General features: G+C 35.2%; 2 protein-coding genes across 2 annotated transcripts; one reads left to right on the forward strand and one right to left on the reverse strand.

Annotated features, from left to right (window-relative positions):
* Positions 1-19,385: 19,385 nt before the first annotated feature.
* On the reverse strand, positions 19,386-30,400 carry RBM11 (RNA binding motif protein 11). The gene is made up of 5 exons (XM_003934318.3): positions 30,215-30,400; positions 26,803-26,965; positions 25,371-25,443; positions 22,695-22,791; positions 19,386-20,447 (listed from the first exon to the last, which is right to left on the reverse strand). The coding sequence occupies exons 1-5, from the start codon at positions 30,308-30,310 to the stop codon at positions 20,163-20,165; spliced, it is 714 nt and encodes a 237-aa protein (XP_003934367.1). The 5' UTR covers positions 30,311-30,400; the 3' UTR covers positions 19,386-20,162.
* On the forward strand, positions 30,251-82,892 carry LIPI (lipase I). The gene is made up of 10 exons (XM_074389488.1): positions 30,251-30,325; positions 40,437-40,822; positions 43,730-43,838; positions 45,966-46,067; positions 52,748-52,837; positions 54,161-54,328; positions 56,073-56,177; positions 64,717-64,828; positions 70,377-70,553; positions 82,304-82,892. The coding sequence occupies exons 2-10, from the start codon at positions 40,526-40,528 to the stop codon at positions 82,389-82,391; spliced, it is 1,248 nt and encodes a 415-aa protein (XP_074245589.1). The 5' UTR covers positions 30,251-30,325; positions 40,437-40,525; the 3' UTR covers positions 82,392-82,892.
* The last annotated feature ends 61,287 nt before the right edge of the window (positions 82,893-144,179 follow it).

Raw genomic sequence — 144,179 nt, forward strand, 5'->3', positions numbered from 1 at the left:
TGTGGAAGACAGTGTGGTGATTCCTCAAGGATCTAGAAATAGAAATGCCATTTGACTCACCAATCCCATTACTAGGTATATACCCAAAGGATTATAAATCATTCTACTATAAAGACATATGCACAGAGATGTTTATTGCAGCACTGTTCACAATAGCAAAGACTTGGAATCAACCCAAATGTCCATCAATAATAGACTGGATAAAGAAAACATACACACCATGAAATACTATGCAGCCATAAAAAGGATGAGTTCATGTCTTTTGCAGGAACACAGACAAATCTGGAAACGATCGTTCTCAGCAAACTGACACAAGAACAGAAAACTAAATACTGCATGTTCTCATTCATAAGTGGGTGTTGAACAATGAGAACACAAGGACACAGGGAGGGGAACATCACACACTGGGGCCTGGTGGGTGGAGGGTTAGGGGGAGATTGGCAGGGGGTGAGGGGATTGAGGAGGGATAGCATTAGGGGAAATACCTAATGTAGATGACAGGGCAATGGATGCTGCAAACCACCACCAAGGCACGTGAATACCTGCACAATCTGCAAATGCACCCCAGAGCCTAAAGTATAAAAATTAAAAAAGAGAGAATATTAAAATGTATAATACAGCATCAGAAAACAAATGATGATGTTTCAGAGAAGAGGCAAACTCCAAAAATATTTACTTAAAGAAACATAGTGATGAGCATGTTTATTATTCTCTTCAGGACACAAGATGCTTCAACATTAATTAAATATGAGAAGGCTACAAGAAAAGAACAAGTTGGTATGAAAGTGAATAAGATGTAATTTAAAAAGAGATAAATGAGATAAAGAGTGTTTTTGTGTATTTCATAAGTAGGGCAAAAAGCCAACTTAGAAAAATGGAATGTATTTCAGTGAGATGAATGTCACATTTTAAATATTTTATAAATGAGATGGCAATCGTATTGATAGAGTTTGGATTTTTGTCCCAGCCTAAATCTCAGGTTGAAGTGTAAACCCCAGTGTTGGAGGTGGAGCCTGGTGGAAGGCAACTGGCTCACAGGGGTGGTTTCTCCTGGATGGTTTAGCACCATCCCCCTTGGTACTCTATAGTGAGTTCTCAGGAGATCTTATTGTTTTAAAGTGTGTAGTACCTCCCCCTTCACTATTTTTTTCTTCTGCTCCCACCATGTAAGGTGTTGGCCCCTGCTTCACCTTCTGCCATGATTGTAAGTTTCCTAAGGCCTCCCCAGAAGCTGACCAGGTGCCAACATCCTGCTTTCTGTACAGCCTTTGAAACCATTAGCCAATTAAACCTCTTTTTTTTTTTTTATAGATTACGCAGTCCCAGCTACTTATTTGTAACAGTGTGAGGAAAAACTAATGCAAGTATTGAGAAAAATTCTAAAATTATGAAGGTAGAATTATTAATTTGATACAAAGAATAAAAGAATATTCATACTGGCAACAGACTTCATCTTTGGGATTTTTTTCCTTGTATATCCATTGATAGTATTTTTTTTTCTTTTGTGAATCACTGGTTAATGTTAGCTGTTATTTTTAAAGCGAAAACACGTGGACACAGGGAGGGGAGCATCACACACTGGGATCTATTGGGGGGGAAAGGGAAGGGACAGTGGGGAGTAGGGAGGATGGGGAGAGACAACAGGGGGAGAAATGCCAGATATAGGTGACGGGGGGATGGAGACAGCAAACCACATTGCCGTGTATGTACCTATGCAACAATCCTGCATGTTTTGCACATCAGAACCTAAAGGGCAATTAAAACAACAACAAAAAATACTAAACTAAAAGCTTTTACTTACATAACTGACTCATACATGCTGCTTCTTATTTAAAAGTGCAAACAATACTGAATTATAGAGAGAAAAAATAAGTGTTTTTATCTCTATAGCACTTATCATAATTATGACTCTTTAGATTAAATTTAATCACTTTCAAATAATATACTAGGAGTACTAAAATGGATCCTCCTGAATCCATTAACTCTTGGAGATATATGTTATTATATAATACATATGCCAATTAAAAATTTGCACAAAGATGTCTAACATAGTACTATCTACAGAGGTGAAAAATATTCAAATTTCTGAAAATAAAGCAAAAAACAATTTTATAAAATGTGGTTTATTTAGGCTGTCTTAGCCTAGGGTTTAAAACATGATCATATGAGCTCTCATAATCTCTATCTTGTTCTTGTCCATATCTGTTAATGGCAAAATAGGAGGTGGTCAGGGAAGAGTGGGATTAATGAAATTTAAATATAGAGAAGTTGCATTTTTTGTTGATTGGGTCAAGTTTTACATACAACGATGAAAGTGAATGTATTAGGTAGGGTAAGACTTAAAATCATTAGAGAAAAGTTTAGGAAGTCAAAGGCCCAGTGATTTGGAAGAATCAACTAGGTCTTATACTTGAAATCACTGAGAATTTTGGCAGGAATGGTGTTGAAAAGACTGACAGTGAGGCAGGAGTTAAGTTCAATACAAGAGAGCACTATGAATGGTGCAATGAGGAGGCATGGCAGGTGTTATTAATATATATTGCAATGTAGGGAAGAAGGAGCATGATCTGGAAGTAGCAATGTTGAGCAATGAGGCAACTATCCCTCCTCCAGGCCGAGTTGTATGAGGGGGATACTAGAGAAAACCAGTACTCAAGAAAGCTACAAAGGAACCAGTGTCTTTAGGAGAGAATCTAGTTTCAGTCTAGGAAGGTAAGAAAGTAAGTTAAGGACATATAGGATTTTATGTTGAATGACTGTGAGTTCTTAAAACACAGCAGAAATGCTCCAGAATGGAAAGGGGTGAGATATGAATCTGAGTTAGGATGTTCACATACCCAGTGATGCCTATGGTCTGAGAGATGAGGGATGACCTATGTTTTTAGTAGTACTTGAGGTAAATAAAGACACACACTATAATAAGATTGGTTTTAATGGTGTTAAGGGAAACAGTGAGGAAGAAGCTTTAAGTACAGGGGTTGGAGCTGGAAAAAGAGAGTGGTGAGTCTGTTACCAGATCACAGAGATAGGGAGCTCTACTTGGCCCCTGCTGAAGAAAGCATGGAGACCAAAGAAAGGGATATATTGTCATTATACACCTGTCCCTTTCGAAGGCACTCTCAAGTAATCTGGTCTACTGAGGGTTTTATAACTGTGATTTTTTAAAAAAGCTCTAGATTCTTGGGACCAACTTGGACTCTTCAGTGATTTTAGAAAATACTGGGGTGCCTAATACAGCTAAATATTTGGAATTAGAAAGCCTGAGAACACCAGGCTGGATCTGTGTGAATCACTGTGAATAAACATGGTGGGTTCAGAATAAAATGTTTTCAGAAGAAACTATTGCATCTCCTTGAATAAAATATATATAAAAAAATGAAAGGTGTTTAGTGAGATAAACAGTTCTTTTGAGGCTGGACATGGCGGCTCATACCTGTAATCCCAGCACTTTGGGAGGCTGAGGCAGATGAATCATTTGATGTCAGGAGTTCAAGACCAGCATGGCCAACATGGTGAAACCCTATCTCTACTAAGAATACAAAAATTGGGTGGGCATGGTGGTGGGCATCTGTAATCCCTGCTACTCAGGAGGTTGAGGCAGGAGAATCACTTGAATCCAGGAGACTGAGGTTGCGATGAGCTGAGATTGCGTTACTGCACCCCAGCCTGGGTGATAGAGTGAGATGTGGCTTGTGGTAGCTGGAGTGTAGGTGTGAGGGAAGAAGTCCAAGAAATAGCTACCCAGATGGCCAACTCTGAGAGAAAACCAAAAACCAACAATAAGCAGAATTTGCAAATTCTTAGAACAGCTTTAATGTAAATTATTTCCTATGAGTTTTTCAGACTAAGTTTTAAACATGTTGATTTACAGATATAGTGTATGATTAAATGGAATTTTGATGCTTATAATTAAATGATTGGTAAATAAATTTACAGAATAAGCATTAAGTTGCTATAATTTTACTCACTCTTTAAATATAAGGAGGGACTGGTATCTATGTAGATATAAACCTCCCAGTTAACAGATACGTATCAGAGAGATGAAAGGCAGATCAATTCACAGAAATAAATTTAAATTTTTTAGGGACCCTATGGGAAAGTTATTAGAGTTGATTAATTAGACATGGAAAATAAATCAGGTCTCTCCTTTCATCTTACTGGTTTTTAAAAGCAAATCAAACCAATCTGATTGCATTAAAATTCTGAATGTTGAGTTGGCAGAAATACTACACATTGATGAAGTTTAGAAGGGGGTGAAGAAAATACTCCTTTCCCTACTCCCATATCTACCTGAGTTCTGAAGTTAAGAGAAATAAAACAAACGAGTAGTAGATGGAGGCCAAAACACAGTTATTACTGATAAAGCTTGGGAGGGGAATGTTTTGGAGTAGGATATCCAAATGACTTCCAATTATTGGATCCCAAAGTTTAAAAAGCTTACTAACCCAGTAAGAATGGTGCTGGTAAGATTTACAGTATGGGGAACAAAGAATACCTACACTTTGAGGCCAACTCACTGCCAGGAAGGCCAAGAAAAGAGGAAATCCTTCTCCTTTGCCAAAATAAAATAAGGATGGCTTTTTTTCCATGTCCCAGCAGCTGAAGCCTGGATGTCTCATGCTGAAATACAATTTCAGTGTAGTAAATTACCCCAAATGTTAGTGGCTAAAAACAACAAAATTTATTGTATTTCATAATTTGTTCCCTGTGATGTTGATGGGGATCATGTGGTAATGTTCAGCTGGTGGGCTGATTTAGAGGTCCAAAATGGGTTCACTCACATGTAGTCTTGGTACTTCTCCACATGGTCCTTCCAGCAAGATAACTGCATTTCCTATGTGAAGCCTGAAGACTACAAAGGCAAGTATTCCAAAACACAAAATAAAAATATTCATCTTTTAAGGCCTGAGCTCAGGGGCTGACATAACATTTTGGCTGAGTTTTATTTGCCAAAGCAGTTGAAGAGCCCATTTGGATTCAAGGCAAAGGCATGTATTCCTCATAACTACATGAGATGAATGTCAAATAATTTATGGTCATTTTTAATGGGCCATTGCCTTCCCTCTGACCATACATAAAATACATTCGGCCCTTCCCATGAACCTTGTGAAGTTCTCTTTGCGTTATAGCACCAGGCTCAGGCCAGGTTTCAAGAGGCCATCATCTAATTCAGGTCCAGGTATGGATGAGGTGTGCTGACTAATTGGCCATGTTTCTTCTGTATCTGATGAGCTGTGAACTAAAAAGACAAGTTTCCCTACTTCCACACAGTGGTGAGATGAAGAAAGGTAAGTGCAGTAGAAACTCCAGTTCAAAAGTTGAGCGGATACAAAGGCATGGCTGTTACTGGTCTTTAGTAATTCTGACATTCATGGTTGGGAACAGGTCTGCTTCCTGGAAATGATTCCCCTTGTTTCTTGCTACTGCCTTCTGTGCTATTGATTCTGACCTCTGGGTCCTTCTGCATGTAGAATGGCCAATTTTTGCAATCAAGTAACTCAATCAATCAGGTGAGCCACATCCCTGTCCCAGGTCCTGTGAGGGGGATCAGGAAACTCTCCCGTTTCATCCTTAAAGTTTTTGAGATCTCAACAGGAATATTTATAGCAGCCACATGCTTGTGATTTTTATCCTGACTTTCACTTAGTGTGCTGTATTTTATATTTGCTGAAACTGTTTCTTTTCTTTTTGAGAATCTTTCGCTTGCAAAAACTGGGGATGAAAAAACATTTTCTTTTCAACCCAGAAATCTCTGGATCCTTTATATTTCTTCTAAATTTCCTAAAATATACATTAAAATGGAACAGTTTCTTTTCTAGCTTCTCTCTGCCCACCAATGTTGTACTTAATTACAGGAAGTTAGAAAAAGCCTGGTGGTATTTTTCTCATTCAGTCCATAAAGCTCTCCAGCTAAATCAAAAAGTTTGCTGGATATCTTATTTACTGTCCATATTACAACAGGGAACTGTGTGGCCAAACTTTCAAGTAACAATATCCTCAACGATTTCAGCATCCTTACTGTCTCTTGAAGCCCCTTCCAGCTTTAATAGTCTTCTCGATTCCCTTTCATCTTCTTCTTGCTATCTTATCCCATAGCCGATGTGTTTCAGGTTTTTATTGTGGTAACACCTTTATTCCAGGCACCCAACTTTATAGGTTACAACCAGGGAAGAAGACTTATCGTGAGTGATAAGGAATCGGGATTTTTTTATAGGGTAGACAAATCAATAGAAGAATGTTACCACTGCATTTGGTGGTCAGACTGAAGTTGCTATAGATCAATAAGGTCAGAAGTGGAAAAAAAAAACCAAACCACAAATGTGAAGTCTGAAAAGTGTAGCACCAGCCTAGCTATATTCACACAGTACAAAATTACTGAAATGTATATGATTTCTTAGAGGAGGGTTAACTCATCCCCAAGTCCAAATTTTTTACTGTTCTTTTAAAAAGCATATATATTTATGGGGTGCAACATGATATTTTGATATATGTATACATCATGGAATGATTAAATCAAGCCATGTAACATATCCATCACATGTACCTATTTTTTTTGTGTGTGATGATAACATTTAAAATAGACTCTGTAAGCAATTTTCAAGTATTCTGTACACACTTATTAACTGTAGTTATTGTGTTGTACAATAGATTTTGAGAATTTATTCCTCTTAACTGAAATTTTCTACAATGTGACCAGTGTTTTTCCATTTCTTCTCTAAACCCCTAACACCTTGACACCTGGTAACCCCCATCCTACTCTTCACTTCTATGAGTTTAACTTTTAGATTCCACACAGAAGTGAGGTCATGCAGTATTTTTCTTTCTGTGCCTGGCATATTTCATTTAGTATAATGTCTTCCAGGTTCATCCATGTTGTTTTAAATGATGTTTCCTTCTATTTTATGGTTGAATAATATTTCAGTGTGTGTCTGTGTGTGTGTGTGTGCGTGTGTGTGTACATGTATACTACATTTTCTTTGTTCACTCATCCATTCACGGACACTTAGGTTGATTCTATATTTTGGCAACCTTTTTTTTTTTAATTCCAAATATTAGGAGCTAATAGGATGCTCATGAATCTTACAGCACTGACCAACCAATTTAGTCAAAAGCCAATTACTAGTTGTGAGGGCTGTTATTACAGAGCCCAGCATTTAGCACTGCCAAGTCTATTGCAAGAAACTTAGTTGGAAATGAATGAAAATAAGTAGATGGAAAGTAACCTGGTTTCAGCTCTGAAAGAATGTTAGGGCTATTTGTTTAATGCCAGGCTATCAGTGCTCATTAGGGCTATTTGTTTAATGCCAGGCTATCAGTGCTCATTATATATATATATATATATAATGTGTGTATATAAATATATACACACATATATATTGCAAATTTAAATATATATATTGCTATATATATATATATATATATATATATATATATAGCAAATTTAAACTCATTTAAGGATGTTTCCTAGTAGAAAAATTATTCTGATGACCATATTTACCATATTTTTTGGGGAAAATTCACCTAAACATATTCTCTTCTTTTTCTGCAAGTGTCATTTGAAACACTGCTACTATCTTACGAAGACTAGACATTTGCAAAAATGTATATCTGTCTTTGTAATCCAGAAAGTGCTCTTAATTTTCATTTTCTGAAATTTCATTGCTGCACTCAAGGAGAGCTTTGTCAAGGAATGTTGCTTCCACAAGTGGAAAAGGATTTTTAGCTTCCTGCTTCTACCCTTTGTTATAGATTTGCTTAGGTCTTATCTTAGTCAGTTCAAGCTGCTATAACAAATATATGATAGTCTGGATGGCTTAAACAGTAAGCATTTACTTCTTACAGTTCTGAAGGCTGAGAAGTCCAAGATCAGGGTGCTGATAGATATCTATGAGGGCCTATTGCCTGGTTTGCAGATCACAGCCTTATATTTTCACATGGTGAAGATCAGAGAGAGAGAGGAAACAAGCTCTCTTATGTTTCTTCTCATGAGGACAGTCATCTCATTCATGGAAGCCCCATCCTCATGACCTAATTATTTTCCAAAGGTCTCACCTCCAAATACCATCGCAGAGTATTAGGCTTCAACATATGAACTTTGTGGTGACCCAAACATTCAGTCTATAGTAGACCTACAAAATTTTCCTGGCTTCATGTTTGTTTCAGCTGGAAAAAATTTTCTCAGCAGATTTCCCAGTTGAAGCCAGATTGATGCTTCTGGTATTCATAAATCCAGCAGCCTGGAGAGAACAAATCACTCTGCCATGTGCTACAGTTCGTCCTTAATTTTCAAATAACTTTGAAGTACATGTTCACTTAAGACACAATGGCTATATACATGTCAACTTGTAATAATTATACTGCCTTGACTCTCTCCAATAAAACTTGGCATTTCCACTCTAGCCAGAGGTCACATTACATGAAATCCAGAGCAGGTTCTTCCTGGTTTCTAGATGCCACAGAGCCACACGTTAGAGCTCTCTACATCATAAAACATTTTTTTAACATAAAGATGTTCAAAGACTATGGGATATTTAGTCTTTTTTTTTTTTAGTATTATGTATCAATATCACTGGAAATAGGATTGGCTCATTTTTATAATTGGCAAATAATATGCATAATAAAAATAAATTTTCATGTTACAAGAGCTATCAGTTGAATAAAGATGAGAGAGAAGGAAAGAGAGAGAAAAAAAGGAAGAGTGATTTAGATTGTTCAGTTTCCCTTATTTTTTTTTCTTTTTCTTTTTTTTTTTAGACAGAGTCTCACTCTGTCACCAGGTGCCAGGCTGGAGTGCAGTGGCGTGACCTCAGCTCACTGCAACCTCCACCTCCTGGGTTCAGGCAATTCTCCTGCCTCAGCCTCCCGAGTAGCTGGGACTAGAGGCGCGTGCCACCATGCTCAGCTAATTTTTTTTGTATTTTTAGTAGAGACGGGGTTTCACCATGTTGGCCAGGATGGTCTCGATCTCTTGACCTCGTGATTCACCCGCCTCGGCCTCCCGAAGTGCTGGGATTATAGGCGTGAGCCACTGTGCCCAGCCCTTGTTATTTATTTCTAATGATATATTTACATAAATGTTCGAAAGTATTGTTGCTGTTTTATCCTCTTCACCCTGAAGTCTACTGAAAACTAGCAAAATTGGTAAAAGTGTAAATTATATTGTCACAAGAGTGCAATCTTTTCACATATATATTTAAAATAAGTTGCCAGTACTGTAGATCTTTCACCTTACATTGGAAAAGAGGGGACGGGAATTGAAAGCAAAGTTAACTCTTCAAAGTCATTATTTTTTCAGGTTCTTTAAAAAATCATTGGTAAGAAGTTATTGATTTTAAAATATTTTACATCAATAAAGCAAGCAGAAAAACACATTTTAATTGCAACAACATTTTATTAGCTTAAATGTTTAATGGAAATTTTAAAAAACTATGGAAATAGTACATTTAGAAGCTAGAGTGATTAAAACAACGCAGTATTGTTGTAAAGCCAGATAGTTGAATGAATTAGAATAAAAAGTACAGAAACACAAATAAGTATGGATTTATTATACAATTGAAGAGTCACTTTAACCTATTGGAGAATAAATGAGGGTAGGCCCTTAACTTGTAACACAGAATAACATTAATTATTAGTAGATTAAACATATAAATGTGGAAGATGAAATAACATGCCAGAGGAAAAGCTAGAAATATTCACATAATTTAATAACAAAAAAGCCTTCCTGAGAAAATCACATAAGGAATGCCCCGAAGTAGAGAAAGTAGACTTAGGCTTGAGTACACACTGTGGATTCTCCAGCCCAATGATATTTGAGCAAAATAGAAAGCAAGTGGCAAACAGGGAAACTCTATTTGCAAAAATTACAGATGCCAGTAATTGTTACTCCTTCTATATAAGGGCCTCTTAAAAAAAATTAAGAAATGGGTGCAGTGGCTCAGGCCTGTAATCCCAGAACATTGGGAGGCCAAGGCAGGCAGATCACCAGAGGTCAGGAGTTCGAAACAAGCCTGACCAACATGGAGAAACCCCATCTCTACTAAAAATACAAAAATGAACCGGGTGTGATGGTGCATGCCTGTAGTCCCACCTACTCAGGAGGCTGAGGCAGGAGAATCGCTTAAACCAGGGAGGCGGAGGTTGTGGTGAGCCAAGATCGCACCATTGCACTCCAAACTAGGCAACAAGAGTGAAACTATCTCAAAAAATCATAATAGTAATAATAATTAAGAAAAACATGGGCCCCCAATAGGAAGAATGGACCAAGAACTTAATTCACATAAATCAGGAATTGACTAATAAACAAGAAAAAAAATCAACCTTCTTTTTCTCATGTGTTATTTTATAATAAAGCATATGAAAATGCAAATATCAACAAGGTAGCACACTTGGATTATTAGATTGGTGATTAGCAAATATTAAAGATATTAAATATCTAGTGAGTGTAAAATTATTGGAAAATGTCTCATATACAGCTGGTAGAAATGTAAATTACCAGAATCATTCTGAAGAGAAAACCCAGACAAGAACTATTAAGCAACTTCCTCTAATTAAAAGATTAGAAGTGACAGAATTCAGATTTTAACAGAGAGATCTCTAGGAGCTGGATCTATGACTTTTACTTTAAAAAAAAAAAAAAAAAAAAAAAATTCGTATTAAAGAGTGTATTACTTAGAATCCAAAGCAAATACCTAACCAAAAAGAGGGAATGCATTGCAAAATTACTAATCTTAGGAAATCTCAGATGTCTTTATAATTTTCTTTTTTTTCTGCGTTCTCTGCATATCACTGTTAATCTATTTTGTAAAGGATTTCATGTTTCGCTTATCCACAAGATGAAAACATGGCTACAGACAGCTCTTGGATTTACATTTTCTGAATGTAGCCACTCATTCTCCTTCTCCTTTGTATTTTCCAGCAGAATCAACCAGGATTGGCCCACTTTGGATGGAGCAGCAATACTGACTTGGCCAGAAGAGGAAGATTGCAAGGAAGACTAGCTTGACGCGGGTCACACAAGCTTAGCTACTTCAGACATATGTGACCTAAAGAAATTGTATCCTTTAATCAAATGGTTGTTGCAATGTCATGGTAAGAGAGGTGTTGGTTTGTAAATGAGATTATTTAATGTGAAGCAATCCATAATAGGTGTCCGAATATTTCTGAACTTCAAAATGAAAGACTAGACACTGAACCATGTTGAATTCAACAATTCCACCTTGTTGGGTGTCTTGTCAGGCAGCTGCTATGTTCTCTGTGCAACGATCCTGCCTTATATTGTAGCTTTCTTTCAAATGTCAGTATCAGGCGTCCCCAAACGTTTTACACAGGGGGCCAGTTCACTGTCCCTCAGACCATTGGAGGACCGCCACATACTGTGATCCTCTCACTGACCACCAATGAAAGAGATGCCCCTTCCTGAAGTGCGGCAGGGGGCCGGATAAACGGCCTCAGGGGGCCGCATGCGGCCCGCTGCCCGTAGTTTGGGGACACCTGGTCAATACACCTGGTCAAATTTCAGATTTCTTCAAGCAAGTTTACTTAAAGTTTGCTTCAATGAAAACTGAATCAAGCAAAAACAAAAAAGTGAAGTATTCAAAAATAGTTGAGAAGGTGACATTTCATTTTCATTCATCTTCGCAAAAGGTAGGATATTTTTGCATTCAAAATTTATTTACATTGTTTTGATTTTTTATGATACCTCTTTTCTTAAACACAGACTCACTTCATTAATTTTTTAAAAAATTTGTTTCTATATTTTCTAAATAGTGCATATTATATCAACAAAACATTTTTCCAAATAATGCATATCCTATTTAAACTTGGAGAAATAAAGAACTAAAATACGATGATTTGGGTGGTCAACGAATATAAAAGCAGTATCATAAAATGGTTCTCTTGCACGGAATATCACAGGAAAGCCTCCATTTCATTTACCTGAAGTAAGTTTAATAGACCTGAAATTTACACTAAGCTATGGCATAATATTTACAGGGAGCCTCATCCTCAATCTAGTAGGTCCAAGATTATATCTAAGAGACTAGTGACAATGGAAACAGTTCTAGCAAAGGCTAATCATTTCTGTTAAGCAAATTTTCATTCAGAATCACTTTCCAGTTATTGTAGATCCTGCAGGTAAATCTTTATTGCCACCAGTGTGGTAATAAATATTAAGGTCACTGGAACAAGTCCCACAAGATTTGTATTCTATTTTTTCTTTGTAACTTCCTCATGTCTATGGTGTTATTCTCAAGGCTAATGCTTGGAATATAATAGTTTAAATAAATAGTTGCTATTGTGATTATTAACCTCTTACAGTTTAGTCCCTTATTCATTCATTCATTCACTTTCCTACTCCCAAAACTGAGTAATGAACATTACTCAATTACTCAAGAGTAAACAAAGAAAGCTCACTTAATGTTATATTCATATTATTGCCTGAAAATTTAGTTCTTTGATACAGTTCAGTGAACTTATCTTTAATGTTCTTCAGAGAAGTACATTATGGTATCCTGCACAAATTTTTTCATGTGGTTCTCAATTACTCCTGGACTACAGTGGATCAGAATGACTGGCTAAGTTCTACTTGGATGGACTTGGTTGAGGGGGAAGAAGCTGGTGGCCGGATGTTCTGTGGGTAGAAGGTGGAAGTAGATCCAGTTTGTTAGAAAGACAGGTCTGGAATTTTCATTGAAGTAATGGCCTGTAACTTCCTCTCTTCCATTTTAATGTAAAATTCACAAGCTGATCTTTTGGAGCTTCTTATATTGTTATTTTCTGAATATAATATTTATTTTAATTTCACTTTACTTGTATGCATATATTTGAAAAGTGGAAATTGCAGCAAATGGCTGTTCTGATTTGCACCTTTATAAAGAAAAACAAATTATACTTCCATAGATCCATAGTTTGAAAAAGAGATCCATTAATTTTTTTATGTCTGTGGTTTCAAACATGTGTTTCTTAGAATTCGATGTCTTGTCAGATGGGTCTCTTTGGAAACTCCTTGTCTTACAGCAGGACTCGGCATAAATTTCTTACCATCCTATAGATGGGTTGAAGAATAGACTTCATTGGAGAAGTTCAGAGCAAGACAAGATGAGACACAGTTTCTCATTCTCCATGTATTTCCTAAGAGAAGCTTGCTGAAGTTCTATGCAGTGGGTTTGTGTGCTATTGCAGAGACCACTGCTGCCTTGAACTAGAAGATCCTGGCACATGTGAAGTTTCAGTCCTTCCTTCTTGTGGGTAGAACTGAGGAAGCCACTTGTCCCATTGGAAACTGGGCTTGGATTTTACCCTTCTGGTTAGGAGAAGTGAGAGAAAATCCTCATTTCAGCTATTTCTTTGTCAAAAGCAGACACCTGGGCCATTTTCAGAAAGTCTAGCTCCTTCAAAAAGCTGACAATTTACTTTCCTTAGAGGCACAGTCATCTATTTAAAAAAAAAATTAATAATTTTTGGCATTATTTTAAAGTGTGTCATATTTCTTCAGATTTTTCTGACTCAAATTTTATTTAGTTGGCTTTCACATTTCAAAATACCTTTAACTATATCTTACTTAAATTCTCCCAATTTTATTTTCCATGTTTCAATTATGCCTTTTATTTTCCTACCTCTAAACTGGTCATTTTCCTAGAAAATAATCTCCTTATTCTGGATGTTTCAAAATACCACTAATTCGTCTAAAATTCAAGCTTAATGTGACCACCTGTATAAAACGTATTTTGTTACCTCAGGTGGAAATGGAATCTGCTTCCCTGGAACCCATTACTGAGTGTGCTATGTATTCTATGTAGAAGGCTGGCATCTCATTCTACAAACTCAGCTAAGGCAATGTAACCTTCAATTTACTTTCTGCTTCAAACTCCCATTCCAATGGCTGGGGAGGGAATAAATTAAGTCAGTTGGAATATTCACTCCTTTCATCAGGACTGCATCCTCTGCAGGATTACCTAAAGTCAGAATATAATTTCTTTTTCTGGTGTAATAAGCCTTCAAACAAACAAACTCAAAATTGCTTAAGTTGTACTTTTTAAAACCTCTTTAAAGAGATTTTTTATCTCTTTATATCATAATACAATAGTTCATGATCCAATATTTATATGTAATATTAAAAGTAATAAAATTCTAAGACAAAACATATTTTTTTCTTAATTTTTGATTGTAAAAGAGTTTTCTAAGCATAATTATAAAAAGCCAGAAACCATAAAAAAACTGATATTTGACTATCCATTAATGATATAAAAACTAAACTCTTCTGGATAGAACACAAAAAGCACACTGGAAAATTTTGTAAAACACAGAAAACAGAGAGTTAATTTTCTTAAGACCTTAATAAAAATGATTTTTAAAATAAGTGAATAAGTATACAGAAGTTCTCTTTAAATATGACATATGAAAACCAGACAGTTTTAACTCCTCGCCCTCTGAAACTCCAATTACAACAAATGTAAAGAATTCAAAAACAAACTATTAAATCACAGAGAATGAAAAAAGAAACCACGAAATTTTAGAACTTTAGGTCTTTCATTAAACAAACCCAACAAAAATCTTTCTTGATCATTTATTTTGAGTTGTGTCCTTTGTCTCTGCACCACTTCACAAGACATTGGGTAAGTTATCTCCTTTTTGCAGTCTTCCCTTTACTTATTTCTTTCTTTTTTTTTCTTTTTTTCTTTTTTTTTTTTTTTTTTTTGAGACGGAGTCTCGCTCTTGTTACTCAGGCTGGAGTGCAATGGCGCGATCTCGGCTCACCGCAACCTCTGCCTCCTGGGTTCAGGCAATTCTCCTGCCTCAGCCTCCTAAGTAGTCCTTTACTTATTTCTATTCTCACTTGAAATAACTCCAATCATGCCTTTGTCAGAATCATCCATTCAAAATGTCTTAGATCAAGGATAATGGCTAACTCCAATGATCAATTCTCTCTTTTTTTTTTTTTTTTTTTTGAGATGGGGTCTCACTCTGTTGCCCAGGCTGGAGTGCAGTGCCATGATCTCAGCTCACTGCAACCTCTACCTTCTGGGTTCAAGCGATTCTCTTGCCTCAGCCTCCCAAGTAGCTGGGGCTACAGGCACTAGCCACCACGCCCAGCTAATTTCTGTATTTTTTAGTATAGATGGGGTTTTACCATGTTGTCCAGGCTGGCCTTGAACTCCTGAGCTCAAGTTATCTGCCTGCCTTGGCCTTCCAAAGTTCTGGGATTACAGGCGTAAGCCACCACACCCGGCCAATGAACAATTTAGAGTACACACCCTGCCTGACCTGTTAATAGAATTTGACACAACTCATCATTTCTTCCTCCTTAAAGTATTTCTCTCATTTGTTTTTACAGACATCACATTCTGTTTGTCACTATATCTTATTGGCTGATCCTCATCTCCTTGAGGGACAAATACTGATTGGTAAGACCCAGGGCAATTCTTGGTCTCATTTCCTATCTTCATTCACTTCTTAGATGAACTTAATCAGTCTCTAGGTTTTAAGTATCATGAGTATGCCAATGATTCTAATGCCTATTTATCTTCAACCTAGACCTCTCCCCTGGGTTCCAGACTTGTGTGTACAAACTCCTATCTCCTATTAGCTGTCTAATACACAAATCAGAATGAAAATGTCCAAGATTCTGCTCCAGATTTTTCTCCAAAACTTGCTCCTCCATTGTTTCTTCTATATCAGTTGGTAACTTCATTGTTCCAGTTGCTCTGACCAAAAACCTTGGAATCATTGTTGACTCCATTTGTTCTCTTTCCCAGTGTTAGGGTGCTTAGTGAACTGTTAGCTCTACATTTAAAATATATCCAGAATATAACAACATCTTACATTTCTGTTCATACCATTTGATCCAAATAATCATGTTTTCTTGGCTGGCTAACTTCAATGTCCTCAATATTTCTATCCTTGTCAGACTCTCACTCTTACTCCCATTCACAAAAACCCTCACTAAGAATATGTATCAAAGTCCATACAATAACTTCTAAGGTCCCTTAGTTAACTTCCTCCACCACATTGGCTTCCTTTCTTTTCTCCCAGGAATGCTTCCTCCAAGGGCCTTGCATCTGCTGTTTACTCTGCGTGGAATGCTCTTCCCTCAGCTATCCACATGGCTTACTCTCTCTCTGGCTTTGGCTCTTTAATATCTAAACCTTTCCCTGCATTTTTTACTCAGCAGTTATCAGTCATTAAAATCTGATTTTATATTTCATTTATCTTAATTATTCTATCTTTCTGATAAATATAAGTTCCATGAAAGCAGGAATTTTTATCTTTTTTTAATTGCCATATCCTGAGCCCCTATATTCTCAGAGGGATGGAGTAACTGGCAAGCTGCCAGCCATTTTACTTGCACAGGCTTAAAACTCGATGCCACCTAAGGAAAGATAAAGTGCAGAGCTGAAAGTATGAGAAAGTCTTAGAGTTCATACAGAAAGCTGTTGAACTCCTAGATCCCCTCCTTTATTCTGTGTAGTCAGATGATTCCCTCTTCTTCCCAGGATTTTCTTGAGGAATGAAGCTTGTCTTGCACTCTCATTCTGCTCTGTGTTTACCTATATTATGTGATAGCATTATCTTGATGTCATCTGTCTTTCCATCAATACCAGTAGACCAGTAGCTTCTGGAATGTTGGGGCCATACATTTTTATTAATGTAGCCCCAGCACCAAAATTAATATTTAGAATGGCATTCATTCATTGTTGACTGACTTGCTTAATGGATATTATAAGCAGGAAATAAAGAGAAACTGAACAAGGTCACAATGAGGAGCTAAGGACCTAATAGAAGTGGAGATGGGAAGTTTTCTAGAATAACTCTCAGAATTCTGATTGACAAGTTCTGATTGCAGAATGAGTCTGCAATGTTTTGCTTGTGATTAACGTTGGAGGTTGGAATAAAATCAAAAAAGACATAGTCAGCTTGGGGTATGTGTCTGAGGTGAGGGTTATTTTTCTCTCCAGGATATTACACTTTTCATATGACAAGAGAAGCAAAAACATTATGATTCAAATGGTGTATTGAGGGTTCAGGCAGTGGATAAATATACTCATTTAAAACAAGAGAAATGCACCAAAACAAAGAGGCTACAGATCCCACACAAGTCTGAAATCCAATAGGGCAATTATTAAACCTTAAAGTTCCAAAAGGATCTCCTTTGACTTCATGTCTCACATCCAAGTCATGCTGATGCAAGAGGTGTGCTCCCATGGCCTTGAATAGCTCTGCACTTGTTGTTTGTAGGATACAGTTCCCCTCTTGGCTGCTTTTACAGGCTGGTGTTGAGTGTCTGCAGCTTTCCAGGTGCATGGTGCAAGCTGTCAGTGGACCTACTATTCTAGAGTTTGAAGGACAGTGGTCATCTTCTCATAGCTCCACTATGTAGTGCCCCAATGGGGACTTGTGTCAGGCTCTGACCCCACATTTCCCTACTTCACTGTCCTAGCAGATGTTCTCCATGAGGGCTCTGCCCATGCAGTAAACTTCTGCATGGACATCCGGGTGTTTCCATACATCCTCTGAAATCTAGGAGGAGGTTCCCACACCTCAATTCTTGACTTCTGTGCACCCACATGCTCAACACCACATGGAAGCTGCCAAGATTTGGGGCTTATACCCTCTGAAGCAATGGCCTGAGCTGTATGTTGGCCCCTTTTAGCCATGGCTGGAATGCAGAGCACCAAGTCCTGAGACTGCACAAAGCAGCAAGGCCCTGGGACTGGCCCAAAAAACCATTTTTCCTTCCTAGGCCTCTGAGCCTGTGATGGGAGGGGCTGCCAGGAAGACCTCTGACATCCCTTGGAGACATGTTCCCCATTGCCATGGTGATTAACATTTGACTCATTACTTATGCAAATTTCTGCAGCTAGATTGAATTTCTCTTCAGAAACTGGGCTTCTCTTTTTTATCTTATTATTAGATTGCAAATTTCCCAAACTTTTACACTCTACTTCTCTTGTAAACATAAGTCCCAATTCCAAACCATATCTTTGTGAATGCACAAAACTGAATGCTTTTAAGAGCACTCAAGTCAGATCTTGAATGCTTTGCTGCTTAGAAATCTCTTCCACCAGACATTCTAAATCATTTCTCTCAAGTTCAAAGTTACAAGATCTCTATCTAGGGCATGGGCTAAATGCTTCCCGTGTCTATGATACAGCATACCAAGAGTGACCTTTACTCCAGTTTCCAACAAGCTATTCTACAAGTCTCTATGAAGTTCCAAACCTTCCCACATCTTCCTGCCTTCTGAGCCCTCCAAGTCTCTAAGGCAGGCGTCCCCAAACTATGGCCCACAGGCCACATGTGGCCCCCTGAGGCCATTTATCCGGCCCCCTGCCACACTTCAGGAAGGGGCACCTCTTTCATTGGTGGTCAGTGAGAAGAGCACAGTATGTGGCGGCCCTCCAATGGTCTGAGGGACAGTGAACTGGCCCCCTGTGTAAAAAGTTTGGGGACGCCTGCTCTAAGGAGTTCCAAACTTTCTCACATTTTCCTGTCTTCTTCTGAGCCTTTCAAATGGTTTCAACTTCTGCCTGTTACTATCCGGTTCCAAAGTCTCTTCCACATTTTCCAGTATCTTTATTGCAGTGTCCCACTCCTGGTACCAATTAAGTGTATTAGTCTATTCTCATACTGCTAATAAGAAATACTTGAGGCTGGGTAATTAATAAAGGAAATAGGTTTAGTTGACTCCCATTCTGTGCTGCTGGGGAGGACTTCAGGAAATCTATAATCACGGTAGAAAGCAAAGGAGAAGCAGGCACCTTCTTCACAAGGCAACAAGACAATGTGAGTGCCAACAGGGAAAATGCCAGATGCTTATGAAACTATCAGATCTCATGAGACTCACTCATTATCACAAGAACAGCAGCACATGGGAAACCACTCCCATAATCTAATTACCTCCACCTGGTTCCACCCTTGATATGTGGGGATAATGGGGATTGTAAGTCAAGGTCAGATTTGTGTGTGGACAGAGTCAAACCATATCAGCTACATAAAGCAAAATTTAGTTTTTCATGTTGACTAGACATAGACTGATATTTCTGTTTCAAACTTTACTGTATTATATATTTATAACCAAGAGTAAAATTCAGTTACTCTTTTTGTTAAAAACATATCTTTACATTTTTAAATAATAAATATTTATAAAGTGCTAGGTAACACGAAAAAGAAACTGGCTTTTACTATTGAATTGGGTGGTTAATTCCCAATTGAGTTGCAAGACTCTATCTATTAGCTTTAGTAAATATATAGTTTCATCACTCTAGTTTGTAATAAGTTATACAATAAACAAAATGCCCAAATTTTTACATGTATTCTATTTTTCTTCTAAAATAAATGAACCAAAAATAGGAAACTTGATTTAGACAATAAGCATTACGTATCATACGTTAATAAATTATTCTATTTATTTGCTCATTTTCAAAATTTAAATATGTGAATACATGATCTCAAACTTTGCTAGCAAGAGGTGGATAATACACACGACATAGCCAACTGATTTTCATGACATACAATTAATAAGTGAGAAGAAGCAGGTATCTCTATAAAGACACAAATGTATTAAAAAAAGATTGAAAAGTTGGTAATTATCTTTCCTTTGGTATCATTATCATTTGTCCTCACTTTATAAAATAAACCTGAAGAAGATAATGGCTCAGAAACAACATATTTAGATACTAAAAGAAAGGGTTATTAATGTCTGTTTATTACATCCTCATTAGGAACAATATGCAATCCTTAAATATCTGCACTACTTCCTTTCAGGAAATCCACTATTCCACATAGAATCCCAGCCTATTTGTAGTTGAGTGTTGGTTATAGGTGATAATCAAAGAGAGCATGGTGCTTTATCAATGTGTTCAATAAGTGATTTTTGATTAATAGTTCAGTGAAATTTCATCATTGGCACTAATAAAATGACAAAAGTATATATTGCCAATGGATCAAAAATTATCATGAAAAATACAAAATTAGTACATTATATTACTTTTAAAAATCTTCTGTCATTCGAGGCAAAAATTGAATAGCAAGCTAGAGATAAGTCATATTACTACATATCTTAAAAGACAAGATAGCCACAAAATTGGTTATTTGACAGAATAAGATCTGATTTTTTTCAAAAGACAACTAAAATCAGTGTAGGTAAGTTTCATTGGTAGGTAATACTAGTATCTTTTCTTCTTCTTAGACTTTCGGAACTTTTGGTTACATTCGTTACCTCTGTTGTCTGTGCTACTATCACTATCACTTGTTTGCTTTTGTCTCTTTCGTTTATTCATCTGATAAAGGTCAGAGTCATTTGGTTGTTGGTGAGTCCATTTATATGAGCTGGGTCCAGCTTCAACATCTGGAACATGATTCAGTGAGGAAGACACAGATGCACTATTAGGAAGTGGAGCTGTCATCTCGTAGTAAGGAAGCTGCAGCACTGGATTATATGCCTGCCACTGCTGTGAAAAAAAGGACTTTCATCTACCAAAACTAATCCAAAAGGGTAAGGAAAAAAGTTAACAGTTTATGTGTATTATACAAATAGCCATGAGTAAACTAAACTATGTTTTGGTATAAGAAGACAGGGAACTCTCATAGAAATGTAGGTGTTTCATTAAAGGGTCAATATAGTCAAGGATGTGTATAGCTCTACTAATCTACAATGTAGATTAGTGCTATCTAACAGAAATAGTTTTTGTTTCTGTTTTGAGATGGGGTCTCACTTTGTTGCCCAGGCTGGACTGCAGTGGTGTGATCTTGGCTCACTGCAACCTCCACCTCCTTGTTCAAACAATTCTCCTGTCTCAGCCCCCTGAGTAAATGGAACCACAGGCACACGCCATGACACCCAGCTTGTTTTTGTATTTTTAGTAGAGACAGCATTTTACCCTACTGGTCTGGATGGTCTTGAACTCCTGACCTCAGGTGATTCACCTGCCTCAGCCTCCTAGGAAGTGCTGAGATTATAGGCATGAACCACCACGCCCAGCCCATATGTAGTTTTAAATCTAGTAACTGGAATACAAAAGTAAAAAGAAACAGGTGAAATTAAACAATGTATTTTATTTATCCCACTATAATACTCTAAAATGTTATAATTATAACATGCAAATGATGTAAAATTAATGAGATATTTTACTTTTTCTTCATATGAAGTCTTTGAAATATGGGGTATATTTTGTAATTATGGCATATCTCAATCTGAATGCTAAATTTTTATTGAAAATACCTGATGTGAATTTAGATTACATCAAATTTAGAGTCGAAAAAATAGTCACATGCCCAAATTGTTTCAAATATACTTAAAAGTGTTCTAACCACTGAATCAAGTATCGGTCGTAAATTTTAATTTAAATTAATTGAAATTAAATAAAATTTCAAAATTCAGCTGCCTAGGTACATATGTAGCTAATTATACATATTGTATAGCACAGTTATTTACTGTTTCTATAGATAGGAGAGATGCTTCCTTTAAAAACACACAAGCTCTTAACTCAAATTTATATTTAAAGCAGATTAAAGATGAATGGAGATACTATGAACTTGTGTCTCTCTCCTACTCCATCTTTACCAAAAGATAAAAAATGCTGGGATGAAGACATTTATAGTTTCAGATGAGAACTGATTGTTTACCGTATTTTACCATAATCAAGAAAAGGTGTTTTTCTTTGTTTTGTTTTGTTTTTTTAAGTTCAAGCATTATTTTCCAGGAAAATTTTTTTCCGTTTAAAAATTGAAAATGGATATTTAAAAAATCGAAAGCTCACGTATATGTTGGGTATTTGCAAAAGTAACAGTCTGTGAATCAAGACCTGGGTTAGTCCTACATCCATCACTAACAGGCTGCAAAATCTTGGGCCTGTTGATTGACAACCTTGGACTTCGATTTCTTATTTATGAGGAATAGAAAAAAAAATTAAGTTCCCCTTTAACAATAAAGCCCGTTAATTAAGATTTCTAAGTCAAAACCAATTTTGAGTAGTCTCTGGAAATAATTTAGTTTACCTGACCAATTGAGAATCTTCATAATAGTCTTGTCTTCAATGAAAAAGGGCAATTTACATTAAAAATCCATGTCCAAAAGCAATCTAAGTAAAATTATTCAATTCTGCAAACTTTTTTTTTTTTTTTTTTTGAGGCAGAATCTTGCTCTATTGGCCAGGTTGGAGTTGTAGTGGCAGAATCTCAGTTCACTGCAACCTCTGCCTTATGGGTTCAAGCAATTCTTATGTCTCAGCCTCCCGAGTAACTGGGGTTACAGGTGTGTACCACCATGCCTGGTTAATTTTTTCCATTTTTATGACAGTGTTTCACTGCATTGGCCAGGCTGGTCTCAAACTCTTGGCCTCAACTGAACCTTCACTGGCCTCCCAAAGTGCTGCGATTACAGGTGTGAACCATCAGGCCCAGCCACTGCAAACCTTTTTTAAAACAGTCATTTACATTAGAACTCTCTACGCGAATTTCACTTGGACTGCAGTATATCATCACTGCCATCCACCCCTGTTGACATCCTGGCCATTTGCTAAGGCATTGCAGGTGAAATTTAGGATGATGGCGTTAGGGCAGAAGACCACTGGAGGACAGTGCTGGGACATCTTGTGTTTTCATCCCAGTTTAAATTTGGGCACCATATGTTACAAATGTTCATGTTCTTCATAGTTTGTATCATATTATATGCTTAATAAAATGCATATTAAACTTACCATCTTCTGAAAGAGAAAATATTCTTGAGGTAAAGAAGTATTATTAATTGGGAGACACTGCATGGGGAAGGAAGATCTGCCCACCATTTCTTCATTCCTTTATGGGATGAAAGAAGAAACAATAAAATCTTAAAATTTCTATATACAAATGTCATTTTCTCTTAAGGAAAACATAAACTCTTCATAATTACAAAGACAGAGAAAGCAAGCTTCTCTGACAGCATTCAATTAAAGAGTAATTAATTACCTTAAATACATACACAAATAATCAGTTATTATTACTGATAACGTAGTGACATAGAAATAAATTAATTAATTACTAGATATTGAAGTCTCGATACTTAGAGTCAAATTTGGCTTTCTGATAGAAAACTGTTGGATAGTATTCTATTCATGTAAAGACAAGTAACACTTAGCTACTGAAAGGGTAAAGCAAGTTGTTAGTATTCACTAAGGGTATACTTCTATCTTTTCCAGATATAAAAAAAATTTAAGACGCTGGACATTTTCATCAAATTAAAAAAAAAGTTTTTATTTTACTTTAAGTTCTGGGATACATGTGCAGACTAGACTGTTATATAAGCATCATTTTTCTCTGCAAATCACTTTGAGGACATGATAACCCATTTTTATACTTTCTTTATAATATCAGAAATACTAGAACAATAACGTACTATCAATGAAATGTCATAGCCAAAATATACACATACCTCAGGTTGTCTACTCGAGAATTTATGATGACTTAGAGTCAGTGTAACAAACTTAACTAGAAAATACCAGAATTTTACTGCTATATTCTAGTGCCCATCTAGTCTTTTCTCTTCCATCTAAATCCTAGCAATAGCTTGTTCCTTCCTAACTCCTGAGGAAGAAGAGACATCTTTTCTCACTTGGTATCAGTAGAAAAAAGGAGCTCTTACATTATATACATGGCTCGGTCCATGGACTACATAGTGTTTCCTCCTCCAAAGTAGTAAATCCCTTTTTATGCTAACATTTGCAGAACGTTGTATGCTCAGTATTTAAACACCTTGTGTTAATTACGAAATTCAGTTCTCACAGTAACCTCGTAAAGTTTTATCCTCATTTTAGAGATGGGAGTACAGAGTGGTGAAATAACGTATCCAGTTCTCGTCTGAATCTCTGTCTTGCCTCTGCTACTTTATTAACAGTGTTAATTGACTGTTAATAAGTGGCAGAGCCAAGATGCAAATTAAGGCAACCTAATTTCACCACCTCCTTTCCTAACTTCTGATTTCACTGATGTCGAAATGCTGGGGGTGAATGAAGATGAGGATCACACTGTTTTATCTGGGGTGCAATACTGCTCTAAAAGATAAACCTGGATATTTGACAGCCCAAGGGGCCACCGCTCCCCTATGTTCAGAGCGTTGATAGAACTAAAAGGGATAGGAGGGTCAGCTATTGTTAGTTTACTTGAGAATATTCAGTTCTGCTACAGAAGACAAGAAAAAGAGAATTATGGATGACACTCATACTGTTAACATTTCTAGTATTTATCATAGACTGTAAGCAAGCTAGGAGAGCAATACTTCTGCCTCTATATATACATATATAGATAGATAGATAGGAGAGCAATACTTCTCTCTCTCTCTCTACATATATATATACACACACACACACTCTGAATAGAGTATATCTGTTGCTCCCCTCTCTATATATAGATATCTATCTATATATACATCATTGACATATGATGTATCAGAACATAATATACCCTGACCTATTCTACCAGCCTGTAAGTTAAACCGACAGTACCAGAGAGCATGATAAAGCCAGACATTTAAAAAAAGAAGAAACGCAAAGAGAAGGCAAAGCGAAGCACTTTCCCTTTGCAAGAAAGCATTGTTTTGGTTATTCACTTAGAGGAGGCTGCAGAAGTACTGCAGCCAGCAGGGGAGGCCGATACAACAGAGAGAAACAAGACATGTGGCTGTTAGTGTAACCAGCCATCAGCTAGTTGGTCTTTCTGCCCACTTGGATCTTATCCTAAGTGTGGTAAGTTATCCAATATCTTTCTTCTTGCTTTTCACTGTTTTAAAAATGGATTTAATAAAAGGTATAATTTGAACATTTTCATTTGGTGTGGGAGCCTTTTAGTTTCATGACCTCTGGGATGACTTGCCAGATAGTGTACATGGAGGCTACCATTGCATCAGAAATCAGGCTATATAAAATTCTGTAACAGTTTGAAAATTAACACAGAAAAGTTATTTCAAAAAGTAAAATAATTAATTGAATGGCTTAATGCCAGAAGGCTTAGTTTCAAAGCTAGCACTTTATTATCCTGTGACCTTGAGAACTAGTTGACTTTTGCAACTCCAGCTACTCAAATACAAAATACAAATAACAGTATCTTTATGATTCATGATGAAACCTTGTATGCCTAAATGATTTAACAACTATGAAAGGCATGTGGGAAACTACAAAAAAACTACATATGTAAGTATCTACCCCCTACTATGAAAAATATTAAGACTAAACTTTAAATGAAAATATTTTCTATCACTTTTCATGGCTCAGAACAAAAGGATTCCTTAATTTTATTCTATGTCTAAAAAGTAAAGTTTTACAATAGCCCAAAATATATTAAAACTCCTCTTAGTATAAGAACATATTTGCTTTACCTTTAATAAGAAACATTTTTATAGTTACCTGTAGCTGTGTGAATTTATCTTAACACAGCTCTCAAAGCCTTGGTTAGCCGGTTCAGAAGAGCGAGAACTCCCTTTCAAAGAAACAAAGTTAACAGGTTACTTCATGGTGCATTTTTTTTGGAGTTTTAATATTAAGCCATAAAATAACTCAAAATATTTTAAGACATAGTAGTGATTTAAAAATTCTATACTCAGATAAGATATATGCATATCTATCTGACCTCCCAAATCATATTTACAGATTGTTTACAGTACTATAAATCGATGAATTAAAATCAAGCTTTGTCTAAAGCAATGACAATACATAAGAATTACACTGACATGGGACTTTGTAAGATATACGATGGTTTGTTCTAGATACCTGTAAACTAAAAACGGCAAATAAACAAGTGTTATTTGCCTCCAGTGCACAAGGCAGTGCTCTAACCTGCATGGACAAAAGCCAATTCAACCTTATACATGATGTGCCAGAACATAATACACCCTGGCCTAGTCTACAGACATTAAAAGCAATGGCAAAACTGCAATTATTGTTGCACCAACCTAATCCCAGACTAGGTATTAGGTTAACCGGAAAGTACTGGAGAGCATGATGCAACCATGTGTTATAAAAAGAAAGGAAGAAAAAAAGAAATGCAAAGAGGCACACTTTCCCTTTTCAATAAAGTGTTATTTTTGTTATTAGTATTTGTTTTTACTATAGCAAGAGGAGTTTAAAAACCAACAAGTGATAAATCTGTAAGTGTGAATCACTTAAAGGAGGCTGCATACATATTGCAAGAATTACCATATGGCCTCTATTTGTCTCCTGAAACAAGAAAGGGCTAGAGTAATGGTATACGGTTCTCTGGGCAGCTAATCGTGAATGATCTGTTCCTGACATGTGTGCAGGAGGAGGTGTTGAGGCCATTCATGTCAGAAGGCTTTTTCCACCACTAGTAAGGGTAACTCTACAGTTGCCTTTGGCCACTTTGCTCTTACAGGGGCTTAACATCCTGGGCAACATGTATAGAAAGGTTTCCCTGGAAGGACAAGTGTCCCCTATCTTCCGAAGAGCACGTATTAAATACCATACATTAGCAGTGACAAGATTAGTAAATACTCTTGCTATATAAATGCTACAGTTGTGTGCCCCCAGTTTATTTAGATTTGCTCAATTTATAAGGGCCAATAGCAACCATCATAGCCACTTGCTGGCTGATATTAAAATGATTATCTTACATTTTATTTTTAGAAAAGATGCTATAGGTTTGGCAAGACTAACCATATAACATTATGAATTAGACATGTGTTCTGAGAAAATGTAACAATTACCAGAGAGATATTTTTTCTTTTTTGATCTTACACAATATAGGAAACAAAATGCTTATGCCTCTAAGAATAGTACCAACCACAAAACACTTTGAAGATTAATCATTGACAGGACCTACCAAATCGATACTGCACATTAATTGGTCTTCCATATAAACGAATTCCATTTAGCAAAGCTATGGCATAAGACACCGATTCTGGATGCTTAAAGCACACAAATCCAAAAGACTTCGGCTTTCCTTCTCTGTCTTTGCATATAGTCACTTTGGTTAGTGGCCCCGCCTATAAGAAACTTAAAAATTATTTTCTCATAAATCCAAAGATTTTTTTAATACTCAACAAGTAAATTCAGCTTTAAATAAATGTGTTAGCAACATTTTTATGTATCTCTGCTAATCATGCACCTTTCTAATAATAAACAATACACTTCCTCACACTTTCTTTGTATTTTCTGGCTCATTGGGGAAACATATATGTTGTTAAGAACAGGAAATTCTAGGTACTAGTTTCAAACTGTAATAGAAATGGTAGACTATTCTTCTGTTAGGCTTAAGAAACCGACTTAGAAAACACATAAATCTAAGATTAAAATACTACTTCGTCTCCATACATACATGCAATATTGAATTAAAAAATTAACTGAAATGAGAAACTCAATATTGGTTGAGTTACCCCCAAAAAGCTGGCAATGTTATATGATAGTTTAAATGTTCTGTCATGAAGATTAAACAACTTTACAAGAAGAAATAAATACATCATGCATTTTGATTTGGAAACTCCATTTGGTAAATTTCCAAAGGAAAAATGTTTAAATATGTTTAAGACTTTTAAATAGATTGCATCATTTATAAGTTTGACAATTTAGAGAGGCTCTAAATCTAACTAGAGATATTATTCCATGGCACATTATTAAAATGGAATAAAGTATAAATTATAAATATTCAGATCATATTGATAGAAAAACCTATAATATGCAATGAAGATTTTAAAATGCAGAGCCAAATATCATAGAAAAGTGTTAATTACAACTAACAAAAAAGTTACATCACAGCCATGATAATGATTACAGGAGGTACTTACAAACACAAACAACTGATTTAATGTCGAATGGTTCAGACTTTAATAATTGATGATTTTTGTCTGTAAAGTTGCATAAATATAAAAACTGCTTTTACTCTAAATAAAAATATTCATGATCATCTTTAAAATAATTCTGTGTGCTAAGATTTAGTCTTTTCCTTTCATTCTCTGTGCTCTCCCAGGGACTAGCTTCCCTTCCCTTCTGGCTTCAAGGACCACCTCATCAACAAATCTACTTTTTCCACCATGTCTCTTTCATGGAGACACCTTCTGGATACCTCTACGTTTTTGTACTTCAAACTCAATGTATTTGAAACTGAATTCATTATATTTTCTTCTCTAAATCTCAGTATTAAAAGTATAATGATGATAACATTCATCGATGTGACTGATTTTTTATGATAACATCATCAAATGACTGACACTCTTACTTCCAAGTATAATCAGAAATTTGAAAGAAAATAGTAAAAGGATAAATATACAGTAATATAAATAAAGCCAATAAAATAGGTGATTTTATACTGATACTAAATACATGTAATCACTATGGGACAGAATATGATTACATGATTTGAATTTTGACATAAATATAGATAATCCGAAGCATTTTTAAAGATAAAATTCAACATGAAGACTTACATGTAGCAACAATCACATCATCTTATAGTATTTTTTAAATCGCAATGAAATACATGGTGTGACAGTTGTCAAGTTTTACTGGGTGTTTAAGTCTAAAGTGGAAAACAAACTCCACTTCAGCAATTCCTTTCAGTACCTAGACAAAACTAAGAACGTATGCTTCTTACCTGGTCTATTAAATAAAATTTACAATTTGCTTAGGTGGAAGAAGGAAATTATAAAAAATGAGAAGATAAAACACATAATCTGGTGGATCCACACAACTGATACTGATGGAGTCCTGACTGACTAAACATGTGTTTGTACTGGATAATGCAATCCCACCCTAGTCTTCCTCTCTTCTTTTTTTGGAGGCTCAAAGTCAAAGAAGTCTGCTGGAGAAAAATAGTTTCAAATGATACGGAATGAAAAAACAGACATGAATCAGAGGTGATTAAAAAAGGGGGCAAGTTTAAAAAAATGATGAATTAAAAGAATGAACATAAGTCTTAAAATCAACAATATTTTTCAAATAATAAAGAAGTGTTATGTCCAGGAAAGGAGACTGTATTCCTGGAGAGAACCCTCTCTACCAAACTTTGTGTACCTATAACTTAAAGAGGGTTACTTTAGTTAAGTTTAGAGACAAAAGTAAGTCCTTTCACGACCAAATAAAGAACCCCTTTCACCCATTCAATCCGAAAATTTAGTTCTGCAATGGTCTTTCTCCGAGCTTTCCCTTATTCTGACAGGAGGAAGTAACGGTAGATTTCTCTTGATGTTATGATGAATACTAACAGCAGTATCATTAGCAGTAGCAGCGGTAGCAAAGAGTAAGTGTTGACTCAGCCCTAGCTATTTTACCATTAGGTCATATATTCCAACAGTCACATTATATTGCAGATACGATTACTCTCTTTGGACATATAAAGAAACTGAGGCATTGAGGTATTCATTCACAGGCTCAGAGTCACACTGCTGATCTCAGAGCTCACACTGGGGACCACTTCTCTATGTCCCCTTCTTTATTTATAGATTATTGTAAACATTGTAATTTTAAGTTCTTCCTTTTAGGCAGATGAAAGGGTCTCTTCAATTTGTATTCCCAGCATCTTCCCTACTGTTTGCCCTGGAATTCCGGATCATTACACGGTTAGGGGAATGGCCGAATGAGGGCATCTCTTTGGCCAGTGAGACCTAGCTGTATAGGACAACACGATACGTGAGCGTGTTTACAGGACACAACAGGCTTAATCCTAGAGGTACCAGGTCTCGAAGTTTCCGAAGGTCTTCTTGGTATGAATTAAAGGGCCTTGGCCAGGGAATCAACTGGTCACAGACACGGTAAGTTGGCTGCCGAATCATCTCAAATCTCACTTATGATGCTAGAATAAAAATACTCTCCACATAACAGGCTTGAAGTAAGGAGCAAGGTGTAAAAGGAAACATTATGAAAGCGACCCCTCTCCTTCTGCGGGATGTTAGACGTGCTTATTTCCTCACGGAGTACAGTGACCTGGCTGTTTTCGATTCTGCCCGAGAACCCCCGAGGCCCAGGCAGCCTCTGGGAAGCCCTTACTCAGAAACGGGGGGCGGGGAACCCCATCCCTGCCCACCCCCAGGACTCTGAAGCAGGGATGGGGACGTGGGGTCACTCCGTCACTGCACTCCCCAGCCGCTCACCTGGAGACAGGTGCGCCAAGACGCAACAGAATTAAAAGCCCTGCTCGGGACGGGGCGGAAGGGGGCGGGGCTCTGGGTGGCCCAGGTGAGCGCTGCGCTTCCGGCCCGACGCGCTCCGCCCCTCCGCCGCCCCTTCCCAGAGGACGGTACCTGAAGGAACAGCTCGTACAGAATCTCTTCCCGAACTCGGGCCTCTAAATTCCCCACAAACACCGTCCTGTCGGCCTCCTCCTGAGCAGGGAACATCCTCCGGTCTTGGAGGTAGGATGAAGTCGGAGCCGAGACACCGCCCCTTCTCCGGCTTTACGGCGCCGCCCGGATGAGGGGCCGGGTCCGGCGCCGGCAGCGCGCGCCGGGGGCGGGGCGAGGCCTCGGGGCGAGGCCTCGGGGCCACGCCCCCAGCGCCCGTGGGGGACCGCCCACCGCACCGCCCCCTTGCCGAGGGTAGGGCTGGGCGGTGGGAGGGTGGGTGAGAATAAGAAAGATGAATGCAGAAAGGGCTTTACTAACCTTTAGCTCGTGGGGTGGCTTCCTTTTATTCTGGTACATTAATTGATTTTGATTTATTCAATCAACATTTTAAATAAAATGACTGTAGAGATGTAGTAACTTCATTGCTCCCAGGCTAATGCGAGGAGATTCATTTCTTTGTGTCCAAAGAATAAATGAACAAATCGTTAAGATATTAAATTATTCATAAATAATTTTTGAAAGAATCGATGCTTACATGGATGTGGATACAACAGAATTCTAGAATTAAAGTTTATTTTCTTAGAAAGTGCTCCCTGGATGAGTTTTGAAACTGGCCACAGAGGTTTTATGTGGACTCCAAAAGGAACTTGGACTTGGGAAAGCCAATACAAAGCGACATACTGGTGAGAGTAGAGCAAGATTTGTATCTAAGCGAGAATTTTTAAGGATGGCAGCTGGGGGTTTGTGGCAGGACCAAATGGCTGTACTTTGTTTCAGGGCTATATTTTGTATATGGTATGCTATGTTAAAGGCTTAGTTCTTTCTTGGGGATAATTTTTGTTTCTAATAAAAATCTAAAAAGCAATAAAGTTACAAGAAAGCAGAAAGAAAACTTAGAATCTCAGTACTTTGATAAATTAACTGTTAACTTAGCTTCCTTTCTGAAGCTACCATATGTCTACACAGGATCTTGAGATCATCTCATGAATATCATTTAAGTAATCAGAGCATTATTTGGCCTTTAGTTTGGCATCATGATGAAATTTCATTTTGAATTGAGAAGGTGTGCTTTTATCTGAGTGATAGACCAAACAAAAAAAATAATAATCTTTTCTAATGAAAAGGTACACAATTTAGGAAGTCCTAATTTCTAATTGAACCCTGACATTACACAGTTTTATGACTTTGAACAAGCAATTTCTCTTTGGAATTCGGATTCTGCTTCTGAAGGAATGGATTGGTCTAAATATAGTTATTTCATCTAATAGGTACTTTCTAAATGCTTAATTCTTGGAAAACAAGTATAAAACTCTAACCTCCTAAGGCTTATATTGTGGGAGAGACAGCCTTTCCATCCTCACAAATACAATATAAAGTAGTTACCTTCAATAACTACTGAATACTAAAGGTATCAGTAGTTACCTTCAACTGATATATCATGAAGGTATATATCACATCTCCTTTTTTTTTTTTCTTTTTCTTTCCTCTATTATCAGTATAGTTGTGGTATAGTAGGAGGGAGTTAAGGAAACACATTGTAGGCAAATAAATATAAGTTGATCAAATGAATGGATACTTGCAAGTCTCTGTTATGTGTAGACCTCTTGACATTTACTTCATAAATCATATCAAACCAACATATTTACTCCTTAAATTCCCCTCAGACACTACTTATATGGAAGCTGTATCTTCTGGTTGCACTTTAAACCATTGCATGTATATGAGTGTATATGCTATAAACCTTTAACTACACTTGTAATTAATGTTCATATTATATTGTTCTATTGAAATTTGCATCCTTCTTTGTCTACGAATGTGCACAATTTTGGTGTTATAATATCCTCTTTTGGCTATACATGAGTTTATAGTGTTTATAATTATAGAGTACTTAGTCAATATTATAAACTCCGAAAGTCAGCTCCTGTAGTTAGCAATATTTTCAGAATTTGATCTCAATGTATCATGTATCTAATGTAAGCATACTGTGTTTCTTAAGTCATATTGAATGCATGCACGGTAATAAATCTAGTGGGTTAAAAATAATTCACTTCAAACTTTCAGATTTACTGGACCATTAGTCATATGTAAGTTTTAATGGGTTAAATACATATAGCATTCTATAAAGAATTAGCCTTTCTTCATATCAGGATATCTGATGTCCCTAGCTGAATGAACATATAATATATGAAAATTTCAGTACCTAGGACAATCTCTGCCACACCTGTGGGTGTATAACAAATAGTTGTTAAAATAATAAAGATTGAATAAATAAATGTCTTAATACTTAATACTTTGTGTCCCCAACAACAAAATCTGTGCCTGGAAATCAATAAGGTGCTTAGTAAAAGTTCCAAAATGAATGAACAACTGAATGAATGAATGAGTGAATGGGGGAACTTGGCCAATTACTGTTAAGGGAATTTATTGGATGCTTTTTTCAATTGAACTCACTTTGGTCTTCACTTTTTTTAACCCCCATTTTGTTTTTATTCTGATTTTTCCTAACCATATTTTTGTCAAATAAATACAGTTTTTTAATCATTTTACATGTTTATTGTAAATATTGTAAATAAATATTTTTGAAATTTAAGGAAGTAAGAAAGTAAAAATTACAAATTTATCAGCCAGAGATAACTATTTTAGAGGAAATCCTTCCAGACTTCAAACTATGCACATATATTTGCATGTATATTTCACACTTTAGGAAAATAAACCATGCTACGTAATACTGTTTTTCAGCTTTCCCTCTACCCTCTAAAACTGTAATGAAGACCTTTTACACCAATAAATACTGATCTACCTATATAATTAATTTTAATCCACAGTAGGTACCCAGTTAGACTAATCTCTGATTGTTAGATTTTATATTGCTTTCATTTTTTGACTATTACTGGAATGCTGAGGTGAACTTCTTTGCTCATATATTTGTGCACATGTGCGCCATTTGCCACATATAAGGACCTTGGATGTGTGTGTAGAAAAGTGTTTTGGATTTCTGTAGGAAATATCTTTGATGCTTAATTGCTTAATTAAGTAAAGGTAAGTTCAAAAGCTAAGGTTGTTAAACATTTTTACACATTGACAAACTAATAAAAGTTTGTCACAAAATATATTGTGATAAATAATGATTTTCCATCGCAATAAACGCTAATTATCTATTATAATTACTTGTAAAGTACTTGAAGAACACCCGATGCATAGGGTTCAATAAATTGTAACTCTTCTTCATCATTATTATCATCACATCATCATACTGAACCTCGCCTTTGAGTTACTGTTTACATTGTAAGCTTGTATGTAAGCTGCTTACAATCATTTTTTATATCCAAGGAGAACTAACGTGCTTAAATAGATTATGTCTTACTAAATTACTGGCATTTTATATCTTTGTCATCCCCCAATATTTTGCTATTTAATGCAATAAACATTAATAACTTCATCTTTCTCATATTGGCAGTATGTAAAATATAAGATAATGAAGAACCATAATTTCGAATTTGGAAACTCTGTATTATACTGTCTGATATGCCAGTATTTTTAATTATGAACTCTTCAGAATTATAAAGATGAAAGTAAATGTCCAAGAGTCATATTATAATGCTGCATTGAAATCACAAAGAAAAAAGGAAATTGTAAGTGAAGGAGGAAAGATTTGTATTTTAATTTATTAAGTATAACTTGCTAGGAAATATTTGTTTTAAGATTATCTTTCTTCCCACATTCTGAAATGGTGTGGTTTATTTATATCTTCGTTAGAGAGGTATAGTTCTTACAGCTAAGTGCTGTGGGAAGACCTAGATTATTTTTTGGTCTCCAAACAGATTGTAGTGGTGGCATTGTTTTAAAAATGGAAGTCTCATGTAAAACACCCAGAGATCAAATAGGTCAAAATAATGATGGAATTTTCTCAGAAGTTAAATGTTCGTGATTTTTTAAAAAGTAATACCTCATTTTGTTTGTGGATCTTCTCAAATAATTTCTGAGACCTCAGATTAGTTTCTGTAGGTTTATGACATATATTAAACGCTTCTGTTCTTATTATATTTTTGGAACTTTACAGAGACTTGAATATTTTAAAAACAAATTTAATTTTTGACCTTATAATTCATGTACATAGAACAACTCAATTTTTCTTGCTTACTAAAGTCCATGGCTGGTAGGAAAAGAAGATAATTAAGTAAACATGTAAAAAGAAAAAGTATGCTAATTTTAAAATGGTTGTCATTTAAAGACAATTTAAAAAATTCACCTTTTAGTCTCAAGAGATAAGCCAAAATTTTGAATGTTAAAATAGCCTCTGCTTTGGGAATGTAACATAACATAAATATGAAAAGCTCGTATTTTATACTTGACAGAGCTTGATGGATATAGATTTTATTATTGATTTATGTATATAAAGACATCTGAGTTTGTAATCAGAATGAATATAAACCACAACTTTTTCTGACACTTTCCATTTCCAGCATCACATTTGCATATTTTCCCTGACCACTTCTGAAATCCTGAGGTTAAAAAGGAATGCGGAAAGATGTAATTAGATTTATCATTCCCTTAAATTCAACTTGTGTAGCTGAAGGTTTGTTTGTGACTTATTACAGAGCCTGTGACTTAAAAATCCTTCCCACAACCACAAGCTAAAATGGGAGAAAACAAACTACCTCACCTTTTTTCAACCAAGAGGGAGGAGCAAAAATCAGTGAACTTTTACAGTAGAACCTGGCAGCCTGTGATGATCCTACCAAAGAGAAACCTCACTGAGTTACAGAATTTCCTTTCTGATGAATTGAGTGCTGCATTTGCTTTTCTCAGATTACAAATGAGAGTATATATTTTTCTTTGTTTGATGTGCTGGGTAAGAACTGGTAAGATACTTATTAACAATGTGATTATCTTTACAAATTGTATATACAATAGTGTAGCCTGTATTCCCAGATAAAAGTATGATGACAGAATAAAAAGATGCTATGACTATTGGTACTAATTATAACAAACATTACTGTGAAGAAAACTTCTGTGTGTATGTGTGTGTGTGTGCATGTGTTTAATAAGTTGACATTTTGCATTTATTTACTTGCCAGTTAATTAGTAACTAGGAAAGCTTTTTTTTTTTTTTTTAAAGATATAAATAGAGAATAAGCAGAAACACTCAAGAGAAAGAATAATTCAGTAACAGAAATTATTTTGGTATTTGAAATTACGCTTTAAATAACTTGTTTCAGTTTTATTTAACTAGCTCCACTTTTGAAGAAAATTCTTACCTGGGTAAATTATCAATGGCAAAACAAACAAAACCAGCATATATTACAACTTTTGCTCTCATTCAGTATAACAAAAAAAAGCTGGTGTATGGTAGTAAGGTAGAACTTTATTCTCTTGCTCTATTGGTGTATGGTGGTAAAGTTTATCAGTATTAATAGTATCATTTTCTGCTTTATGATAAAGTAGGATTACTTGTTCAACTTTGTAAGTAGAACAATTTGTTCTACTTTATGGTAATAACAGTTGCAAATTTAAAATTCAAGATGAATAGTTTTCTGTAGGGGTTTTACGAAAGCAGATAATTTCCTTTATGTTTTAAACTTACTTGAAATTTGTTAATCCATGCTCAAATAACTTTAAAATTAACTAGAAATTAACATTATTGTGTTTTCAATTGGCTATTTGAGATAATAATAAATTCTGGAAATGTTTGAATTTTATATTTAAATATAGAATCTTGATACTGATAATGCAGTTTATAATTTAAATTATTACTCTGAAGTTTCTTCATAGGGATTTTATGTTGTTATAATGTATAATAGTGGCACCTTAAGTTGAAAGTCAGAGAAATTTGAAGTCTAAGCCCCTAATTATAATTTTTAGTACAGTTGTAATCATTTAAATATCATCATTTACATTGAAAATGTATTTGGCAGACTTTATGATATTATTGTTTTGGTTAGTATTTAGTCAGTTGCCTAAATTTTCAGTTGGAAAAACTGAAGCATAATTTCTTTGTATGTTTCTCTCTGCATGGAGAGTTTAATTCTTGTATATGATGATTAAAATAAAATAGTATAACTTTTAGATATTAACAGTAGAAGTAGAAAGTAAGTGATTTAAAAATTGTACTGATCCTCAAAATCATTTTTAACCCATGTAGACTCTTTATGCTTTCTTTCATTTTCCTTGAATCTCTACTTGATTAAACATTTTTGTTGGATTTCAGTAGTTTATTTCATATAAGTGTGTTTTATTTATTATACGTGCTCCTTTATTCTCCGCTAGCGATTCTGATATATACCTCCAGGAGGGGCATGTTTCATACTTGTCAACATGAAAATCATTTATTACATCTGCCTTTGATTACAAATGACCTACAGAAAGTAGATTAGTCCGGTGTTTTTTTAAAAATTCTAAGTAGAATAAAATGGGAGAGGAGCGATAGCTCAAAAAACTTTATGCAAATATGCAGTACATCTATGTATCTATATATTCAAATTATATGCATATATGCATATTTATTCTTAGTACAGTTGCCAACTTAAAGTAACTATTTAAACTGAAATTTTTGTTGTTGCTATTACTATATTGCAAGGGTCATGACTTTTTTTTTTTTTTTTTTAATTTAGACAGGGTCTCATTCTGTCACCCAGACTGGAGTCTAGTGGGGACATCACGGCTCACTGCAGTCTCGACCTGCTAGGTTCAAGCCATCATCTGGCTTCAGCCTCCAGGGTAGCTGGGACTACAGGCACACACCACTATGCCCAACTAATTTTGTAATTTTTGGAGAGACAGTATTTCACCATGTTACCCAGGCTGGTCTCCAACTCTTGGGTTCAAGTGATCCACTGTCTCAGCCTCTCAAAGTTTTGGGATTACAGACGTGTACCACTGAGCCAGCCCAGAAATAATTTTGTAAACTACCAGATAGTAAATATTTTAGGTTTTGTGGACTATACAGTCTTTTTTTGCATCTGCTAAGCTTTGTCACCAAAGCAAGAAAGCAGCAGTAGATAATACATAAACAAGTGAGTGTGCATGTGTTCTAATACAACTTTATTTATGGACACTAACATTTGAATTTGTTATAACTTTCACATCACCAAATATTATAATTTTGATTTCTCCTAACCATTTAAACATGTAAAAAACATTCTTAGCTTGTCAACCAGACTGGACCACAGGACATATTTTCTCACTCCTGTGTGCCTTGGAAGAGATGTTAAAGATAGATTAATTCAGGTTTCTGATTTCACAGTTGAGGAAACTGAAATACAGAATAAAATGGACTTATTTTTGTAAAATGGAGTTATTTATGTAAAGTTATTTTATAGTGTGTGATATAGGACATCTAGGAATCATGTTAAAATGTGAATTTTTATCCGTAGGGTAGAGGTGAAGCCCAAGATTAGCAATTCTGCTAAGCTCTCAGGTGATGCCTGTAGGTACACAGACCACTTTGGAGTGATAAGGGAATAGGAAGTTATAGAGCCTTAGAAGCCTGTTTGTAGGGCTGTAATCTTTCTAGAACACTGGGGATTCTGAGATGACTGCCTCAACAAAATAATTATTTTTTTCTAAATTGTATCAGTATTTTTCTGATATGATCCATGATTAATTTCCCTTGACTTACTAAAATCAGATGCCCTCAAAGGATTTCAATTTATTCTACCAAAATCTCTTTAAACAAGGGTCACGTGAAAGAATATGAAATTTGGAGTTACGAGATCCAGATTCACGGCCTGGTGGCATGTTATCTTGTGCCAAATCACTTGTCCTCTGTGAACCTCGCTTCCTCATTTCTAAATGCAGTTAATAGCTGTAATACTATCTAGCTCCATTGCGAAGCTCAAAGAAGGTAACATAAATGTGGATTTGGTCACATATAAAGCAATAAAAATTAGAATGATCCACTATGTTTTCTTCCATGTTCATTTTCTCTTTAATTCTTTTAGATAATTTCCAGATGTAAGGCTTCTCCATGTGTGGTTCATGAACTCATGTATCAGAATTCCCAAGGTTACCCCATTAAAAATGCAGATGTATCTACAAAATCAGAATCCCTGGGGATGGCCCCAGGAAACTACATTCTGAAAATTCATACATTCCCAGTCATTTTTTTAACATATCTTTTAAAAATCGTATTTGGGAATTCCTAGTTTAAAGACTTGTCAGATACATACTTTATTTTGCTTGTGTAGTCAGATGCCTTTTCAACAGCTTTTCAACTATTTGCATAAATGACTTACTGACTGAATATTTTGTTTTTCATTAAAAATTGACATAATTGTGCATATTATTTCTATACATAGTAATGTGTTGATAGATATAATACATAGTGATCAGATCAGCGTAATTAGCATATTGCTACCTCAAACAGTTAGCATTTCTTTGTGCTGGGAACACTCAATATCCTCCTTCTAGCCATTTGAAACTATATATTATTGTAACTATAGTCATTCTATGGTGATGTAGAATATATTAAGTCATTCTATTGTGATGTAGAAAATATATTAAGAATATTTTCTCTTAATCGTCTCCTGCTCTGGTTTTTGAGATATTTTTTCTTGCATTCTAATGAGAAATATTTCTATATCTGTTAATAGATATCTTTGCTGATTATATTGGGTGATGATTTCTTTCTCTCATATTTATCACCAGGATCCTACTGGTTTATTCCTCATTACACATTGTAGGGCCAGGTAAAATTGATCTTACCTGGAGTAGACCAGCACTTTGGATGTATTGATTGGTATTAATATGTATTAAATTCTTGTCAGAATTCCAGGTGGTGGGAAGGTGCATGTATAGATTTCCCACACGATTTGCACAGTGTAGCATGCATTCATATTGTATTGTGTTTCAATATATTTCTCTTCTACACTTCCTCATTCTCTGATATTTATTACAAATGAAGTAACTTTTCCAGGTATCTTTCAGCTTTTAATGTAGGAATGGAATGCAAGTCTTGCTTCTCCTTCACTGCCTTCCTTCTTTTTCTTAATCTAAACAATTGTGACAATATTGTGTATATACTTGAAAACTAGGATTATTGTAAGAAATAGATACTATCTCAGTATTAATACTTGTTAACTCTTTTTTTTTTTGCTATGTTTTTCTTGGGATAGATTCTTTAAAGTGGAATTACTGGCATAAAGTGTACTAATACTTTTGTTAATTTTTGGTATGAATTGAAAAATTATTTCCTAAGTATTCTTATGAAATTAAAGTGCTAGGAGCAGTATGAACATACACTATCACCTGGGGCGGAGAACACTGTGGGGATTATTTGCTTATTGTGAAAAAATTAGAATCACAAAAATCTGTGAAAAAGAAAATAAAAGGCAGCCATCATTTCATTGTCTGGGAATGACTGTTGCTATTAATCTGGTTTAGTTATTTTATTTTCTACCCTAGTTCTTCCTGTGCAGATAGATAATCATATAGAACAATGTATAAATAGATAGTTAATAGTAACAGAATGCAGACATAGATGAAAATACTATAAGAATGAGATTTAAGATGTTTTACCTTTTTGTCCCATTACACATAAGCCAGAGATTAATGTCTTTACATTTAAACCAAATGGTTTATAAGTCCTAGAAACAAAATTAAGAAAAGATTTGTTGTTTATATGTAGTGTAAACACATACACATGCAAAATTTCAGAAGAATGTTGTATCAACTTACGATCTCAACATTCATGTTATATAAATATTTATTATTAATTTTTAAAAGTATTTTAAATGTTATAGGGAAAATGTTACTTGATTGTTTTGATTTGTATTGATGACTAGTCAGGTTAGATTTTTTTTTTCTAATGCTTACTATATAGGGACTATTTTGTAAAACTTTTGTTAAAGTTTGTAATCAACTTATCTACTTAGATTAGTGCCCATTGCACGTTCTTTATTAACAGTATTATTGCTTTCACTCACACCCACTACTGTTATATTTTGTACAGATAAAAATGTCGTCTTAGTTTTTGTCACATTTATATTTTCCATTGTAATTATGTTATCTTTGGTTTGGAAAATCTTTTTACGTAATTAATGCATTCCTTTATTACAGTTGTTCAGTAAATTATGTTGAAGGACTAATGAAATGAAATCCTTTCTACCCTCCACTTTCAATTCTGTTGTTTGCAATAAATACTATCCCAGTATTCAGCTTGACTGACAGTTTCTTATTTCAGAGAATAAAAGACCATGCCTGGAATTCTCTCAGCTAAGTGTAAAGGATTCCTTCAGAGATTTATTTATTCCGAGAATAGAGACAATCCTGATGATGTATACAAGGAAAAACCTAAATTGTGCTGAGCCACTGTTTGAACACAATAACTCACTTAACGTTAATTTCGACACACAAAAGAAAACGGTCTGGCTTATTCATGGATATAGACCAGTGGGCTCCATCCCATCATGGCTTCAGAACTTCCTAAGGATTTTACTGAATGAAGAAGATATGAATGTAATTGTAGTAGACTGGAACCGAGGTGCTACAACTTTTATTTATAGTAGAGCAGTTAAAAACACCAGAAAAGTTGCTGCAAGTTTGAGTGGGCACATTAAAAATCTTTTGGTAAGTCTGGGAATTTAATGTATTATACATGCTATACAACATACAGTGTGTTACATTTAATACCACAAGGTTATAATAAACTAAATACTTTTCTCCATAAGCATTAACAGTTACTGGTTTGATATACTAATTATGTAGCCATCTTTTCTTTGTCAGGCTCAATGAATAATTCTATACCTAGACATATGCTATCTTATTTTTTTAATTATATTAAAATTTAGTAAATATGCTATATTTCAAAATCTTCTGAAATGTATTTTAACTCTACTTATACCAACTTCAGAATAAAATAGTGTTTCTACGTGGGCAGGGAATATAAACTTTCTAATTATTACATTCTTTAGTTATCTTTTAAAATATGTGGCCAAAACATTTGTAGATAATCAAGTGTGAATTAGTAAAAGTAAAGAAAAGTCATTTTTGAGGGGACAGGGTCTCACTTTGTTGCCCAAGCTAGAGTACAGTGGTGCAAACTCAGCTCACTGCAGCCTCCACCTCCCAGATTCAGGTGATTCTACTGCTGAATCTCCCGAGTAGCTGGGATTACAGGCATCCACCACAATGCCCAGCTAATTTTTGTATTTTTAGTAGAGACAGGGTTTCGCGATGTTGGCCAGGATGGTCTCAGACTCCTGACATCAGGTGGTCTTGGCCTCCCAAAGTGCTGGGATCACTAGCAAAAAATCATTTTTAAAAGTAGCAAACTTCTCTCAACTTTGGAGGTGGACCTCAGATTCATTCAAGTCTGCTCCGGATTTGAATGGATCAAATAAAGTTCAGGCCGGTTCTATGTTACCTGTGAATGATTCTTATCAGACCTTAGGGAGATCTATGTTTATCCTAAAAAAGAAAGTAGGTAGTTGCGGGTACTTGAGAGAAAAAAGGGTGATATTTGACTTGGGGACATTCTTGGGCTTGAAATTTGTCCTTGAGTTGTGTTGTGCTGAACTTTCAAGACTCTGTTAAAAACTGAACACACGTAACACTTTCAAGAAGCAGTTACATGTAGTGGCCACGGGTCAGACTGGATGAGTTCAAAGTGTATATCCATCTTTGATCAACTGTGTGATTTTGAACAATTATATAGCCTCTCTGTGCTGTATTTCCTTTTCTGTTTATATAGAATAACAAAATGTTGTAAAAATATTTATATGAATGTTGAATTATATATGTGCTTAATCAATGGGTGACCTTAAGTAATCATTGAATAAATTGACTTTCATTATTAGTTTTACATCCCCAAATTTGGACACAACTATACCATTCCTGTAGAGAAACAGAGGAGTTAATTGATTCAACCATTCTTACCAATAGACTATTAATTACATCATTGATTTTTCCTGATGATACTGGTCTTTTCTCAAGTATTAAGTATGTGCCTCAAAGTGCGGAGAATGTGAAGGTTAAATAGAAATATTTAGGAAAATTTGTAATATTAGATAAATTTCTAACAGTGCCTTTGCTTACAGGGGATTCATATTACAGAGGAATATTTAAAAGATCGGCACCACTGGAGTCTAGGGAGATACTCCCTCAGGTTTTGGGGCATGGTTGTGAGAAATCTGAAGAAAATCATAACCTTGTGCCTAGAAAGCCTGAGTCTAGTTTTTCATTTGTGGCAAGTGCTCCACATCTTATGCAAACCATCAGGCACATCACTGTGTGGGCTGGATCATGATCTGCCCACGAGTCTCGCATTTGCCCCCTGAGAGCATGGTGGAAATACACCCTCCTGTAGTTGCCTAATGTTCCTTCCTGGAGCTTAGACTAAGAGGTATTCAGACCTTGGCCTTGGAAGATTGGACTGCATCACTCAGTCCTCAGCTTGTGATCAAGGGAAGTCACCTAAAATCCATGAACTTGATTATATTATCTCTGAAGTGAGAATGATTATTCAACTTTTGTGAAACTTCCTAAGGTTTTTGACACAACCTGAGTAGATAAAACAAGAAGGCGGATTAGCTTAAATTTTGAAGTCAGACCTTGGCTTGTGTTTTTGTCCATTTGGGCTGCCATAACCAAATACCATAGACTAGGTAGCTTACAAACAACAAAAAATTTATTTCTTATAGTTCTGGAGTCTGAAAAGTCCAAGAGGAAGGCATCAGCAGATTCAGTGTCTGGTGCGGGCCCACTTCCTGGTTCATTGATGATGCCTTTTTTTCGCCATGTCCTCACATGATAGAAGTCGAAGGAGATCCCTCAGAGGTCTCTTCTATCTGGTCATTAATCCCATTCGTGACGGTTGCACATTCATGACACAGTTATGTCAACCCACAAGAAGACCTCATCTCCAGATATAAATATAAAATGCATAATCATCTTGAGGATTTTGCATTTTAGGGAGATCCAAACTTTCAGACTACAGCAGCTTGGATTCCATCTTTTCCTCTTATGAATCAATGTTGCTTTGGGCAAGTTGTGATTTCTGATAGTGTTTCCTTAATCAAATGACAATTGATCCAATGTTATTTATTTTGCATTTAATAGGTACTAATGACATTTTTAGATAAAAATGAATAACAAAACGAAATTGGAAGCATTAAATATAAATGTTATAAGGCACATATTTAGGTAGCTAGCAGAAAGTAAGCACCTAGTAATGTTTATTACTATAAAACACTTTGCTAATTAATTGTATTTTATATATACTGTCCTGCATGAGATGATACAATTTTAAAATAAGAAAATGATGTTAAAAATGAATAAAGAAAAATCAAATATTTTATGGCAAAAGTTGAACAAATATGTAGTTGTTTAGAAATTATAAAGTCTCTTTCCCTATAACTGCAAAATGAATTAAGCCAGAAAAAATAATGAATTTTAAAATGTTGCTATATAAGGGAGGCATGATTTGTGATTACTTGACATGAGTACTATTTGTTAACACTGCCTCTTTAATTGCAGAAGCATGGTGCATCTCTTGACAATTTTCATTTCATAGGTGTGAGCTTAGGGGCTCATATCAGTGGATTTGTTGGAAAAATATTTCATGGTCAACTTGGAAGAATAACAGGTAAAATTATTTTTATAAAAGTATTGTTTTAGCATATGTTTAAGCATCAGAAGTTACTTTGCTTTTTTTTTTTTTTTTTTTTTTTTTTTTTTTTTTTTGAGATGGAGTCTCACTCTGCTGTCTGGGCTGAAGTTTTAGTGGTGTGATCTCAGCTCACTGCAACCTCCACCTCCTGGGCTCAAGCGATTCTCCTGCCTCAGCCTTTCAAGTAGCTGGGATGACAGGCACATGCTACCATGCTCCGCTAATTTTTGTATTTTTAGTAGAGACAGGATTTCACCATGTTGTTCAGGCTGGTCCCAAACTTCTGACCTCAAGTAATTTGCCTGCCTCAGCCTCCCAAACTACTTGGATTACAGGTGTGAACCACTGCACCCGGGCACTTTGCTTAAAATTTAATGGGTACAATAATTAAGCAATAGAAATTATGTACAAACATTTATTTTTTATTATGTTATATTCAAATATTGGTGTTGTTTTAGTTAGACTCTAAAGTCTTAAGTTCTCAACAGAGCTTTAAGTTATCGAAAGGAAATGGGAGAAAAATATCTATTTCTGCAGTCCCAGCTAAATTTTAAGGACATATTATCATAAGAATACAGAAGTAAATATGACCCATCAAATAAAAATACTTTATGTATTAACTAAGAATATAACTGTGTACTTAGTTATCACAAACTTTGATGCATTTCAACTCTAAAAATTTTTACTTGAATACTACAAAAGAATCAGGAGTTGTATCCAATTTAAGGGGCTCTGGGTCCCCATTCATATTTCCATAACAAAGTTACTGCATCCAGAAAGTTTAGTCACCTAATAAGGATGACATGGATTTTCATTCTTTCTTGTATGAGTGGTAGTGATTTTAGGAATAGAAGGATAATATTCCTTTCAACCAATTTACCTTTTTATTGCGGGGGGCAGGGAGGAAACAATTATTTATATCTATGTCCATAGAATATTTATAATAATGTTAAGTGTTGATAAAAGGTAATAGTGTCTTTAGCTAAATTTCACAAAAGGGTGAGAGAGGTGAGAAACGTATAGATAGTTAACTTTACAAAACTTAAGCATATCCTTACTCTAATCAGTTTTAATATTATAAAACGTGTGAAAACAAATTAACTGAATGAATGTAGGAGGGTCAAGAAGTAACAGTTTAGCCAGGATTTATTTATACCAAATTCCTTGGTACTTAAGGCTCATTCTCTTTCAACAACCACACTTGTTCAATTTATACTTTAAATTGTATTTGCACTTATTAGTCTAGTTTGAATGGATCCAAATACCAGGCAACCATCAGGGACAAAAAGGCCACCAAATGTGGAGGTTCTACATCAGAATAATTTATAGGAAGAAAGACGTTTCTGTCTCTTTCAATCAAGTGGGTTAAATAAAATGGAGATAATAGAAGTGTTTGAGATGAGAAACATTATATTTCACCTTCAAATATCTTTTTAAGATGATTGTTTCTTCATTGTATAGATGTTCTCAAGAAACTGAATCCTATCTTCTCTCTCCTCTTTTTGACACTCCCCAGAAAGTCATGAGTCTAGAATTTTTATTTAGAATTTAAAATACCCTAGAAATAGCATTCATACTCTATGGAATCTAAAATATATTTTTCTTTTCTTAAGAGTGTGTGAGAAAGTCTTACAAGAAATGAATCATAATATGATTTATCCCATATCCCAAATCATATTTGGCATCTAAAAAAGCCTTACAGGTCTATGTACAGATAAATCCAGAGTGAACTAGCAAGGTACAGAGTTCAAGAGAGGACCAGATGGTATTCATTATTTTTTTCCTTCAGGAGAAGTAGTAGTTATTATTCAATATAAACTATTGTATTACTCCTAATTCATTCTTACATTAAAACTCTCCAAAAATTCCTACAATATTTTGTTGTGGCTTAACTTGAAAAGCTCTGAAGGTTAGTATTATTATTCAAATAGTGAAGATACCTGCTATTCGTCCACTTTCATTTGTTTTTAAATATGTTTTTGGATAGGTTTAAACTAAAAATATAAATGCTTTTTATGTATATAATGTAATAATAATGGAACTATTCAATATAATGAGCTCTGTAGACTTGATTAGACTGATGGTTTCTATCTTGCTTTTTAGGTCTTGACCCTGCTGGGCCAAGGTTCTCCAGAAAACCACCGTATAGCAGATTAGATTACACTGATGCAAAGTTTGTGGATGTCATCCATTCTGACTCCAATGGTAACAAATCAGGATTTATCACCTAATTATTTGAAAATGAAGAGGGAAATGTAGACCCTGGACAAGAGGGGAGCATAAGAAGAAAAACCATCATGGATAAAATGATTTTAACCCTGTAATTATAGAATGATACTATTTCCCAAGCAATAGTTCTTAGAGTTAGTGATTTCCTGTATTGTCAAATGGCACTCTTTGGTTTCAGCTTGCTTCCTTCAGGTTTCGAGATGTATCATGTCATTCTAAAAGACCGAAATAGATAACTAAGAGTCATTCCTTTCATGCTGTTGACAGTTTTATTGATTTGATCACATTTCCCCCATGTTTAATATTCCGGATGTATTTAGGTTACCATTCTCCCCACTTATTTTCTTGCTGCAATATATGTCAACTAGAATTGAACACAGCATTTCAGCCACAAATAGAGAATAGTATTCCCTAAATGTAAGGAAATACTTTTTCTATTGTTTTTAATTATCTTAGCTGAAAATCTCTAACACAGTATTGGACTTTTGGCCAGAGTGTGTTTGAATAGTTTTAAAAAACAGGTTGTCCTCATGGTCTTCCTGATTTGAATTTGTTTATACTAATATTTGTTGAGCGCTTCCTATATATTAGGCAGTGTTTTGAATGTTTGTATGAATAAATTAGTGAATTCTACTAAATTTCCATTACATAGATAACAACTATCATTCCCTTTACAATTGGGGAAATCAGAATAAAGGTCATAAGGTCAGTAAGTGGTAGAGTCATAATTTGAAATCATATGTTTTGATTCCAGATGATGCACTTAACTAACATATTATTCTTGTAAACTGAATCAGGAGAGGGTTTGGTGCTAAGATAGAGACAAGGGCAGTGACACTAAGACCACCCCTAATTCCTTATTTCTGGAGGCTTTATGTCTCTTCATCCAGGTAGTATCATTGCTCCCATATTACCCTGAATTTATCTTGTGGTGATCTATACTTCCATACTAGTATTATTAGTATTATTATTGTTGTTGTTATTGTTTTGGTGAGACACGTAAATGCCATAGACGCAATTTTTCAACCCCCATGACTACATGTCAATAGATTGAGACTCCAATGGTAATAATTTTTTGCTCCTTATTTGAAATTTAGGTTCACCTACTTCTATAAGCAGTCAAAGCCTTGGGAGTCATAGTTTTAGTGTAATATCCAAACATCTCATGTCTTTATTATCTCTAACTCTTTACATCAACTTGGCACATCCACACACAACATACCTATTGGCCAATTAATCATCCATAGTCTCTTGTCTGAATTCTTTCTGAAACTCTAACTTCAATTCTGCCTATGGATTTTTGACTTAGCTCTTCATACTTTTTATTATTTTTGTTTTCAATTTTGACTTATCCTAATGAACTGTCTTGGATTGTCTTATATTCTTAACATCTTTTGATGATGCAACCTATCAGAACTAACCTGCCAGTAGAGGCCATATTGGACCCTTTGATTGATCTTTTGATTGATCTTTTTATGACTATCACAAATAAGAAACAGACTTTTGATGCTGCATATGTACCTGTTCTGAGAAATTTCTGCACGAGATATGTGGACTCAGCACATACCTCATAGAGTGCCTTTTCCTTGAATGCTAGACAATGATCCCATTTTCTACTTGTCTGTAATACTCATTTTTTATTCAGTTGTTGGTGTTCAAAAAGTCATGTGACCTTACAGATTTGTGGATTAGGTAATTTGGGCAAACATTCTTGCTGAGATGTTGGTGAAAATGATCAGTCCAATACCCAAAAGATAGATGCTTTTGAAATCCTCATATTGGGTTTGCAAAACATCTCATCTGTTATTGTTGTTTGGAACCCCAAAGGACATTATAGGAGCTTGGGTAAAGCTCAACAAACCAGCCTTCTTATGGTCTGTAGCAAGCTTCTAGTCATCTGAGTTGCCCCTTCAAAAGCACATTTACTGAATTTTGTTTAAGGAGATTCTGAATTGTTAGAGCTCCTAGTTATCTGACAGAAGCAAAATAGCCTTCTTTGTAGGAAATTCACATAATTCAGTCTCAAATTATCTTTATGAAAACATTTTTAAATAAATGTTTAGCATCCAAAATAACCAGGCACACGTGGAGCAACACAGCCTGAATGAGAACCAGCAGAAACAACAGTCAATAAACAATAACTATTGGCCTGAAGGTACTGGAATTATTATATACTGGCTATAAAGAAAATGTGCTTATTATTAGGTTGGTGCAAAAGTAATTGTGGTTTTTGCTATTAATATTTTGAAAAAGAAGATAAGACTAAAAATTTTAACAGAAAATAAGTATAAATATTATTAATTATATTTGAAAAATGAAAATTCTTACCCTAAAAAGTAAAATAATTGACATCCATTGAATCGATTTAACAGAAAATTAGAAATAGATAAAGAGAGAGTGAGTGAGTGAACTAAAAAGTAGGTGAAAAGTAAATTTCTAGGCTGAAACAAATAGGTTCCAGAGAATGGACAATATAGATTGACAGTTAAAAGATGTATAGGATATGCAATTAGAAGGTAAATTATGTTGTATTAGAATTCCAGAATAAAAGGGCAGAAAAATGGAACAGAAGCAATATTTAAAGAGATATTATCTCATAATTTTCCCAAACCAATAGAATCACTCTACAAATTCAAAATGCCCAATTAATTCCATTCAATCAGAAAAATAATAAAGATTAATCTCTTGAGATGAATTAATAGTGAATTGTAGAAAAGACCATCATCAAAGCATACACATTTGTTTAAATAAGATGAATAAATTTGACCATAGTTACAACAGAGTTTTCAAGAGAAACAAAGGAATCTAGGAAACAACAGAATGATTGCTACCGTATGGTGAATAGAAACAACTACCAAGATAGTATTGCTAAGATAATGATTGCTACCATATGGTGATAGAAACAACTGCTAAAAAACAAAATACATGTATTTTGTTTCAGACAAACTTAAACTGGAGAGAAACTGTTATGAGCAGAAAGGTTATTCTTCAGTCATGAGCAGAAAGGTATTCTTCAGGCAGAACGAAAATTATTCTTAGGTCACGGCTATTTTGGAGGGAAGAACAATGAACTAGTTAAATCTAAACTTATGCTGATAGCATAAAATACTGTTAATAATGTTTTATGGGACTTTAAATATATAGATAATTAAAATAAGTTAAAAGTGGCATATGATTTCAGGTGGTAAATGAATTTCAAGCTTTCTGTGTTTCATTGTATATAAGAAGGTAAAAATGACCTTCAATATTTGATGTTCATAAGTTCACTATTCATGTTGAATCTCTAGGGTATCTAGAAAGAAAATAATAAAAGAGTACTTTAAAGCTAATCAAGGACAGAAATTGAATATACTTTTTATGAAGCCTAAAAGAAGGCAAGAAAAGAGAGAAAGAATACATACGACAGGTGAAACAAATAGAAGGTAGATAATAAGATGGTAAAATTAAAAACAACTGTACAGTTAAGATAAATAGCCTTATGCTTGAATTAAAATATTGTGGTTGTCTCACTTTATTAAAAAGTTAAAATCCCACTCTTATTTAGTAAAGGCATATATAAAAGCAAGGAAGCTGAATATTTGAAAGTAGAATGGTGATAAAAAATATATGCAAACATTATCCTCCAAAATGGTGGTCAATCTTTATTAGGCAAAATTGATTTTGTCACATAAACCACTAAAAATGTGGACAGACTTTAAAGTAATAAAACATTGAATTCACAAGGAAACAATTCTAGTTTGTATGTACCTAATAACACAGCTTCAAAATATGTAATGCAACATTGACAGTAACACCTTGCTAAAAGGCAACTGCACAATCATAGTGAATAATTTTAATTGAAACAATTGATATAATAGACATTAATAGAACATTACACCTGAGAACTGAAGAATTTACAGTCTTCTGAAACACATATGCCTATTTTACCCAAAATTCAGCATATACTGAACCTTAAATTTATTCTCAAATATTTCAAAGTATAGAAATCACAATCTTCTCTATCTTTAGTGCACTTAATCCAAATAAATAACAAATATATAACTAAAATCAATATATTTTTGAAAGTGAAAAAACATATTTAAAAATAACTAATGAATACAATAATGAATAATAATGGAAATACAAAATATTTTGAATAACATTCACATTATTGCATATTAATTTTTGGATTCAGCAAAAGCCATGGCTAGAAGTAAATGTGTAGTTTTGAATGCAGCTATTTTGAAAGGCTGAAAATCAATAATCTAAGCATCTATCTTAAAAAGTTAGGAATTAAACAAAATAAACTCACAGAAATAGAGAAAGAAACAAATATTAAACATACCAAAAGATTGCTTGAATAAAAATTATGAATTGCAGATGCTTTAAAAATCCAACATTTGCACTTTAGAAATGATAAAAATTATTTATCATTTTAAAATTTATTTATATCACTTTTGCCTTCTTTCCACATAATGAAAGGAACATAGAATTACTGAACTTCATACATTTCTTTTAAAAATAAATTCTCAGAGACAAGAAACAAAGAACAAAAAGAGAAGACACAACCAGTATCAGTAACCAAGTGGTTCTGTTTCAGTTAACTGGATTCTGAGGTTGAAAAAAACCTTAAACTCGTGTGAAACATAAAACTGCTTTCCTTGCGGTGTGCATAAATGTGAAAGGAAAATAAATGGTTTATGAGCTATTATTTTTAAAACCTTTATAACACTGGAATAATGAATAGTATTTTACCCAAATACGCAAAAACCTCTAACCCAAATGAAAAGATTAAAATATCAGATTATATAAAAAATTGAGAATGTCATAAAGACTTTAAGAATGTGAACAGCAAGTCATTTAAAAAAAAAGGCAGGAAAAGAGATAAAAACCCACTATCAGCCAATAATAAAGATGAAGATAACCTAGTTAAAAAAAGTCAGAATGTTATGAAAGCCACGTTCCAAATAGGCAGTAAACATATAAGAAGTTCTTAAAGTCAGTAAGAAAAAAATATAAATTAAAACCCAAATAAGAAGCCACATTCCTAAAAGTAAAAAGCTCGACAAGACTGTTTATTACCAAAGATGTGGTACAATTGAATCAGGAGCGGCTTGTAAGTTGATGACAGATCTCTTTTGCTCCCCCTGGATTCCTGAGCAGTACTGTTGGTTTGGGGCACCTTCAGTGGCAGTTTGGAGAAAATGATGGTTCCAAACTGGAAACCACTAGTCTTCGAACTCCATGTCAAGTTCATATATGCGGAAATTTCGTAGATCTCTAACACTGTTAATTTTTGATCTTGTTTTAAAAACTTTTTGGTGATTTGGGAAGCATGCCTTTCCTTGCTTAAATTCCACAAGCTAAGAGGATGATGGGATGTTAAGACAGACTGGCTAGCGTATCCTCACCACTGTCCCAATCAAGTCATACATATGCTTTCCTGGATTCTAGAAGGGGACTTGTCATGAAGTCATCTCGGTTGTCCTTTTTCTTTCCCTAGGCATTAAGCAGTGCTCCTCGCCCCTCTCCCCAACCTCAGTGTACATGCCCCCTGTTCTCATGTCCTTCTAACAACTCGCTGGAGGTTCTGTTAACATCCTAGAACTAAGGTCAAGTTGTGGCATCTAAATCCTTTCTGTCAGACCCATGTGTTTATCTTTGTTTTATGCTAAATCTATCACTGATCCCTTTCTTGAGTTCACTATGTTGTAGGAAATCTTTTGTGCCCCAGATTAAAGCATTGTAATCTTACTTTGTGGCACAATTTTATATCAAATCACAGTCCTGAGTATTCTGGGCTTGCTAGTCCTTTTCATTGTTAAGGCTTCTCTGAGTTATATGCTGGTAATAGGCTCAGAATCTGTACCTGCACTAGTGCTCTAAGGATCTACAGGGCTACATAGAACCTTGAATCCAAACTATGTGTTTCATGTCACTCTGACTTAAACGACTCCAGCTGAGGCAGCTTAGTTTTTAGATGTTTTCCAGTTAGTGAATCCAGCACCAGCAGGTCTTAGGAATTATGACCCAAAATGAAGGCAGATCATCACACTGATGGAAGAAGCCCTGCGGGACTTGCCTTCATTTGCTCCGAAGCTGTCTTACAGATTAGGCTTTAGCCATGCTGGCTTCTGTGAATACCCCAAGCATGCTCACACAAATATTCCCTGGGCTTACTGCCTCACATCCTCCACATTTTTGCTCCACTCCAACTTCTTCAAGTGGCGAATTTCTTAACCAAATGACTTAAACATGAAAATATCTCCCCCACTAGACCCTTCCTGTCCTCTTGTTCCACTTAACTGTTCTCCAAAGCATTTACTGTTATTTGACATACTGTATTTTTACTTGCTTATTATGGTTTCCTTCCAATAAAAAAAGTATTTTCCACTGCAAGGAATTTTTCTCTATTTCTTTTTTCACTTACATATTCACCGTACAAAAAACTGTGATTGACCCATAGTAAACTGGTGACTGGCAAATATATTAAATTAACGAAATACACTTTTTGTGAATAATTTATAGCAGAAAAAATTATAAAAATAGCGCTTATTTTATCATTGGTTCTGATATTTAAAGAGTAACTTTCAGTGGATTTTATAGGATATTTTGTTTTATGCAAGCTGCTCACCTGATTATATACACGTTATGATTCTTGGTGCTTTTCTTCTCAGGTTTAGGCATTCAGGAGCCCTTGGGACACATAGATTTTTATCCAAATGGAGGAAATAAGCAACCCGGCTGTCCTAAATCAATTTTCTCAGGTATACTGACAGTATTTTTGAATGAATTACATAATATTTGAAATAATGAAAGAAAATAACTTATTTTTCTCCTCTTAATCTGTAGGCAGTGTTTTGATTTCATCACCATTTCCCATGACTCAGGAGAGTTATTGGTTAACAATGGTTTAATTTTACTGTGCTTAGTTCATAAAGGTTACCAGTAGACATCCCATTCGGTCATGGATAATACCTCTTAGATTATATTTTTAATAATTTTAGTTCATCATTTTAAACATTAGGAGAAGTTATAAGTCATTGAGGAAGCACACGTAGCTAAAATACCATATAATGCAATTTTGATCTCAGGATTTAGTCTTAACCATTACAGTACTACTGTACAAAGACAAATTTAAAAACTCTCGATACTTGGTTGTTCTGTCCATAAAGACAGCTGAGCAACTTTCCCATGGTGTGGAATTTGGCTCACATCAGAGCCATTGCAGGAAATGCTTTTAGGTCTATAATGGCAACTAGTCAAATAACACATGACCAACACCACTGTAGTGGCAGAAGTTTGGTGAAAAGGATGAGGATGTGCAAGGTTAGAAAAGTGGTTGGGCCAGGCGCGGTGGCTCAAGCCTGTAATCCCAGCACTTTGGGAGGCCGAGGAGGGTGGATCACAATGTCAAAAGATCGAGACCATCCTGGTCAACATGGTGAAACCCCGTCTCTACTAAAATACAAAAAATTAGCTGGGCATGGTGGCTTGTGCCTGTAATCCCAGCTACTCAGGAGGCTGAGGCAGGAGAATTGCCTGAGCCCAGGAGGCAGAGGTTGCGGTGAGCCGAGATCGCGCCATTGCACTCCAGCCTGGGTAACAACAGCAAAACTCTGTCTCAAAAAAAAAAAAAAAAAAAAAAAAAAAGAAAAGAAAAGTGGTTGGAAAACAAAAGGATGGTAATAAAGTTTTAATGTCACCTTGTTTCATATTCATCTTTGTCATTAGGTAAAAATGTTAGGAGTGAAGGGTAAGAAGGAAAAGATATATACACTAGTTATTAAGTACAGATGCGCTGTTTAGGGCTTGTGAAACACTGAAATTAAACCTTTCTGCTGTGTTAATTATTATTTTAAAAATTTATTATAAATATCATGCAAAAGATGTGCTAAATTTAAGTTTTCATTGGTACTATATGTTTAGTGGTTTGAGATAAAACTGTGTATTATAGTCAGTAATATTCCTATATTACATAGTATTTAGTAAAACTTCATCTTTGCTTTTAAATGTATGTGGACATGGCTTAGTACATATACTGTTCTTTTTCTTTTTTTTTTTTTCTTTTTTTTTTTTTAACCCTTAAGGAATTGAATTCATTAAATGCGACCACCAGAGAGCAGTTCACTTGTTCATGGCATCTTTGGAAACAAACTGCAATTTTATTTCATTTCCTTGTCAATCATACAAAGATTACAAGACTAGCTTATGTGTGGACTGTAGCAGTTTTAAGGATAAATCATGTCCTTGGCTGGGTAAGAGAGATTGTTATAGTTACTATCATTCTTTTTTAATATGTATAACATAATTGTTAGTATTTTCTGCAGGAAGCTAAACTGTGCACTCTACTTGTTAATACGTGACCATTTTATGGAAAACATTATCTGTAAAGAAGGGGTACAGAGTAAATATTTCATTCCCTACTAAGCATTTTTAATATATTGAATTAGAGGAACTTGATCAGCTGCTTTTTTATGTTCAATGCTGTAGGCAAATTGGGTGGCTTTATAATGATCCTTGTTCTTGATGTACAGAAACATCTGACTATTATTCAACTATATTTTCACTTAAAGAATGAAACTTGCATGGTCTTGTTAACACTAAGGTTTGTTATTTTGTTTTTTAATGGGAGATCTAAGGAGCAAGTGAAGAGGTGTGAGCCATGGTTAGCTTCTCATTTGCTAACAGCAGGTAGACATGAATCATACATGGTTCACACCTTCTAAATGGATAAAGCTTGGTAAGAGCAGTTAAGTATTGCTACTTCTGATAACTAAAACCTTTTTTTTTTTAGGAAATTATAGAGAAAATTAATGTTAATTTCCTATGAGCAATAGGAAATTATAGAGAAAAAAGAATCCACATAAACATATAATATTAGAACAGGAAAGAATTTCAGAGGCCGTTTGCTCAGGGATTTTCAAAGAGAGCATTAGACCCAAGCATGCCCCATGAGCATGTAAACATCTGGTCAGTATCATGGCAGGATTTTCCAGAAATGTTTCCAAAGCCAAAGGGGTTCCAGGAATGGGTAGTGATTAGATAGGCTAAATTAAACCATACACTGAAGCAGGATTAACACACAGAGAGAGTACCCTGGGAGGGGTATGCACTGTTCAGGCTTTGCCAATTTGATTTTTCTTTTAGACCTCTTCTGTCTATAAGATATAATGTGGGATTAGCTTCCTTCAGACCTCCTGTTGTAGATTGCTTTTCTAGTTCCAACCCTCTTCCATATAAAAAGAAAATTGTAACCCAGAGTGAATATATAGATTATATAAAGCCATCAGTTAGACCTTAAGTAAAACTTCTGAATTCTTAATTTACTATTCTTTCTACCATATTCAAATCTCAAATTTGGAGGTAACAATATGGGAACAAAGAAATACATGAAGCATATGAAATATATATTAATATAAAGTTTATTTTATAATTATCAATCTATCAATATGTTATATATAATAAATATTCTACATGTACACATATGTATCTGAAATATACATATCATGTATAATATATAGTACATGTACAATACATCTATACATACATATAGTATAAATAACATATATACATGCATACCATATCTGTATGTATTATATATATGGGAGCACTAGGGAGCTATACTCATGGAGCTATACTCTAAGTTTTATGTAATCAATTTACTGTGCTTATTTATTGTAAAGAATTACAAGTAAAATTCTGAATTTATAATAGTAAAACTTCTACAAATGGACTATAACCATATGGAGTATGCCAAGCTTTGATAAGATTGTTAGGAAGCAGATTTATTTGTGAATCCTGAAATTAAGAGTTGTTACTGTAATTAAAATAACTAGAATGCTACATTATTTGAAAACAATTATTTTTAAGTTATCAAGATCCATGACGATCATCATGATGGTTATATGTACTGATCCCTTAGTTACTTTAGTGTTTTGACATTTTTGTATGCTATTTAATGGAAGTCCAGTTTCTAATGTTTTGTTTCTCAAATCTCAGGTTATCAAGCCAAGCTATTTAAAGATGTTTTAAAAGAAAGGATGGAAGAAAGACCACTTAGGACCACTGTGTTTTTGGATACTAGTGGCACATATCCATTCTGTAGTAAGTTATTAACACTTTTAACACATAAACAAATTATTGTTTTTTCATACTAATTTGCATTTGATTCAAAGTGTTCTTTGCACCCACTCAAAGTCCACTGTGTTCTTTCAGGCAAATTTAAAATTTGCCATAGCCAATTAGACAAATTCTACTAAGGACCTGATATTTTAGATGAAATGGACAGATGCTTGGGTAGTATTTTCCTGAAGAAACAATCAAGGTTGTACTCCCTCATCCCAAATTTGCATATTACTCTTTTCACCTCTAGAGTTATTTTGGCATCTAAAATGATAAGTTATTTTGGCATCTATATACAGTATGAACACCCGCTTGGAAACTAAAACTAAATTATTAATATGTCAATATAAATAAGCTCAAGAAAGCAGTAATCTTTATAATTCATTCAGAGTTAGACAAGAGGAGAAAACTTGTAGAACAAGAGAGAATCTTATAGAAATATGATACAAAATTAGATTTATGAGGAGGTATTAAAAATGCAAAATTATTCTGTTTGGAAATGAAAAACTGATATTGGTTTGTAAATAAAATGAGTGTTTTTTATGTGAAGAATTTTATGGAGGAAGTTTTAAATTCCTGTCATTGATTTTGAGTACTGAGAGATAAATACTTAAAATAGATTCTCATAAAATATTTTGGGTCAGTCATTGTTAATGTTTTCCAGTCACAGTCACTACCAACTTCAATATATTATTCTTCAAACATTAGTGATGTGTCCTATCAAACAGAATTGGGGCTGTCCATTTTTCAAATTAAAAATTTTATTAAGTTAATTTTAGATTTACATGTAGATGTAAGAAATAATACAGAAATAGTATGAATAGTTTCTTTAAATGGAAACATTTTGCAATGCCTTAGTCTAGTATCACCAGCAGGACATTGACATTGATAAAATCCACCCATCTAAATCAGATTTCCCTACACAGTTGCTTGCGTGTGTGGCTATGTGTGTATTTGGCTCCATATAAAATAATCACATTTGTAGGGCTGTGTATCTACCACCACAATGAAGATTCTAAACAGTTCATCACCACAAAGAATCCTTGTACTGTGCTTTTATAACTACCTACACCATCCCCCTACTTGTTGGTTTCCAATTCCTGCTATCCATTCATACATTCCTAGAACTTTGTTATTTCAAGAATGTTATATAAAGGGAACCACCCAGCATGTGACCTTTCTAATTGGCTTATTTTTTCATTCAGCGTAATTTCCTGGAGGAGGTTCATCCATGTAGAATGTATCAATGATTCATTATACTTCTATTTGCTGAGTAGTATTCCATAGTAATATACTTCTATCTCTACGGTTAATCAGTATATATTGATATCTATATAATATATATCTATATTATGTAACTTTCTATAGAGAGCTACATAGTATCTCTATATCTATTGATAGATATACCTATATATTGATTTTGATATTATATATATCTATATTATAGATCTCTATATAGATATTACATATGTAATATACATAAACATTTACATAGATATAGGATGTACCACCATTTGTTTAACCAATTACCTGCTGAAGAGCATCTGGGATGTTTTTAGGTTTTGGCTATGACAAATAAATCTGTTATGAATATTGTATATAAGTTTTTGTGTGACTATGTCTTCATTTATCTGTCTTAAATCCCCAGGAGTGCTATTGCTGGGACAGAAACTAATTGCACATTTAGCTTTGAAAATATTTGACATTTTTTTTTGGAGTGACTATACCACTTTACTAAATTCTCCCAATTAAAATATAAGTGATCTAATTTTCCTGATTCTTTTCAGAATGTGGTTTTGTCATTATTTTTAAAAACTCTTATGCATTTTGATATGCATAGATGATATTTCAGTGGTTTTAATATTTGTTGCCTTGATGGCTGATTATATTGACTATTTCTTCTTATCATCTTTGGTGAAATGTGTATTCGTGCCTTTGAACATTTTTTAATTGGGCTTTTTTTTTAAGCTGTTGACTTTTGTTAACTCTTTATATAGTTTTTAACTATATATGTTGTCAGGTATTTGATGTGCAAATATTTTCTTACGGTCTGTAACTTGTCTTATCTGTGTCACAAAAGCATTGTCAGAGAAAAAGTGATTAGTTCTGATGCGGAGTAATTGATCATTAGTTCCTTTTAGAAATGTATCCTGCTTTTTAGGTGCCACATCTAAGAACTCTTTGTTGAGCCCTAAGTCCTGAGGGTTTTCTCCTGTAATGTTTTTTCTAAAAATTATATAGTTCTATGTGTTACATTGACATCTGAAATCCATTTATATTTAGTTTTCGTATAGCTCCAGAACCATTTGTTGAAAGGTTATCCTTTATTAAGCGCTTTTGCATCTTTATCAATGATCAGTTAAATATATTTTTTGTACCTATTTGTGTTGGATTTATATTTTGCTCTATATACTTTTTCACTTACCTATGTGTTCATACCTTTTTCTAGTACCACATAGCATTTAATTAATATAGCTATAGAGTACCTCTTTATTATTCTTTGTCATGATTGTTTTAGATCTTCTACTGTATATGCGTTCCAATTTAAATTTTAGCATAAGGTGTTTTATACCTACAAAAATTTTTCTGAGGTTTCAACAGAAATTGCATTATATTTCAAATATATTGCAAATATATATTTCAATTTGGGGAGAACTTATATTTTTACCATGCTAAATATTCTAATTCATGAATATAGTATGTCTTTCAATATACTTTGATTCTTTGATTTCTTCGATCAGCATTTTATGATTTTCAGCATACAGATACTGTGAATCTTTTGTTATATGTATACAACATATTCATCTTGGGTGATAATTATAAAATGTATTGCTAAATTTTGGAATCTCCCTATTCATTGTTAGTATATAGAAATGAGATTGCATCTTTTATGTTGAAAATGTTTCCTGGGACTTGCTGAATTCATTTATTATTTCTAGGTTAAAAAAATAGATCCATTGGAATTTTCTATGTAAGCAATTATGTTTCTTCAAATAAGAATTTTTTATTTCTTCTATTACAAACTCTGTGCACTTAATATTTTTTAAAATCTACTTACTGTAATGGCTAGAACTTCCAGTGCTATGTTGAATAAGTGGTAAACCCAGACACCTTTGCCTTAGAGGAAAAAACATCCAATCTTTTGCCATTAAAGTGTGATGTTACAGTTTTGTTTTGCTTTGTTTTGTAGATACTCTATAAAATTGAGTTAGTTCCCCTCTATTCCTAACTTGCTAAGTATTCTACCATTTTATTACTGAAATGCAAAGCTAGTTCAACATTCTAGAATCAATTAATGTAGTTCAACATATCAACAAAGAAAATAATATTCTTTGTTGATATGTTGAACTACATTAATTGATTCTAGAATGTTGAACTAGCTTTGCATTTCAGTAATAAATTCCCCTTGGCCTTAGTGAATATTTTAAAATATATTGTTGAATTTGATTTGTTAATGTTTTGTTGAGGATTTTTCTAAGTTCTTAGTAGCATTCCTTTTTTTTATCGTTTTTGTCTGGTTTTGGCACAAGAGTAATAGTGTATTCATACTATATTAACACAGTGTCAGGAAAGGAGTGGGCAAATTTTCCCTTCTTTGTTATCTTTTCTGGAAGAGATCATGCAAGATTTGTGTTAATTCTTTAAATGCTTGGAAGAATTTTCCAGTGAAACCGTTTGGGTCTGGAGACTTTCTTGGGAGGAAGTTTTATTTATGCAAATTTAATTTATTTAAAATTTTAAGACTACTTGGATTATCTGTTTCAGCTTGGTTGAGGTTTTGTAGTTTGTGGTTTTGAGGAACTGGTCAGTAAGTTGTTTGCACTGTTTTAAAAAATTTTTTTAGGATTGCAGTGTCTGTAGTAATGCCTTTTGTTTCATTCCTTATAGTAATTTATCTCTTGTTTCGTTTTATTTTGTCTGTCTTGGTAGACAAGGTGGTTAATCAATTTTATTGTTTTTTATTCAAGAACCAGATTTTTGTTTAATTAATTTTCTATTACATTATTTTATTAAATTTTGTTAATTTCTGCTTTGTTCTGTCTTTTCTCTCTGTGTATATTTACACCCACTCATATTTTGTTCTACTCTATTTGTGTTTATTTTGTTCTTTTTCTATTTTTTTGAGGCAGGAACTTAAATTGTTGGCCTCAGATATTTCTTCATTTCTAACATAATCATTTAGTGCTATGAAATTCCTTCTCAGTACTTCTTGAACTGTATTCCTTGTGTTTTGATATATTGTATGTTTTTATTCTGCCCTATGTATTTTTTAGAGAACTCTTCTTTGACCATGGGTTAATCGTTAACATGCTGTTTAATTTCCACTATTTAGAAATTTTCCTGTTGTCTTTCTGTTGCTGATTTTTAGTTTAATTTTATTATTGCTAGAAATCAAACTCTAACATTTTTTAGCAATGTGCTGAGGTATTTTTAGTAGTCAAGGATTGCTCTCTTTAGGTGCAAGCTTCGAAGGTACTTGCAATACATGTGTATTCTGCTTTTTTGGGTATAAAATAAAATTTTGTTGGCTGATCTCAGGCATCATTAAGTCATTATGGCATCAACTGAAAGCAAAAAAATCTCCTCTAAACCCAACAGATACAAAGTTCCAAATCTTGTCTAATTCATCTAAATCAGATTTGGCTAAAGGTCTGGTTATAAGTGCTTGGACATAATTTTTCTTCATTTGTGGTGAATCTCAGGAATCCAATTACCTCCTCTTCAAATACAATGACAACATAGACATAGGATACCAGTTATAGGCATTCTTGTTCAAAGAGGAAAAAATTAGAAGAAAAATAGAGTCAACTGTCCCATGCAGCTTTTAAATTCAGCAAGGCAAACTCCATTTGATTTTAAGGTCTAGGAATAATTCCGTATGGTTCATGGCTCTGCTCCCTGGGTTCATGGCATGTTGGTCTCTTAGAGTCCTTCACTTTCTCTTTCTTCCCCTTCTTCTTTAGATGTATAAATGGTAGCATATGTTTGCATCTGAATAGTTTTTTCATCTTGTTTCTTGTTTGTAGAATTCTTGCAGGCCTCAAAACTTTCTGTCATTTTATACTCTGTTGCCTTTAGTCTATGTTGGCAGTATTTATACCACTGTAACATTCTCCAAAGCCTGGTGGATCTCCGTACATGTCACAGAGAGTCATTCCATTAGAAAAGAGACTCCTCCATATGATTTCTAGAAAATCCTGCCTCTATCATTGGCCTCTGCTGAGATGGCTAAAGGAATCTGTGAGTCACCTGCTTAATATTTTCAAAGACCCTTTTGTGTGACTAAATACTCTGATTTCTAAAATCTTTCTGAGGGAAAAGGTTGTTCCAGCTACACCCTCCTCTCTTTCTCTAGATCCTCATTTCCCATGGTAAATTTCTTAATTTGGTCATCTTTAGTAAACTTGCTAGGCTGATGATTTCCCAAATCAGCAAGTCAGGACTCTTTTTAATTAAACAGTTTCATTCCAATTTCTGTCTTTCCTCTCACAATGCACGATGAGCACCAAGGAGAAATCTGGCCCCACTTTCAATCCCTAACTTAAAAATCCCCTTAGTTAAATTTCAGATTTCTTCATTTACAATTTCTGCTTTCCACATAAATTGCAGGATATAATTCCACTAAGCTACCTGCCGCTATGTAGCAAGGATTCTTTTTCTACCAGTTTCCAATAACTTTTTTTTTTTTTTTTTTTTGAGCTGGAATCTCCCTCTGTTGTTCAGACTGGAGTGCAGTGGCACAATCTCTGCTCACTGCAACCTCCACCTCCTGGGTTCAAGTGATTCTCCTGCCTCAGCCTCATGAGCAGCTGGGACTACAGGTGCCTGCCACCAGGCCAGGCTAATTTTTGTAGTTTTAGTAGAGATAGGGTTTCACCATGTTGGCCAGACTAGTCTTGAACTCAATATTGTGATCTGCCTGCCTCAGCCTCCCAAAATGCTGGGATTACAGGCATGAGCCACTGCGCCCAGCCTCCAATCATATATTTCTAATTTCGGTCTGAGTCCTGAACAACAGCAAGATTAACATTCTTATTCACTTCATTAGACATCCATGTTTCTCACCAACAGTCTTTTTGCAATGTGTGTTTTCTTTGCCATGTTCTTTATTTCCTCCTGCGTCCTTACTAGCACATTTCTAATAACAATTTATTCAAGGAAATCTAGGTTTTCCTATTATGTTCCTGAAAATTCTTCCAGCTTCTGCTCATTTCTAATTTGGAAACCACTTTTCCACTTGCCTAAGTTTGTTATAGCACTATCCCATTCTTTGTATCAAAATGAATATTGCTTTTTTATCACTACTATAACAAATTACCGCAAATTTGGTGGCTTAAGACAGCACACATGTATTATCTTAAAGTTCGGTAGTCCAGAAGTCTAATGCAGATGTCACTGTGCTAAAGTCAAGGTGTTAGCAGGTGCATTCCTTTCTTTCTTAACTTTTTTAACTCCTGAGGTTGTTCACATTCCTTGGCTTCTGTCCTTTTCCTTCACATTGGTGGACTGAGTCCTCATATTATATAATTTTGAACCTTCTTCTGCACCACGTCTCTGTTTCTGATTCTCCTCTTTTGTCTTCCTCTTCCTCTTTTAGGGTGATAACATTAGGTCCACCTGGATAATTTAATATAGTGTAACTACTTAAGAACAGCTGCTTAGTGATTCTAATTTTATTTGCTATCTTAATTATCCTTTGCTATATAAGATAGCATACTTGTAGGTTCCAGGAACTAGGACAAGGACATATTTGGAGAGGCCTACAACAATTACAATATGCAGACATTATTTATCACTGTTTAGTGATTCCGACATTTAACCACATCAAGTAAGATGTGGAAACCTCACATCCATGTAGGTCTTTTTACATTCCCCACTTTTCCTAATCTTGATTTTGAATATCAGATTTTGTAATCGCTTTTGTTTCAATCCTCAAATAACATTTATAAAATCAATGGGAAAAAAAGATAATTGTAAGTACCCATATTTATTCTTTTTCTATTGTTTATTCCTTCTTTATAATGGTTCTTGATTATTTCATCAATTCCTTTATGTTTGAAGAAATTACTCCTGACAATCTCTAAGGATAAGTCTGATAGTGAGATTTTTTTTTTTTTTTTTAACTGTTTCTTTTTCTGAGAATGTCTCTATTTCCCCTTCATTCTCAAAGGACAGTTTTGTTGGATGTAAGCTTTGATGTTGACAGTATTTTCTTTCAACACCTGAAAAATGCAATATTTTCTTTTGGCCTCCATGGCTTCCAGATGTGAAATCCAATATGATTCAAATTGGTGTTTCCCTGTAGATAATGCATCGTTTGTTTTTGGCTGCTTTCAAGATTTTTATTTCTTTGATTTTACTTTTGCAGTTTTATTATGATGCATCTTGGTGAGAATTTCATGAGGTTTATTCTATTTCAGATACACTTAGGTTTTTCAATCTGTGTGTGTGTGTGTGTGTGTGTGTGTGTGTGTGTGTGTGTGTGTTTGCCAAATTTAGAATGTTTTCAGCCATCATGTCTTTGATTACACCTAACTGTCCCACACTCTTTTCTCTTTCTGACACTCTAATAGCAGAAATATTCTTCTGGCCTTGGCTTTAACTTAATTTCTGCCTCCTGACATCTACCTTTTCTTCTTCCGGGCTTGGCTGCGTATTGAAACATGGATTGCACACCTAGTATTTCCAAGTACTTATAGTGGGAGGGTGGCTTAATCTGTAACATCTGAATATTCTATGCTGCCAGAAATCATCTGAGCAAGTCTGAATGCCCATTTTTATGGTCAAAATGAATCAAAGTACTTTTTCTGAGGCTGTGAAGTAACTTCAAAGTAAGAAGTGCTCCTTTGTACCTCTTGTGTCAGAGATGGGAAAAATCCAATTACAAATACATTGTCTTTTAGGGCTTGGGGTAACTGTTAGAGAGTCAGGATTTCCTGCACAGACCTGGCAATATATAGGAGTGAGTTCAGCGTCCTTGCATGTGAAAGACACTCTACCGAAGTTCAGTAAAGGCAATTTGAATAAAAACTACTATGAATTTACCTTATATAGGATTATTTAATCTCACAGTCATTCTTGAACAGCCAGTGAAATTAGAATTATGTTTCCCAAGCAAACAGCTGGTACTATTAATCAGATAATTAAGAAATCTTATCATATTTACCTTAGATATGCTATTGAAAAGTACAAGTTGCTTACTTGGCCTAATTGCTGAAATGTTTTGGTTTTAGACTGGTTAGTATTTAGAAGCTATTTGTTTGACACTCCACCATACCCATTACTAGCTGGCAGGCTTTTTCATTCCTCATGTTTAAGAGTAGTCAGAAATTGACAAACAAAAGGTAACATATATTATCCGTTTACCATATGAGTCCTCTCAATAATATTGTTTGCATGTATAATAAAAGCCTAGATTACATATCTATCTATACATATACATACATATGTATTTGAATATATACCAAAACCAAAAAATTAAAAAATAACGTGAGTTGCATTCTATATTTTTATTTTATAGCCTATTATTTTGTTCTCAGTATAATTGTTCTGGATAAAACTATGATGGATGGCTCTTTTTCATTTAAATTATTAAACCAGCTTGGAATGATTGAAGAGCCAAGGCTTTATGAGTAAGTAAAATGTAGTATTTTCTTCTCTCCTAAATTCAATGCTTGCTTTCTTCAGGATCCTATCTAACAGATAATTTAAATAGTATAGTTTATTTTTAATCCAGAGAGTCTTAAAATGTTAAATATTAAAAGGATCTCATGTGTAATATTCTAAATCCTTTATTTTACAGAGAAAAGTAACATATTTAAAGAGGTTCTTTACTTTAAGCAACTAGAGACTTTAAAAGTTATAATTGTATCAGGAGATCGAGACCATCCTGGCTAACACGGTGAAACCCCGTCTCTACTAAAAATACAAAAAATTAGCCAGGCCTGGTGGCAGGCGCCTGTAGTACCAGCTACTTGGGAGGCTGAGGCAGGAGAATCCCTTGAACCCAAGAGGCCGAGGTTGCAGTGAGCCAAGATGGAGCCACAGCACTTCAGCCTGGGTGACAGAATTAGACTCTGTCTCAAAGAATAAACACACAAAAAAGTTATAAGAGTTAAAGATGGTTTTGTTTCTTTCTCTTTCTTTTGACTCTCATTGCAGTCTTACTTCTAACCACCTTGCCTTCCAATTTCTCCAGTTTTTAGGCAGTATCACATTCACAGTGACGTGAATAAATGTTTAGTGACTTCTGTAAATAGAGTGACACAATTTTAGGATTTCAGAGAGTGACTCCCACCTACAATGCTCCCAAATAATAGGAGAGGGTTTTGTTTCTCAATCTTCTATTTAACTTTGTACATAAGTATGTGAACATGTGTATACATATTTTTAAGGTTGTATAATTATATAAAATAATGTTCTTGGCTTGAGCTTGTTGAATATATATTTCTGTATTTAATAAATTCTTAAACTAGAAATTTTTTTTTTCTTAGAAGAATGATATAAAGGGGCACACTACTATACCATTGTGGTTTCCAACCTGCTGTGTTAGACTTCTAAATAGCCATTAAATAATGAAATGATTTTCAAAAGGCTCACAGGCACTGTATCTAGTGATTAAAATAAATATAAAGGTTTGTTCTGTTGTGGATAGACAGAGCAATTTGGCTACAATTTTGACTGGTTATTGAACAGATTAGGATTTCAGGAAGCATAGCTGATATTTCCAACATTTACTGCTATACCGTTTAGGTAGTTACAGTACATAAGTTAATTAATCAACTAATTTAATGTGTGATGGACCTTAGACTTGAGTACATAGAGATATCCAAATTCTGTGAGCCAGGAGGAAGTCCCTGACTAGTTATTTATTTGCACATTCACAAACAATGGAAGTGAAAATGTTTAATGTTACGGTGTTATTAACTCTTAAGTAAAATATGAAACAATATTGAAATATAAAAAGTAGCCATAGCTTGTAATAATAGATAAACTTTTCACACATATGTTATAACCTGTCCACCTAATCTTGGATAATAACTTTACTGTTTTTTTAATTAATATTATATTCTAATACAGTCATGCATCACTTAACAATGGGAGTATCCTCTGAGAAATGCATGCTTAAGTAATTTTGTCATCGTTTGGACATTATACAGTGTATTTACACAAACCTAGATGGTATAGCCTGCTACACACATACGCTATATGGAGTGTAACATAGGTTTGTAACCTGGAAGCAATATATTACAAACCTGTACAGCATGCTACAGTATTGAATACCGGAAGCAATTGTAACATAATCATAAATATTTGTGTATGTAAAAAGATCTAAGCATACAGAAGGGTAGAGTAAAAATATAGTGTTATAATCTTATGGGATCATTGTCATATATGCAGCCCTTTGTTGACCAAAACATCATTATGTGGCACATGAGTATACATTTAATTAAGTTTTGGGATTTAAATTGTCTTAAAGATACCACTGGAGTCAAAGAATTTTAAATGATCTTTTATTTTCTTTTTCAAAATGGAAACAGGAATATTTGTATACTGTAGAAAATGTATAAGAGTATATAATAGAAAATAAGGATCACCTATAATTATGCCATCCAGAAATATCTACACTTTGCATTTGGTTTATAATTATTCCTCCTCCTTCTTCTTGTACATGCCCTTATGTACAGACACATTCTTTTTCTTTCTTTTTTTTAAATTATACTTTAAGTTCTGGGGTCCATGTGCAGATCATGCAGGATTGTTACATAGGTTATACACATGCTGTGGTGGTTTGCTGCATCCATCCCCCCATCATCTATATTCGATATTTCTCTTAATGTTATCCCTCCCTAATCGCCTAACCCCTGATATCCCTCCCCTAACAGGTCCCAGTGTGTGATGTTCCCCTCCCTGTGTCCATGTGTTCTCATTGTTCAATACCCACTTATGAGTGAGTACATGTGGTGCTTGGTTTTCTGTTCTTGTGTCAGTTTGCTGAGAATGATGGTTTCCAGCTTTATCCATGTCCCTGCAAAGGACATGAATGCATCCTCTTTTATGGCTGCGTAGTATTCCATGGTGTATCTGTGTCACATTTTCTTTATCCAGTCTATCATTGATGGGCATTTTTTTATTTAGCAAAATTAGGATCTGATTGAAATGTGTTCTGCATCCTGATTTTTGTCCTGAATTTTATTTTTTCTATGCCACTAAAGATTCCTTGGACCAGGTGTATTAATATGCTAATACAGGATGTTAAATGGAAAATACCAGTATTGGGTATTCAGGATAGAAGGATGGCCTAGACATATGAGTAATGGGGAGATTAGAGGCAACAAGATCAGAGACAGGAGGCTACAGAAGTAGTTACTGTGATAATTCATGTGAAAGATAATGTGAGCCTGGGTCTAAGTCAGTGGAAATGAAAAAACAGGATAAGGGAGATTGTAGAGGTTTTGGACTTTAGAATAGGTATGTTATGTCTTTGCATGGTTAATTGAGTAAGTGAAAGTTAAGGAAAGAAACCAATCTAGAGTGACTTCAAGTTTCAAGCTTTGTGACTATTTAAAAAGTATAATACCATTCTACACTGAGCTAAAAGATACATGGAGAGATTCCAATTCAGTCCATTCATTAAAAATTATTGAGTTCTTCTATAGACCAGGACCTGTGCTAGGAATAGTGGATACAATTCTGGATAGGTTACATGTTCTGCTCTTACATAAATTAGATGTCTGCAGCAGATAGATTTTAAATTAATAATAAAAATGAAACAATGGTGGCCATCATTCCTCGATTCAAACAACTTTTAATGAGCACCTACATTGAGCAAGGCACTGTGTTAGCTGCTGGGCATACTGTGATGAGAAAATCAGTCACAGTCCTACCGTCATTAAGTTTATAGCATAATGAGACATATAAGGATAGACAAAGAATTATAAAACTATGTAAGTAAAATCTGTTCATGAAAAATTGTCTTGACACAAACTGTAGTGTATATGGAAAATTAAAATAGGGGATGTAAATTAGTGGGGTGACTAAAAGCTTCTCCATGATGCTATGTTAATTGAGTCTTGAATGACGAACAGGAGTCACTGCCCTGCTGCATTCCAGGCTGAAGGACCAATAAATACAGAGTATCTGAAGCAAGGAGAAGCATGGCCCACTTCAAGAGGTGAAGGGAGTTTAGTATGTTTAAGAATAGAGACTGGGAAAGCAAAAGAAAGAGGGGAAATGTAGAGACCACTTAGATATTTTGTAGAAATTAGAACTCATAGGCCACATTCCAGAATTTATATTTTATTAACTGGGCACATGAAAACCACCGAAATTTTTTAGTCGTGGCAGTCATGTTGAGGCCATAATCGGATTTTTCTTTTGGAAAAACAATTTGACTGCAGTGGATTGGAGAGAAACAAAGCAAGATGCCGTTGCAGGAATGTGGCATGACACAGTGGTGTCCTGGGTTTGAAGATTTATAGTTGAGGCAGAAAAATGAGGGATTCAAATCAGTTTGCTATTTCAGAGGTAAAGTCAGCAGAAATTTCTGATAGATTTAATGTGGCAGTTGAAAGAAGGGTGCTATAAAACATGAATCCTACTTGTTTGACTTGGGTATTAGGTGGTGGTGCCATTTAATACTCAGAAAATCTAAGTTTTAGTTTTAGTATTTTTTTGTGTGTTTTTTTTTGTTTTTTTTTTTGTTGTTGTTGTTTGTTTGTTTGTTTGTGTTTTTTTGGTTGGTGAGAGTGTTGGGGAAGAGGAGTCGTTTAGATTTGGACCTAGTGAGTTTCAGGCATCCTTGAGGTATCCAAATGGACATGTAGAATGACAGCGGATACATGTATCTAAAACTTAGCATATAGGCCTTAGCTGAGGGTAGAGATTTTGTGGTCATGAGCAAACTGTTGGTAATTGAAGCCACTTTCCTGGCTGTGAATTTGTATGGGAAGATAACACATACCTATCTGGCTATGTTGAGGTTTGAATCATCTCTGAAAAATTTATATAAGTTCATGCAAAGACATTAGAGATATATCTAATAACATTATGGTCTGTGAAAGAGGAGGTGGTAACCCTGCGAGGAGGTAGCAGAGATGGACTTTGAGTGAATAATCGTGTCCTTTTTTTTTTGTTTCTGACCGTTGCAAGGAATCAAAAAGAGAGCAGAAAAAATGTGAGATGGCAGGAAGTTCTGGGTGCCCCACTGGTTGCTATTCAGCTGTTTTCTGTGTGATTGTCACCTTTGATTAACTAAGTTGTTGTTGGCTCAAAAGAGAAAGTTCTTTAAACTGAGTTTTCAAAAAGACTTTTCTTCCCTTCACTTCTGTCCTCTTTAGTCCCTTCCCTTTCTCCTCCTCCTCCGCCTTTGACTTCTCTTTCTCTCCTTTTATCTCCTCCTCCTACACCTCTTCCTCCTTCTCCTTCTCCTCTTTGCCATCAGTTTTATCTAGTGAGAAAAAGTGCAACAGAGTAGCTAGAGTTCCTCTTGGGTCAGAAAGCCCTAATTGGCATAAACGACTCTCCAGGGACCCACATTTCTGGCACATAGGGGTGAGAAATTGATCAGAGCAGTGGAGTGTTATTAGCTGTGTGACTTTGGAAAAGACACTTACACGCTCTGATGTTTTCTTATCTGTAAAATGGTAATACTCATAGTACCTAATAAAAGGAGTTGTTCAGCTAGTTAAATAAGGTTAAGTATGTAAAGCTTAATTACATTGTAAATGCATGGAAAATTGTACTTACTAAACATCATATTTCTGTTTTGAATCTCAGGCCTTTGAAAGTTATTTCTTTGGGTCAAAAATATTTGATAACATATTTTTAAGTTATCCCTTGAACATCTAGTCTATTGAGGGAACTGTGATAATTAAAGAATCTAAAAAACATACACAGGCTGATGTAAAAACTAGATATCTACTCAGAAAGACATGTCACTTTTTACCTTAAAAAAGCATTTTCAAAATAGTTATATGATGGAATGCATTTATTATTATTATTTTGTTCTCTTATAAATTACTATTTTAATTATTTTAATAAATACTCCAATAATATTTGGTTTGGTCTTTTCCCTATGATATTGTTCCCTGTGGTCTCCCTTATTAGGATTATATTGATTTTAGAATTGAATTATGTTTCAAATTATTAATATGCTGAACATATCAAATTTCTCTCTAGAAAGAACAAACCATTTTATAAACTTCAAGAAGTCAAGATTCTCGCTCAATTTTACAATGACTTTGTAAATATTTCAAGCATTGGTTTGACATATTTCCAGAGCTCAAATCTGCAATGTTCCACATGCACATACAAGATCCAGAGTCTCATGTTAAAATCACTTACATATCCAGAAAGGTAAGAAATTTAAATTTTGATTTCAACATGTTATCTTTTAAACTTGAAAATATTAGTTTGTTAAGTAATGTTTTAAGAATTCATGTGTTCAAATATCTGTTGTGTATTTCAGTCTAAATTTTACACAAATATTAGAATCTCAAAATGGTATAAAGTTATTTTTTTATTACTTGAATGAAATTTATTTGGTAATCCCATTTTGTAATCAAAGAAAAAAACTCAATCATTTCAAAGACACAATAAAGATGAAAAAAGTAACAATGTCTGCCTTAGAAGTTTACCAGTAATTTCTGCCATAAACATACATATTTACAGACTGGTGAGAGTCCTTTTCTGCAATTTTTTAGATGAGGTCCAATGATGAAAACTCTCTAAGGAAACACATGATCACAGAAGATATACTTTATCATGACTTCCAGCATTATCTTCTTTTTCTCAACTTCACTGCTGTTCAATTGGGAAGACAGAAAAGTCCATTTTCATCTGCTGTACCTAAGATCCTATAGATCAGTTGAGATTCAACCCTAAGAATACACTGACAGGAGTGAGACTCTCAGATATGCACTACAACAGCTTGAGGAGAAGCTGACACTTTAGTTTGCAGTGTTATAACCATCTGTCTTGATTTGTCAGCATATCACAAATATCTCCATTCCCATTAAAATGTAACACAATCCTTACTGCGTGGGCACAATTTTCCTGAAGATGACATGCTCTAGAAGTGTTTTTCTTATTCCATTTAATATACTTTTCTTAGTTTTATGTCCTCACAATCACAGAGGTTTTCCCACTCTCCTTGTTTCACATGATATCAGTGTAAATTTTTGCTGTAAAGGAATCCATACTTCCATTGACAATACCTTGTGAAATCCTTAAGAACCATTACAAATCTCTTTTATAAGTTGGTCATCTGTCAATTTGCATGTGTGAGTTGTCCAAACAGTAAGCCTCAGCTGACAGCCAGTAGTAGAAATGGGTGCGTACACTGCTGGAAATCTCTCTTCTTTAGTTGACTGTGGTGCTTCCTCTTTATTTCTGTTTATGTTCCTGTATTTATATATATATTGATTTCCCAATTATCTTCCTGTCACTGTTAAGCATAGTACACAAGAACCTGTGGAGTATAAAAATAAAAATAAGAAATGTTAAGAATATACATTTAGATGAGGTCTATTTCAACAGAAGAGAGTTGGGAAGTCATTTTGTAACTTTTGGTGTGATATTATTTAGTCACTGAAAAGTCAATAAATCAGATATCACTATAATGGCAAAAATCTAGGAGTAGTTTCATTGTTCCTTGCCTATGATTGAAATTCTTTCAAAAACACCAAAATATCTGAACATTTTCAGCAGGAACAATTAGCAACATCATTCACTATGAAAGTACACAGTGAGAGAGGGGATAAAGCCTTGAAGGACTAGAGCTGCAGGATTTTCAATCCGGTATGAATCTTTGCATCTATTATTATTATTATTTATTTTTTTTGCTTCTGATTACTCTCTCTGTTCCAAAACAACTCGTACTTTTAATGGTAAAAGGCTACTGTATTTGGGGATTCCATTATCTGGTCATTAGAACAGCATATGCAGTTATGGAGTAGGCATATGTCACTGTGTTTTTCTGGAGTTTCTATAAAACACTCTCCCAGAGCAATTTTTACTCTATGATTCTGATTAAAATTCAAGTAGCATTCTGATTAAAATTCACATCTCAGGGAACTTGAAGTAACTTGAAGTTACTTCCTAGGACAGATAATGCAAATAATTGAGTCGATAGCTATTAAAAATATATGTCAAATATAAGTGTAGGTTAATATACTAATTACAGTATAAATATAAAATCTAAATTATAAATATATAAATTGGCCAAGCGTGGTGGCTCATGCCTGTAATCCCAGCATTTTTGAAGGCCAAGTCAGGAGAATCACATGAAGCCAGGAGTTTGAAACCAGTCTGGACAACAAGGCGAAATCCCGCTTCTACAAAAAAATTTTAAAAATTAGCCAGGCATGATGGCATGTGCTTGTAGTCCCGGCTGCTAAGGAGTGAGGTGGGAAAATGACTTGAGCCTGGAGGTTGAGGTTGCAGTGAGCCATGATTGTGCCACTGCACTCCGGCCTGAGCAACAGAGCAGGACCCTGATCCCCCCCAAAAAATATATTTAATCTATTATATATAATATATAACTATAATTATGTAATACATAATTATAATCTATAATTATTGGGCTAATATACTGACATTTTTGTTTATTTCCTTTAAGTAAGTTTATGTATTCATTTATTCAGTGTTATTTCAAATTATTCTTTTTTTATTATACTTTAAGTTCTGGGATACATGTACAGAAGAATGTGCAGGTTTGTTACATAGCTACACACGTGTCATGGTGGTTTGCTGCACCCATCAATCTGTCATCTATATTTGGTATTTCTCCTAATGCTATCCCTCCTCTAGCACCCCCCAACTTCCCGACTATTATTTTCAAGATGCAAAGCCTCCACTAAACACACGAATAGAAATGATATTTGTAGTCCCCTAACGCTAGGCTGTAAAGGGGCCAGTATTATCCCACCATTGTAACAGGAGTTATTGTCCCCTAGTTACCTTATACCTTCTAAATGTAAAGTTGGAGTATAAACAGAGATGGCTAGAAGTTGTAGTGCATGCTTTGCTCCTGGGATTTAAATTTAAAGAACTTATATTATCCAGGAGCAAAGTTTTCTCCCTATCATTAATACAAAGAGAATTTCCTCCTCAATCCAGAGGCAGCACGCAATATAAATCTTGGCCAGACATTAGCAATTTAGCTAGAATATTTGCATATAAAACAACACATAAGCTCAAGATGAGGAAGAGAAATTTAGTTTGATTCACGTGGACAGTAAAAAGAATCAAGGACGATTCACCCTCTGTGTACATGGGCAAATGCCAGGGCAGATAACCTTTCATTATTTAAGCAGAATTGGACAGGAAAAACACAAAAAAACACAACCAAATTGAGGATGGCAATGCAAGAAGAAAAGGCATAAAATTAAGGTTTAGAAATAAGGTTGACTTTTTAAAAGATTTTTAACAGGAAATAGAAGAAAGTTCCATAAAACATTGGTCAGTGTTCTCAATGGTATTTAAAATGCAGAAATCCACAGAAGAATAGGTGAAGAATGAGATGATGAGACAACTAATTGCAGTTAAAAGAAAGTTGGCTGAGTTAAAAAAACAAACAAACCCTAAAGTTATTTGGTATCAACATTAAAATAGTAAAAAACAGATTTGACCATTAATATGAAAAATACATTTATTAATAACATACAGCATAAAGAGATATAACAAATTGAGAACATAGGGTATTATTTAGGGAAAAATAATTGAAATGCAATATTTGGATACCTAGTGTTGCTGAAGAGGAGACATGACAGAAGAACTAACTGTAGATGTAATAAAATAAAATCCCCTTCAACTGAGGAAAAGAAGATACAGATCTCAAATAGAAAGGATGAACTGAAAACCAGGAACCAAAAGAACTGAAAGAAAAAACATTTAGACTCATTTGTATAAATTTTATTTTAAAATTTTGATGCTAAAGAGAATTCTGCAAATATTCAAAAAATTATCCATTGAGTGGAAGATTCAATGTTGTAACACTAGCAATTCTTGTTAAATGCACCTATAAGATTAACACTAGTCAGTCAAAATCTAAGGTAGATATTGCTTGGTTCTTCCTAATCAATTTGGAATTACAAACAATAAGATGAGCCAAAAGGTCTGAATAATTAATGTAATGTTTACAACTTTATGAAACTAAGATTCCAAAACAACAATAGAGATATTTGATACTTGTTGAAGAATATAATGGAATAAATGGAAAATTCCCAAATCGAATTTTGTAGATGATAAGAATAGCATTAAAGAAAATGATGCTGGAATAAATGACAAGTGAAAAAGACTGTGATATATTTTGTGTCATATATCAAGGACACAAAATACATCAAGGGGGCCTCACTCCATAGGCACCACCATCCTTGGATAGAAGAAGTATTGCCAGACTACCACTGATTTTCCCTTAAGTCCCAATGTCTCTTAAGTCAGCTGCTGGTGAATGCTAACTAGCCTGGGACTCACCCTTCAGGGCAATGGGCTTCCCTCTGGATCAGGGCAGGTCCAGAAACGCCATTCAAGAGTCAAGTCCTGGAATTGTAAAACCCAAGAGCCTACTTGGTGTTCTACCCTCCTGTGGCAGTTTTTGCAGTTTTGGTTCCTGAAGCCAGCAAATGTCTGAGGCTCACCAAGGTTCTCCATGTAGTACCTGGGTATCGCTGCTGGTTATTCAGTGCCCAAGGGCTCTTCAGTTAGCAGATGATGAGTGCTGGCAGGACTGGGTGCTTTCCTCAAAGGCAGTGGGTTCCCTTCTGGGCCAGGGCGTGTCTAGAAATGTCTTGGAGCTAGGGCCTGGAACAGGGGTAAGGGGAACTCAGGACTCTGACTGTTGTCCTATTCTGTTGTGGCTGCTGTCCTAGACAAGTCTTCCCCACCTTACCTCTCCTCTCCTCAGGCCGAAAGAAAGAGTCTCCTTTTGGAGCCATGAGTTGTGCAGCCTGGGGTTAGGGAAGGGCTAATGTCAGCACTTCCTTAGCTGCCCCAGTTGATGTCTCAGTAGGTCACGTGGCCCTTCAATATATTGCCTCTGGGCCTAGTTCAGCCCTAGGGCTCGCCTGCAAGTTGCAGTCCTGATGGCCTAGATTGCCTTTCAAGTTTACTCAGAGACCAAAAGTACTTTGGCCTTCAGTGGTGAGGTTTTCTGGCACTCAAGTTTAGATAACTGGATTGCTGATTCCCCTCTGGCAAGGCCTGGCTTAAATGCTCCCTCTGTAGGCTGTTGTCAACTGAGTTTGGTCTGGTTTTCCTTTTTGCTTTAACAGAACAGCACATAATTCAGTGCTTCTCAATTGCTGCATCCTCCTTCCCCCAGCACCCAAAGAGGGTCTCTGCACCAGGCTGCCACACCGGGGATGGGGGAAGGGTGGTGTCAGTGACTCAGGACTGATTTTTCCATCTCCTCAATGCCTCTTTCAGTGATATGAAGTTAAAGCTAGGTACTATGAGTGCTCACCCAGTTTTTTGGTTATAAAGGTGTTTTTTTCTGAGTAGATAGCTGTTAACTTGATGTCCTTGCAATGGGGAATGGTGGAGCTTTCTATTCCACGATCTTGTCCTGCCTCCCAAAATCTCATTGTGCTTTTAATTTGCATTTCTCTGATGATTAGTGATGTCGAGTGTTTTTTTCATGTATTTCTTGGTTGCTTGTCTGTCTTCTTTACAAAAATATATGTTCATGTCCTCACCCACTTTTTAATTAGATTATTACTATTCTTATTTTGCTTGTTGAGCTGTTGGAGTTCTTTATAGGTTTGGGGTATTAGCCCTTTGTCAGGTGCATAGCTTGCATATAATTTTTTCCCATCTCGTAAGCTGTCTGTTTACTTGGTTGTTTCTTTTTCTGTGTAGAAGCTTTTTAGTTTAATTCTCATTTTTCTATTTTTGTTTCTGTTGCATATGCTTTTGAGGATTTGACTAGATATTCTTTGCCAATGGCCAAAAGACTTTTTCCTAGGTTTTCTTCTACAATTTTTTATAGTTTCAGGTCTTATGTTTAGGTGTCTTATGTTAGGTTAATTCAATGTATCTTGAATTAACTTTTGTATACAGCGGGAGACAGGGGTCTAGTTTCATAACTCTGCCTATCACTACTCAGTTTCCCTACTACTATTTATTAAATTGGGTGTCCTTTTATCAGTGTATAGTTTTGTTGACTTTATTGGAGGTCAGTTGGTTGTAGGCGTATTATCGCTTTGTTACTGTGTTCTCTATTCTGTTCTAATAATCTACATGTCTATTTTATACCAGTACCATGCTGTTTTGGCTACTCTAGCCTTGTAGTACAATTTGAAGTCAGGTAATGTGATGCCTCCAGCGTTGTTCATTTTGCTTAGGATTGCTTTGGTTATTTGGGCTCTCTTTTGATTCCATATAAATTTTAGATTTTTTTTTTCTAATTCTATAAAAAATGACTTTGGCAATCCAACAGAAATTGTATTTAAATGGCCAGATGTGGTGGCTCAATGAGATGTAAAAGAAAAATGAAGACTCATACAAAGGTATCAGAAAATCAGTTTCAGGATATTAATGAGAAATTTATCAAGTTTCTTAAAAGAAAAACAAAAGCACAAATTCTAAAAGTAAAAATTTCATCGAAGGAAATCCAAGCTTCAATAAGCTTCAATAAAAAATTAAGAAGAAGAAAGAAGCTCACAACTCAAAGATAGGTTTTGCATCGCATTGAGCTTCTTTAAAATCAATATTTTGAATTATTTATCTGGAATTTTGAGGATTCTTTCTGCTTGGGATCTATTGCTTGAGTACTGTTGTGGTCCCTTGGTGGTGTCATATTTCCCTGCTTTTTCATTTTTCCTTTGTCCTTCCACTGATATTTACACAACTGGTATAGCCAGCGCTTGTTTCAGTTTTTTGAAGTTGTTTTCATAGGGGCACATTTTTTTCCTGAAGTTATTTGTAGATTGTTGGTTGAGTAGGAAACATTTGTTTTGATTTTGGGTGCCTGTGATAGTATAATTCTGTATGACTTCTTCAGCAGTGCACAGAGTCAGTATTAACTGTGATTTCCTCAGGGACTTAAGGTCCAGTTATTCTTTGATGTTGTGGCAGTTTTGATGGGGACTTGGATGCTAACTGAACCAGGCTTCAGACCCCAGTGGTGGCAGAGTAGGGTAAATGTGCTTGTTTTTAGGCCATTGTTCAACATACACTGCAATATCCTCAAGGCTCATTGTTCACATAGAAAACAGTATTGGTTCTATGTTATATCATGAACTGGGTTGTAAGCATTTTTTTTCTGACTTAATGGCTATGTTGTATTCTATCTTTTGTGGATTATTAAATTTAATTAATCTTTTATTATTAGATCCATCATTTTCCCCAAAGTTTGTCTTACCGTAGTTAATATCTATGCATATGTGACTATCTTCATTTTAGACAATTTCATTGTTATGTATGCATAGAAGACACATCAAGGAGGAAGAACACTTTTAAATCTTCTATCTTGGGTTATGATGTTTACACCTTGGTACAGAATGTTGGTGAGCACACAATCATTGTTCTTTGCATACATTTCTTTTGCTTAGCCACTTATTATAAAGAGAAAGGAAAGAGAAAAGGCAAACAGATGTGTCCACTATTTTATTTGTCTCACTATCTTCTTAATCATTTTAACATAGATAAATATTATATTTTACTTATTCATATGTTAAGTAAAAAAATAGGGTAAAGTCACTGGGTTATGCTACAGAGCAAAAGAAAAAAGAACAAGTATGTAATTTTAATTTTTATGTAAAGTCTAAACATGGATGAGCTATGGAAATTTATCAAATTTGTGAAATCTGGAGCAGTTGTTTCTACTCTGGGGAAAACATACGAAAATACATTTCATGGGCGTGTTGAGCAAAACGCTACATTCCCTGCTGGCTGGAGACGTTAACAGATGCTTGGATGAATGTATGCTTTAACTTTAATTACTTAGATAATTGCTGAAACCATCTATTTGCTTTTCCTATTTAGATCTGTCCATACAGATAATGTGCAATTAGTGAGAATTAGTACTGCCAAATTATTGGGAATGTGAGTTATAAAAATGTGATGCCTTATGGTCCATATTAAACTATGCATGCACTCAACAAGTAATTATCTCTTCTTAACAAACTGTGATAGAGACCACAGCAGAGCTCTCCTTCTAGGCGCTTCCAGTGGAGGACCTCAGAACTTAGGGCTGAGAGGAATATGACAGAGGTGAGCTGAGATGACAGCTAGAAAATGCTGGGCTAAAGCTGCTTTCAAAAATTTTATGTAACAGTAAAATTTACTCTTTCGTTGTACAGTTCCATGGATTTTCATAGACACAGAGAGTCATATAATCACCACTGCAATCAGAACTTACATTTCCTTCAATCACAAAAACTTTCTGATGCTGCCTTTTGGGTTTCAAGTCCACCTGCTGGCAACCACTGTGGCCAATTTTGACTTCTCCAGACATATCCATGAAATTACAGTTTCTCCTTGGTTTCTGTGGCGGTTTGTTTTCAGGAACCCTGAAAACGTATAAAAATCCACAGTTCATGTGCATATAAAAATCCACAGATCCTCAAGTCCTTATATAAAATCATGTACTATTTGCATATAGTTTATGCACATGAATTTAAGTTATCTGTAGATTATTTACAATACCTAATACAATATAAATGCTATTTAAGTAGTTGCTATACCAAATTATTTAGGGGATAATGACAAGGGAAAAAGTCTGTACATATTCAATACAGGTACAGCCATCTGTTTTTTCCTCCAGGTATTTTTAATCTGCTATTGATTGACTCCATGGATGTGGAATCCATGGATACAGAGGGTTGACTGTATATGGCATGAGGTCTTTTAAATATTGTTTCGTTCACTTAACCACATACATATAAAATTTATCTACATTGTTACTTGCATCAATGGCATGTTATTAATGAATAGTATTCTATTGTATAGATATACCACAGTTTGTTTACTCATTCACCAGTAAGAAGACATATGGTTTGCTTGCATTTTTTGATGTCTATAAATAAAGCTGCTGTAAATATTGGGCATACAGGTTTTATTTGAACATATGTTTTCATTTGTCTTAGATAGATATTTAGAATTTGGATATCTGGGTCATATGGTAAGTGTGTGTTGAACTTTATAAGAAACTGCCAAATTATTTTTTAAAGTGATTGCACATTTTGCATTCAAACCAGAAAAATACAAGAACTCTGTGGACTCCTAAACTCAAACTGCACCTTCACCAGCTTTTTTTTTCTTAACGTTTGGTTTTCATTTTAGTTTTTCTAATAGGTGTGTAGAGATACCTCATTTTTCTTAAAATTTGCATGTCTCAAATGAAAAATGATAATGATCCCTGCCATTTAATTGAGGGTATTTACATCTTTTAATTTAATGTCATTATTGATATTGTTGGGTTTAAAACTATCATCTTGGCTGGGTGTAGTGGCTCATGCCTGATATCCCAGCTCTTTGGGAGGCCAAAGCAGGCAGATCAAGAGGTCAGGAGATAGAGACCATCCTGGCTAATATGGTGAAGCCCATTCTCTACTAAAAATACAGAAAATTACCCAGGTGTGGTGCCATGCACTTGTAGTCCCAGCTACTCGGGAGGCTGAGGAAGGAGAATATCTTGAACCCAGGAGGTGGACGTTGCAGTGAGCCAAGTTTGCACCACTGCACTTCAGCTTTGGCAACAGAGTAAAACTCCATCTTAAAACAAACAAACAAACAACTATCATCTTGCCCTTCCATTTTCTGTTTGATCCATCTGTCCTTTGTTCTGTTTTTTTTTTCTCATTCTCTGCCTTTTTGGGTGAATCAAGTAGTTTCATGATTCAATTTTATCCTTTTGTCAATTTGCTAATTATTATTCTTTGTTTTATTACTTTAATGATTTAGAGTTTATAACTGTTACTTTATCATCACAGTCTAACTTCATGTAAGTTTTAGCACTTCACATATAAAATGAGAACAGTAGTGTACTTATATTTCTCTCTTGCCAGGTTTTGTGCTACCCTATTAAAGAGATATAAATAATTAAGTAGAAGCTTATTTATTTACCCACTGGATTACCATTTCTAGTGCTTTTCAAATATGTACATGTGTATTTTCATCTGATATAATTTATATCTAACATATATAAAAATCATATATATAAATCTAATTTATATATAAATTATATAAAAATATAACTATATATAAATTATAATTTTTATATATAAATTATATATAAATATAATTTATATATAAATATAATTTATATATATAAGTTATATATAGAGAGAGAGACAGAGAGAAAGAGAAATAAATGATAGATATAGATAGAACGAGAGATAGAAATTGGCGTGCTATTCAGACATAATGAAGGAAATCTCATCATTGGCAATGACGTGAATGAACCTAAGGGACATTATATTAAGTGTAATAAACCAAGTACACAAAGAGAAATACTGTAGGATTTCACTCATATGTGGAATCTAAAAGAGTTGATTTCATAGAAGCAGAGAGTAGAATTGTGGTTACCAAAGGCTGGCCAGTAGGGAGGGGTAGGTGTTAAGGAGATGTTGGTCAAAGGATAGAAAATTACAGTTAGATAGAAGGAATGAGTTCAATAGATCTATTGTGCAGCCTGGTGATGGTAATTAATATCAAAATATGATATTCCTGAAAAATGCAAAGAGTGGATGTTGCATGCTCTTGCTGCAAAATAACTATGTGAGGTAATATGTATTTTAATTAACTATATTTAACCATTCCTCATTGTATTTATTCTTCAAAACATAATGTACATAATGAATGCATAGAATTTTATGAATTTAAAATAAGCAAATAAATAAAAAAATGAAGTCAAATTTAGAGGCCTCTATATTAATGGCAAAAGAAAAGGAATATTAAATTGATAGATGTGGTGATAGGTTGAGCAAAAGCCTTAAGGAGATTTTTCAAGCAAAGAAGCTTATATATTTTTTGTACTTTGGTATAATAATACATATGGATTAAAATACAAAACTAGATTGTATTTGAGTTTCAAAGATTTTTTAATCACTAGATTTCTTTTTTATTATTTTAGATCAATCTTACACTTTACCAATGTAATGCGTTCATTTTGGTAATGTGTAGTAAGCACAGCAGAAGTACAATATTCAGTATGCTTTTTGAAATTAAAAGGTTAAATACATAATATTCTTCTCCCTTTGTAATTCCAAATATATCACAAAATTACTTCCAAATTATAGTGCTTTTATTTTTTATTGCCTGGAGAGAAGGAACTATTAAATGTAAGATAAAAAAGATTTCCAAATTCATGACAGTGATATTAGATAAACTTTTACAACATAAAAGGAGAGCAAATTAATTTTTCTCAAAGGCTTTGGTAAAATTTAACCTTGATAGGCATTGTGAACCTGCCTAAACTGTTTTGTAATGCTTGTAGAGGCTTTGTAAAATATAGATTTTTTAAAAAATCATGTATTTACTACATACATACCAAACAGAATGTACTTCAATGCTATGCTAATGGGGTCGTGAGCTTTTAGTCGATTGTAGAAAACACACTTGTCTTACTGTTTTATTATAAATATGTGAACAGTGCTTCAGTGACTTGACTTTTCAGAAAGCTTGAAATATTAAATATAAAATCTGTCCAAGATATAGAATACCTTGGGCTTTAATATTCCATTTTAGTAGGTGGCATGAGAGGACTGACTAAATTGTTTTGGCAAAATTTGTCTATGTGATTCACCCTGACTCTCTTCTGGGGGCCATCATGATGGAAGGAATAGCCTGGTCACTGAGTTGAGTTCAAGTTTCAGGTATATCAGTGTATAACTGTATCTCTCATACAATTAAGTGTTCCAATAAAGCAGCAAGAAAAGAAGTAACACAGATTTTTTCTTTCTCATAAGGATTATGTCTATTTCATCCCTGCACGGCAAAATGGGATAGAGTGGAAATGATCCTATAGATTTGTTCCAACTCCCTACATTTAGAGAACTAGTTAGTTACAGGCATAGACTATTCTAATATTTACAAAAGAAGGAAATAAACTGTTGTTTTACTAATAGTTATTTTATTGTTCTCTCCCTTTTTTTCTTTCACAGACCACCACTTTGCAGATATAATATTGAACTTAAAGAAAGAGAGGAAGTATTTCTTAATCTAAACACATGTACACCAAAGAAAACATAAAATGCTGTCTTCCATCAAATGCACTTGTTTGTGAATTAATGGGCTTGTAAATGAAACAATGTAATCAGTCTTTCTTTTACAATGCACTGTTCAATTTGAGATTCAGATATTTCTATTTCTTGAAAATAATTGTGAGTCAAAAATAAAGAATAAAAAATGCATAGTTAAACGTTCTTAATATATTATGAAAGTTGTTCATTTTTGTTTAATTTTTCTGCTTCCTCAACTTAATACTTATCATTGACTGTTTACCTATTAAGGTAAATTACTTATTATTAATGAATAAATGTCTTTTGAAAAGTAGAGAAGTTTAGTGAATACTTAAATTCCCTGTTTTGAAAAGAACCATTCTACACCTTTCAGATCTCATTAGTAAAAGAAATGAATACATTATTTTATTTGTAATTTTCATTTGGAGGAGTCACTTGTATTAATGTGAACCTGGTAAACATATACACCTATTTAACCATCTGCTTGGCATCTTTTTTTTTTTTTTTGTACATAATGGCTTTGTTTCTACAGAGTACAATAAATAACCTATGGATCAAATACTGGTTCCATTGCTTACTAATGGTTTGATCTTGAGTAAGTTGATTTATTTCACCATGTCTCAGTTGTCCAAAGAATTTTTGCAAAAATTGCTTTTAATAAAATATTTTGAGCAGTGTCTGTTCATAGTGACAATAGTAAGATGATAGCTAAATCTTATGTGTATCACTGTGTTCCTGGAACCACTAAAATGCTTTATACATATTCATTCATGTAACCCTTATGAAAACCACATATAGTTAGCCCTATTATCTCCACAGTAAAAGAAGCCAAGAGACAGAGGCTAAGTAACTTACCCAGAATCATGCACAGCACCAGAATTCAAAACTAAGACGCCTGGGTCCATATTCTTAACCCCTATGTTAAGTGAATCTCCAAAGCTCAGTATGTGTTATCTGTTAATAACTAGATTTACAGGTGACCACATACAAAATCGTAATCTAAATGTTCTTAGCATTCTCCAGTTAACCTGTTCAGTTCAGGATTTTCTAGTGCTGCACTCTCTCTCACATATATCTGAATGCCCCCAAGGATTTATGTGTGTTTCTAACGCCCTCTGCCAAACGCAGTCACAGCCTCTGTGAGCTTGACTGCCTGCTAAATTAGTTTGCTTGAGCTGCCATAACAAAATACCACAAACTAGGTGGCTTAAGTGCAAAAATTTATTTTCTCACAGTTCTAGGGGCAGGAAGTCCAAGTCAAGATGTCAGCAGGCTTGGCTTTTTATTGATGTGGTTTGGCTCTATGACCGCATCCAAATCGCATCTTGCACTGTAGTCCCCATGTGTCAAGGGAGGAACCTGGGGAGGTGATTGGATTATGGGGACCATTTTCCCCGTACTGTTCTTGTGATGATGAGTGAGTCTCGTGAGAACTGTTGGTTTTAAAAGTGAGTTTTCCTGTGCTCACACTTCACACTTCTGTCTCCTGCCACCTGCAAAAAAGATGCCTGCTTCCTCTCCCACCATGTTTATAAGTTTCCTGAGACCTCCCCATGTGAATCAATTAGACCTCTTTCCTTTATAAATTACCCAGCCTTGGGTATTTCTTTATAGCAGTGTGATAATGGACTAACACTCTTAGGAAACCCTTCTTTTTGTCTTGCAGATGGCTGCCCTCTTGCTGTGACCTCACATGGTCTTTCCACTGTACATGCATATCCCTGGTGTCTCAGTGTGGCTTAAATTTCCTCTTCTTCTTTCTTTCTTTATTTTTGAAATGAAGCCCTGCTCTGTCGCCAGGCTGAAGTGCAGTGGCGCAATCTCCACTCACTGCAACCTCCATCTCCTGAGTTCAAGGGATTCTCCTGCATCAGCCTCCCGAGTAGTGGGGACTGCAGGTGTGCGCCACCATGCCCAGCTAATATTTGTATTTTTAGTAGAGACGGGGTTTCACCGTGTTGGCCAGGATGGTCTCCGTTTTTTGACTTGGTGGTTCGCCCACCTCAGTCTCCCAAAGTGCTGGGATTACAAGCATGAGCCACTGCACCTGGCCAATTTCCTCCTCTTTTTAGGGGACCAGTCAGATTAGATTAGGTCTCAATCTAGCAGTCTAATTTTAAGTTAATCACCCATTGGAGGGCCTTATCTCCAAGAATAATGACTGAGGAACTAGGGGTTAGGATTTCAAAATATGAATTTGTGTAGGGACACAGCTTATAACACATGCCATGACCTGTTAGTATCATAATGATGTACTTTGATAATAATCCACTTGAGAGTGAATTGGGGCCATTGTTGATGCTCACCTGGCAGTAGGTGAAGGTGCTTCAGGTATTAGATACATGTTCTAGGCTAAAACAGAAATACTCCACGTTTTCTCTAGGGATTTAAGCAGCGCTGCTTGCACCTCTACTGTCTGACAGAGTTTGATTAAAACAGTTCCTTCCGTTTCCATTGCAGCCCTTCCCTCCACAGTCCTCTGCAGCCCACAGAGATGCTGTTTCTCTCTTCTCCACCACTTGGGCATCTGCTCACAATCTTCGTACATTCTTTAAAATACATACATGCACACACACAGACACACACACACACACACACATCCTCATGCAATTTTGCTTTTCTAATGCTCCCCCATTAATTTTCCATATATTTCCAGAAGCTTTTCAATCAGTCCATGACATTAATGACACCTAAATGAAATGCACTGCAAATATGTTACCAAGAGTAGAAATTTTGTTCCTGTCTTCTTGATCGCTCAGGACCTCAGGTTAACAGACAAGGCCTTCCTTGCCAGAGGTGATAACAGTCTTCCAGAATAACTTAAAGACGTAAGCTTGTGAAATGTGTCCGTGTTGCCATACTGCAATATCTTCTCCAGTATCCCAATTCCTTCTTTCAAGGTAAAAGTTAAGACAGGAAGTCTTTCGAGCTTGTCTTGATGGCTGTGAGGAAAGTACACTCCTCTGACCTTCAATTTAATTGTCCTCAACCAATCTTTTTAATTGTATTTGACTTTCCAAATTTGTGAAAACTACAGATCGAGAACAAAAGCAAAAATTGCACTTTTAAGGAGCCAGTAATGAGGCCCAAGTATTCTACAGCAATTACTGGACCGACAAAAGAACGCGTAGGCATTATGTACAAAATATGTTACACCAGGCTGCCTTGAAGACATGATGTCCTTGATCAGATATAGCAGGAGGCAGAGGAACTAGGTGTTTTCATTTTTTATCCTTCAGGATGTCTGCTTCACACAGGTCAGATAATCTGACTGAACATTGCTTTTCAAAGCGCCCCCTCAATGAGGTAGTTTTATTACTTATAGGTTACTTTTTAAAACTTAATTAATGTATTCATCTAATTGAGTAAGTTGTGACCTATGTTACCGACGTGCTTCCTTGGATTTCCACTGAATTATAAACATTACATTAAAATAATAAATCACCAACAAACCAACAAATAATACCTTTGTTACCCATCACGGTAGACTGCAATTTCAAGTGAATACAATTTGGCCAACTGCATTTTTTAAAATAAACTACTTTTTTTTTTTTTTAAAGGGCCAGGTGTAGTGGCTAGTTGAGAGGCTGAGGCAGAAGGATTACATGAGGTCAGGATTTAGAGACCAGCTTGTTCAACATAGTAAGATTTGGGCTTGAAAAAAAAATTAAAAAAATAAATTGCATTGTCTAAATAGGCTGTAACAATGTTCTAATTTACTGGATAATTGTTTAAGTGTGTGTGTGTATATGTGTTGCCAATGTAGATGAGGCACAATTATGTAAGGGTGTTTACAATTAGTTATATTCATAAAAGTGTTGTTTCAGGTCATAACATATGGCTTAAGCATTAATCCTATTTTTATACATTATTACAAGAATAATAGCAAATATGTAATGAGTATTTACTATGTGCCAGTCTTGTTAGGGGTAGAAGGTATCCAGGTCTCATAGAACCCAATATGTTACAGGTAAAAAATATGTGAGTTACCAGCAGCGAATCCATATGGGTCTGCAGCAGCCGCATTTTATCCTTTGAAGAGGCAACGTGATAATTGCTGAACCATTACCTGAGATTCCTAAATGGGTGAGCGAAAAGCCCTCTCCTGCCCCATTCGTCCCTGTCTAACTGCGTGTAACAGTCTGTGACTTAAGTCTTTTACTTGCAATTGTTAGTTATCCCTCCAAATGCCCTATGTTATGTACTTTTATCATCCTCATCACATGAAGGAAAAAAGGAAAAAAGAATATTTGGACAATTAATATTGGAAAGATATTTTATTGCGTTTTGAGTATTATCTACTGAGTAAACAATAGACATCATGTGAATGTGAATGAATGGATGTCTGAATGGATAAACAGGAAATAAAATCCACTAAGAAGGAGGCATAGGACAATAAGAGGCGGCTGCCTCTGAGGAACTGTGATGTGGCCCAGGAGTGCCTGCAGGTGACACAGATCTTGCTAAATGCGAATGTCACGGCAAATTGATAGACACACGTGCTGGTTTTTAAATGGCATGTGCTTTTAGATTCTTAGGATTAAAAAAAAAAAAAAACTGCTAAAAATGACCAAATACTTAAAAAAAAAAAGACCAAATACTGGACAAATATAACCTGCTTCTCCAGGTGGCACAAGCAACATTGTCAGAGAACACTAGGGGCTAATTTTGGAGCAATGAAATGTAGGACCTCAAAGCATTTACCATTTTCATTCATAATTTTTCTTTTCTCTGTGAATATGCAGTACTTGAAAAAAAAAGAAGAAAATCTTGGAGGTGAACAGCTGGTTATACAGATGGTGTTGATGAATTGAATTTGGATTTCTGTATCATGGCTTAAGTTTCTGGAAGGCAAGGCTCTTGGCTAGAGGTAGAGTTATATCTCACAGGGACATGGAAAAATGTGTTTGCATGCAGGCTAGCAGTCATGATTAAAGTGCTTTAAATGGAATGTAATTTTGCAGAAAGTGTATTAAGATTCAAAGCAACAGATTATTCACCCACATTCACTTGGACTCAATTGAGTACTCTTCCAGGTTTCCTGGTTTGATCCTCATCAGCACCTTCTGGTTCTTAGCTCAGATCTGCCCACATGTCTTTCTTCTCACTTGGGCCGTTTCTTGGCCTTTTCTATGGTTAACTTGCTATCTGTCTCAAGCACATGCCTAACCTTGCCTTTGCCTCCTCCCATGTTCCTAAACTGTGATTCCATGTCTCTGTTATTGCACGGGGTATTGTTACTCTTTGCTTACGTGCTGTGTCCATCACCAGAATGTGAACTTCCTGACAGGAGGAAATTTCGTACTATACATCTTTATATTTTCGGTGTCTAGGTGAATGCCTGTTCAATTTCAAAGTCTCCATAAATATTTGTTGAATGATAAATGCAAAATTAAATAAATGAAGGAGTGAACCTCAGCTTACTGGGGCAAGAGTGAGCAGAGACCAGCGGTTGCAGGCTATTCAGAAGAACACAGTGTTATGAGCCACTCTGTTCAGTTAGAGATCAGATCAAAGTTTGGATTATCTGTTTTAAACTCTTTTCCATGTATACAGTAAAGCTAGATTTTAATATTATTTTAGTTAAGACAAATATAGTATTTAAAAATAATTTTCATCTAGAACAGGATCTTAAAAAGATTCTGGGCACATATTGGTAAAATATTAATTTCTTAATTAACACTTCAAACATATAGAATAATAATAAATTCCCAATCTTTCCTTAATAATTCTAAAGGGAAAGAGACAGATTGAAGGCAAAAACACATTCTACTTCAGATACAGATTCTGAAATTACTGGACCTTTATCAGCTGAAATTCTCATAGTTTTCAAAAGACTTTTTATTCCCCAATACTTGGAGTATTGTGTTACTCTTCAAGTCTTGGTATAAGACAGGTTTAATTGGGAAAACACTTGCGGAAAAAACTTTTAAGATGAGAGTTGTCAAAGTAAATGAAGAATGAGGAACTACAAAGTTGGCTTACTCTCAGTAGAAAACTTTTTTTTTTTTTTGAGACAGAGTCTTGGTCTGTTGCCCAGGCTGGAGTAGCAGTGGCATGATCTCAGCTCGTGGCAACCTTGGCCTTCTGTGTTCAAGTGATTCTCCTGCCTCAGGCTTCCAAGTAGCTGGGATTACAGGCACGTGCCACCACACATGGCTAATTTTTGTATTTTAGGTAGAGGTGGGGGTTTTGCCATGTTGGCCAGGCTGGTCTTGAACTCCTGACCTTTCAGGTGATCCTCAGCCTCCCGAAGTATTTAGATTACAGGTGTGAGCCACTGTGCCCCACCAGAAAACTCTTTATGTATGTGGAGGGTTATAGGGGGAAAAAGAGAGACAGGAGAGATTATTAGAATTTAGTAAAATTACATTTTATTTAAATGATCAAAGTAAATATATTAATGTATTTTCAGAACCATGTAATGCAGGACAATGCACTCAACTCCCAAAACTCTCATTATCAAAGACAAGAGGCAGTTTCTATTAAATAATAAGTTACTGTACACACGGACTATTTTATTTCAGCCTCATTTTCCCATAACCTGTACCAAAATATAAAACTTGATCAATATTTGTAGATTTGGACGTAGACACAGTATTCATTATAAGGTCAAGAAAAATTATTTGGAAGCCACCCCAGGATGATGAGACAAACCAAGGATGCCAAAGCATCCTTACCTCCTACGCAACATCTCTATATGCAGCATCAATGGACATAAATTAAAGTTCATTTGGGACAAGAGAGTTTCCTTAAATATTAACCTTGTTATTCAAAATAATCACAAAAGTAGCCATCGTAGGAAAATTTGTGAGGATTCAAATATAGGGAAACACATTTTATTTCTAAGGCATACTTCTGTAAAACAAGTCACCTTAATTTGAATGTTTATGGGAAAATCTCCTTATTCATCAATATTCTAGATTCACTCTGTTTTCTTCCTTCATAGAACAGCCAGTTCACTATTACTCTCCCAATGATGCGTGCCTCTCCAGCATCCAGGATATCTGCATACGCAATTTTTCCCACAGATTAATTACTGTTTTGAATTTCACTGACTTCAATTCAAAGACATGCCATTTATAAAGAGTGCAAATATATACTACATGAGAGATCTTAGAAATCATATACATGGCTCTATCCATAAGCTCATATGAGTATGCAATGTCAATTTTCTTCTTATTTTTTAAATCTATTTAAATTGTATTTTAAGCCACCATCTGCCCATTCTGTTAGGGCAGTTAGCCTCAGACCATTTTAAGATGCTCCCACCTGAGTACTGTTATAATGATAGAGAGAGGTCACCAGTCACGTGTCCTAGGAAGCCGACTCTGAGATGGAGATTTGCACGCGGGGAAGTTGAAAGGGTTATTTCCAACACCTGTGGATGAGTGAAAGCAATAAGATTGCGCAGAGCAGGAAGTTGCCTGCAATGCAATCACTATCATGGCCGCAGCTCACCCAACACGGATACTGATGGGTCTACCTAAGGACCTCAAATTGGAGCAAGAAAGTCAGGCCGTTTTATTTTCGTATCAAGCAGTACTCGGATGTGGGATGCCCTGGGAAGCGACTGTGAGCTTGGATGAAGAAACTTCACTGTACTGTGAGTATTGTTGCCAGGAGTCAGCTGTAAACAATCCCAGGAGCTGGGAAATGATGCTTCAGTTACTGAGGAGGCAACTAGGGCCAGACTATGGAGTAGATAAAAATGTAAACATAGTGCCAGGCCACAACAGCCTTGTTAAACAGAGTAAGGATTTGGAGGATGGACGTCAGGTTTAACATTTGGGGCTTGACTTCTTGTCTCCATAAGCTACTGCTGCCCTCTGTTCATTTCTGTGTGTCCTGTTTAGGCTCGCCAGCTTTTTGCTTCTCCTTTACCGTATTTGGAATGCAAAGGTCTTCTCGTAATTTGGCCCACGGTCCCTTCTGCTTAGACATATCCGTGTAGCTACTTTTTTTCTTTAAAGATGATTATGCCTTCTAGAATATTTCTAAGAAACTGCCTGAGTCCTCACTTCTCATCAAGAGGCCTTTGCTTTCTCCTCTTCTTAACCATTTAAAGGAAGGTGGGAGTGTAGGGAGTGGATTTTTCTAACCTGGAAAAAAAATCTCCTTTTACCTGTGTATAATTTTTCTTAGCAAATCCCTTCTTTGACTTATTCCACAATCTTTTTAAATTCTCCAAAATGCTCAAACATTTAGAAAACAAAAGACAGAAATAATAGGCTATTGTTTTTTCCATCAAACCCTTTCTTTCTGTTTCTTTACAACAATGAGCTTAGAATAATTCTGCTCGGGGAACTGCGAAAGGGACTTGGTAAAAGAAAGAAAACAAACTCTCAAAAGTTAACATTACAAAACATTATGGTCACCGTATTTTTACTAGGGAGTGGATAAAATGTAAAGAAGGGAACAGTTTCAAGACATCTGAAAGATGGAAAATCCACCAGAACATTGTAGGTCTTACAACGCGATCAAATTATTTACAGTTATGGTTTCCGTATTGCACCTTAGTTCCTTAAAGATAGGGAATAAGTATTTTCCTCAGTATATCCTCAGCATGTAAGAAATACTTAGCACATATTAAAATCCTGTGTGCCTTATTTAAATGTGAAGAGTGGCTCCAATATTAACTTTCTCCTAGTCCATTTAACTGGTTCTCCAAAGCAAAGCTACGTACTTTCTCTTAGATGCTTCTGTGTATAGCATATGTGTGTGTATTACAACATTTGCAATTTGCCTTGTAATTTTTACATCATATATTTGCTATTTTAGACAAGAGCTCGTAAAAGCCAGAAGACAGATACTATTTATAGTTCAATTAGAGATGTTTACTGATAAAACAGATTCTTCAATCTGAGGGTGGCATTTGTAGTTATGGTAATGTAGATGACAATCTAAGTTATGTTGTATAAACTCTGTCACTGATATCTCAATCTACAGCTAACTTTAATTTTTTAAAAGCAGAGAAGTGGGTTATATATGTTTAGAAATACATCCATTAAACTAGTTAAGTGAGTTAGATTTAAACCTTCAACTCACTGGAATATTTTACTCAAGTTGGCTATTGATTATCTAAAGGTGCCATATAAGCAAGTTACTTTTTAAAATTCAAAACTATATAAGGTTTCATTTCCTTTTTATGCTGTTATGAGTTGGACTGTAGGAGTTATAAGGTAAAAAACAATATTACTTTTACAGTAAAACATGCAACGCATTGTCACAAGAGGGCAGCCTTTTAACATGAATTGCTTCTCAGGCATTTCTTGAAATTTTTAGGCAGTTACTTTAATTCACACAACTAAGTAATAAAATCCTGCAGAGCATCTAAGCAGATACTTTGCCTTACGTGTGTTGTTACTTTTTTTTTTTTTTAATTGCTAATGGAAAATGTAATCTATAAGGAAAGCAAAGGCTGAATTTGGTTTATGTAAAAAGATAAATTTCTTTGGATTGTAGCTTTCAAACATCAAGATAGTACATCAATGTCTAGATGAATGTGTCAAATTCTCACGCTAGCACATGTGAATCCACCTCTGATCTACCCCAAATTCTAAACAAGCAAAGGCAAGTTGGAAGAACCAGACAAATGTAAGAACCTAGGATACATAAATGCTATTGGATTTTATGTTTCTAATTTTCAGCCTCCCAAGTGTCACTAGGAGACATGTTATTTGGGGATGTTGGTAAAGTGTAAATGCAAGATGTTTCTGTGTATGGCTGGTCTGGACCTCTCTCTGTCCAGTGGTTGCCCTCAATGGATTAGAGCCACCTCTCTAAAGAGCATTCTTATGTCCCAGGAGCAGTCAACCGCACTACAAATGTCTGATCTCCACCTTGTTCCAATTAAGATTTCTGTGCTTACCGAATTGGAAAACATACAGGTGTTGCTTGGTCACTTGTGGTTTTACAACACTCCTCTACCTCCACCATCGCACCAGGTGATTTTGATCCCAGCTAAAGTGTGAGAACTACTGGCAGCTGCTGGCAGAGAGCAACAAAGATCGAAATTCTCTGTGTCTGGTTTTCAGCCATATCGCCTTCACCTTCTCACAGCTGAGTCCACTCTTCCTCCCACACCACGTGTAGGCTATGCTCTCCTGCATGTGCCCAGGATTAGTCCTGACGTAAGGGAGATGGGGTTTAAGGAACTCTCTTCAGTCTTATTTCTGCACCATCTCTGACAGATGTATTCTAATTGTAGTCATGAGGCTACCTTATTTTGTTTCCAGTCTAAGCTCTGTTTCTGTCACATTCTACGCTGTAATAACCTAAGTCTTCTGGTGGGCAAGCTTCATCCTTAATCGAATTCGTATTTATGAGTGCCTGCTTTGGGGATTGGTTTAGTAATCCAGGTATTGCTACCGCCTAGAATGCTCAGACTGCATCCTTCTGTATGGACTTCTTTGGAGTTTCTGAATCATAAACCTGATTAGGGCTCTATTTTTCCTAGAATTGGATCACTACTTTCTTCTTACTACTTTTAGTTTACCCAGAGAGGCACCATCTCTGCCTGAATTTCAAAGTGTTGGCTAGTTTAAGTATCCTTTTGTGGAACTTTGTCTTCCTGTGAGGTGATTTTTTTCTTCTTATGTACCACTGTTAATCCTCTTATCTTGAAGTAATTGAAATAGTTTTAATCTGTGTTACTAGCACCAAGAACACCTTTTATAAGACGGGGAAGGATTCTATGGAGTCTCTTCTTATGAATGTGCAGTGTAGCAGCTATCCATATATCTAAATGAAGTGTATGTGCTGATTTTAGATCTTTATTCTTTGTGACATTCTTCTTTGTGACTGATTTGTGTAAGATTTCCTCTCAGATCACTGAAATTTCCCAGATCTTCTTTTCTGTCAGCCTGGAACTCTGTACTCTTATTCCTCAAGCTAGTAAAACTCACCACTTTACTCGTAGACATCAGGTATGCACCAGACCAGAGAGTGTCCTTAGGTGTAAAGTTGCATTAATGCAAATTTAAACCATTGCAGTTTTCTTCTTTCGGTGGTCAAATACTCTGTCAATGGTTTACTTGTAATTCAAATTTTTTGTCTAACAACATTGAAAAAAAACTATTTGAAGGGAATTCTCAAAGTTCTAAATACTCTGCAAATATTAGAATCAGGGCTCAAATTCCCAGTTTCCTTTGTAGCCAGATGTGCATATGAAAAACATAGCCTCAGGTAATTAAACATACCCACATATTTAAAAGTAAGAAAAGTGTTAAGAGGCACTGTAGATATCATTTTAGTTGATGCAAGAATGGGGGGAGAAAAAACTTTCACTAGTTTTTTTTGTCTTCAATTATTGTTTTCCTGTGGGTAGGTGGCTAATTTTCTGGTATAGAGGTGGAATTGGTGTGGTGGTAACAATTGATTTGATGATAATCTGCTTTTGTCTTTTAAAAAATGCAAATTCACCATTGTTACTGGTCCTGTTTCATACATATGCAGTGTATAAACTCTCATGCACAATTTAGTTCTTCCTTTGTTTTCCAACATAAACTGTATTTTGATGAGCAGTTTTCACCTTCAAATAAAAGAAATGGCTTTGGTTGATAGTAGACAAAAATAACAAAAGTGAATTAAAGACATATGTTTGTCATCTTGTAATAGTATATAAATGAGGCTTTGAAAATTCAATAATTCTGTTTTATAAAATAGAAAGTTTTGACTGTTTTTCGTTATTTTCAAAGCTATATCATTAAACGAAATTTCTGCCTCATCGGTGATTTTTAGAATAATATAATATTTAATAACACACAGATCATTAGGAGAGAAATGAATAAAAGACTGAAAGAAGTAAGCACTGTGTGGTAATGTAGATGGTGCACAGTTGTGTGCATGAAGCCCTAATACTTTTTTACCACGGAATTTATGCAATATTATGTTATATTCCTGTGAACCTGCTAATTAATATGACTTTCACAGACATTTCATTAACCTAAACGGTTTAGGTTTCCTGTAGATAAACTGCATGTATTCTCATCTTTAACCTTTCCATAATGTTCCCTAATTACAGATGTCATTGGTTCTTAATAGCAAAAGAACAGCAGTAGTTTATATAGTTATATTATTTGTTTTTTACTAATACGTGAATTGATTTTGCCTTTCATTTCACCTCTGGAGCTAATTATGTATTCTAGGTTAACAAAAATTCTGGATCATGCCATCATTAGTTTAAACTTTACAGTGAACTCATTATTTCCATTTATTTCTAGCCTGCATTACGGCAATATTTAGCTAATGAATTCTCAAAATATTTCTTGAAAGGCGAAGGAGTACCTCAAGTAAATGGTGTGATTAATTAATCAGAATTTTAAATTAAGTGTTATTTTTAATTTCAAAGGGTTACCAATGGAGTTAAGGCTTAAGGATGCCCTGGTTAACAAAATGGCAGGAATTTAAAAGGATTATTACAATTCTTTTTCCTCATACTGTGATGGTTATAATTTTTTAAAACAGTAGAAATGTTAAATTTTTAAAGGCTGCTCGTGTCTATTTTATTCAAAGATGTGAGCTCTTCCATTCAACTTGCTTGAAATTTGAATAGCTTTTCTTGCTCTTGTTCAATACACTTACTGAACAGTACAGGCAGGCCTCCAGAGTTACATATATGTATGTGGCTGTGTGTGTATATAAACATAGAAGCACTATGCAGTACAAATAGCATATAATCAATTTATGTAAGGCTTTAGTTTTTGAAGAAAATTCTTCTAAAAGTGAATATAAATTAATAGCATGTGAGGCGTACAAAAATTGTCTAATAGCAAGTAGGCCAAGATAATCTGTAAACAAAAAGTTTGCTAAAACATGCGTTTCTTTCTACATGTAAAAACTTTATGTTGAAGGGTTTCCAGAAATATATAATGTTATATATAGGGCACTTATCCTGAGATACACGAAGGAGACAAGGGATAGAGCTAGGATGAAAGTGAAAATAAAGGACAAATAGAGATAGATACTTAAGTGGAAATGTTTTTATAACAAAATAATCAAACAGGTGGCAATTTTAAACCATACCTTTTCTAGGCAGCATATATTCTGAATGTATTGCAATCATGTGTCTATGTAGATCATGCCAATGAAATAAACAATGAAGGTTATTTATTAGAATATTGAAAGTGCTCGTTAATACATTATTTATAGTAAAAGCAATAAACTTGATTTTTAGGGGGTTCAATGACTTCCTGAACATATCCCCACCCCCACAGATTGTCTCAGAGTGTCTCGTTGGCAAAAGTACAGTTCCAAATAGCTATTTCTGTCAACATCTACAGCACATTTACAGTTCGATTTCCAAAAGTTTCCATTTCTACTGACCTTACAAATTTGTAAAATGAATGCCTACCAGGACAGAATTTTAAATGGTACAATGAATTGGATTCTATAAGTAAAAATCTAACCCAGAAAAATCTTCCTCCTTCTTAATGAATGATTTTCATGTCTCTTCATTCATGTCCTTCTGGGTAGAGCAACACCCTGGAGATCTTCTTTTGAGGCATTTCACCACCAGTAGAAGTGTGATGTATGACTAATTAGTCCACCCACAGGGGTCTGGTGAAATTAAATTGGAAGTTATTTCCTGTCATATCTTGGAATAAAATTAATAACAGCATTCATAAGAGAGTATCAGCTTAAAAGACAACACGTTTCATTCAACTTTACCAAACAGGAAGTGCAAATTTAGGTCTCCAATTGTGAAGTTTGGTTGTGTGTAGATTGTACAGTGAACGTACCAATGGACAACAGTTGCTCATCAAGTAAGTTTATACAAAAGCATTGGGACAAGTCCAACTCTAGATAAAATTATAAAGCACATTATGCTTGTGTTCAGAGTTCCTTTCTCTCCCTCCAAGTAACGCACATATCAAAGAACATATGGGTGGTGGGCAGAACTTCCTAAAATTGCTGGTGGGAAACGTGCTATACATAAACATGCTTCACTAGCTTGAATTTTCTATTAGTCTCACAGGCAACAGTTGCAACCCTGCATATTGTTCTATCTCCACACACTCCTGAACATAGAAAGACCAAGTAACATACCTGGTTAAGGTGTGTACAGGTTATAAGACATGTCTAATAGACTCATCAAGAGGTTTATTGTTTTCACTGTGGCATTCAGTAAATCAGTTATCAATGTAACAATCAGGGAATAAGCAGGGTCTTAATTCTACTTTGTCAAAGTTTGGAGTCAATCCCAAGTTACATCACTGAAACGCATAACTATAGATAATGTCACTCAAAGGCACAAATCAGTTATAAATATTTAGTAGTAGTTTACAGGCATTTAGCAATTTGAGTGTTGGAAAGGGTAGCCCAGAAAATCAATAGACATGGAACTATTAAAGAGCCATGCACGGCACCTGCACTTTTGAATCTCTTCAGGCTCAGGTTAAACATGAGACAAGGTAGCCCATGTATACTGTAGTAACCCTTCCTCATTGCCTTTTTATCTATGAACTTGCCCTTTACAGTGTTATCTAGATGTCTGAAGGTATGAATACCCTTGATCTTGGTGGAAAATGTTACCACCCGTCAGCAAAATTTCACTGATCAGTGTCTCTGTTACCTCACTGAATTAGCCTTTTGCCTTGTTATTGCTCAGAATGACAATTTGACATAATCCAAAGCAGTAGTTGGAAAGTTAATGTTGAATGCTTCTGTGACAATTGATGCAATGTCCTGAAATCAAATATAGGAAGTGGAGATTCAGGAATGCCATTCAGACACTTGGTGATCTGTACAGATACGAAGTGAAATATCTGGAAGAGGTTGTTGTCTTGCAACTATGCTTTTATGTGGTTTTTGACGTAAACAGTTTCTATTTATGAAGTTGTAGTGTTCATTTCCCACTAATTTCCCATAGTGTTAACTAATACAGTCATGTGTCACTTAATGACAAGGATATGTCTGAGAAATGCATTGCTGGACAGTTTTTTTGTATGAACATCACAGAGTGTACTTACACAAACCTAGATGGTATAGCTGATCACATATCTAGGCTATATGGTATAGCCTATTACTCCTAGGCTATAAACCTATACAGCATGATACTGTACTGAATACTGTAGGCAATTATAACACAACAGTTCAGTATATCTATACTTAATTATATCTATACAGCAGGCGTCCCCAAACTACGGCCCGCGGACCACATGCGGCCCCCTGAGGACATTTATCTAGCCCCCGCCACACTTCAGGAAGGGGCACCTCTTTCATTGGTGGTCAGTGAGGGGAGCACAGTGTGTGGCGGCCCTCCAACGGTCTGAGGGACAGTGAACTGTACCCCTGTGTGAAAAGTTTGGGGACGCCTGCTATAGAGTAAGTGTATCTATACATATCTAAACATAGAGGATGTACAGTAAAAATAGAGTGTTATAATTGTATTGGACCATTCTCATATATGTACAGCATCCTTGACCAAAATGTTATTATGTGGTGCATGATTGTTAAGGAAAGAATTAATTAAAATATAATATTGAAGTGCCTATTGAGATTTCAATGAAGAAAGGAAGATTTGTAAATTCTGATTACCTTAAGTGGGAATTGACTTTCTTCCTGTTTCCACTGCTGTTCTTGTGAAATGTTGTAGCTTTCCAAAGACCTGAAATCTCCGACAAATCTTGTAATTCTCTATTGCCTGCGTTATGAATGTCACCTGATATCAAATGAGGCAAAACTGTAGATTGTAAAGACCTGTACTTTCTTGTCAGTTCCTAAACATAGCAAGGATTGGTCTGTCTTGAACATTTCCGCAGTTTTAAACTAACCTTGGGTCATAAATTTCTGCCTATCTATCATAGATACGATTTCATTTAGATGTCCTTTTAACGTGTGATGTTAATAGTAAGTGAGATTTATAAAGGCCTATCTTCTTCCAGCCATTTTAATGGTCAAATCTGTCTAATCAAGATGCATTGTTGAGGCTTAACTGATAACACCATCTGTGTGCGTGTGTGTTTGTGTGTATGTGTGTGTATACATATGATAGAGCAGGATGTAATGTAAGTTAAAACAGTCTCAAATTTGTTAGGACAATACAGATTCCTTGGCTATTCCCTTGGAGCTCTAGGTTGAAGAGCTGGTGATGTGTATTTCCTTTGCATGTTGTCCACATTATCCCTATGCAGACATTCCCTGAGCTTGGTTTTGGAACAAGTGATGAGGAATATCATTAGAATTGCTGTGCTCAAAAAGATGCCTCCATTCTTCTATATAAGCAAAGGCAATTTTCCCTTTTTTTGTTATTACACCAATCTCATTCCCTACTTTATTTCTTTTTATTTCTCTCTCTATTTTTTATTCTTTTGGGCATAGCTCATATATCACCACTTTCAAAGATTTTTTTTTTTCTGATCTTCCCAGCTTGAATTAGGTACATTCTAATCAGTTTCCTTAGATCTACCACTCTGCATATTATTTCCTTAAAATCTGTCTTAGGCTGAAAATTAGCTACTTGTAGGCAGGGGCTAGGATTTACTTATTCTTATGTCCATAATGCCTGAAACAGGGTCTATTATCATATTTCTGCTTTTGAAATGGCAAATTTTGAATATTAACTGGTTAGTATAATCTCATAAAATAGCAAAATTTGAGTCCTGTGAACTGTGTTTTAGGCTAAAGTTGTGTTTATGCTAAATCATCATTTATTCTCTGTAAAATCATTTGTTTTCTGAGATTAAGGACAAAATCAAAGCTGCTCCCCTATATCACTCACATTCATGAATCAGGATGATTAAAGCAAACTATTTATTAGAAACACATACTCCAAATTTAGCATCTAAGACATGGCAGCCTTTGAAAAGACATCAATTTATGTTTTAGTACCCATAGCTATATGTTTATTCATGTTATTTATATCCATAATATTTCATTAAATATTCTGGGTAAATTGAGAAATGAAAATAACGTATAAGTGAAGGAGAACAGCCTAGGAACCCTGGAGGGTCCCTTACAACTCAGCTGGTGTTAGCAGAAATGCCGGGGTGTAATAGTGAGAAACCACCTTTCAAAAGCGTTGAGCAATTTTTCTGGCAGAGGAGTGTGTATGCCAATCCAGGGAGCTAGATACGTAGAGATCTGTTAAAAGATCAGGTATGTGATTACAAGTTTTTCTTAGGTTTCTGCTGAGAGGAAATATAACACAAAGTGATTTTTTTCTCCTTATATCTCTAGGCTATTTTGTTTCAACCTTTTATGTAAGCTACTACCAACCCCTGGGTTATCCAGGATCTATGGGTCATATTCAATATTTGCTTTTCCCTCAACTCCTAACACATTTGATTCATTTTGTAACTCCCCCCACCCACCATTTCCCCTTTAACCTGTTTTCTCCAACTACATTGAGTGAATGAGCCTATATACTCTCATATTCTCTCTCATCTCTAAGCTCTCCTGACCTAAAGAGATTTCCTTTTTCTGCTGTTATACCCATCTCATTCCCTAATTTATTTCTTTTTATTTCTCTCCATATTTTTTTTATTCTTTTGGGCACAGCTCATGTATCACCACTTTCAAAAAGTTTTTTTCTGATATTCCCAGCTTGAATTATGTACATCCTAATTAGATTTCTTAGATTTACTGCTCTGCATACAATTTGCCTGCAGTCTGTCTTAGGCTGGGAATTAGCCCCTTGTAGGCAGGGGCCAGGATTTATTTATTTTTATGCCCATAATGCCTGACACAGGGTCTATTGTCATATGCAAATTGTAGGACCATGATTCCTAAGAACTTATGTGTATGGTAGGGATTCATAAAGGTTTGAAATAAATTTAGAAAATGATGCATTGAAGAGGTAAATGAACTTGGTGTCTCAATGTAGAAGAAAAGCAAGGGCAGATAAACAAGTTATACAGGATACCTGAAATACCAGGAGAATTTAGTCAGAGAGCAAGAAATTAATCCTAGATTTTTAGATGTGAAGCACTTCTGAGAACTATTTGAATACATGGCTCTGGGAATGAGTGCATAACAGAGACCAGTAGCCAGTGTCAGAGCTTTTAAGAGTGAAGAAACTGCATTGGAGGGGGAAGGGCTGTTGTATACTAAACAGAAATTGTCATTAAATGGAAGACTAAGCAAGAGGCTGAAGATCTGTGAATGACAGACCCAAAAAAGTGAGGAGATAGAGGTAGATGCCATAATCTTCAAAGAAGATATTTTTGTACCAGGAAGAAAGAATATGTCTAGAATGTAATAAAAGATAAATAGGTAACTACACTGTAATGTGATCTGAGAACTCACTGAAGGCACAGGCATTGATAGCAACCTCCACTTTGCTTTCAGACAAAAGACTTTAAATATCTTAAACATTGCATTTGATACTCTATGATTCATCGAGACAGAAAGTAAGGCGGTAGTTGCCATAGGAGGGCGGGGCTTGGGAGTCATTGTTTAATGGGTACAGGAGTTCAATTTTACAAGTCAAAAAGAATTAGGGAGATGGGTGGTGGTGATGCTTGCACAGCATCATGAATATATTTAATAAGACTGAACTGTACACTTAAAAGTGGTTAAGATGGCAAATTTTGTTGAGTGTATTTTGCCACAATAAAAAAATGGAAAACAATAGCATTTGAAGACACAGGCCATTTCATCTGATAGCTAGCTGTATATGCCTGCTCAGCTGTGGACAGATATTTATGATCTCTCGGAACGGGAGGTTATTGGTATTCTCTAAGGTATAGGAACATTGATCTTATGTGGCCAACTGAGGTAGATATAGCTGTATCAGTCAGACAGTACTGAAATTAAAATCATAATGATAATTTATATTTAACACAATTTACATGTGTCATCCTTTAGAAAGCACTTCATAGATACTATTACTTAATGCCATTTTCCCCTTAACATATTTGTCTCTCCTGTCTCTGCTGATTTCAAAAAATGTCTCTTCTACAACACCACTCAATCATCTCCTTATTGTCAAAACTTTCTCAGTCTCCAAAAAAAAAAAAAAAAAAAAAAAAAATTCCAGACAAGTCTCATCAGCTTCCAGTCATTGATTCACCAATATCCTTAGAGAATTTCCCTTCCCTTCTCAATTTAACATAGCTTCCAAATACATTTTCCAGTAAAACAAAGTTGTTTATATGGTTTTGTATTTCCTCCTGTTGAGTTATGGACATTTATTCATATTGACATTGATCTCCATCTGGCCATGAAATAAGGTGAAGAAAATGATACAAAATGGTTAATATTTATCAAGAGCAAGGTACTGTTTTAAGTGTCCTAGAAGCATACACTAGTGTGATTCTCATGAGTTCATATGAGAGGCAAAAATGGATGAAACTATAAAACCAAGTCACAATATTTAGGGAAATTTTCCAAGATCACACAGCTACTAAAGATATGAACTACATTTTGACTTCAGGCTATTTGCCCCAGAGCCTGTGCTTTCAACCATCATTTGTACTGCTTCCTGAAATTATGCTTGACTAGACTGGGACATCAAATCTCACCTGTGACACTGATTATCTGGGGAACTTTGAAACTTGCTCTGTATATGACTCAGTTTCTTTTTCTGTAAAGTGATTAAGTCAGTAGATAGCTGATAGATCCAGTATAAGGATTATATGAAATGACACATGAGAAGGCTTTAAAAGAAACTTGGAAAGCAATAAGCTTTTATATTCTTAATCATTTTTTCAATAGGTTATCAGTGTTGTAAATGGTTTATGCAAATTAAGTCTGGGCTCAGTAAGTAACTGAAATGTAGACGCTTAATAGTGTGTTTAATACATTATTAATATAATATTAATAGATGTTGCTATTGTTGGGTAATAGTTATTTGCTTTTCAGTGCTTTTCTTTTCCAGTGTTTTAGTCAGAGACTTCTTAAGCTTCCTTAAGAGTGTACACATTTCTTAAATTTGGTGGGAAGTACCAAATTTAAGATACCTTACATTTTTCCTTCCTTAGTAAACACTAAATTCCATCATGCAGCAGAAAAAGGGCTCTGTTATTGTTGGTACAATGGTTTAATATTCACTTTTATTCCCTGTGTGGTGGTTCTGATTTAATTGCTGTTTAGAACAAAACTTGCTGCTTATTGAATGCTGTCATAATTACAAAATTTGGGTTTTAATGCCTTCTACACCTATACTGTGGTTTCTTTATTTCCTTATATCTTTTACTGTTTTATAATAATGACATTTGAAATCTCTTTAAATGTTATTTGGAGATTTGCTGGGAATGTCATCTACATAGTAATGTCTCAAGTTTGTAGCATCTTTAAAACATAATACGAGATGGAATTCGTAACAGAGTAATCAGCCTCCCTCTTTAGGCAATTTGTGATTGGTATGACTTTGTTCCCAGAGGGCAGTTAGTAACACAAGATTATGGTTATGTGTATAAGGAAAACAAATAATTTTTTAAAATCTCCTTTTAAAATAGTGCCCCAGCCTGACCACTATCATGCACAGAATCTATTTCCACCTCTTCTTATGGAAGTATCTCTGGGTAGACAGCTGGAAAATCGGATAAATATTTATTACATGATCTGCAAAGGGAGAGGGTTTATAAGAAAGTGCTAAATTTAATCCATAGGAAAACCCAATAAAAAATCAGCGAACTTTCCATTTGTAATTTTCCCTGTGGACTCTACTCTCAAGATGGCCTAAATGCATTAGAATCCAATGAGTAGTCAAAAGTGTGTGTTAGTGACATCAAAGCAAGGTAAATGTTCCTGCCCTCTGAGTTAAAGCACGGGGTCACTTGGTTTCCTTTGGAAGAATATCATAAAGGAAATGTTGATGAGTAGTCCCTAGTTGACTTTTCTTCTGTAGCATTCAATGATATGTACCATAATTTAGAAACAAAAACTACTTAAAGACCACATGTTAAGTTTCATGTTTCAGATTATCAGATCCTGAATGTTTAAATATGCCTATATGTCTTCATGAAAAAAACCATTATCTTTGCCAAGTTAGGAAAAAGTCATATTCTCATTTTTAACTAAATGTAGTCAGAAATTTGGACAGTTTTTAGCCTTCAATACATTATGTAATTTGGGTAATAGGCCGAATAAAAGTAAGAAATTTCAGTTAAATTCAGAGAGAAGCTAGTAACGGTTTCTAAGATTCAAATGTATAGAATGGATCTCTGATACTAAGGATAAGACCCTCAAAAGTGAACCAAAATATGTAATTGTGGGATTCTTTGGTGGTAGAATAATCATAGAGTCTTACTGCTATAAATAAGGTCAAATGTCAGATAAATATACTCCACTGCAAAGTTTTCTAGGAATGATGTTGGAACCAATGTTGGTAATTTTGAGAGTCATGAAGAGGATTTCAGATGATAGAAGTCGGGCAACTCTCCCAGGTTTAATAAAGAAGCAAATGGTGAATTCCAAAAATGCTGTATCAATGAACCTCATATTGATCTTGAGAACAATTTCAGGAAGGTCCATTAAATGGGTGTTTTGAGAGCACTTAGGCTAAAAGGCTGGCAGCAGGGATTCACTAAGAGCAATGGTGCCAAGCTTGCCTCTTTGACGTTGTTATCTGATAAAGGCAGGCTTTAGCCGTACACAATATGGATATTTCTAGGGCAAAGCTGTTGAGCTGCTGTAATTGTCCTTGCCTCTTCCCTAGCTTCTCCTAGAGATGACTCCCAAGGAAGAGATAGTTGCCCTTTAATCCAGAAATTTATGTTAATTGACAAAAACAAACAAATGAAACCATAAGCTATCCTTTAGGCTTCTCTCTTCTCAGTTATTGGATCATGTGAATGTGCCCTTAGGAAATACAGAAGGCCCACACTATTAAAGAGACAAATTTCTTACATTCTCTGCTGTTTAATTCTCTTCAAAAGACTTAACATACTTCACCAATTTGACTGCCAACTATTTGAACACAGGGACCAAAGCACTTATTAAAACTTCTGGATATTATGGGGGCATTAACTTTTAAGTATTTGACTGTTAAGATAGCACATAGTATTATATACCATAGAAGGCACACTTATTACCTACTTAAGAACCAGTCTCTATTTCTCTGGTTCATAGAATTCCTACTTCATACAGGGATTGGACATCTGTGTCTTCAGATGGCCCTCTTCAGCCCTGATTAGATAGTGATTAATCTAAGCCAATGACATTCATCTCTGTCTGAAATACCTCTACTTCATAAGAAATTCTTGAATGACTCCTCCACTATTCTAAAGTATTAGTGAAAACACAATGCATTCAAGTTGTTGAAAATATTAATGTTATGCTGCAGCTAACAAAGGATGAATAATTTAGCATCAATATTTAATCCAAAGTGTATATAATTGTGCCAGAACATTTACATATCACATACAATAGAACATAATGAAATTTTTATATCTGCATCCATCGAACGTTGAATCATTGTAGGAAAAAAAAGCTACAAATATAGTTTGATTGGATAACCAAATGCCAAAACTGCCATTTCTGTGGTTGACATGATTGATCTGCATTGGTAAATGTGATAGATATTTTCTCTTTGCCCCTTGTCCCCAGCTAAACTCCCCTATTTTCTGGCTTTTGTCCAAGTGAAATGGTTCATACTGAATATCTCAATAGGTTCCCTTGCTCTTTCCTCCTATGCATGTTTATGAGATTAAAGGAAAGGAGGAAATGGGATTGGGGATTTTTGCCTAAACTCCCTCTCTGCTAGGTTTCCTTGATCTCTCTTTTTAATAAGAAGATCAGTGTTTCCTTGTGTGATCAGGGCAGTTTGCTCCCCGGAACTCTGTCTGCTGCTACTAACCCAGAGAGATTGTGGGGTGTGATTCCTCTGATTCCTTGACCTTTCTCCACTGTCATTTTCGTAAGTAAACTCTTTGAAAATTAACCCATGTTAAATTATCTTAGTTTGAGTGTGTTATCTTTTTCCTATTGAGACTAAGAAATGAGTATCTAAACAAAAAAAATCTACCATCTTTTCTCATGTACATAATAATTTCATTTCTGGAAAATTTATGGCATATTACAACCATGCAAAAGTACATCTTTTGATGTACTTTTAATTTTACTTCTTGATGTAAAGATTATGAAATCTCAAGAGGATACTGAATCAGCATCTGATTATATTCTGGAATCATGATTTGATCACCCATCCAAGAATACGTATTAACTTTCCTTTGCATTGTACACATGCATAATATCATGTTGAATGATGCTGGAAAAGGTGAATCTTCAGTAATGCCTTCATGAAATTACAGTCTCACTACACTGAGGTATTTTCTTTTTAACCTTTTCTTTATTTTCTGCCATGAATAAGTGCCTTCTAAGAGATGAACAAGTGGGAAAAGCTGGAAAAGAACCTTCATCTCATTCAGTAACTAGCTTTTGTATCATCTAAGAATTTTTGTCTCTAAAAAGCTCAAATTTTCATTCCTATGAAAGCTTTATTTCTTTCTTCTTTTCAACACCAGACTTTGCTCTGTTTGTTTTCTCTACCCTTTTAGAGACACCTACAGTTAAAAAAACAAAAAACAAAAAACTATGACATACTCAATACCTCTGAAATTGTTGCATTGCTGTGGATTAGAATGAATTATCTATTTATAAAGAAAAAAAACAATAAAAATATGAACCAAGAAAGCACAGAAGGTAGTAACCACATTTAGATGTTTATCATGGAATCATCTTTATAATCCATCTGTTACAATTCCACAGAGCAATTACAAGTAATTGTGAAGTTTCCCCTCATTTTATAGGTTTGGCCTTGTAAGGCATACAACACAAATGTTATTTTCTTTTCTTTTTGGTATTTGGATTGTAATTTGGTTAAGTGGTCACGGGGTAGATGACAGAGACTATTGGGACATACTGTCTTTTTCTAGCTTTGTTGATGTAAATATTACTGTATATTTTTCAGTCACTTATTTTACAAAGTATGCTTCGTTATAAATATGTCAGTATCACATTGACAAAACATATAATTTTAAAGGCACGAGAAAAAACCAATTTGTTTTACACATTCCGGTGTAAAATTAGTCACACTTTTACTAGTCTTCCACTATTTTTATTCTGTTTAAATGCAAGCCTAGTTTTATCTCAGGTGTGCGACCTTGATATTACACATTTTTAAACGTAGAAAAAATTGAACTCTATTGGAAATTTCCTACAGATCATCTTTTTTCGATGCCAAGTGCCTTATTTTAGCCACGGTGATGACAGCGAATTGGGTCCTCAGGGACTCTAGCCTCTGGCCTCATCTCAGTTGTTTATAATTGAAGTTGGCTCTGATGAGAACTCAGCTTAGATGCCTGGTTGGTCTGCTGGGCTTAAAGTTGGCCTTCTGGGAGGTTGCCTTGAGGTGTAACTAGGCAAAGAAAGGACGTTGGGCAAAATTATCAACCGTTTTCAACTATGAATTTTCATGAGTAGGGGCTTCCAACACCTTCAGGCACTCTGAGCTGGAAAAGCAAGGGATGTTGAATTAAATGTTGTGAATTTTACTTCTTGATGTAAAGATTATGTTAGGCTTGATAGTCAGATTAGGGAAGTTTGGGTAAACCTTTCCCACTCTGGAGTCCTCTCCCTAACTCTAGGCCAATTGGGGATATGGGCTCAATGAAAAAGAATGCGAGATTAATTAGAAATATCTGTCATGAAGATAGGAGGCCATCATTCTGGCCAAGGGGTGCTGCTTCCCACTTTGTAATCCAGAGTGTGATTTCTTCTTGCTGTCTGTCCCTCCATGAATAAGTGTTGGGCAGATGACAAGGTGGTTGCAACTAAGGATGGAAGGAGAGTCTATCAGAATTGCAAAATGAGCTGAGAGCCACCAAAATGTCCCTCTGTGAACCAGAAGAGAAAGCTGTAGAAGGCAAAGGAAGAGGGGCCAAGAGGCCAGATGACATCCCTGCTTCCCCTACCTTGTGAGAGTGAATTGTCAGCAACCCATATCAATAATTAACCAGAGGCTTTTTAGAGAGTAAGACTTCTAGTAGACACCTCACTAGCTGAAGTCACCCTTCAGTACTACATATAACCTGTGGATAGATTTTCGTCATTATTAATTCATTTATTCAACACATAGATATTAAATTCAAGGCAAAATTCTAAATTATGCAATCAATTACAAAAAAAAAATAAAAAAATAAGGCCATTAGCTCTGCCTCAGAGGATGGTAGCACTCTATCTGCTAATTGAGACAAATAGGGTTCCCACATTATGTGCATGGGCTCCTGTTATAACCTGGACTCTGCTTCCGATGACTTGTCTTGTTTCTGTTCTGGTAAGCCCATCATTGGCTTAGACTCTATCCTTGCCATGGTCGCCCCCCAACTTAAGGTAGACCTCCTTGACTGTAGCTACAGGCATAGACATAGACCTTTGATTGTTTCTTTTCAGATGTTTGCTTACTTTAGAGCTGCAATCAAACGCGGTTTGGACCATAAGACTCTGAGGCTGTGTGTGGTTGAAGCTGTCTTGAGACTCAAAGAGCTATTGAGGAAGGGATTTGGTAGCCAAGCTCTTTTCAAAATGTTCTCTGTCTCACACATCTGGGGCTGAATAGCTGAATATATTGTTTAATTTCTACATCAATGATAGTTTAATAGGCATTCATGCAAATCAGTTCTGCTGGAAGTTTATTATCCTACTCCAATAACAAATAATGCATTTCTTAAATTCAGGGTAGGTATAAATTCTGCATGGTACATGAAGCTATCTTTATTAATTGCTTCTATAGAATATACCAGATTTTGTAGGTTTTAGTACAATCCAAGTAATTATAAAGCCTTGTAACATTTTCAGGAAAGTGATCCTTTCACTTCAGTTTATGAAACTTGGAAATTTTTCAGTTGCCACCCACAAGATAGATCATAAATTTAATTCTATGTATATAAATGTATTTTTCTATTTATAAATTTACCTAAATGGTTTATCAAAGGTTTCCCAGACTAAAAACATATGGCTTCATAAAATTAAAAGAGAAGTGTTAAGAATTGTGTTAAAAAACAGAATCAGGCCAGGTGTGGTGGCTCATGCCTATAATGCCAGCACTTTGGGAGGTCATAGCAGGCAGCTCATTTGAGGTCAGTTCAAGACCAGCCTGCTCAACATGGCAAAACTCCACCTCTACTGAAATATACACAAATTAGCTTGGAGTGGTGGTGGTGAATGCTTTTGTTCCAGGTACTCAGGAGGCTAAGGCAGGAGGCTCTCTTGAACCTGGGAGGCAGAGGTAGCGGTGAGCCAAGATGGTGCCACAGCACTCCAGCCTGGGTGACAGAGTGAGACCTGTCTCAAAAAAAAAAAAAAAAAAAAAAAAAAAAGAAAACCAGAATCATACAATGAGAGAGGTTGTATATTCCTTTCAGGTGTCCATAATAGTCCATAATGGATACATTTCTTTTTCTATGTAATAGTTTATCAGCATGAATTTTTTTTGTGTGTGTAATAGTTTATCATTATGAAAAAGACACTGAACACTGATAATTTTCTTTCTCTCTTTTCTTTCTTTTTCTTTCTTTTTCTTTCTATTTTTTGGTACGATGTCTAGCTCTGTCACCTAGGGTAGAGTGCAGTGGCGCCATCTCTGCTCACTGAAACCTCTGCCTCCTGCATTTCTCCTGCCTCAGCCTCCTGACTAGCTGGGATTATAGGCACCTGCCACCATGCCTGGCTAATTTTTTGTATTTTTAGTAGAGATGGGGTTTCACCATGTTGGCCAGGTTGGTCTCAGACTCCTGACCTCAAATGATCTGCCCGCCTTGTCCTCCCAAAGTGCTGGTGATAATTTTTATTTAATGGTGTTCTACAGTATGAGTTTAGGCAGTGAAAGGGCACATGTCATCTATAGCACACTGGAAAGTACTGGTTACCAACCTTGAAGCATACTCTTAACCCTGGAAAATTTCTTCAGCTGTCAGAATTAATCTCAGATGTTGAGACTGGAATAAAGACTAATTTGACATGTGTTCATCCAAAATGGTAAATTGCCTTGGTGCTCGAACTGTGCAATATCGAATCTAAAATAAGCCAAGAGAGTTGGATAATTTTTCATCTCTCAGAAAAAAAGTATCATTTCCAAGAGGCCTAAGACTGAATTTAAAATCTAACTGCCTATTTCAGCAGATGTTTCTCCAGAATAAGGCCAAGCCCTACAGATTCTGGATAGTGTCCTCCAAGTTGTGTTTAAGTGATAATTGGTAAATCTATGGTTTAGATACATATGGGATTCCATATAATTCTATCTTAATTCCAGCCTTTGTGAGTAAAAATTGGCAAAAATCATGGGCTTAATGGAGGTATGTGGCTAATTTGAATTTTTTGTACCAAAAGTCTTCCTGTTACTAGGTTTTCAGTATACCCTAGAATAGTACCCATAACTCATTGCCCACTTGTCTATTTTGATTTCTTTTTTTAAAAAGACAGTTTTAGGCTGGGCACAGTGGCTCATGTCTGTAATCCCAGTACTTTGGGAGGCTGAGGTGGGAGAATCTCTTGAACCTGGGAAGCGGAGGTTGCGGTGAGCTGAGATCGTGCCATTGCACTCCAGCCTGGGCAACAAGAGTAAAACTCCGTCTTAAAAAAATAAATAAATAAATAAAAAGACAATTTTAAACTTAGAGGTTTTGTACATCAATTCACAAATGTGGTACTTTTATAAAATAATCATGCCTTTGCATATTTTTCCTTTGATATCTTAACTATATATCCAAGCCATTAACATTTTTTAGTTACCGCAAATTATTGTAACTAAGTATAGCACTAATTACAAAAATGCCTGGTATAACATTTCTTGTTCTTGAAAATTAATTCACATGTTTAATATATTCCTATACAATTGTAGGTAACTATAATTATTTCTGCTAGGTATAAATATTTTTGTGGTCAGCATTTGTGAATTGTCTTGTAAATAAAAATAGCTTAAGTAGAAGTAGTAATTTGCGAATATGGCCCTAAATAGAGCTACTGATTTTTCTAAGAATTAAAGATCCCAAAATATGTCTTCATCCTTCAACTTTGGTTTATAGGAACATCTCATTACAAAGGGCCAAAATCCTATTTGATCATTAATGAGGTAATTTTAGCACTTCCAATGACACAGCTAATTTATAATAGGTTTTGAAGTGCAAATTACATGTTTCTGTTTAATAAGAGTCAAATATGGACACTATTCATAGTCTATATGCACAACTAATCCCAACTTGTCTCTAGAAGAAAGATTTAATTTTTTCAGGTCTCATCCACAAAATGAAGTGTTAATACGCTATATCTTTATTTTTACTTTAAAGTGATTTATTTTTAACCATCGTATAACACTACAGTTTGTGTGGAGATAGAATAACTCATGGTGAGAAATCCGGTTCTATAAGGAGATCATTTGACCTTCAGTCATATTCAGGATATTTATACTTTTACACTAAGGATGAAAAGTTATAAACATTTGTTAAATTATGCAGCTGTTTCTTTAAGATGTTTCAAAATTACATTTACCTTATTATACAACTATTTTTCATGTATTCACAAATGAGATACATGAGAATTATTAAGGCAAAAGCATAGCATCTTGACAAAGTTTATAATAGTTTTGGAAGAAGGTAATGAGTGAATTATCAGAAGTATTTTATTGGTTCTTGGATTTACTATAGAAGAAATAAAGCAACCTTATAAAAATTTCTCAGCACTGAGTCCATTTAAGGTCTATTCGGTATGCCCTGAAGTTCTAAAAAATGTTATTGCTGGTAAAAAGAGAGTGCCTGATAATAAAAGCATTCTCTCATATTCTTCCCTCCCTATGTGTGCACAGAGTACTGTCATCCTCTTGATCGGAATACTGTCTCTCTGTCTCAGAGTGTGTATAGTTGTAGAATGATAAAATATTTGTTAATTTTGCTTCCTATAAGGTAAGGTCTCAATGGTTGAAGGTCAGTTAATAAACTTTTTGTTTGTCTTCATACTACTGTCTTGGAATCACCAACTGGCTTCTATTTAGATTGTGAATAATGAAAGAAAAGAGCTAGCATAGGTTAGAACTTTCTGTGTTCCAGAAACTTTATTGATACAATTTCTTCTCATAATCACAATCATTCTTCCAATTAGTAGTATTTTTTCCATCTTAAGAAGGTGGGGCCAGTGGCTTTGCAATGTTCACTAACCCACTGTAGATTTCTTGGCTTGTAAGAGGAAGTAAGCATGGTGGAGCTCAGGTTTGTCTGATTCTAAATTCACATCCTTTCATGTTCCACGAAAAGTAAAAAAGATAAACTGGGCTCTATTTTAAAAAGGGAGACACAATTTTCCATCAGATAAATGACTTATTCTTAAATTTCAAAAATAAAACATGTAGCAAAAGCTCAGTTCAAGAGTAGACATAAAGGTTATGACATAGGTAGCAGGGACATAGGTCTAGTGACATAGATTTGCTATGCATATCTGACCAAAAATCTCCCTCATTATTTTCAATGCAGATGCACAACTGCATTTAATGAGTTCCATGAATCATTAATATCAGGCTTTGAAAACAGAATCATTAAAAAAGATTAAGATTTTCAACAATGAAGATCTTATCTAAATAGTAAGGAAATTATATTAGAGGACTCTATTCCCTGGGCAGTCTAGTAACAATTTAGCTTGTTCAATATTATATAATATGGCAGCTTTAAAAATTATAAAAATTTATCTAACTTTGTGCTTAAGGTAGTTGGTCGTTCTTCCTCTTGGTAATAAAAAGGACAGATTTTCTGTCAAAGCATTTTGCTATTGCTTTTCATTTTCCATTTATGGGAAATAGATAAAATAGCAATTTTTTAGTTACAAATTAAAAATTAAAATGCAGATAATTTTCAGTAATTTTTTTTTTTAAAATAGCATTTACTAAATTCTAATCAACCAACTGATTGACAGTTTTTTATCCCTGGCTCAATGTAACTCTGACATACTGTTGTCTTAATTCTAGTGTATGTCAACAATGTGTAATCATAGATGACTCTTTGTTATCTTGATCTCTCAATTCTATGAACACCTCTGATCTAATGGTAATGTTTTCCAACAGTATTGTTTTTACTCAATCTTCTGAGATCAAGTTTGTGGATTTAGTCTCACCCCAACCAATTCTCCAACTCTCAGGTCACCAGTTGGTGTCCTACAATCCTGAGACTATCTGTCTGGAGACGAGATCCCACAAGTTCAGGGTTCAGTCCCACAAGACTGCCTCCCCCATTAGCAATCAGTCACAGGCCTCTCATACTTCTGACCAACTGGCTATAAATGAGAAGTTCCATGGATTGCTTCCCCAGGTCGTGTAATTTGCTAGAATGGCTCACAGAACCCAAGAAAGCACTTTGCTTATATTTACTCTCTGATATAAATCAGGAACAGTCAAATGGAAGAGGCACATAGGGCAAGGTATGATGAAAAGTGGCACAGAGCTGCCATGGCTCCTCTGGGTGTACCACCCTCCCGACACCTCAATGTATTCAACAACCCAGAAGCTCTCCAAACCCCATCATGGAGAGGATTTAATGGAAATTTTATTATACATGCAGGATGGATTACATCATTGACCATTGGTAATAGTCTCAATCTCTAGTACCTTTCCCTCCCTCCCCTTCTCTCCTGTCCCTTCCCTTCCTGTCCCCTCCCCTCCCCTCCTCTCCAGTGATGGAGGAGAGGGGTGACAGTTCCAACAATCTAGTTATGCCTTCATCTTTCTGGTGTCCAGTACCTATCCTGAAACCATCTACAGGTCTCCAGACACTAGTCATATCAATAGCATAAACTTAGGTATGGTTCAAAGGGACTTATGACTAGTAAAGGATGGCCCTCTCATCCCTGTCATTCAGGAGATTACAAGAGTTTTAGGAGCTCTGTACCATGAACTGGGAAGGAAGACCAAATAGGTTATAACCTAGACCAGTGGTGCTAACTACTGTGTGCCTCAAAATTGCCTACAGTTGTGTTAAAATAAGAGATTGCTGAGTCCTACTCTTGAAATTTCAGATTTGGTAGTTCTAGGGGTGAAGCCTAAGAATATGCAGTTCTAGTAAGTTCCCAGGTGATGCTGATGCTGCTAACACAGTGACCGCATTTCCAGAATAACTGAGTGAAGCACTGTCATTTCTTATGATGGCAACTTCTCTGTAGTCACAATTTCATTCATCCCATTCTCCGAGCTTCTCCTTTAATCATTCTCTTTCATATCTTGAAATAAAATCTTTCAATCTCTCTGAGGCCTCCAAATTATTATTTTATCATATTCACAGTGACCCTCACCTCTTTGGTGTAATTTTGCCTGTTCTCCTGCCTAAATTCCATGGCCAAACACTCCCAGGAAACTTCAGCTTTCTTGTTTCTCTTTCACTTTGCTGAATCTAACCAGGAAAATAACCCTAGTTGGATCCAAATTTCCACCAAACCCCCACATGTATTTGAGCAACTAGTTATATGGAGGAAATTGAAAAATATCCCACTTGAAATTTATAACTGAGCATCTCAGTGCCACCTATCAATCATACTATATACGTTCCAATCTATTCACTCTACTTTACCTAGTTTTGTATCTTATCCTATCTCTTAAACCTCTAACACCTCCCCAAAAATCCTCATTCTCTTTTGGTTCTGCTTCCCTGAGAACATTGAATCACCAAAAACACAACTTCCATAGACTCCTGAAACAATTTATACTTATTTTCTAATGTCTACACCCATATACTCTGCTTTGTCACCTATTAATATTATCTGTGAACCAACTGGCCCCTATCTGTGTATTCTCTGTTGATGATTTCTATATTACAGTTGAAGAAAATGAGAATAGAGTCAGAGCTACTTTCTCTTTATAGCATAGCTTAGAATCAAACCCATGTAGTCCATCACTGGAAGTAGGCTTCCAAATCAGTGTCTATGGAGAAGGAGAGTCTAGAAGAAAAACAATGATGAAAAGATCCAGAATGAAGCTTCTTATGGAAGAAAATAACATTTTTACTATTATAAGCCCCTTAAAGTAGACCCCAAGCATTCTCATCTGGACCAACATCCATTCATTCACTCCAGTGAGCTGACTAAGTTTGGGGATTTTAAGGGTAAAGGAAAAATTATTCCTCATTCAGCAATTAGAGAAAAAGGATTAATATGAACATTATCTTAAATAAGTATAATTTAAAACATATTTCATTTATCTTTGGCAATTTTCTTCTATCAAATCATTACCAATCCATATGACTTGGGAGGACAGGAGAAAATCCAAAACTTAACCAGATGCCTGAAGTTAGGGAACAGGAATGTTTTCTAACCACCCAGGAAAAAAGAAAAAAGGCTCAAAATGGAAAGTCGAGGACATAGGAAATACATTTCAAACATTGTAACTTTTTGACAAAATGTCAATTTTGTGCAAGAACAACTGATGATTGTGTGACTATAACTTTTGTCATCCACATTGTCCATGTGTTCAGAAATATATAAGTTTTTAAATAGTAGTTTGTTAATAACACAATTTATTCATCATAGTATCTAAAACATTCTGAAAATAGTTAATTTTCAATTTAAATATTAAGCTAAACAATTCTGTATAGATAAGTAAGTTCAAATAAATGTGCATGCTCCCCACCAATAACACTGATGCAGATATTGACTGAGGGTTTTGGTTTCATTTCATTTTATAACAGCAAATCTGGTCAAAACCCAGATTCTGAACTGAATCTCAGAATAAGAATCTCAAAGAGATCAATATATATGTGATCTATTCTTAAAGAAACATCTCCAGTTGTTTAATAGCTCACAGGTTCTGACTTTGGTTATAACCTTAAAAAGTATCTAGATTTATATGTAGCTTTTGTAAAGTTAAAGCTCAGAATGTCTACTCTGTTCTGGTGCCACTATAGTATAATTGCTGGAAAATATTTCATAGTAATGGATTGGTCAACAAATGGAAAGTTTGAACTTTGTGCACCTAATTTTTAAGTTGTATTATCGACTCTTGAAAAATAAGTGTGTATAGTAGAAAAGAGACTCATTTGACTATGTCATAATATATTTCAGACTTCTTATCTTCAGCTACAGAATTCCTCCATTCTTTTAATTATGTTAGCAGGTTGAGTTGCCCAGCATTGCTGATCCACCTCTAGTAATTCGCGACACTATTATATTTCCTCAGGGGATGCATTTCCATGGTTCTGCCTTGTTATGAGTCTCATTTTTTCCTTCCATTTTCTTTGACTGCCATCCAAATATTTTTGGCTTTATCAGAGATTTTCACTTTATTGTTTGTCACCTCCTCGTTTTTTTAGCATTTCATAATTTACTGTGATTACATCTGCCCAGGCTTTTGGTTCCTTTACAGATTTGTTTTTAAGGCTTCAAACTTTTTCATTTTATTTTTAGCTCATGGTACTTGCAAAAGTCTGTACCCTTTTAATTTTCACTTGCTTCATCGTCACATTCTTGTGTTTTGTTTTCATTTCAAAATACCAGAAAGTAAAATGTCTCAGCAGTTTGGTGAGTAGAATAGTTTTTTTTTTTTTTTAATAATTAAAAAAATCCATACTTTTAGTGACATATCTGCTTATAAGTTAAAATTTTATGTATAAATTCTTGAAAAAACATTAAATTTCTGGGGGATAAAATGACATTTTAAGAAGCATTCTATACAATGACAGGTACAAAATTTGTATTCCTATACTCAAGAGAAATAATTAATGAACATTTGTTGTTATTAGTTTACTAACACCTAAATGTTAATGTATTCAGTTATACATTATACAATTAAAACACCATTAAGCCTAAGACATGGAAAAGTATAAAACAAGTGTATAATTTACCTTTATTCATATGAAACATCTTGCTCTGTCATGAAAAGAAAGATTACCCACTGGTGTGCTAGGAGCAGGAGGGGGTGTGTTGGAGGGAGAAGAGCCATGATCTATAGAAATTGCCCATTTCCATGTTGTAAATATTCCCAACGCTGACCAATTTCAAGCTAAGAGCAATTTGATGTCCAGCTCACAACATTTTTGAAAATTTAATAATCAGCTCTCCAAAGCTGATACAGGCCAGGATAAGACAGCGTCAGCACAAAACTGAAATGGTCATTAATCTTTACTAGCTCCAGACATCTTTGAACATATAGTGAAATCTGTGACTCTCAATGAGAGAATATATATACAGATTTTGACAAAAACTTTGCAGTTCCACTCATGGATCCCTGTATAAGAATCCCCTTTCTATGTGTGTTTGTAATTTAAAGAGTTCAGACTTTACGTTTCACAGACGACTATGAATCATTTAATCTCAACACTTTGGCTTTTATAATTTGGGAGACAGGTGTTTGACTGCTGCAGTAGTAACTGCTTCTTCTCAGAGAAACTTAGGAACTAAGACCAGGGAAATGTCCCCTGCTCTGCAACACGCTTCTTCCTTCTGAACACACTGTATAAAAGCAAACTTTATTTCAAGGTTTATATGATTTTTGCATTTTCAATTACTAGCCAGCTTCTTTTGGAACTGTAGGACTGGGAAAACTTTCCTTCTGTCTTCTTAGGGTATGATAACTGACTATGAAATAAATGGATAACAGGCATATCAAAAGAATGAAAGGTATACACATTTATTGCATGCACAGGGGGATCATGGGAAAGAAAAGTGGATGCAAAAACAAAACAAACACCAACAACAAATAAACCCAGTGAGATTTAGGATCTTATAGGAAAGGCAGGAGGGACAATGTAGGAAATTTAGGGGAGAGCAAATGACTTTCGGGAAAGATGATCAGACCCTTAGCAGAAGACATGATAGTTTGTGACAGTCTGTCTGGATGTGGTATGGACTCCTAGTGTTCTCTCCTGTGATATAAGGAGTTATTTTTCCCTGGTTGATGAAACTCCTAGGAAGGAGATGGATGTTTTTGGTCTGACAAGGCAGTATCTTAAGCTTTGTTTCCCAACTCGGTTCTAAATCTACAGTGTATCAAAATTTCCTCATTATGCTTTGGATGTTATGGTAGATAAATGGTATCTTAGCAAAGATACATCCATTGTGTTACTGAACGTTCCTTTTGGAGGATCTTTCTTTAGAAAGGTAAAGGGAGTTCAGAGAAAGCATGTCCCACATTGTTGTTTTTCACATATTTTCAGTTCGATGTAATCAGTATACCAAAGCAATATATTTAGAAATGGCATTTCCTGAACTTCTTCAGCTCTTTTTAATCCCATTTTATTTCTATCAGATGATGTGATTTAAGAACAACTTTTACTTGCCACTTACATATATATTTGAAAAGCAAACTTTCCTTTCATAGTAAGTACATTAACGAAAGTTAAATTAAGTGAAATTTTCTGTTCTATTGTTATGAAAAAACAATTCTAAAACTGTCCTTGTAAGAACATCAAAAAGAGAAAGATAATTCTCAATTGCTGCGTCAACCATTCTTTGCTTAATAGTGTATCTAATTAAAAGGAAAAACTCTCTGTTTCAGGTTTATATGTATCAATTGCTTGATTAGAAAGTAAGTTCTGCTATCAAAAATCTTACAATAAAATTACTTAGATTTTATTGCTGATAAGTTTGTGAATTTAAATCTCAACTTAAAGTGATGAATTTATTTGCTTTGTACTGACAAGACAGTATCTTGAAGCTTTGTTTTCCAACTCAGTTCTGAATCTGCAGGGTATCAAAATCTCCTCATTATGCTTGGGATGTTATGGTAGATAAATGGTATCTTCACAAAGATACATTCATTCTGGTATTGAAAATGCCTACTTAAAATTCTACACGAACAGTTTTTATTGAAAAAATATGTAGACAAGCCATTAATTATACAGAGTGACTTGGAACAAATTCTTATAAGAAGTATAGCATGCCTTCCATTAAATATATACATTTTATAAAAAGTTACTGAAAGTCTCCCTGAGGTGAAACAATCAATCTTTTAAATTTAACCACTGTGCTCCCTCAAAGAGAATTTTTTTCTTTATGACACTCACTTAGGGCATACAGTCAGATCTCAGCCTACTTTAAACAACTAGGCAGTATTTTTAGTGCATTTTTCTGTTTGTTAAAAAGCTAGTTGTTGAGAATAAGTTGCTCAATTATCTTCCTCAATTCCTTTTTGTTTTGTTTTGTAATTATTATCCTATTTTGTTTCTCCTTCAGAATTGTAAAATATCTTGAATCAGAAATTGCAGAGAATATATAAATAAGTAAGAATGCACTCTGCAATCAAACTAGATCGAGAAAGTGTTTTATTATAGTTTATACCTGGAATTTGAAGCGCCATTTTATACAAAGCATTCAAGAAATTTTCCAGCTCACATATTTCATAATAGTACAGAATTTATCGTTCTTTCATTTGCAATGAGATAGACCAGATAAAGGATAACTTTATTTCTCATAGTATTGTCTTTGATATTCTAAACTCGTCAGTTTATACAGATTAAGTCTTATGAAGTCTCTGTACATGTAAAATTCACTAGGTATATATATATATATTTTTTTTTTCTGGTATGAGAGGGCAAATAAATAATAACTATATATTCAAACAGGTAAAGTAAGCATTTGCAATAGCTTGACAAAAAATAAGAAACCCCTTTACATGCCTTAACATTCTTAAACTCTGAGGAGCAAATTGGATTCAAAAGAAACATTTCTGGTGGGCAGGGAAAGGGCTAAAAAGCTAAAGTGTATGATACTTAAATTCCTCATTACTGTCAGATATATGACCAGCATGATATTTCAATACATGTTAAGCTTTTCTGAAAAAACTAGGAGAATAGGATCTCAACCTTTATTTATTTTATTTATTTATTTATTTATTTATTTATTTATTTATTTATTTTTTAAAGACAACGTTTCACTATGTTGGTCAGGCTGGTCTTGAACTCCTGACCTCAGGTGATCCACCCATCTCAGCCTCCCAAAGTGTTGGGATTACAGGCGTGAGCCACTGCACCCACTGGATTTCAACTTTTGATTCTACAGATTTCAATCTTGTGACTGGTATGAGAGAATCATCTTCTTCATGTATTAGTGGATCCAAATGAAAAAATCAGGAAGTTTAATCCTTTCCAAGAAGCCTTAGAGCTTGTTGTATGTAAAAATATAAGCCATATTTCTGACTCAAATTTTAATTAGAAAATTCTCTTTATTCCCTCTTCTGCATAAAATTATGCACTGGCAGTCTGCTCTCCAGAGAAGTAAAACTTCTTACCTGCTATCGCTTGAGATACCCAAGACTCAGAATACATTATTTCCTAGCTGAAAGTCCCAACAAAGCTTCTCAGAACAAAAACTACAAAAAGTTGAATACAAGAGATAGAGTATAAAACACTGATTACCAGGGGCTGGGGGTGAGGAGAGAAAATGGAGAGAAAGAATTCAAAGGATGCAACGTTGCAGATATGTAGAATGAACAAGTTGAGTTATCTAATGTACAACATGAGGACTGTAGGTATTAATATTTATTGTATTTGGCATTTTGCTAAAGGGGTGGTTTGTAGGTACTCTTTCCTCACACCCATACACAAAGGAAAGGTAATTAAGTGAGATGATGGATATGTTAATTTGCTTGACTATAGAAACCATTTCACTTTGTATATACGTATCAAAACACTTTAAATATATAATAAAAATGAATGCATTATGACATTAACTTCTCACGTGCTATCATTTTAGATCTAATCTTTTAGCCATTTCAATCTGCTACTGAAAAACTAAGGTACCAGAATTTAAGAGCAGTTGAGAGATGAGCATGTTATCTATGAGCCCCTGACTGGGGCTGCTGCCTTTTTTCCCAAAGATTCCCTGCCTAGAGAGAAGGAATGTAGAGAGGCAGTCAGGCTCCAGCAGCTTTGTTGAGCTTCAATGAGCTCTGTCCAGTTCCAACTTCCCCTGGGATTCATTTACACTGCAAGGGGAATATCACCTACTCAAGCCTCAGTCTCAGTAATGGTGAACGCCCCTCCCCTCACCAAGCTTGAGCATCCCAGATGGATTTCAGACTGCTGTACTGGCAGTGAGAATTTCAAGTCAGTGGATCTTAGCTTGCTGGGTACTGTGGGGGTGGAATATGCTGAGCTAGACCACTTGGCTCCCTGGTCTCAGCCCCCTTTCCAGGGGAATGAATGATTCTGTCTCACTGGCATTCCAGGTGAAGCATTCCAAGTGAAGCCATGAGGAATGGTGCATTCCAGTATCCATTGGTTATCTCTCAATAACCAATCACCATATTCTAGATATTATGGTATATATTGGGAAAGCAGTGATAGAAAAATGAGTCATCCATGGTTATTAACCTCAGGTTGCTTGAAGTTGATCCTACGTGCCCGGCAGCTAAATTTTTATTAATTCATGGGATAATCCCAACTGATATAAACATTGTCCCTCCCAAGTTGCCAATAGTGCCAGCCTTGAAGTGTTGGCCAGACTTTTGATTCTTGGCTGTATATTCATTCGCAGGTTTCAGTTTCTGTTTTGTTTTTTATGTAAGTAAATATAGAGATGTTGGCCTCTCATTCTTTAAATTGTCTTCTATTACAAGCTTCCATGACACCATGTTTGCTCGGCTTACTTATGCCTCTAAGGTCTCCCATTGTTGTTCTTTCTAGGCTTCTCTCAACTGCTCTTAAATTCTGGTGCCTCTCAAGAGCTGGCCGTCTATCATCTGCTCTTATAATCTATACTCTCTTAAGAGTTATTTAATTTGCAACCATGGCTCCAGAAACATGTCATTTTATTCCTCTTGAATCTGATATTTTCAACATTTCTTCTAGAGGCCCAAGCAGACCTCCCTTCTGGGCCTCCCCAGTGGAAAACCCCATGTTACTCACAAACTCTACATGCTCATTATGGATCTCCACCTCTTCACTTCTTCCATACTTTCTCCTCCAACTTACTTTTCTTCTTGCTTAGCACTGGCAAGTTATAGAGATACCACTCACCTGGCCATCAAAGCCAGACACTCCACCTTTATGTTTACCTCCTGTCCATTCATCTCACCCCCTTCCTCCACTGTATCTGTTACGTCGCCAAATCCACCTAATTTTACCTCTTGAAACTAACTTGAAACAAACATTGTTTATGTAAATATTCATTATCTTTAACTCTAGTTTCTCAAAGTGTATTTAAACGTATGTGATTACTCTTCACAAGGATTTAAACGCCTTTAACGTCTTGAACATGTCCCCTGGGATGAGGTCAGCATTGCTTCTGTAACAGATTAGATTGGGGAAAGAAAAAATAGTCAGGTAGAAAAGAATGATTTATGTCTTCATGTGCTTGGTATGTCTAACAATTCCTTTCTTTCAGGAATCCTTTACATCTGCTTCCTTAGTACTGCATTCTGCTTGTCCCTACTATCTGGTACCATGTTCTTCTTCTTTTTTGACTGAACACTGAGCCATCTTGCTTTGTTCTCTAAGGATGCTATTAATTTGTACTTACTGTCATCATTTTACAAAATTCTGATCTCAGCTTCCTGATCAGTTCAGAATCATTCATTCCTAGGCACTTTCAACAGTATTAGGTGAAAGGCTGACGTTTTCAAATTCATTTTAGACTATTCCTCTTGCCAGTTTCCCAGGCTCTATCTGTATTTACTTTTAATTCAGGAGAAATTGAGTCCTGGCACTGGATATGAGCAAAGATATTAAGTTCATTTTCCTACATGTTAGCACCACCTTTGCTTTGATTTTTCTGTTTGTCGTTACTTGGATTTTGTAATGTAAAGTTAAATGTTTTATAACATCTAATTTTATCTCTCTTAAACATCAACTTTCAGTAAATCTTTTCTGTTTTTCCTTACAAATAGTATCTATTCTAGCATTTTTCTATCCTTTTTTCCATTTTCACTATTTACACATAAGGCTTGGTAATGTACTTCCTTGACTTCTACAATAATGGTAAGCATGGCCAATACTTTACTATTTACTATGTGTCATGCAGTATCCTCAGCATTTTGTGTGCCACTTCAAACTCAAAAAGAGCTAAAAATTTTTCTTACCATCCTAGCATGATGCAGCTCATCAGCCCATATTTGTCCTTTAGAAAATGATGACTACAGTTTTTCAACTGTAAAATGACGCTACAAAAAAATCAGTCCTGGGGGTGGCTGGCAAGATGGCCGAATAGGAAGAGCTCCAGTCTGCAGCTCCCAGTGAGATTGACCAGAAGGCAGGGGATTTGTGCATTTTCAATGGAGGTACCCAATTAATCTCACTGGGAAGGGTTAAACAGTGGGTATAGCCCATGGAGGGTGAGCTGAAGCAGGGCAGGGCATCACCTCACCTGGGAAGTGCAAGGAGTCAATAACTCCCCCGCCAGCCAAGTGAAGCCATGAGGAATGGTGCATTCCAGTTCCAATACTATGCTTTTCCCATGGTCTTTGCAAACCACAGACCAGAAGATTCCCTCAGGTGACTACAGGTGACTATTCAAGCACAAAACTGGGCAGATGTTTGGACAGAAACTGAACTAGCTGCAGGAGATTTTTTTTCCCACATCCAAGTGGCGCCTGGAATGCCAGTGAGACAGAATCATTCATTCCCCTGGAAAGGGGGCTGAGACCAGGGAGCCAAGTGGTCTAGCTCAGCATATTCCACCCCCACAGTACCCAGCAAGCTAAGATCCACTGACTTGAAATTCTCACTGCCAGTACAGCAGTCTGAAATCCATCTGGGATGCTCAAGCTTGGTGAGGGGAGGGGCGTTCACCATTACTGAGACTGAGGCTTGAGTAGGTGATATTCCCCTTGCAGTGTAAATGAATCCCAGGGGAAGTTGGAACTGGACAGAGCTCATTGAAGCTCAACAAAGCTGCTGGAGCCTGACTGCCTCTCTACATTCCTTCTCTCTAGGCAGGGAATCTTTGGAAAAAAAGGCAGCAGCCCCGGTCAGGGGCTGATAGATAACATGCCCATCTCTCTAAGACAGAGCACCTGGGGGAAGGAGTGGCTGTGGGCATAAACAAAACATCACATTGTACTACATAAATGTACTATAATTACAAAAAAATCAGACCTGATGTTTGAAATAATTATTTTTATAACCTCATTTCAGATTTAATGATCTTATATCTTAGTACATATCCATCTTACCCACCTGGTAACTGCATGCCTCTACAAAATTAGGCAGGTGCTATATCCAAGCTCTTCAGTCAGGAGGGCATATCTAATTGTTATTTTAGTCTTCATTCAGGTTAGTACTGCCCATCCACAGTTAGCACAATAGTTTTCCCACTTTACAATTTTAAAAACTTATCATTCTTGATTTTATTTACTTGCCTATTATATCAAATTTAAGCATGTTTTTACTTTTTAAAAGATGATCTCCAAGTGACTATTTTATGTGTATCTCCCTCAAACAAGCATCAGTTGAAGAAATCTGAGAAATTAAACAAGCTCTGAACTCACATCACTATTTCACTATTTCAACGTCCATAATATATGTGTGTGTGTATATATATATATATATATATATATATATATATATATGTGTGTGTGTGTGTGTGTGTGTGTGTGTGTGTCTGTGTGTGTATATATATATATATATATATATATATATATATATATATATATGGAGGTGGATTCTCACTTTGTTGCCCAGGCTGGAGTACAGTGATGCGATCTCAGCTCACTGCAACTTCTGCCACCTGGGTTCAAGTGATTCTCCAGGCTTAGGCTCCCAAGTAGCTGGGGTTACAGGCACCCACCACCATGCCAGGCTAATTTTTGTATTTTTAGTAGAGACAGGGTTTCACCATGTTGGCTAGGCTGGTCTTGATCTTCTGACCTCAAGTGATCCACCTGTCTCAGCTTCCCAAAGTGTTGGGATTACAGGTGTGAGCCCCTGCACCCGGCCCTATGACATTTTTTAAAACCATTACTATCTCCTGTATAATGAAGCTTTTCTCAACATCTTTTTAACCACTTCTTTTTACTTATTACACCCACTCCAACTACCTGTTGTGTCTTCATCTCACCACATTTAAGTACCCAAATTGTCCATAGGCAGCAGAATGAATTCATTAGGACTCTGTATAAATTTTTCTAATCATGAAATCACATGATCTTTTGAATACGGAATTAGGAGGTCTTTGTAGTTCATTCAGCAGAAAACTGTAACATTTTTTGAAAGGTGATCTACTTGACACCTATCAAAGAGTACAAAACGTTGTGAAGCAGCAGTTGCAATTATTACCAATATACTTTATGAAATGACTTTCAGACTTTAAGATTAAATTGGCCTTTCTGAAACATAAGTCTCAGGAAAAACACAACATTTTTAATCTCTCTTTGGTCAGCCTTTAAGTATGTAATAATCAAGTTCTTATAATGTCTCCCTTGAAATAAACATGGATTATCCTAAGGTTTTCTCCATATTTCATGAATTTCAAAGCATTCATCATATTTTAAAGTTACTTTTGATGCTTTGCATTGTATTAAAATCTCTCTTACAATGAGGCCTGAAAAACAATCATAATATACTGTCATGGTCTGACAATATGTCAAGTTTTTAATCACCTTTACAATGCAATATTTTTATCAGTCTTGTAGTTATCCTTTATATATTTAATATTACTAGCAGAAATTTAGATTTTAGTAAATTCTGATCTTTGTAAAATAAAATCCTTTTGTTTTCAATCTATATGCATTTATTCTTTAGTTCATGAATCCATCTAACAATTATAATTGAACAAGCTCCAGGAGATAAGTACTATATAATTGTTAAGAATTCTGAAAAATAATCTTATCCCTATTATACAGAAGCAGAGCAAGACAAATGAACCAAAACTTACATACACTGTGACATGTGTTTCAAGTTTAAATACCTTAAAAAACACATTTAAGAAAACTAAAGATAGACATTGATTCTTGTTTCTACTACATTTGGTTTTGGGTACTTAGGCATATTATTTTTGAGTCTGATATTAAATACGCCAACATATGTTTGCAGTCTATATCTTTATTCATGCCACTGATTAAAATATTGAATAAGCAAGATCTAAAGAAAAGTAGCATACTGGATATGCTACTAGAAACCTCTCTCCAAGCAACCAGTATGGGCAAAATGCTGAAATCCCTTCTCTACCAAAAAATAAGACATGGTGGTACACCCCTGTAGCCCCAGGTACACTGGTGGTTACTCAGAAGGCTGAGGCAGGAGGAGCACTTGAACTCAGAAGGTAGAGGCTACAGTGAGCTGTGATTGCCCCTGCACTCAGCCTGGCTGGCAGAGTGAGACACTGTCTCTAAGAAAGAAGAAGAGAAAGAAAAGGAAATGAAACCTCTCCCTAAGATGAAAAAGGAATAAGAGAGTGTTTAAGACACATGTCGCAATGAGGCAGATTATATCAAAATGAGCTTAAAATTCTTCCTAAATAGTATCTTGTTCACTTAGATTGTTCTGTTATACAAAAATCAAAGTATTCCTCTTAGACAAATGTTCCTTTGTTATACCAATTGTGATACAATTATGCCACTTCTCTTTATCTTGCCTGGTAGTCCATGCTATCTGGTATAGTGTTCAAGCATGCAGGATTTGAGCCACATCTTAGGGGCACAAAAATTTCCTCTGCCACTTAAAACTTGGGTGACTTATTTCACTTTTCTATGCCTCAGCCTGACATTAGTTGCTACCTCCTATAGTTGTGAGGATAAAATGAGTGTATCCAGGCAAATCCCTTAGTACTTAAATACAAGTTAATTATAGTCATAATTATTACTATTACTATGATTATGATTATTATTTGATTAACTTCCTCGGTGAAAGCAAAGCATAGGAAGTTGAATTAGAAAAGGTTAGAATGGTGTTAAAGTTGGGTCCTGTGAAGTAAAGAGGAGTCATGACAATTCCTTTGGTAAGAAAAGTCTCAAAATAAAATCTGGGTTTCAAAATCTACTTCCGAAGTAGAGAGATATGAAAGCTAGAAATGACATAAAGCTATTTAGGTACTCAAGTGAGTTTTCTTCTAAATCCATAGCTTTCTTCTAAATCTATAACAACCAAGGACATTAACGCTTTTCTTTGCTCAGGTACTTATTTTTAAAGTTAACCATTCTGCGTGCAAACTCCTTTGAATTTTGAGATGAACATGATGGTCTTCACTGAGTTTTTCCCCCGGGATGACACATGGTTATTTCATTTAATCAGATTAAAATCAATACATGAAAATGCAGAAAAGTGTATTTTTAATTGCTCCAAAACTGATGTTCACCATTATGGAATGAAAAATTGCACGCCTAGTCCTTTGTATCCTTGCTTTTTTAAGTAATATAGCCTAGTTTGCTTTCTTTTTCTTTTCTATCCACACTGAAATTCAGACTGCTGTCACTGGGTCACACATAATCAAATAGACTAAAAAGCTACTGAAGTCATTTTCTATGGCTAAGCTGCCTTTTGGGAACTATATAATTGGTCTGCTTTACTAGACAGTCAAATGCATGCAAATGTGTTAGTGCTGATGACATTGTTCCAGGCCATCCCCAGGCTCACACCACCAATTCTTTTTGTCATTATAGATAGGTGACTTTATGTGTTTTTGGACTTTTATTGTATAATAATAGAGACAAGAAAAATAAATGTTCACCAGGGAGTCAAAGATAATTGTTAAGCCACTATTTTAAGTGATAGTTAACTATGGGACTCTACTGTTTTGTGAGGAAGATAGAAAAATGTTTTGAATAATTCTTCTTCCTGGGACACTTTGAGGGGTCGAATGTATTCTTCTGCATTTAAGTATCAGTTAAAACATATTTTCGCATTCTCTCTGATCTTAGTGTTTTGATGTTGTGTGCAATGAACCGAAACATTGCATTACAAAAGGAAATCTTTATACAGTTGACAGCTTGTAGGTCTCTGAGGAATCTATTCAAATAGTGTCATGTCTTGGTTCCCTATAGTATCAAAATTCACACAGAATTGAGATGTCTTAGAAGTTGTATCTAATAAACCAAAAGAAGCATCATGAAATTTTTTCCTTAAAATGAAAGATAGAAAAAAATGGGTTTCTGCATAACTGATGTAAAAACAACAGCCTAGAATCTGGCACTTAGTTGATCATCACTGAAGATGTGTTATCTGTTTCTGCTAACGTGACATTATATAGCTGTAATTTTAATCAGATATATCAAAACCTACCTTGACTTTGACTCATGCTGTCTAATTTTTTTTTTCTCAAGGGAAACTGAGAAAATCCTATTTCTTGGGGAGGAAAGGACATGAATTCGATATTATAGATTGGAGTCTAGCATTGGGATCATGTGGAATAGGATAGATGCTCAGTGTGAATGGGAATGAGTACAATCTTCTGGGTGAATGTCAGCTGTTATCCATGGAAGGCGCAGAAAATGAAGACTAGACCAGAAGGGATGTTGAATTGTATAATGGCTCTTTCTGTATCTATTAAGATAATCATGTGGCTTTTGGGTTGAGTCCTGTTTATGTGATGAATCATATTTATTGATTTGTGAATGTTGAACCAGACTTGTACCTTGGATATGAAGCCTGCTTGATCATGGTGGATAAGCTATTTGATATGCGGCTGGATTTGGTTTGTCAGTATTTTGTTGAGGATTTTTGTATCCATGTTCATCAACGACATTGGCCTGAGGTTTTCTTTTTCTGTTTTATCTCTGCCAGCTTTTGGTATCAGGATAATTCTGGCCTCATAGAATGAGTCAGGGAGGGGTCCCTCCTCTTCAGTTTCTTGGAATAGTTTCAGTAGGAATGATACTAACTCTTGTTTTTACCTCAGGTAGAAATCAGCTGTGAATCCTTCCAGTCCTATACCTTCTTTTTGGTTGGTAGGTCTCTCAACAAAGTAGGTATTAAAGGAATATGCCTTGAAATAATAAGAGCAAGCCCAGAGCCAATATGATACTTAATGGGCAATAACTGCAAGCATTGCCCTTGAAAACCAGCACAAGACAGGATGCCCTCTCTTACCACTCCTATTCAACATAGCATTGGAAGTCCAGGCCAGGGCAATCAGGCAAGAGAAAGAAATAAAGCATATTCAAATAGGAAGCTAAGTTAAACAAACTTTGTTTGCAGATGCCATGATGCTTTATCTAGAAAATTTCTTCATTTTTGGCCCCAAAGCTTCTTAAGCTGATAAGCAAATTCAGCAGTCTCAGGATACAAAATCAATGTGAAAAAAATCACCAGCATTCCTATACACTAACAACAGGCAAGTTGAGAGCCAAATCAGGAATGAATTCCCATTCACAATTGCTACAAAAAGAGGAAAATAGCCAGGAATACAGCTAAAAAGGGAAGTAAAGGATGTCTTCAAAGAGAGCTACAAACCATTGCTCAAAGCAGAGAAGACACAAACAAATGGAAAAACATTCCATGCTCATGGATAGGAAGAATCAATATCATTAAAATGGCCATAGTGCCCAAAGCAATTTACAGATTCAGTGCATTTCTATTAGACTACCTTTTCGAATTCTGTGCAGAATGCATTTCTATAGGCATTCTGTACAGAATTAGAAAAAAAAAAAACTATTTTAAAATTTATATGAAACCAAAAAAGAGCCTGAATAGCCAAGGCAATCCTTAGCAAAAATGACAAGGCTGAAGTATCACACTGCCCAATTTCAAACTATACTACAGGGCTACAGTAACTAAAAGAGCATGGTACTGGTACAAGAACAGACACATAGACCAATGGAACAGGATAGAATTTTGAATTTAGGCATTGGCATGAGGAGGTTGAGGCATTGCAATTCCTCATTTATTGCCTCAGACTAGTAGGAATTTGAGTTAAATAATCAGCTACTTGCATTCAATAATTCTTCCAAGTCTGGTTTTGCTTTACCTGGATGTTTACTTTTCTAATAGAATGGAATAGTTTGAGGGAAACTACCACTAAAAATTGAGCTATCATTTTAACTATTATTAACAGCTAACATAGTAGTAGTATTTTAAAATTCCTGCATTTTTAAGCCAATGTAATATTATGTCTCAGAGAGGTAGGTACTGGGATTATGACCATTTTGCTGATGGAGAAGTAGAAAAATAGAGGGAGATGATGTAATTTAGACATACTGCAGGGATAAATTCAAACCTTATCAATTTGCCTCTAGTGTACAGCTCCTTAGTCACTATATTGTATAGCCTTTTGATGACCTGGCAGACAACTTTTGGCAGTCAATAGTTTGGCTTTTTAAAAGCCTCATTAGTGAACATATTTATGGATGGTTTAGTTTAAGACATGGAATCTATAATGGTTGCTATTAAAGTGTATTGATTGTCTGCTGGGTGTGTCATAGCTACCTCCTATTCAGCAACTAAAGCTGGTACGTGATGCCAAGGAATGAGCACACAATGCATGCCTGCTAGTCACTAGTGATCTCTTTATAATACTATTCTAAGGACTGTGCATCAGCATTTTATAATTTATAGGCTCAATATTTGATGAGATATTTTATCTCTATTATACTCTAAACTTATTTTGCAATTGAACTTATTTTTAATAAATGGGTTATTATTTTAAAGTTTATACCTTTTAGATTAAAAATGTTGCAGTAATGCTCATGATTTTATGAGTAAAAATGAAGACTGTTTAATTCGATATGGAATGATTGGGAATACGTACACATTGAAGCAGACTTTCTCTCAATATCTCACAAATCAGTTGGTAGAATGAACTTTTAATATAGTTAAAGTTTTAACTAAACTTACATTCTTACTATGATAAAAATGGGCTATTTATGAAATGCAGTTTATATAAAGAAATCTAATCATATTTTATTTTTCTCACAGGGATATTTTATTCTACTTTGATTTGTATTTATAATTGATTTGTATCAAATAATGCTACTTAAAATAGTTATCATATTTACTAATTAATTTAAGTATCCCTATCATAAATCCTATTTTTTTCTGGTAGATATTTCAAAGCATTTTGTCATTATTTAAAACAGATACATGGATGTACATACACATTCCTTACCTGTTAATTTTTGTGGGGGAGCTATCAGATTAAGCTTCTTCCTATTGAATTTCTAATTTGTGGTAGGTAGCCAGGTGTATCTCTTTCAATTTATTTAGTAGCAGGAGATAGATTCATCCACCTTCCTTCTGCTAACGTTATGGTGGTGTATTAAGAAGAGAGCTTATAAAAAGCAGCATGCATAGTATTATGATCAGATTCTTGAAAAAAATTATAATGCTAGTGAAAAACTCAATGGCACTTCAGTGTCCTCACATTTATTTCCAAATGCAAGTACATTTTATTCTTTCATAAAAGTGTCATATCATGGCTATGCCTTCACCAGACCAATAGCTGGCAAACATTTACTTCTGTGAGTAAACTCAGTAGTTCCATCTACAGACAGTTATTTCTATATCAGCTGCTTGGTTGTTAAAATTATTTAGCTGTTGTTGAAGGACTATGTTCCTCATTCTGTTAAATAAGTTAATGTATATAAAACATTTTGACTAGTGCCTGGAATATAGTAAGCAATATAGAATGTGTTGTTTTATGGTTTTTTCTCAAATTAAAGCTTGCATCTTTTGGTAGATTTTATGATGAGACAATATATCTAACTTTCTAGATTTAGAATATTAGACAGACACTAACACATATTATTTAATATATATTGGTTAAATTTGATCCTGCAACCCCAGTACTGGGTACATCCCCAAAGGAAAAGAAATCATTATACCAAAAAGATAACTGTACTTGTATGTTTATTGTAGTACTTTGTGCAACAGCAAAGATATAAAAACAACCTATGCCCATCAATGGATGATTAGATAAAGAAAATGTGGTATATTTACACAATGAAATATTACTTAGTCCATTTTCACACTGTTGATAAAGACATACCTGAGTCTGGGCAGTTTACAAGAGAAAGGTTTTTTGGACTTACAGTCCCACATGGCTGAAGAGGCCTCACAACCAGGGGAAGGTGAAAGGCACCTCTCACATAGTGAGGGACAAGAGAAGACAGCTTGTGCAGGGAAACTCCCCTTTTAAAAACCATCAGATCTTGTGAGACTTATTAGAGATCATGAGAACAGCATGGGAAAGACCTGCCCCCACATGATTCAATTACCTCCTGCTGGGTCCCTCCCACAACACATGAGAATTCAAGATGAGATCTGGGTGGGGACACACCCAAACCATACCTCTGCTCCTGACCCCTCCCAAATCTCATGTCCTCACAATTCAAAACCAATCATCCATTTCCAACAGTCCCCCAAAGTCTCAGCTCATTTCAGCATCAACTCAAAAGTCCACAGGCCAAAGTCTCATCTGAGACAAGGCAAGTCCCTTCTGCTTCTGAGCCTGTAAAGTCAAAAGCAACTTAATTACTTCCTAGATACAATGAGGGTGCAGTCATTGGATAAATACAGCTATTCCAAATGGAGAAATTTGCCGACACAAAGGGGCTACAGGCCCCATGCAAGTCCTAAATCCAGCAGGACAGTCAAATCTTAGAGCTCCAAAATGATCTCTCCTGACTCCATCCTCACTTTGAGGTCATGCCAATTCAAGAGGTGGGCTTTTTATGGTCTTGGGCAGCTCTACTCGTGTGCCTTTGCAGGATATAGCCCCCCTCCTGGCTGGTTTCACAGGCTGCCACTGAGTGTCTGTGGCTTTTCCAGGTACACAGTGCAAGCTGTCCGTCGATCTATCATTCTGGGGTTTGGAGGATGGTGGTCCTCTTCTCACTGCTCTACTAGGCGGTGCCCAAGTAGGGACTCTGTGTGAGGGCTTTGACCCGTTTCCCTTCTACACTGCCCAAGCAGAGGTTCTCCAAGAGGGCCTCGCCCCTGCAGCAAACTTCTACCTGGGCATCCAGGCATTTCCGTATATCCTCTGAAATGCAGGCAGACGTTCCCAAGCTTCAGTTATTGACTTCTTTGCCCCGGCAACAACACCACAACACTTTGCTCAACACCACATAGAAGCTGCCAGGGCTTGGGGATTCTACCCTCTGAAGCAGCAGCCCAAGCTGTACTTTGGCCTCTTTTAGTCACAGCAGTAGTGACTGGGACACTGGGCACTAAGTCCCTAGACTGCACACAGCAGAGGGTCGCTTTGCCCCGCCCACAAAACCATCGTTTCCTCCTAAACTTCAGGGCCTGTGACGGGAGGTGCTGCTGCAAAGGTCTCTGACATGCCCCGGAGACATTTTCCCCACTGTCTTGGTGATTAACATTCAGCTCCTCATTACGTATGCAAATTTATGCAGCTGGCTTGAATTTCTCCTCAGAAAGTTGGATTTTCTCTTCTATCACATTATCAGGCTGCAAGTTTTTCAAACTTTTATGCTCTGTTTCCCTTGTAAAATTGAATGCTTTTAACAGTACCCGAATCACCCCTTGAATGCTTTGCTGCTTGGAAATTTCTTGAGCCTAATACCCTAAATAATCTCTCTTCAGTTCAAAATTCTACAAATCTCTACAGCAGGGACACAATACTGCCAATCTCTTTATTAAAACATAACAAGAGTCATCTGTGCTCCAGTTCCCAAAAGTTCCTCATCTCTCTCTGAGGCAACCTCAACCTGGATTTCATTGTTCATATCATTATCAGCATTTTGGTCAACGCCATTAAACAAGTCGTTGGGGAGTTCCAAACTTTCCCACACTTTCCTGTCTTTTTCTCAGCCCTCTACCCTGTTCCAGCCTCTGCCTGCTACGCAGTTCCAAAGTTGCTTCAACATTTTTGGGTATCTTTTCAGCAGTGCTTCACTCTGTTGGTACCAATTTACTGTATTAGTCTGTTTTTATGCTCCTGATAAAGACATACCTGAGACTGGGCAATTTACTAAAGAGGATTTTTATACTTATAGTTCCACATGGCTAGAGAGGCCTCACAATTGTAGCCGAAGGTGAGAGGCATGTCTCACATGGTGGCAGACAAGATAAGAGAGCTTGTACAAGGAAACTCCCCTTTTAAAAACCATCAGATTTCATGAGACTTATTAGCGATCGTGAGAACAGCACAGGAAAAGACCTGCCCCATGACTCAATTACCTTCTACAGGGTCCCTCCCACAACGTATGGGAATTCAAGATGAGATCTGGGTTAGGACATATCCAAACCATATTACTCGAGTATAAAACATGGAATCATGTCTTTTGTAGCAACATAGATGGAATTGGAGGCCATTACCTTAAGTGAAAGAAGTCAGAAACAGAGACAAATATCTTATGTTTTCACTTATAAGTAGGAGCCAAATAATGTGTCCACATGAACATAGAGTATGGAAAAATAGACACTGGCATCTCAGATGGGTGAAGTAGTGCAAGAAGCCAATGATGAGGAATTACTTTTACAGTGTACATTACTTAAGTGATGAACACCCTAAAAGCCCCAATTTCACACTCTGCAATATATCCCTGTAACAAAATTATACTAGTATTCCATAAATTTATATAAATAAAAAAGTAAAAAGTAAAACCCATTAATTTATTTTGGATTTCAATGATTGTTCACAGTCATTTTTAAAACACTGCTTCTTTGGAAAATATCATTACAAATGTATTCATTATGAAGAAATAACTAACTCATGTGTATCACCTTATATAAATTTCATAAAACATAATTGTGTACTTTAAGGATAACTGCTTTGTTACACATACAGTACACTTTGTGAGGGTGTTTGCCTTGTGAACCTCTGAAGTCATTCTGAAAATTTTGTATAATTAAAACTTTCTAGATGCCTACTTTAAAAAGCATACTATAAATATTTTATATAATATATCACCTTTTCTAGCAATGAACTTCACCCACAAAGATATGATTGGAAGTATGTATGGGTAAGCATGAGCACTGGAACTGTACACATTGTAATAGATACGTAGGGGCTTGTAAATAACCATGTGGGAGCTTTGAATATAGATGAATTGAAACAAAATCCTGCTTTGTGCTAGCAGAGATGAACTATGGCCCAAGCAGCTAAAGGAAGGACTATATTTACATTTTGGCTGACCCCAAACGGATGGAAAACAGAAAATTGCTGCTAAACATGATTTCAGCAGAAATCACCTCTAATTTTTTCAGTTTCTTTTTGCTGAAAAAGTCTGTATTTTTCAGATTAAAATGTAACCCTAAAAATAGTTTTAAAAATCCATTCCCAATAAATTTTTATTATTACCTGCTAACGTTTAACTGTTAATATAAACAAAAATAGAACTATGACATTTTGTTATTCATCCTTATTTAAAAAATGATTATCTTGCAGTCTTCTGACTTTTTTTAAATCAAGTAAGTTTAGGATACCCTTTTTTATTGTTTATCTTGGCTATGCTTTTCAAGTAAATGATTTATTTGCCATTTGAGACCATTTTGAAGCAAGCTGGATTTCAATAATAAAAAGCCATTATAGCTAAATTTATTTTTACTTTTTTCCTTTCAAAGTAAGCATCATGATACATGAACTAACCAGATTTAACTATCACAGTACAGTATAGAATTTGTTCTCAATGGATAGATTTCTATAGGCCCAGAAGTAGACTGATTCTATAATCTAAAAAAAAAAAAAACTGTATGTAAGGAAAAAGACATGAAGACATGAGTGTACTCAACTCAGTTAGCTTTTTATCTTAAGCTTCTAAGGATCTACCACTTGGGATGAAATTTGTTTACATTAGGGAAATATCCCATGAGTGAATTCTGGTTATTAAGTATCATTTAATATGTTACTAATAAATTAAGAGATCTCCCCCACAGTCCCCAGGTAACAGGCAACATAAAAAGCAATCAACAAGATGTAAACTTATTTGTAAATTCTGAAAATCGACATCTGTTCTGTAAATAGGTTAAAATCAATCAGGGAATAATGTCATTGAGTAAAACAAGAAAGAGAATAGTGCAGATGTTAGTACCATCACTGAGAGTTAGGCCTACAGTTTAGAGGGGTCTAGAACATGCACCTTTCTGGCTGTGTGACACTGGTCAAATTTCTAAACCTTTCTGAGCTCCACTCTCCTCAGATATAAAATTTAGCTAATAAAACTCTTCTCATTGTGTTGGTATAAGACATAAATAAAGCATACTGAAATAAGTCTTGGGTACACAGTTTGTATGTAATACATTGAAGTTGTAATTGTTATTAGTATAACACATTAGAGTTGGACATTTTGAAAAAATGAGCATTGAACATATTTTTTTTTTCACTGTAACTCTAATATCCACCATTTCTGGCAATGCATAAATAATCTTAAATATAAATTTTAGAAACTTTTTTTGTTTATGGAGAGTAACTATTATTATTATTATTTTTTATTTTTTTTTTTTTTTGAGACGGAGTTTCGCTCTTGTTAACCAGGCTGGAGTGCAATGGCGCGATCTCGGCTCACCGCAACCTCCGCCTCCTGGGTTCAGGCAATTCTCCTGCCTCAGCCTCCCTAGTAGCTGGGACTACAGGCGTGCACCACCATGCCCAGCTAATTTTTGTATTCTTAGCAGAGACAGGGTTTCACCATGTTGACCAGGATGGTCTCAATCTCTCCACCTCGTGATCCACCCGCCTCGGCCTCCCGAAGTGCTGGGATTACAGGTGTGAGCCACCGCGCCCGGCAGAGAGTGACTATTCTTTATCTACTTAAAAGATCTTACTATCTGACTCTCAGTGGCACTGTTGTCATAGCTTCTTAGATCTCTCTGCTTCCTCTTTTAACCTGTTTGCTCTCTAAAGCAATGGCTGTTTAAAAATTCTTCAATGGCATTCGTTACTCTGAGGGTAAAGGCAATTCTGTTTACCACAGTGACAAGGCATCCCAACCTCACATCGTACTTGGTTCTCACCCTAGGACCATGTACTTCCTCTGGAAATCTCTTCTTTCCCACAGCCTTTTCTCTGCATCCCTAAGAACCACTGTGCATGGCTATGTGCTTAGTGTAACTTCAATATCTTTCAGATCTTCTCTCAAACTGTATATTCTGAAAATATTATTTAAAATATTTATTCCCTGATATATTTGAAAGGAAAGAACTAAAGCCCTCATACTGTCTTTTCAAGATCACATATTTGATCAGATATGATGCTAGGATTTTTAATTCTTTAGAGTCAAAATTCCATTCCACTCTATCATTTTAGGCAAATTTTAGTTCCTTTTATGCCATATATTAGAAAGGCAACTTCTGTAATCACTCTCCATATGTTATCAATAACTTTAACATGTTTTATTTCAGACTTTTATTTCTACTTCTGTACACTTGATTATAATTTATAGTTCTCCATTCCAGGTCTACCAGGAACAATTTAATCAATTCCCTTCCCACATCCCAAATTTATACCAGTGCATACCACATGATGCTTCTAGAATAATCTTTCTAGCTTTCATATCTAATATAGTCTCTCTCTTACTCTTACAAAATGTAAAGTTTTTCCAAGATGTACAATATTAGCTTCTACCTACAGTTCAAAGTCTATGTGTAAATAGATAACTCACGGTATCTCTCTACTCTGTCCCACCTGATTGCACTAAAAGGCGGGAACTGTGTATTGCTCAGTTTTAAACCAACTCACCCCCTCAAAGTACACACTCAACCAGCCAGCCCCTAGCAAAGTGGCACCTACTGAATCTTGCCAATGGCAGATTTCATGATCATATAGCACTGTGACATAAACCAGGCTGCTATAGTCAAATTCTAAGAAATTTTAATGGATAATTAAATGTGTTTTTGTAAGATGTTAGCCGTTAGAAAAATAAATGTATAGTCTTAATTCTCCTATAGGCTGTAACCCACACTTTTCAAATAAGCAAACAGAATTGTGAATAAAAGAGAAGAAACAGTTTGAACAGGAGCAATTCCTGTGTCCTTAGTCCGAGAAAGCCGAGGGAATAAAGCATCAGATCAAATGCCATTTTCAAACAGCAGATTGAGTCAGAAATAAGTGAATAATTTAAGGAAACCTATTTTGTGGCTTTAATATCTTTAGTAAAGCCTTAAGGTCTAAGCACCCCTCACCACTCTCCACTGCCTCCCCCAGTCACCTTCAGCAACAACTTTCTACATCAAAGTGATTCGCTGCTGGCCATTTCAGCATGTTAATATGACATTCTAATTAATCCAAATAAGAAGTCCTGTTGCTTTTAGATGCTGATGATCAGAGGAAAGCCATGATTAGTCATGTCAGGTTAAAAAATTTCATCAGTCTCATACTTTCTTATATAACCAAATTGTCAGAAAGTGACAGTCATTGAAAAAGAAGACAGCTGTTTACTACTCTTTCAGATGGAATCAAAACAAATCCAAATGTCACAAAACAGACAAAGAAAGATGAAGAAAATGAGCAAGAGTAAAATAATGAGGATAAAGGAATTATTTAACTACTACTTTGTATCATGTAGTATCAGCTTTACATTCCAAATAGAAAATGGTCTAAGACATGCAAGAGTACTCTTCAGCAGTTGGTGACACTTGCACCATATGCTCATCATTCGAGCCTTTCCTATCACTGGCGTGTAGGATGGAACTAGCCAATCACACCAAATGTGCCTTTCAAAGGAAGTCAAGCAGCTCACCGTAATACAAATATAACAGAATTAAAAGATGATGAGGTTAAGATAAGTAATTTCAAATTCTATTTAAAAATGTATAGCAAGAATTTTATTCAATGATAGTTTTGGAAAATATTTTTTAAATATGAAAGTTTCACATTTTTTTCTAGGAAATAGAGAAAATGTTGACATGTGTTACATGGAATGCATAATTTTATTGTGCTGAATTGATAAGATTTGAAAATGTGTTTTATGTTCTAGCATAATATTTGGCATTCTAATATGTTAACATTAAGGAAATTGATTGTGAAATTTACAGGGCAGTACCTAGTTTCTTACAAACTATTTAAAGAAGTACATGTGGTGGATGCTAAGAAAGACCCCATGTACAGTCATATAAACAAATTAATTTTTACTGCCCAAAATTCTAGTGGAAAAAACGTACTGAAAAGAAAATGCAAAATATCTCAATGTAAAGAGTAAGCAACTTACTTTTTAAAGCAGCTTGAATTCACTCCTATCTAGCTCAAAATCAGGAATCACATTCCCTAGGATGTCTTGATCCAACTTCTTACAGTGAAGATGTCATCACATGGTTGCAGAATACTGCCTAGTTCAGCAAGCACTGCCAATGATTAGCATGTTTAATTTATGGTGGAGAATGGGAACTGTGGTGGTTTTATGAAACAGCCTCCACAAATTTTTTAGAACTTTTTCCATTTTATCAATCGTTTATGCTGCCTACCCATGGAAATCTCAGCATACTTGAGCTCGCTCAGAAGACAGTGACACACTGTGTCTTCTGAGGCTAGGTCATAAAAGGCCATGCAGCATCCACCTGGTTATCCTGGAATGTTTGCACCTGGAATGGTTTGTCTTGGATGTGTGCTACTGGGACACAACTGTCACCCTGTAGGAAGCCCAAGCCACACAAAGAGAATACATACAGGTGTTCCAGTTTATAGTTCTAGTCTTTGAGAGATTCCAGTGTAGGGTCCAGGCAAATTAATGAAGACAACTCTAAACAATTCCACCTACTTAGGTCTTCCCAGCTGAGACCCTAGATTTTGTGGGCAGATTAGCCTTCCTCTCTGCACCCCATTTTCACCCTGACCCTCAGAATCATGAGCATCATAAAATGTTTGCTATTTCATGCCAAAAATTTTAAGGTAGCTATTATGCATTAGTAGATAACCATTAAAAACTAATTATCAAGGTAGTTTTACATACTAGATCTACATATTTAGAATCTTACATGTACTTCACTTAATCTTTACCACAACCTAAGAGACAGGTATTATTAATCTGCTTATGCATGGAAAATTGAGCTTCAAAGAAGTTAAGTGACCTTCCTGAGAACATTCTACTTTTAAGTATCAGGGTTGGAATTACTCATGTCTGAAGTCTATTTTTAAAATGTTATTGAGTTTTTCCACTCACGTTTATAAAAACTAAGAAAAGAAACTGTCTTCCTAAGTGATTGTTTTAATGTTTCTTAAGCTCAATATTCTAGATATTGTCAAATGTGATTTGAATTAACATCCCATCATTTCAATGAAAAAGCACGTTTGCATAACATATTCTGAAAGAAGGGACAGTTGCTGAGTTCATATTTTAATTAATCTGATGTCTGACTCTTTTTAGTGGATGCTTAAACATACTTCTTGAAAAGACAAATGCATGAATTAATGAGTTAACCAATTCATGTTAACCTTAGAGTTCTTTGAGGAATGTTCTAGGAGATTGCTTGATACTTTCAAAGAAGCATGCAATATATCTTTCATGATCAAATTTGCTTTCGCTGCTCTATTTATTGTAAGATGAGTCATTACTTCAAACCAGTATAATATTTTATTTAAGTGAATACTTAATAGTTTTTTAAATGCCTTAAACTAGATAGCATAGAATGGAGATGCAGAATGAATCAGCATTATTGAGCCATTTCCTCAAAGTGAACTTGAATTCTTGCACAGCAAGAATAAGTATCTCCCAAATCTCATAGAAGTGCTATGAGATTAAAAAAGCTACAACACAGGAAACATTTTTAATGCTTTGGAAGTTAAAATTCTGTAGGTAATAATGTCTCCTTAATATTATCATCATTAAAATATTGACACATTTAAAGAAATGATATTAATATATTTGTTGAAGACTTTTTTGTTGATGTTTCTGTAATACTAAAAATCAGATAAAGAAAAAAGATGGTAAACCAATGCAAGCAGTTCAATACATCTCATATTATCATTGCTAAATTATTAGGATAATGACTCTTTTAAGTGAAAAATAGCTTCAGGGAGTCATGGAGGCTAGGAAGGTTAAGCACTTAACTGAGGGAAATCTGACCATTCATCTCAGATTCATCAAGACCCAATCTCATATTGATTTCATTTCATTTCATAATGGATTACCTTAGCTTTATAAGATTTCATAGGGGAAAATTTCTCTAAAAAGATATGGGCAAAATATTATTAAAAAACATTTGGACTATAGAGGAAAATTCTTAAAGGACACAATTCTGTTACAGAAATATGTGGTTAACAGATGCCTTCTGAAGACCTTTTGCTAATTGCAAATACTACTTGCAAATATAATCCATCAAACAAACTAACATTAATCGAGTAGCTATGGCTAATTTAAAAAAGTATTTCAGGTTTTAGTTTTTTCTTTGAAAAGTTTCTACAGTCTAATTGGGGACTCAGACACTAAGCAATTATACTAAGTTTAGAACCAGGCTTAGAATCCAGGTACATATTGCTATAAGATTGTTATTTAACAGGAATATTTTACTCATTAAATGAAGTAAGTGGATGTTTACTAAGAAATTGCTATGCTGAATTAAAATACTGCTTCATCTGGCAGGGTTGAGATTAACTCTGCTAACCAAAGGGTTTGAAATTATTGGGGCACTACCATTTGAGACTAAACAAAGTTGAAATCCTGCTTTTCTGCTAGTCAAAATTCTTTCCTCTCCTATTCTCAACTCCTTTCTGGGGGTTAGTCTTTTCTCAAGATGATTTAAAGAAGAAAACATGGTCTGTCTTTAAGATAAATCTTACTCTACACACTACCACTCTACAAACTACCATATGGTGGTAAGTACCCAACTGCCAAGCACACAAACCCATGAAATCATACTCATCTAATGAAACCACATCTAGTACATCAGCATCCAGGCCTGGTGAAACTTTGCCATGCTGGGGTTCATTTTCTTACAATCTCTCTACCTGAGAAGGAAGACCAATGCTATATGTTTTGTCTATAGTGCCCTTTCTCTCTGTTCCTTATTTCTAATTGATGACTCTACAAGTGCTTGAGAACAAAGAACAACCACTCCTACTCATAGTTCTTCATCATCTCTGCTACCATACGAGAACACAAACACTTCCCCAAAGAAGCTGCAATATCTACAAACCATAACTGCTAAAACAATTAACCAGCAATTTGAATTACCTTAACTGGATTTTTGGACTAAGGTATCTGCAATCAGGATATTCTAGTTTCTCTCAAGATGATGGATCATATTTGCTTCACATATATATAAAGAAATGAATGAGTTTTGGACTTTTCATAAAACCAAGGAATACTATTTCTTACATTTGAATTTGTGTCCTCTTCTTGCCAAACTGAAATAATATATGGCTGTTAAATAGTTGTTTCTGATCTAGGTACCATTCAACATGGTTCAAAATTTTCAGGGTTGTTAGAGCCAGGGCACACTTTGCTATTTATAAAATAATAAATTCTGAATTCTAACGATGAGCAGACAAAATGGATGAGCATATTAAAAATTGAGTTCTGTGCGGCTATATATTAAGTTACAAAGTACAACTCTGAACCATAGACTTCTAAGTTATTGTTTGTATATATACAGTCTTTGCATATTTATGTTGGGATAAATATAAATAATATTAGATTATTGATTCTTTACATATTTTTATTTCAGCACTGTAGATAGAAATATGAATAAGACATTCTTGAGAGTTGATGGTTGGAGAGTTACATAAATAAAAAGTATCTGAAAGATGCATATAGAGTAACAATGGTATTTAATAGGAGCATTTTACTCATCAATATAGAGGTTATACTGAGTGTACCCAGGAAAGAGCTGATCATTTAACCTGGAATCAGAGTTTAAAAGTCATAATAAATTAATTGAGGACACATTTTTATGTGAGATCTGAATTTTTAAATATGACTGAGTCCTTTTATAATTATCAACAGTCTTGGTTTTCAAGAAACATTGAATGCCTCTTTGGTGCACTGTTTCTTAATTCTCTACTGGTTTTTCCTGTCCCTGTTACGCATTACGTTTCCCCCAACTACCAACATTTTGTGCCCTATAAAATAAACTTATCTTAATTTTAGCATGAATAAAACATAACAAGCATGATGAATCAGCCACCAGAAGCTCACATAAAATATTCCAGGAGCAAATAAAAGTGACATTTGTTTAATAAACTCTTTTTATATCCATGAACTGGCTTGTTTTCATGGAAAGTAAACATTCAAAGCCATTATGATTGTACTAAAAAGTCACAGTAACATTTTTGGATTCTCCCAATTTATTCTTGATTAATGACTAAGTTATTAGGTTTCATTCCTTCTCAATTCCAACAAAGATTGTCTTTTTAATTTCTGCTAATGCCTAAAATACTGATTACTAAAGATTTTCTGCTGTGCTGTGTAATTTTTTTAAAAAAGATTTCATTTTCCCAGTATTAAGCAAAGTTTAAAATTTTTTTCCCACATAAGTATATTATTCAAAATTTCAGAACTTGCTGTAATTGACACAAAAAAGTCTTGATGTCATCTCCCATGAAAACTACTGTAGACAGAATAGATGGGTCAACCTGAGCCACAGATAATAACTGTGTCTTGTAACTCTACATGCTATTGCCGAGAGCTTCTGCTGTGCCACAATGGTGTCTAGAAAAGGAGAAATTTTCCTTCCTCTGGTGTTCTGTTTAATTAAGAGGGCTCCATGTTGCAGATGAACTCTCAGTGTTAACTTAATTTAGTCAAATTCTTTGAATTCACTTGGCATTAATTTCCCCAGCACACACCCTGCCAATAGGATGGTTGGACTAGAAGAGATTGTGGTGTCAGTTGTTTTGCATATATCGAACTAAAATTTCCTCCATCCAGCTTTTGTGTCAGAGAATTCAATAACAAATTTATTCTTTTCCAGTTCCTACAAACAGTTCCCTAAGATACCTTATTGTCTTTTGTTCCCATTTGGCATTGGTCTAGTATCATAACCTATGTCATCAGCTAAGTTATAATAACTGTAACCCATAAAGACATAACAGGTCATAAGCCCAGGTGGTCATCTCCTCCTACAGAAACTTGTGGACACAAACAGAAATGTGCTCTAACTGAATACAACCTAATCCTGTATGTTCTACAAATGTTGCTAGTTATTCAGGAAATGGTTGAAGTTTTTTGTGGCCTAACACAGCTGTAATTTTCATAATTATGCTATGAATACTTAGGAAATATAGGTCCTACAAAGTATAGATTTTACTATGTAGCTACTTGTTCGTTCTTACTGATATTATTATGGTAGAATCATTTCTACTTTATTTGCGGGACTTTTTACTTTGTTAGAGGGCAATTTCAAATATCTCTATATGATCATGCGTATTTCATTTTGTATTTCTCAAAGTTCTCCAAATTTTATCTATTTCTACACTATCTTATTTGGGACATAAAGATTTTTAAATATTATATATTTTTTATATCTTTCAATATTAAGAGTTTCCGGACTAACTCTGATACTGCAATTTTAATTCCTACTTTCTTCTCTTGTTTCTTTCCCAGGTTATATATTTTTTGCCATCATCTTATTTTCTGCTTTAGGTACTCCTATTAGGTCCACAGTATATAGTTGTTGTGTGTACTTTTGTGTTTTCATAACGCACTTTAATGATGTGCTTTTCATCACAATTTTTGGTTGTAATGGGTATTTTTTTCAATTTCTGACATATAAAGGGGTTCCTCCTATTTTTAATAGTTTGTCTCTATTTGACTCCATATTTATCATATTGTTTTATTGCTGTCATATTTTTTGTTATTTTCTAGTAATTTTAAAGGATTGTAATATATTAAAAATAGTTTTAATAAGTTTTACACTTTTGAATCATATGTTTAAATGCATGTTTCTCAATTTCATCATACAAATGATCATTATTTGTAAAGTGAAGAAAGCTTATACATACATACACCTCTTTTTTGTCCCTTAATTGGGGATAAATATATACTGAAGTCTTGACCACAGATTATTAAGCCTGTCAAATTTTTATCATATTTTATACTCAAAGTAAAATTTTTTCTTTAAAAAATGATTTAATTCTATTTACCAATACAATATTAACATCAGTACTTTCATGGTAACACAATTGTTGTGAG

The sequence above is a fragment of the Saimiri boliviensis genome, chromosome 18 (genome assembly GCF_048565385.1).
Source record: "Saimiri boliviensis isolate mSaiBol1 chromosome 18, mSaiBol1.pri, whole genome shotgun sequence".
Lineage (NCBI taxonomy): Eukaryota > Metazoa > Chordata > Mammalia > Primates > Cebidae > Saimiri > Saimiri boliviensis.

Excerpts from the sequence above, each read along its gene's own strand:
- LIPI (XM_074389488.1), top strand. The coding sequence starts at position 40,526 with ATGATGTATACAAGGAAAAACCTAAATTGTGCTGAGCCACTGTTTGAA. Across the intron at positions 46,068-52,747 it reads CATCCATTCTGACTCCAATG|GTTTAGGCATTCAGGAGCCC; the intron begins GTAACAAATCAG and ends TTTTCTTCTCAG. Across the intron at positions 70,554-82,303 it reads TCACTTACATATCCAGAAAG|ACCACCACTTTGCAGATATA; the intron begins GTAAGAAATTTA and ends TTTCTTTCACAG.
- RBM11 (XM_003934318.3), bottom strand. The coding sequence starts at position 30,310 with ATGTTCCCTGCTCAGGAGGAGGCCGACAGGACGGTGTTTGTGGGGAAT. Across the intron at positions 26,966-30,214 it reads TGTACGAGCTGTTCCTTCAG|GCGGGGCCACTAACCAAAGT; the intron begins GTACCGTCCTCT and ends AGTTTCTTATAG. Across the intron at positions 22,792-25,370 it reads ATAAATTCACACAGCTACAG|GAATGAAGAAATGGTGGGCA; the intron begins GTAACTATAAAA and ends CATCCCATAAAG.